The sequence below is a fragment of the Oryza sativa genome, chromosome 6 (assembly GCF_034140825.1).
Source record: "Oryza sativa Japonica Group chromosome 6, ASM3414082v1".
In the NCBI taxonomy this organism is placed as follows: Eukaryota; Viridiplantae; Streptophyta; class Magnoliopsida; order Poales; family Poaceae; genus Oryza; species Oryza sativa.
The window spans coordinates 4,286,300-4,413,450 of NC_089040.1; the positions used below are offsets into that span (position 1 = coordinate 4,286,300).

Consider the following 127,151-nt stretch of genomic DNA (forward strand, 5'->3'; position numbering starts at 1 on the left):
TGGGCTGTTGACTTGGCCTGAGATATGGTTCGGCTCGCTAGCTAGTTCCTCCTATCAGTATCAGTTTACCTAAAGTAACTAATGAATTATCATTAATTAGTGCCGGTTTATAATAAAAACGGTACAGGTAAAACTTGATACTCCACTAGTGGTGCCAATTTACGGACACTACTGAGGACTCATTACTGCAGGTTCTTAGTGACACTAGGCACATGTATGTGGGACCTAATGGGGCATCATCGATGAGGCGCTACTTTTAGATTTGATATTTGACTATTTCTTATATTAAAAATACTTTATAAGTACCATTTATGTCATTGTGACGACTTACTTTCTCATTAAATTTACTTTAATCATAACTTATTTTTTATTTCTTTTAATAAAACAAATGCTTATACGTCATCTCAAAAATCACATTGGCATATATTTAAAACCGAGAGAGTAGCATGGGGAGCATTGTAGGAATATTCATCATTAATTACCACAACACTTATTGGCAACTTAGAGCAGGTACAATAATGGGCGATAGGAGATCCATGTAGGATTTTCTGCTGAGCTGGAGGAGAGAGGGGAGGGGAGAGGGCGCAAGCGGGCGACTAATTAGTCGCCCGGCTGTACGCATGGCCCGAGGACGTGGGCCCGCCTGTAGCAAGCGATGCACCCGTGCTACTCGTCGTTGCCTGCGTCGGAGCGTCCAAGTCCAGGGCCGCGCCGCCATCGTCGCGCACGTCCGCGTCCGCCGCCGCTGCCGCCTTTGTCCACTGCGACCACCGCTACCCTCGTCCTTGTCAACCGTGCTCGTCGCCTCTGTATGCCGCTGCCGCCGACCTTGTCCACTGCAGCTGTCGCCGCCAACTTCGTCCGCCTCGGCCACGGCTGCCACCGTCGTGTCGTTGCCCTCGCCCTCATCGGTCGATGTTGCGGCTCTCGTCTACCGTGGCCATGGAGAGCAAGTAAAAGAGAGAGACCAAGAGAGCACAAAGCTTGGATTGAGTTTTGAGGCCTTGTGCTTATGAATCAGCTTGATGGTTTGCCCGGTTGCTTCACTTCTATCTTCCACCGTTCCGCGTGTAGAAGGCCAGCTCAACGCCGGTCGCCGGACGACGAGCTCGGCTCCGGTGACCCGTTTGCTCTATCCCCAGCTACACGGGCAGCGTGAGCCTGCACGATGAGCTGTTTATATTTTCTGATTGAGAAAATAGAATAACATCTTTCTCTAGAAAAATTAGATAGCTTAAGCGAAGTAGTAGCATACGTATATGTATATATTGTTCTGTACCGATTCCTTCCATGTAGATGAGCAGATGTATAGTACAAAACAGATGTGTATATAGCCATAAATTTGTTCATCTTTTTGGCCATGGATGAGCTTGGATGCATAGTTCCTGAGAAGCAATCGCCGGCGAGAACAGGGGATTAGGGGAGAGAGAGAGAGTGGGGATAGAAGGGAGATTAAAATAAAATTTCTTGTACAGTGTGGGCCATAGTAGTATAGCTTGATTATTGTGTTTACTGGCTACAGTGTTACCTATAGCTGAGATGAATCAAAATTAGAGTAAGCAGCTGGCTGCACTATTGACCTTGCTCTTAAAAACTAATTTATATATGGGTAAAACTATTATATAAATATATGTTATATATACGCTATTAGCGACTTAAAAGCCAATGCTAAAAAATAAATTATGATAAAAATAATCAAATCAACTCTAAAGTTTAGATTTTAGCTGCGGCTAATAATTAATAAGAGTGAAGACCACGCGCTGTGAATCTAGATAGATGATCTTCCCCTGTTCCAGCATATCATGGGAGCACGTACTTCCCAGGCCGGCCACAACAATATTTGGTGTATTAATTGACTTAATTTGGTTGAACTGATATAAGCCAATAATTATTAATACATGTGTGTTTGAATATACAATGAACTCATTTGACACTATTCAGTACTCCAATCCTGGTACATACGTATATAAGTACGTTCATATGAATTAATACAATAGATAAAATTAAGCAACTGGACGTATAGACGACGGTATAGTATACTGTACACGTATACAATATACGCTCGAATGAGCGGAATCTGGGTACAGTCGCCAACTGCCAAAACACAATACGCACATTAATTATATTCACACGTACGTAATTACTTTCTCTGTTCCAAAATGAAGATATTTTTAAGGTTGACATAAGTATTAAGAAAGTACGTGAGAATGATTGAAGGAAGTGTGTGATTGGTTGAAAAGAGAAAGTAGCTAGGTGAAGAAGAATGATTGTGATTGGTTGAGAAGAGGAGGTAGGTGAAGAAATAACTTTATTTTAGGACAAGACACTGTGCTAGAAATAGCTATATTTTATAACGCGCCACGCATGTATAGATCATCGATGGGGATCTATGTATATCTGTATATATATGTGCTGCAATACGCACATCATATATATCGATCGTATAAACATAAAATGATAATATATCTGTTCTCTGACGAGAGCTTTTACTACCCGTGTCAGTGTATTTATTGACCGGCCTAATTGAGCTACAGGAGCCTGCAATTTTTTCACTTGGAAAAAATGGGACAGAAAATAATTAAGTTGAACTAGTATACATGGTATAGTACGCGACATGCCTCGCTGGATCACTAGCTGTCGTACGAGCGTACATGTACGTGAAAATATACCATTTGGCCTACGTGCAATGCGTACATATATATACTAGTACGTGCGTGTTGTTGGGTGTGCAGCGCTGCAGGCCGCGCAAAGTACAAATTAAATTTAGTGACAAATAAAAAGAAAGCAGGAGTTAATATTAGAAACAAAATATGAAATTTAAAGTTGGCTGTGGCTTATAAATCTATCGCAACGCAACCCTATAAGGCCATGTCTAGTGTATTGTTTTAGCATCAATTTTTCACACTAGCTAGATAAAAAAAATTAATGGAGAAATATTATTTCTATACTCTTGAAAGCTTAGCCGGCGATCCCTTCAATGCCCTTAAGTATCATTTGTTAATATATAAAAAAATAAATATTTGTTATCATTATCTAGAAGTATCATTTTGCTGTGAATAATATATATATCGCACAACAAAGTCATGAATTTAAAAAGTCATATACAACAAGCTTCTACACTTTTAACAATATAGTTTATCAATTTATGTGTTCTTCTTCCATGCACGAGGGTAAAATTAACCTCTTTCATAGAAATTAAACGATCAACTAACCGTCAACTGACGAAATGGGTATAAATGGGTATGTAAGGGACTAAAACAAAAATCCAGGGGCATTCAAGAAAGTGAGCAATACTTAGGGGCGCATAAGAGATTAGCTGAAATTTTAAGAGCGTTAAAGAATTTTCTCCAAGAAATGATAGCACCTGTGCATGTACAGACATCCATTATCACAATCCCAATACCGATAAAAACCGCTCCCGAGTGCTATCTATGAATTTCGTGAAAACCTTTGATAAACTAACAAGATTAAATATGAAAAAATCATATAAAAAATTTAAATTCATTATTAACTTACCCAAAAACCAAGTTGTTTGTGTTTTTTACTTGGTCCAGAAAGTCCGGATTTCACGGTTTCCATTGATTTTTTTAAATTCATACTCCCTCTGTCCCATTTTAAACGCAGCTCATGAGTTTCTGTGGCCAACATTAATCATTTGTTTTATTTGAATTTTTTTAAAAAAAAATTAAAAACATAAGTCACGCATAAAGTACTATTCATATTTTATCATCTAATAACAATAAAAATATTAATTATAAAAAATTCAAATAAGATAGACGATCAAAGTTGGACATAAAAACTCATGACTACGCTTAAAATGGGACAGAGGGAGTAGATATATTAATTCCATGGACTAAAAAAAATATTTCTCACCCTTACCAAGTTTGCTAGTAATTGCTTACTATGGGGGTGTTTAGATCCATAGGTGTAAATTTTTAACGTGTCACACCGGGTATTATATAGGGTGTTGAATGGGGTGTTCGGGCACTAATAAAAAAACTAATTACAAAATCCGTCAGTAAACAGCGAGACGAATTTATTAAGCATAATTAATCCATCATTAGCAAATTTTTCTATAGCACTACATTGTCAAATCATATAGCAATTAGGTTTAAAAGATTCGTTTCGCAAATTAGCCGCAATCTGTGTAATTAGTTATTTTTTAGCATATATTTAATACTTCATGCAGGTGTTTAAACGTTCGATGTGATAAGGTATAAAATTTTTGTGTGGGAACTAAACAGGGCCTACTTGTTCCTTGCATTATTTTTTTTGTTAGGCCCACTAAATGCTACTAGCATTGATGATAGCAACACTAGAGAGAAAGAGAAAATTCATGTTTATAATAGTTTTAAATGTATACTCGATCGTCTCGTTTCACCTGCAATGAAAAAAAGCTTAAGCCAACCCTCACATTCAAGCACAGTACTAGAGAGAAAAAGAGAAGATATATATTCACCTATACTATTTAACATGGTATATATATACTACCCCCATCCATATATGTATAACATTGGTTAGTTTATTGAACTAACCAACATCATATAAAAAAATGGAGGGAGTATTAATTAATGTGATAACATTAATTAGTTTTATCTATACTGAAGACATACCGTTCTGATACAGGATACAGGGAATCGAAGGAGAGGGGCCACTCGTATCTACGTGCATATTGCATGCAAGCATATGCATATCGAGGTACATGAGCTAGCTTAGCTTATCATCGTTTGTGAACCTTACATCATCATATGTACGTGTGCCATCATATATATGCGTACAAATTAAACAGGCTGGGGTTGGTCGATCGGCTGGATTGTACATACGTGGTCCTCTACTGTGTAATTAACTATCTCTCGATCGACCGGATCGGAGGCGGCCCGGCACGACCTGTTGTTCTGGCGTTGCTCAACTGTATTTGCAGGGTTTTTAGCCCTACATACATTGGTAGCTAGGTAGCCCTACGTACCAGCAGTTCAAAAATTAACCATCTCGGTATACATATATCCATATTTACTGATTTACAACGAATGTAAAAACATTGGTATGTATGTAAGATTAGCTTACTATCTAGTAATTTTTAAGACATGTTAATTTGTGATACTATATAGAGGACACATTTAATTACGGGTTAACTCATAGTCGCTAATTTCACGTTCCGATGTAATGGTGCAGTCATTAGCATAGATTCTCACATCTGTGATGGGTCATCTGTAACAGGCTATCGAGAACCGTTGCGAACTTACTCATCTATAACGGGCGGCATAGATGGCCGTTACAGACGGGTATCCCAATCTTTAGCCGATACAGATAATACTCCTCATATGGAATGACTTGTTATAAAGAGTCATTATAATAGAGAGTCGTTATAGATGTGAACCTAACAACTGTAACGGCTATAGATTTGGAGTCATTACATATAAGGCATCATAGAGAGCTATTACAAATGTGAGCCGAGCCATTACATATGATATATTGATATTCTTCAGCCGTTACAGATAACTAGATATGTGCTAGAGAGTGTAAGAAATGATTGCTTGTTATCAAAGTATAAGGCAGGCGTACTTTATTTCGTTAGGATACATATTTTCTTCTCGTCTTACGAGGAGAATAAGAGGAAGATATTGCGCCGACTTTCAATTTTCTAAATTTATATTCTTTGGAATTATTTTCCTTCTTTTCGTTAATTAATCTTCATTTTTATAACCAAACCGGCGGCCTTTGACTTTTCACCGGAGTACACACATACATAATATACACAATTAATCTTGTCGATCGATGTACGAGATTAATATTAACCGAACTACAGTGGTGAATATTCGTAGTGTATATATATATACTTACTACTACAGTATATATATATGTACATAGTAGCAAGTGGCGTGCCCCCAAATTAAATACCAATATATCACTTAACATGTCGTCGTAGCAGCAGTGCAGTACACACGTTGTCGTTTGCAGCCATATCTATCTGCATAATGCCGCAGTATATGCATTATGCACGTACCTACGTGTACGTACCCGAAAAATCCGGGCAATATATATATTTATTCATACAACAACACATATATATCTTGTCTAGCTAGCAATATGGTATGTAGATCTTGCCACGCTGTGTACTACCACAGGTACGTGCTCGATGGATAATGTCGCTGGCAATATTTGCATATGCAGCCCTTGTTTAGTTCTAAACTTTTTTTCAAACCTTCAACTTTTTTATCACATTAAAACTTTATTACACACATAAATTTCTAACTTTTCCATCACATCGTTTTAATTTCAACTAAATTTTTAATTTTGACGTGAACTAAACGCAGCCGCAGTGTGGTAGCAAAACGAAACATTTTGTGCAGGGACGGACTTTGATGATGACGAGATGTATCTCCTCCTTTCAGCCTTTGAAGGCAGCGGTGCGCGTGCCTGCAATAGAATTGGAATTTTAATCTTAATAGTTACCGTTCTTTTCTCCAACAAAAGTTATATGGGGATTAAGATTTTCGTGGCACGTTTTTCAAACTGCTAAACGATGCGTTTCGTGTAAAAACTTTCTATATGAAAGTTGCTCTAAAATATCATATTAATATATTTTTTAAGTTTGTAATAATTAAAACTCAATCAATCATGCATTAATACCACCTCATTATAAGTAAAAAAAACTTAATATTCATCTTCAGGAGAAAATATCCCTCCGTCCTTAAAAAAAACACAATCCAGTTAGAAATGTGACACAATGCGTACGATATATCTGAACAGAGTGTTTTTCAGATTTATCATATTAGATTATGTTCCATGAAGATAATATCATGTTTTAATTCAGATTATAGAGATATAGAGAACTCATCCATCTCTCCATTTTATTTTTCCATTTTCAACTCTAAAATTTATTGGCTATATGTGCCTATGAGCAAAGACGGAAGATGTGTAAACCATTTCTATTATCTTAAAAAGAAAAAAAAAATCTCCTTGTAGGGTGCAGCGTGTGCATGCCATTGGCGCGTAAACGTACGTAACGTGGGTGCGTGGTGGATGGGGAGCATATACGTAACGAGGGGAGATTGGATGAATCTGATCCGTCCATCCATTGGGTGGTTCGTACCCTCTTGGACTGAGCCGGCCGTGATGCTGCAAGACACGTTCTTGGTGTCGGGTGAACGGAGCACACCGCAGTACCTTTGATTTGATTTGATATATCGAGAAATTCGATCAGCTCCAGTAGATGTAGTGCTGCCGTACGTACAATATTTAATCCATCACACACGTAGATGAATGCGTACGTATAGCTCTGTAAATCCATCGGTATTCAATTCAAATCATGGTGTGGATGTACTCCCTCCGTTTCAAAATGTTTCAAACCGTTGACTTTTTAGTACGTGTTTTACCATTCATCTTATTCAAAAAAATTTAAGGAATTATTTATTCTTTTCATATCATTTGAATCATTGTTAAATATACTTTCATGCACACATATAGTTTCACATATTCACAAATTTTTTTTATAAGACGAACGGTCAAACATGTGCTAAAAATCAATGGTGTCAAACATTTTGAAACGAAGGGAGTATTTAATTAGCGCAAGTTGGTCGGCGCACTTATGCGTATGGAAACTCTGATTGAATTTTGTCCGGTTCATGAATTCGTTTTAGTTTATTTACCCCTCTATTTTCATTACCACCATTTTTTTCTTGATTTTCTACCATAAAAAAATGGGTCTAGCTATACAATTTTCGATAGAAAATCCGTTAAGAAACTATAGTACTACATTGGAATTGCCAAATGTCATTTGACAGAAAATCCATCTCCAAATGTTGCAGATTTTGTGCCATTTGATGTACTTTGCGATTCGTGCTCCTGCCCTTCTTTTTCAGCTCAGGCAACCTCCTTATCTTCTCCGGCGCTAGCGGCATCCCTAAACTTTGGTAGGGACCTACAGATTAGGGTCTCGGTTGGGGTCAAGGTGGAAGGGGGAAGAGGGGGGGGGGAGTTTGCCTATTTTAGAGGGATGGCCACGTGAGGTGGCAGTCCGGCGGTGAGTAGCGGATTGGGCAGGTGGCAAGGTGGCGTTGACACTGTCGTTGCCGCGTGGCTGGTGCTGGTAGCGAGGGTAAAGTAGAAGGACATTAGGATGTAACGTCCCGCCTCCCCCAGGCCGGGCCCACTTACATCTGATAGCTTTCATAGGTCATAGACTGCCCTCACAGACCAACACATATCTTTTCTGCACACTTTGTCCTCACTCATGTGCACCCGGGTTCCCGGTCGGTCACCCATCCCTGCCCTCACAGACCAACACATATCTTTTCTGCACACTTTGTCCTCACTCATGTGCACCCGGGTTCCCGGTCGGTCACCCATCCCAAATTGCTCCAGGCCAAGCACGCTTAACCCTGGAGTTCTTTGGAGATTGGCTTCCGGAAAAGAAGTTGCAACTTGTTGATATGAGTATTCTATTAATCCTATTAAGCCCTAGGCTGGGATGTTACACCCTCACCCCCTTAAGAGAGATCGACGCCCCCGTCGATCAACCCTAGGCCAGGAACGTCCTCTCTTGGCCACGTCCATGTGTCCAGTGCCAGCGCATGTGCCATGCTGTGTAACCACTCCCGGTCTACACCAGCCATGCGCACCATGCCTGCGCAACTGCGACACACGCGCCCGTGAAACCGCGAGAGTCGGCTCTGATACCATTTTGTAACGTCCCGCCTCCCCCAGGCCGGGCCCACTTACATCTGATAGCTTTCATAGGTCATAGACTGCCCTCACAGACCAACACATATCTTTTCTGCACACTTTGTCCTCACTCATGTGCACCCGGGTTCCCGGTCGGTCACCCATCCCAAATTGCTCCAGGCCAAGCACGCTTAACCCTGGAGTTCTTTAGATATTGGCTTCCGGAAAAGAAGTTGCAACTTGTTGATATGAGTATTCTATTAATCCTATTAAGCCCTAGGCCGGGATGTTACACTCCGTTAAGAAACTATAGTACTACATTGGAATTGCCAAATGTCATTTGACAGAAAATCCATCTCCAAATGTTGCAGATTTTGTGCCATTTGATGTACTTTGCGATTCGTGCTCCTGCCCTTCTTTTTCAGCTCAGGCAACCTCCTTATCTTCTCCGGCGCTAGCGGCATCCCTAAACTTTGGTAGGGACCTACAGATTAGGGTCTCGGTTGGGGTCAAGGTGGAAGGGGGAAGAGGGGGGGGGGAGTTTGCCTATTTTAGAGGGATGGCCACGTGAGGTGGCAGTCCGGCGGTGAGCAGCGGATTGGGCAGGTGGCAAGGTGGCGTTGACACTGTCGGTGCCGCGTGGCTGGTGCTGGTAGCGAGGGTAAAGTAGAAGGACATTAGGAGGAGGAGGAGGCCGGTGGTGGTGGATCCAACAGTGGGGAGTCACCGAAGATGGGGAAGAGAACGATACGGAGGAAGCTCGCTGCCAGCAGCTTGAGGAAAAGGAGAGAAGGGGGAGGGGGAGGAGGCTCACTGGCACCAGCCAGCTCATGAGCCCGAGCGACGGCAATGCTAGGGCTACGGTGGCGGAGGCGACATAGTCGTGATCTTGCATGGTGAGCGGCATTGTGAGGAGAGCCAAGAGAAAGGGGATGAGAACAGGGTTTTAGGGTTTGGTTGCCCTGTATAAATCTTAAAGCAATCGAGTGGTCCAGAATTTACGAAATTTTTTAGAGCGTTCCTATCAAATGGTGTGTAGATAGTCCCATAGTACAATGGTAACTTTAAATATTTACATTATAACTCGCACATAACTATGATATAAGTTGGATGTAATTACATTATAACTTATTCTAAGTCACGCAACACAGTGGTGGAGTGTGTCGTGGGTTTTAACCTTGTCCCCTGCATGCGCCGTTTGATTTTTATTTTCTTTTCTTGTCCTGCACATGTTTCTCAAAGCATATCCAAATACGAAAAAAGGGCAAGTTTCTCAAAGCAGATTAGGGCCTTCTCCCACCCAAATCCGGTGGCGGCGGCGACGGCTCGACAGTAGTTGTCGACGCTAGGCCACGAGCCTCCTCCCACACGGATCCAGCGGCGGTGACTATCCCCCGCCCGAATCCGGCGGCAGGAGCGGACGACGGCGAGAGCAGCGGCAGTGGGAGCGGACGGTAGCGGCTCCCGCGACAGCAGGAGTGGAGAGCACGACGCCGATGGCGGGAGCAGCCGGTGTGATTTTTTTTTATTTTGGATTTTTAGTTTTACATGCAGCCCATGTAAGCAGCCACATGCGAAAATCACTATTTTCGCATACCTTCTCGTGCAGACAGGTCCGGTCATCCGCATGCAAAAATCTGATTTGGCCGTCTGCAAAAATCCTTTTTTTAGTAGTGTTCCCCTCTCTCGAATTTTTCGTGAATTAGAAACACAAGAATGTTACAAGGAAAAAGTTCACTTCTTCAGAAATTCTCTTAGAATTCATCAAAATAGAGAGAATCTATTCTATACCATTGAGTTTGTTATAGTTCAACAATTTACCACTAACTTTATTTCTTTCTACAATATATCGGCGACTTTATAAATTATTCTACAATATGCCATTGGGTTGGGCTTATTTTTCAATAATACCTAAAATACCCTTATGGACATATAAGATTAACAGTTGATTTATCTCATTAGAAGTTTCAAAAAAATATGAAACTTTTATGTGGCCTCCTTACACAGTATAAAAGTTTGTATATAAGTTTCAATTTCTTTCTATTTATATTTTTATAAAATATAACATATATGTTATATACTATATAAAATATTTTTTTGTGTTGTTGTTTTTAATGTAAATTATCTTTCATATGCAACATAAGATATTTTTTGCTGTTATCTTTTGTGTAAGCTATTTCTCTCTGGTATACCACACAAAAATATTTTTTCTAAAAAAACAAAAATACCAAAAAAAATGAAAATATGTATACATACTTACTTCCCTGTTGTGTGAGGAGGCCATATAAAAAATTTTATTTTTTTTAACTTTTTAATGAGATAAATTAATTGTTAACCATGTATGTCTCTAAGGGTATTTTGGGTATTTTTTTTAAAAAAGAGCCCCATCTCAATGGCATATTGTAGAACAATTGATAAAGTCATCGGTATATTGTAGAAAGAGACAATATCTGTGGTGAATCGTTGAACTGGGATAAACTCGGTGGCATAAAATAGATTCTCTCAAATAGGTATGCCCATTTAACTTAGCTATGCATACGACCCAACCATCCGACTAAGGTACGACTGAATTTGATCAACAGTTGCAAATAGCTGTAACACACATATATAAACATGCTCTACTTTAATTGATTTACGGTTGCATATCTCTAGTTGTAAGGCTGTATACATCCTTTAAGAGTAGAGACCGGTTTAATCCATTATCTTTAAAAAAGAAAAATTACGAATTACCCCCCAAACTATCGCGGCCGACCGAATTACCCCCCTGAACCACAAAACTGGACATTCTTCACCCCAACTATGCAAACCGGATGAATTACCCTCCCCCCTTGATCCAATCTATGGAGGTTTTGGTCTACGTGACATGTGGCAGTCCAGTCAGCATTCTATTTATAAAAATATCGGACCCACCTGTCATACTCTTCCACTCTTCCTCTCTCTCTTCTCTCTCTCACGGGCAGCGGCGCGAGTGGCAGCGGCAGGCGTGGCTGGTGGAGGGTGGCGGCAGACGGGCGAACGGCGCGCGAGGACGGACAGTGGTCTCACGGAGCGGTGCCGTGACGTCTCACTTGGGGGAGGCCGCGACGGCGGCGGGCGGTGTGCTCATCGGCGTGGGGGTGGGGGTGGTCGCGGCGCCAACCGAGGACCACCGGCGCCTCCGCGGCCGGTTGCGGTGGAGGAGGTCCCCGGCGCGAGTAGCCTCGCACCGCCAGAGATGCGGCGGGGGAGATCCTGTCACGTCTGCACCACGGCGCCGCCCCACGGGAAGCAGCCGTCGTTATCGGCAGCGCCCTCGTAGAACCCAATCCTCCTCTCCCGCCGCCGCCCCTTCTCCTCGCTGGAGGAGCTCGCCTCGGATCCCTCCTCCTCCTCCTAGTCGTCGTCGGTGCCGTCGGAGTCGGAGTCATCTCCGGAGTAGTAGGTGGAGATTTGGGAGGAGATGACCTCCTCGCTGCGGGATCGGAGGCGGAGGATGAGCACCAGCAGCGCCGCCATGCTCGGCCCCTGGAACCTCCCTACCCCGGTCTCCACCATCGCCACCACCGCCGTCTCCATCATCCCCACCTCCGCCACCACCGCCCACCGCCCGTCCGCTCCCCGCACCACTGCTCGCCGCCAGCCGCGCCTGTCGCCGCTCGCTGCCAGCCGCGCCCACTACTCCCGCTCATGCCGCTGCCCATTTCCTGCCCCTGCATCACCCCTTGAGAGAGAGAGAGGGGGGGGCAGGAAGAGGGGAAGGGGAGGTATGACATATGGGTCCTACATTTTTTAAAAATTAGAAAATGCTGACTGGATTGCCACGTGTACGCTACGTAGGACAAACCTTGAACTAGCATTCGTTTGGTATTAAAAGTTCAGGGTGAACAGTGTCTGATTTTCGGATTCAGAGGTGTAATTCGGTCGACCGCGATAGTTCATAGGGTAATTCGTACTTTTTCCTAAATAAAAATATAGCAATACTCTTAGCTAAGCTATGTGAATTCTGCACTATATACGGTGCCCGTATACAAGGGAGCAAGCTATGGACCTGTTTAGGTGAGTTTTAGATTCTGAGAAGCAGTTGTTTGGTAGACAGCTTCTGAGAATCAGGAAAAGCTCTGAAACCCAGTTTCTCCAGCTTCTGGCTTCTTAGTTCATTTTTCAGAATATGTAACTATAAATTCTCAGAAGCTGTGGACTGTTTAGGGCAGCTTCTAGCATAAACAGCTTTTGGAAAAAGCTGCAGCTTTCCAAAGCTGCAGCTGGGATCAAGCTCCCCCAAAGAGGGCCTATATCTACAAGCCAGCTACAACTTATTACCCCGCCTCGATCGTCTAGCTCCCTTCCTTCCGGGCGTTCGTGCAATCGTGCGTGCGCACGATACTACACGGTACGATCGATATTACAACGCGCGCTTGCATGATCGCCACATTAACTGCATATATGCATCGATATATCAGGGTGATTCGGGGATCGACAGCCGGCGATCACGCGTATCCGCGCGTAAATGCATCCCATCCCATCCCATCCATCGCACGCTGTACTCACCAACCCACGTACCATCCATCGATCGCACGCCGGAATCGTCGTCGGAGGACGACGACGACGGAGACGACGCCGCACCTGACGCCGCGCGGCAGCCGGCCGGCAGATCTGGGAGCAGAAAACTGAAGAAGCTACAGGAGCAGCAGCAGCAGCAGCATCGAATCGAATCGATCGATCAAAATCGACATGATTTCGCAATGAATTGTGGGCTGCGATATAAGTATTCGGGACCGTTTTCGTGGCGAGTCCATGTGGTGAATTCCAGCGTTCTCTGGACGGGACCCACCTGTCAGCCAAGGCTAGCTAGCTTGCTGATGATTTTTGGATTCGAGCTTGCATTGGACACAAGACAAGACGAACTCGATCGATCGAGCATTGAATTGATTGCCGCCACATGTGCTGAATAATTTCGTGGTGTTATGATGAATGTGCTGCTGTTTCAATTCGCTGGATACTCCCTATCTGCTGGTTTATTTTTCGCATTCATTTCTCAGGCGGTCTATATATATATATTCCTTTTGCAAAGGTTTTGCATTTGAAATGTTTCAAATTCTGTACTAGTAATTTCAGTATAAAAACAGAGAGAGGGGAGCTTAATTTGGTACCTTCAGTTCTCAAATCAAAGTCAATTCAAATCTACAGAAGAAAGCAAATCTGCGCCGCATTGATCAATGATCATCACTACCCCTGATACGAATTCCATATAGCTTTGTTGTACAAGATTTTGAACAGAAACCACCTTTCAAAAAGGTTGAACAGCACCAGACAACTTCACACCAGCATTCAAACTGCTAGCCAATATTTGAGCACACACAAGAACACTGCATCTCTGCAGCTGTAGCAATCAATTAAAAGATCAACCGAGTAGACAGTCGCATTAACAAACTATAAAACTGTGATGAGATCGACGGATATATAACCACCAGATTCGGTACGTACGAAGCTTCCAGCTGCTCATGGTTTTTTTTTTAATCATCTGAGAAAGAGATCCCCAGTTTTTAATCCCTGAGATCCTACTGGGTGGTACACCCCAGAACATTCATCCCCCTCTCTGCAGTAATAATACAAGTTACTGTAGTAGTAGTACAAAGAAAAGTATCATCAGCAGATTAATTTGTCGATCTGGGTGTAGTACTTGTATCATCAGGCTTTGATACGGCAACATCGTTTCAGTTTTTGTTTCTTGAAAAGATTTTGATTCTGAAATACAGTACTAATAGTAGTAGTACTTCGTATGTTTTAGAGTAGAAATACAATTCGAGAATTTTGTTTTGTGTCATTGTGTGTCCACCTAATTGAACGAATTGTCGCTGTTTAAATTTCATAATTCATTTATTTATTTTTGTGAGTAACAGGGCAGCACCTCTATTTCCATTTCTGCAACTGAAGATCACAATGTACCTTACAAATGACTGTTCAATGTCGTATATAAATAGACAGAAGATTGCTCTGACATTTCATCAACCCTTTTCTACCAAATTGGAACAGAAATGTGGCAAAATACCAAATTCCGACTTGAGATAGAAATTTTGATTAGTAAACCAAGGATGATTTTCCCACACTGTCAGCCAGACAAAATGTTAAGCTAGACTGAAATGTCATGAAAAAGAAGTCAAGATCACCACCATGATTTCTTCTTCTTTTTTTTCTAACATTTCACCACCATGATTTCTCAATGAGATAAATCAACAAACTTCAGTTTTCTTCTGTAATCAAATACAAACAGCATCATGCATGTCCTCTAATCTCTTGCCTAATAAGCATTTGCCTTTTCCACACACTAAGGTGTACTAAAAACAAAAAATGCAGAGTGTAGTTGTAGTTGTAGTGTAGTGTAGTGGTGGAAACTAGAGCCACATTCACAAAAGTCTCAAGCTGACATTAAGTTGGAAGCTTGTGGGGGTGTGAGGTCCACACTTAGCAACAGGACATTGTATCATATGCAGCCTTGTTGCCTTGTCACCAGTCATCAGTCCACTCATCCCCATGCCCCCCTCATTCTGATCCTTTATAAATCAGCCACCCAGCAAGACATTCCTTTCCAACCTCACTCACCTTGCTCTAGCTCAGCTAGCTCTTGCTGCTAGTAGCTTCAGCTTTGCTACTGCTACTACCACTACTACTACTACTACTTTCACCTCCAAGAAAGTATAGATTGCAAGAACAATTTCTGCTGCTGTTGTTCTTTCTTGCTGTTCTTTCTCCTTGTGTAGTTGTGTGGTGTGGTTGAGCTGAGGTGTAGTTAGGACAGTGGCTGGCTTTGCTTGCTTGATTGGTCACCTGGGAAGGTCGCTGTCTCTGCCTTTTGTTTTCTTTGCCATCTCTTTCTTTCTGGGCTGCTTTCACCTTTTGCTTTCCAACCTCTTCTTGCCATCAATAATGATGGAGGAGTAAGATGAGGGCTTGTTCTTGAAGTCTCTCCAATCTAATCTCATTTCATCTTCATCATCTCCACCCGGTCCAAATCCACCTACTACTGTTTTTCTTTTGTCCCTTCTCTTTTTTTTCTTCCTCTGATCTTTTCTTTTTTCAGGTGTTTTGTTTTTGGCAGTAGGTGCTTGCTATCTTTTCATTAGGCTTTGGATTTTCCTCTCGTGTTCTTTAGTCTCAGCCTATTAGAGGTTTGAGGAAAGTTTTCCATTTCTTAGCTCTTTTTGCTTCCAGCTTCTTGGGATTGCTCTGTTTCTTGCTGAGAATTGGCTCGATTTGGGAGGCCTCATCTTGTGTTAGCTTTCAGGTTTTCTTGCCTGAAATTGAACCGATTGGGTAGGTTTTTAGGTGCTTCAGTTTCAGTTGCTAGCTCGTCAGGCTTGTTCTTGGGCTCCTGCCTTGAATTGGGGTCAAATTGGGATGCTTCTGGGTGCTTTGAGGATGGAGGAGAGGAAGGGATTGATGGGGAGGGAGAGGGATCAATTCCCCGTCGGCATGCGGGTCCTCGCCGTCGACGATGACCCGGTGTGCCTCAAGGTTCTTGAGACCCTCCTCCGGCGCTGCCAATACCATGGTCAGTATTTACAGTAACCGCAGCTAATTGTACTTCCATTATCAGCTATCCATGATGCTCAACTTGCTGGTTTTTTTGTTCGATTCTGCATGTTAATGACAGTGTTGTTCTTTTGCTTCTGCTTGCATTGTTCATTGTTGTATTGGAGTACTGTAGTTTTCTTAGAAATCTGAAATGTCACTGATACTAGCATACTTGGCACATTTTAGAACTTCTGTATATCTTATAAATGCAATGCAATATGCCTACTATGGTGCACTGATAAGAGCTCTCTTATGGTGATTTTTAACAGTAACATCAACCAACCAGGCTATTACTGCGTTGAAGCTGCTCAGGGAGAACAGGGACATGTTTGATCTTGTCATCAGTGATGTCCACATGCCCGACATGGACGGATTTAAGCTCCTTGAGCTTGTGGGGCTTGAAATGGATCTCCCAGTCATCAGTAAGTTCAGATTTTCATTTTTTCCCCTTAGTACAAACAAAGTTCTAGATAGGAAGGATCAGCTGTTGTGTAAAAATGTCTTAGCTGAATTTGAGCAAAAGAAATGGAGATGCTAATCGGGTATAATGCCTGCAGTGTTATCAGTAAATGGAGAGACAAAGACTGTGATGAAGGGGATAACTCATGGTGCCTGTGACTATCTTCTAAAACCGGTCCGAATCGAAGAACTAAGGAACATATGGCAGCATGTTGTTAGGAGGAAGTTCGGTAATCGTGAGCGAAACAATCTTGATTTCTCCAAAGAATGCAATAAGCCGCAAAGCGCGGATACTGATCATGGACCATACCAACCTACCTGTGGTTCTTCTGATCAAAATGGGAGGTCCAGCAGGAAAAGGAAAGAACTACACGGCGAGGACGACGATGAAGGCGATGATAATGATTATCAAGAAAATGATGAGCCCTCAGCTGCAAAGAAGCCCAGAGTTGTATGGTCAGTTGAGCTGCACCGAAAATTTGTTGCCGCTGTCAACCAGCTTGGAATTGACAGTAAGAAAGCACCCCCCCCCCCCACCCCACTTTTTTGCCTTTCTGTAAATGTCCTTGCAGGTTTGCAGCAAACTCATTTATGTTTGTGTCCTTTTTTTTTTTTTACCTCACTGTTGATGCAGAAGCTGTACCAAAAAGAATTCTTGAGCTTATGAATGTGGAGAAACTCACCAGGGAAAATGTTGCAAGTCATCTACAGGTATAGCATTTACTTCCATGACAAAATTATCTGGGTGCCTTTTTTTTTTCTTTTCTTTTTATCCATTCATGAGAGCTCTTGAATTTTGCTCAACCGTCATCCTTTACATGTTCTTCTGTACCTTCAGTTGTTGATGCGTTTTTACTTCAGTTTATGAGGTCGTCCATCATTCATTCATTCATCAGGCCTGCACAAAGTGACAGAAAATCTCTTATCATTATACATGTTGCAAATGCTGATGCTGCACAGCATCGAGAATTCAAGATTCCACCACATGGTTGTCTGAACTCTGAAAAACTCACCATTTTATCACATCATTTACTCAACCTGCACAGAAATGTAGTACAACAAACTTCAGATCAGGATTGATCCACACAGACTGCACATTTTCTTCCCTGATGCAAAATTATCATCGATCCCGATGAACACCATCGAATCAAAGCTTCATCCACCATTTGATTTCATCAATGAAATGGAGGAGTCTGCACCTGAGCACACACGGCCACACAGCATATGTAGCTGGGTAGACCTTCACTCTACCAGAGTAAGCGATCCAGGCGGCCTCGATGGCGCCGCCGCGGCTCAAACTGGCCGGCCTCGTCGCTGTGGCAGCGGGCCAGCTAGGGGATGGCGGCGGCGCAGGGGCTCCGGCGATGGGATCTGAATCCAAACAGCAGAGAGGGTTTTGGTTGAGTTGCCACTGAACTGAACCTGCATATATTTTGGTCATCCATATCTGAAAAATGTGCAATACTTCAGATGTTTAGATCAGTATTTCCTCCAAATTCTTGCAAATATTTTCTTCGGCTCACGAAATTCTTGTTAGCATTGTTGGTTGTGAAGTGGCACACCTATAATCATGTTTGAATTTGACTCAGTCTCTCATCACCTTTTATTTAGTGTTGATGCAGTAAGAGTACTAGAACAGAGCTGATGTTTCCTACTACTTTCATGGCTAGCTAGAATTTTATGGTGTCATACAGGATAAATTGAACGAGGTTCCACCATTTTATCTTTGTTGTTCATATGCAACTAGATTTTATTAAACTGTTGAAATGCAAGAATGTGCAAACATCTCGTATGACAAATCCTAAACAATGTGCTATCTAAATCTGAAAATAGGTGATTTGCTGTTTAAAAACTCAAGTCCATATCTAATCAGTTGATTTTCATGTGACATGCAGAAGTACAGGCTTTACCTCAAGAGACTAGGTGCTGTAGCATCACAACAAGCCAGCATTGTTGCTGCCTTTGGAGGCAGAGATCCCTCCTTCTTGCATATTGGAGCATTTGAAGGACTCCAGAGCTATCAACCTTTTGCACCTTCTGCTGCTCTTCCATCTTTCAATCCACATGGCCTGCTAACCCGAACTAGCGCCGCCGCGGCTTTCGGACTTCAGGAGCTTGCTGCCCCCTCCAGCACAATTCAGACTTCTACAGGAAATGTCACAGTTGGCCATTGCTTGGAAGAAAACCAGCAGGCAAATCTAGCACAAGGCTTGACCGCGGCGATCGGGCAACCTCAGCTTCAACAGAACTGGATTCATCAAGAAGGTAATGGTCTGTCTGATGTTTTTTCTGGGAGTTCTCTGACCAACACTTTGTCCAGCACACTCCAAAGAGTTCCAAGCAGTTCATTGCCACCACAAGAACTCTTGGAGTGCAAACAAGCCAAAGTTAGCATGCCGCCATCGATACGGATACCGCCTTCTAGTTCAGCACTTCTTGAGAGGACTCTTGGGGTTTCCACCAATTTGGGAGATTCTAGTATATCCCAGCAGGGTGCTCTTCCAATAGATGGTGGATTTTCTGCTGACAGGTTACCATTGCACAGTTCATTTGATGGCGCTGTTGCAACAAAGCTAGATACTAGTTTGGCAGCTTCACAGAGAGAGATTGGCCAGCAGGGGAAATTTTCAGTTAGCATGCTTGTCTCCCCTTCTGACAATCTTGCATTAGCCAAAAATGCCAAAACTGGAGCTAGTTCTTCTGGCAGTACTATAATTCTCCCTCTTGATACTGCAAGACATTCAGACTACTTGCAGTTCGGAGGTGCAAGCAATTCTTTGCAGAAAATGGATGGACAGAAACAAGATCATATACAGAGCTCAAACATTATATGGAGTTCAATGCCAAGCACTCAACTGCCAAGTGATACCCAAATTCATAATACTCAAAACCAAAGATTGGACAGCGGAAGTTTTAACCATAATATTGGTGCCCATTTGGCTGACCAAACAAATGCAAGTGCGTCAATACTTCCGCAAATGAAGTTTGACACAAGAATATCAGAAGAGAAAATGAAGCAGAAGAATACATATGACTTGGGTAGTTCAAAGCTGCAGGGTGGATTTAATTCTAGTGGCTGCAATTTTGATGGCCTTCTCAATTCCATAATCAAAGTGGTATGAACCTCTAATTTTCCTTTCCTTTTTCCCCATATAGTTTTAAATATTTATCTACATGAATATGCTCTTCCTTCTCATTGAGTAATTTAAATTGACTCCACTGTATTTAAGCACAAAGAACAAAGGCCACTCTAAATATTAAGCTGTAAACAGTTGTAACCTACACATAAACAGGATATGCCTAGCAGTACCTAATATTTGCATTTTCCATCTTGTTTTATATTATAGAAATGTTCTTGAGCCACATTTAACTTGGTTCTAACTTATCTAATCTCCATGGGACTTTACCTTTTGCATATATTCTTCTGAAAGAAATGATGGTTTACTGAAGCCTTAATTCTAATTCCAATGCAGGAGAAGGATGATCTCCCATTCATGGACAATGAATTGGGCTGTGACCTTTTTCCACTTGGTGCCTGCATATGAATCCATCATTTCGGACACCAAAGATTTTGCATAATCTAAAAGAGTCAGCTGTGCTGCCTGATCTGTGCTACTTCATCCAGGCTTTGTGTATACTAGGATCTAGGGACAGTAGTGGCTTGTAATCTTGCTTTATCTCTTCTCTAGGGTTGGCTATGGAAGTATGGTTAGATCAAGATAAGAAGAAAATATAATGCTGTAATGTCAGCGCCTTTTCTAGTCAAAATCTGTGTTTGTTTCTAACCAAGCAACCACATCTAGTGTTTGCTGCACCTTCTCAGACTGAAAAAATATGGAAACTCACCATGGCATAGATAAATCAAAAGGGAAGTCTTTAACCATCCAAGTTTGCTACAACATTATGGTTCAATCTTGGTAAAAGGTAAACATTTTAGTTCAAAGATCGATTCCAATGCTCACTGGAATACTCAAAGATCACTAACTTCAGATGCTAATTACATGATGTAATTATCATCATCCTACTCAACGGAATCACATCTTCTTTGAGTCCTTCGCGATACGAGGTGTTGTGTAAACATCAATCAGTTTTTGCCTTTGCAGACACCATGAACAGCTTCTACTATTCTTCTCCTCTCTATCGGCTTTGTCATGTGTAGATCCATCCCAACATCAATAGCCTTCTGAAGATCATCCTCCATAGAATGAGCAGTCAATGCAATGATCGGAGTGCGAATTCCGTAGCGGCTTTCTTCCTCGCGGATGCGCCTAGTTGCTTCATAGCCATCCATTCGCGGCATCTGAAACAACAAATTGTTACTAGTAATGTCATTATCACAATAAGCCAAGCATTATATGCATGATATTTTTTTTAGTATCAAACAATGAGAAGTATCACTGTAATTAGCATAGAAAGAACAAAACAAGCTAAGGTAAGTAGTTGAAATGATAAGAGCAGATTTGTGTTGCTAGAAGGTGAAACAAACCTGGCAATCCATGAAGATGACATCATAGGGCAAGGGTACACTATGCTCTTCTGAAACACTTGCTCTCTCAATAGCATCTCTGAACATATCCACAGCCTTAGCTCCATCCCCTGCCAATTCAACTATTGCTCCTAGTTGGTTCAACATCTTTCTCTGAATAGTTTGTAGCACCAAAGTGTCTTCAACCAGCAACACATGCATGCCATCCAATGGCCTATCTTCTTCAGTTTTTAGCCCCTGATCCAAGCGTCCAACTTCAGCTAATGCAACAATATTTGCAGAATCTTGATGCCTAGTGACATAATTCTCATGGCCAACAAGAGATGATCTGTGCATAGGCGAGGACTGGACATCTCTTAGAGTCATAAGAAGAGAGTACAACCGAGACCCGTGCACCGGTTTTCGCAAGATGAGATCGCAGCTCATCTCCTCAAACCTTCTAAAATCTTTATAAGAGGTCCTCAGATCAGTCAAGCAGACAAATTTGCATGGAACTTGACTCCTCATTTGGGTAAAATCTCTTGCCTGTCTCTGAATATTCTCAAGCTGCCCATTTGACACATCAACAATGAGAAGCATGCCAAGTGGATGATGCTCTCCAAGATTGCGTGCCATGATATTATTGTTCCTCAATGTAGTTGGAAGAACCTGGCTGACCATCTCCTTGGAGCTGAAGCATCGATCGACATCACAATCATCGCGGGAGGATCGCGCCTTCTCCAATGTAGAAGAGATGGACTCAACTCCTGGGACCATCCAAACTTTCATCCCAATGCTCTCCATCCAAGCTTGCAAGACTCTTCTGGTCTCATCACCATGAACAAAGAGGATGCAATGCCAACCCTTGAAGCAGTTAGTCTCCCTGAACACTGAGGCTCGGATGTCTAATTCACTCACTGTTGATGGCCCTTCCTCTATATCTTCTTCAGCTGCTTGGTTTCCACTAGTCTTCAGAAGAACATTGAACCCAAAGCATGTTCCTCTCTCCCCTGGTTCCTTTTCTTTGATACTTATCTCTCCTCCCATCAGACGAACCTGTCAATAAAAGAATATTAGCAATCTAAAGTAGTGAAAAAACTAATCTTTCTCAAAACAATAACGTGCCATGTCATCTAAATGCGGACAATCCAATTTTTGCTCTGGATTTTGTAGACCGTTGGATCCTTCGACTGGCAAAGTATCTTTTCGACCCTTCACAAAACTTGTATCTATTTTAGTATATATGTATTCTAACGATAAATTCAGTAACATATACTTTTCAGATTATTTTTTGAAACATACTTTTCATATATCCAATACATCATATATGCATGTATAAATTTTGCTACTCCCTCCGTCCCATAATATAAGGGATTTTGAGTTTTTGCTTGTAACGTTTGACCACTCGTCTTATTCAAAATTTTTTAAAATTATTAATTATTTTATTTGTGACTTACTTTATTATCTATAGTACTTTAAGCACAACTTTTCATTTTTTATATTTGCAAAAAAAATTTGAATAAGACGAGTGGTCAAACGTTACAAGCAAAAACTGAAAATCCCTTATATTGTGGGACGGAGGGAGTAGTAAATATTCAAGGACTTCAACTAAAAATGAACATGTAGCATGCATATTTGAGAGGTGTAGGATAAAAAAGATAAAACTTACAAAGGATTGCACGATTCCAAGTCCAAGACCAGTGCCTCCATGCCCTTCTTTCACCTGAACATAGTTCTCAAACACAGACTCTCTCTTCTCCTTGGGGATCCCAATGCCAGTATCAACTACCTCAAAGTAAAACTCAACCGAGTTGGGATCATTCTGCAAAGGATTGAAAGAATTCTGCGAGACTCTGTCTTCCTTTGCTCCAAAGAAGAAGCTGAAGAAATTGTTCTCGAGGCTTCGATAAGCAAATCTCGAAGGAGCACCGATTGAACCCCTCGCAATCGGCCTATTGGCCCAAGCCCGGAGAATTACATGACCTTCTTGTGTGAATTTCATGGCATTGCCAAGAAGGTTGTCAAGGATCTGCTTGAATCTCTTACTATCACCGATGATGTTGTCGCATTTCATGACAGAGAAATCGCAGGGATCCCAGATCACTTCGATCCCTTTGGTGATGCCGACAACATTCGCCATGTCCACGGATTCTTCCAAAACGTCTGCCATGTTGAACTCCACTTCCTCCAGCTGCACCTTCCCTGATTCCACCTTAGTTGTGTCTAGTATTGAGTTCAGTATATCTGCAAAAGTTATAGCAGGTCAGTCATGAGGACATATATTGATAGGTCCAACAAAATTACTCCTAACAAAGACTTAGGGTGTGTTTGAGGAGAAGGAGATTGGGGGAGATTGGGAAGATACGTAAAACGAGGTGAGCCATTAGCGCATGATTAATTGAGTATTAACTATTTTAAATTTCAAAATGGATTAATATGACTTTTTAAAGCAACTTTCTTATAGAAAATTTTTACAAAAAACTCACCGTTTAGTAGTTTGGGAAGCGTGCGCGCGGAAAACGAGGTGCTTTCTCACCCTATATCACACAAACGAACGCAGCCTTAGAACATACTCCTAACAAAGATAATATATTTATATGTGTATATACATTCACTGGTGCAAAAGAACAAAACATTGCATTTACAGTTATTTTACATGCATGAAAATTACATATTACACGCAAGTTTTAAAACATAAATATGTTGTAAAATAAGTTGTAATAGGATATGATAAATTCCCAAAACATGTGACCTAAGCAACAAAAATGATTTTAGGATACAACTTTAAAGGCCTCTAAAGCAGCTCTAAAAATAAGTTCTAAAATTCAAATTTGCCTATGGCTTATAACTCATCGAGTAGCCAAGCAAGCACACTTTGACAGTGTAAAAATCTTAAAAATGAGTTAGCGAAGCTAACCTAACTGGAGTGCTAGGCATGTATGGTCCGTTTGGATGTAAACTAGTAAAAACTATAAACTAATAAATAATTTCCAGGATATTACTCCCTCCATCTCTAAATATTTGACACCGTTAACTTTTTTAAATATGTTTGACCGTTCTTCTTATTAAAAAAAATTAAGTATTTATTAATTCTTTTCCTATCATTTGATTCATTGTTAAATATACTTTTATGTATACATATAGTTTTATATATTTCACAAAAGTTTTTGAATAAGACGAACGGTCAAACATATTTAAAAAAGTCAATGGCGTCAAATATTTAGGGACGGAGGGAGTACTAGAATTTATCTACTCCCAAATGCTTACAGCTGCAGATCAAGGACATCAGTTAACTGCTTGACCATAATCTATACTATGATCAAGATATGCAAATGGCATAAATAAATAAAGACAAAATTAATAGACCAGGCCCAGCAAAAAGAATAAAAATAAAATAAGAGAAAAATAAATCACATGAAAAAAAAGTACGTAGCAAAGTCCAATTTAACAAAATATATTGATGTTTAAAATCTTTAAGTTTGACTTAAAAACATGTCCAAATCAATTGACATGTTCTCATGATTCCAGCATTCTGGAGACTGATAGCAAATTATACCCCCTCCGTCCTAAAATATAAAAGATTTTGGTGGATGTGATATAACCTAGAACTACGAATCTGAATAGACTTCTTGTCCAGATTTATAGTACTAGAATACGTATCATCCATCTAAAATTCCTTATATTTTGGAATGGAGGGAGTACACTTTAGCACTTCTCTTCAAAAATTGAACTAAAACCTTGACGAACCATAGAGCTAAAGTACCCAATTGATAATGGAGCAACAAACAAACAAAATCTTGTCGGCAACACAAGAAAGCATAAAACAGTAACAACAAAAGAAAAACAATACGATCAGTGGCGGATGCAGCGCCCGGCCACCACGGGCAATTGCCCTGGCTCCATGCGTACAACAACACTGCTCCAATGCATATGCAGCATATTACTCATTAATAATATACTTAATCACTTTGTCTCTTAGGTTATAATGGAGATTAATTAGATGAAAAAACAGAAACGAGGAAACAAGGACCAAACCATCAAGCTGTAGCTACAGAGACCAAACAATACAACTTACTCGAGTAGCACCTATGTTCAAGATATATACTAGCTTTATAATCTAAATTATCGGCGATAATATATTCTTGCCTAGGCTCCAAAAAATTTCTAGATCCGCCACTGAATACGATCAGGGGCGGATCTACAGTATTAGAACCGGTGTCAGGCGACACCGACGACTTTCGGTAGAATCTATAGCAAAACTGCTTAATTATCCATATGTTATAACACCATGATCTAAGTATAATTAGCATACTATGACACCGATAGACACGTTATGACACCAACGAATCGATTTTCTAGATCCGTCACTGAATACAATCATTATTATTATTTTTGTTGTTGTGCTTACCAAGCAGCTTGTTGGTGCAGAGCTCCATCTGGTTGAGGTTGTCGACGATGTTGGGGTTGGCCTCGGGGCGCGACACCTCGACGAGCCCGGCGACGGCGGCGAGCGCGGAGCGGATGTCGTGGCTGGCGCTGGCGAAGGCGTTGCTCTTGTTCATGCTCTTGCGCTCCGCCTGCCGGAGCGCGTCCCTGTGCCTCGCGAGGTCGGCGCCCAGCGCCGCCTCCCTCGCCACCGCCCGCCGCAGCGCCCGCGCCATCAGCACGCACGCCACCGTCGCCGCCGCCGCCGCCGCGCACGCCACCGCCACCATCGTCACGCCGCCCCGCCGGAACACGCCCACCATCGCGCTCTTCCGGAGCACCACCCTGAAACCCTGCAACGGCAACGCACGAGCCAATCCAGAGCAGCATGGGTTAATTAGCTAGACTAGCTCGATCGAGAAATCATCGAAGCATGCATGTGTGCATGGACGTACGTACGCAGCTAGCTAGGACACGCACGTATGAAATTTTATGAAATTTGAATTTGTTGTTATGGAAATATGGAGATGATATCTGCATTAAGGAAAGGAAATCAATCAAATTAAGTATATGATATCTCGTCTTCCAGATCTCTTTACCGTATATTACTATGTATACATCCTTATTGGTATATATGCCAACGCTGGTTTGGCACCAGTTTAGTTTGCTTGCAGTATTATGCTGAAGTGAATTTCTAACATTTGAAAGTTCGAAAATATAACAGGTTTGAAACATTAGGGAATGTTCAATGGTAGGGTACAATATAAGATTATTTAGTAGAGACCATGTTCGTATTAAAGCTAAGATAACAAAAACTCTAACCATTAGTTCTCAATACATATTTTTTTTCACCAAATGCAACCATGTTTTCATTTTATAGAGGCTAATAGTCTATGTAAAATGCTCTGTCTCCCATCTTTCTCTTTTCCATATTAACAAAAATTTCTAATTAATAAGGCTAAGAACGCCCTCCATTAAGGATTATCGTATATGCCCTTTAGGGCATGTTCAATGGTAGAGACGAGTATGGTCTCTTAAACAATACAATATTATTTAGAGACCCTGTCTTTACAATAGTTGAGACGACAAATGCTCTAATCATTAATTCAAAAAATATTCCTTTGGTTAATATTCTTTCCATTTTCTTACCCTCATGCAACCATATTTTCATATTATAGTGATTAAGAGTCGTTATTAAGCTGTTGTCATGCATAACAACGATGTTTTGTCTCTCCTCTTTCTCTTTCCTCCATGTCAACAAATATTCCTAATTAGCAACGCTAAGAGACCACTATTGACAACCATTGTACATGCCCTTAGCCAGTTTATTTGAAAAAGTAAATTAAGCAGCGACTATGCACTTAATTAATGAGGCAGATCAATGTACTCCGGATAGATAGAAATCAGATTAAATCAAATTAAATTAAATTAAATTAAATTGCCTCACGCACCATTTGTACTCCGGATATGTCAAAGTTGGTGCACGCGAATCTGTACTTGTCAGACTTGACACCGTGCACGTCGAGCTTGGGCGGCGCGTCAATGGCGGACGCGGTGCACTTCACGCTCGAGAACAACGCCATCTCCTCCGCCGCGGCGCCGTCGCCGAGCAAAGATCTATATGCCGCCGGCTCCGGTGCTGGTGGTGCGGCGGTGGCGCCGCCGTTGCCGGCGACCGCGTAGTACATGCCCAGGTCACGGAGCTGCCTAAGGCCGGCGGCGCCACGGAGGACGACGTCGTCGACGGCCACGGCGGCGGAGACCGCGCCGCCGCCGCCGCCAACCGGGGCCGAGAGGAACAGCATCCGCACGCCGGGGCGCGCCCACCCGTCGGCGAGAGACGCGCCGCCGCCGCCGCCGTCGAGCAGGAGCCGCGTCACGTTGGGCGGCAGCTGCTGGTGCGGCGCCGCCGCCGTGGCGTTCCCGACGGGCCGGCCGGTCGCCGGATCAACCGCCTGGGTGAACCACGTGCCGTTCGGCCTCGCGAACATCGCTCTCGCCTCGCCGTCGCCGCCGCCGGCGCGGTAGTAGGCGAAGGCGGCGCCATCGACGGCGGCGTAGGAGATTTGAGCTTGCAGCGGCTGCATGGAGAAGGCCAAGAACAGCTTGGGTCCCACCTGCAAGTCAGACACGGACAACCATGCAGTACACGATTACAAAACGACATTTGAGTGTAATTTTTACAGTAATAATGTTGTTGCTTACATAATATTATTGTTATTTCTTAGTGCAAAATAAAAAAAATAAAGATATAATGATATTGGAAACATGAAGAGTTTAAGCAGCATTAATATACTGAATCAGTACAGATATCACTTGCTGATATTTGCTATATATTCATATATACAGAGACAAGAAAAATCACTGAGATTCTTATTTTAAAGAGGAGATATCCCCGTTAAATGAAATCGACAAGAATACCATTTATATCAAGGTTAGTCACCGCAAGAAAATTAATAAAACACGGTTTTAATTTCTTGTGTGTTTCTTAAAAAAAACTAAAAATAAGGATAAAAAAAATGACAGGTACATACATGAGAAAAGGAAGCCATGTTGCCCTGAACATGCAAGGTGTTGGCAATGGTGAAAACTGAGCGATTTGCTTCAAGAAGAGGTCGCATGTTGCCGGCGATGTGCATCAAAGCCGAATCCATGGCGCCCTTGGTGGCCTCACCCATCACCTCTGTCATGTACATCGTAGAGGAGCAGAAGGTGACTACTGTGATTGTCATGCATGTTGCAATCACAGCCTGCACACATATGAGAATGTATGAGAAAGATAAAATTGGGGATAAAACGCATAATTTCAGTATTCTTCGGATTTTCCCTGTGTTAGCTATACTTATTAACAATCTAGATTTATAGTCCCCTAAGTGACACCGAAGAAAGCACACGGGTACCAACAGATATCGATTGAGAATTGGTAACGCTCCTGCCCTCTTTAAAGGGAAGTCCAAAACAAATCGTTAAAATACATATTTTTATATTTAATATGTCGGGATCCTATCTCTTAACATGAAGAATTTTAAAATAGCGTTACTGCGCGCCTTTGGGGATATGGTGTGTGGGTGGATGGGCGGAGAGTGATGAGGATGCTACACACGCGGATAACAAATGTTTCCCGCGTATCTCTGCAGATACTTCATCATAAACAATATATATATTCATGTGAATATTCCAGCCTCCACATATATATGAAATCAAAAGGGAGATAACCTATAAGACCCAGAAAAAAGGGAGTTGTTCCTTACCAACGGGAATAGGATCCAGAAGTAGCAGCAACGGCGTCTCCATTTGCTAACTTCTTCTACCTCCCTCATGGTCAAAAGAGAGCACAATCTGTGTACTTGGGAGAGCAGTAGGAAAGATGAGCTTTTTATGACACAACACCTTGATGCATTGTACTACCATTTTATACATGCCAAATAGGAAAATATATATTAGGAAATTTTTTTTAAAAAAATGTTTTTCTCAATACCGCCAACGGTTTGGAGAATACGTTTGGTGGTATTCATGTATAGTGGTTTTCATGATATTTAATCCGCCAGTAGCCCAACAACGCTAGAAATGTCAAGGTGTAAAAGAAACCATAAACACTAAGATCTCCAATTAATTGAGGCAAATTTTAACACTTATTAGAACAAGTTTAATAGTATAGCCAACTACTAGCTTTAATTCATCTATAGCCAATCTAATAGCTCATCCATACAATAGTTACATACTATACTATTAATATATGGTCACATCTGTCATACACACTGCGTCTAATATATGGTCACATCTGTCATACACACTGCGTCTTGGAGTCTGTGCTACAGCAGGTTACAAATATGTAGCCCGCTGCTATTCTCGCTCCTTATTTATCTTCTTAAAATATATTTGCAGCTGGCTTATAGCCTGCTATTGTACCTGCTCTTAGTTGTAGTACATACGTGTGGGACCCACCACAGGTGGCATTAGTTGTGATAAACTCCAATGCTCGTGGACGTAGTAGAAAATAAAGTGGGTCCCAATAGCATCTCTCTCTCCACACGTGTGGCACGGGCGTGCCGCGTGCGGCTGCATCGACGAGCAACAGAGGCGAATGGCGCCATTGCTGCATCATGCTCTCTGCAGTTCGTCGTCAGAAGCTAGCAGCCACCGCCTCGATCGTGCATATGAAAGCAGAGAAGCAGGTAGTATGATCATCTCCTACCTCCCTGTTGATATGTGATTGAATGATTGGATGATGGTATTAGAGGTAGTTGATGTCATGATTTTGTTGCTCGATCGAGGCAAGTTCTATGCATGTGGCTGGATTCATTTGATATTTTGATGCAAACTGTTAAGAGTTATATTTCATGCAGGTAATATATATTTATTTTGATATATACTCTCGCTTAGCATTTTCTTTGCGGATTAATTCCTCTCGCTTTCCTCTTCCGGTTGTGATTCTATAAGCCGGTTTGAGATGAATAAGCCAGTGATTTCGTGATCAATCGATATCGCTCCACGTTCATTGGTCTCACATGGTATCAGCTAAGGTTTTGATTCCTGGCTTCCGCTCTCTCGCCACGATCAACTCCCAACGACACGTGAGACCTCTAATTTCTCACCGACTTTTGCGTCTTTCGCCGCATATATGTGTATCTTGTGATTAAATCTGCAGTTGCAGAGACTAGTACTACTAAATTAGTTCAGGTTGTTGATTAGTTATTCATAAAAAAAAAGAACAGATCTGAATTACATAATTTTGCGCTTTTCCCTTCCCTTTTAGCCTCTCTTTTGCTTTCTTATGTTCATTAGAGTGCTTCATTTTGTTTGATGATTCTTCTTCAGTATCTTGATTTGATGATGATGTGTAAGCTCCTGACTCAGAAATCCTAGTTCTCTTGTTCTTGTCATCCCCTTTTTGATAATGCTACGTGCAGGTAGTCCATGTCTTCACAGACATGTCTATTTCATCGAGTCTCTCCGGTTGATCCTTGAGCTCTCTCTACATATACTCTAAGGTGAAATGTTTCTCATTTAACTTGTTCTTGTATCATGCATGAGCTTTCTCCATGATAGTGTCATCAAAGTGTCCACTGGTATATGTATTTTTTAACTTGAGCATAGACACTACAAAACTTTGCAATATCCTACTTAACATTACCCTAATGTGTCTTTTGGCGTCGAGATTACGCTAGAGATCATCACAAGTGCATTCTCTCTTCATAAAAAAAAAGATAATTTCTAGGGACGAATCTAAATAACCATTTATCTATGTTTGTCCTTAGAAGTTGATTTTTTGGGACGGAGGGTGTACATGAGAAAAGGAAGCCATGTTGCCCTCAACGTGCAAGGTGTTGGCAATGGCGAAAACTGAGCAAATTGCTTCAAGAAGTGGTTGCATTTGCTGGTGAGGTGCATCAACAAGGTGGCCTCACTCATCAAGCCATCACCTCTGTCATGTACATCGTAGTGGAGCAGAAGGTGACTATTGTGATTGTCATACATATTGCATTCACGGCCTGCATATGAGGAAGATGAAATTGAGGATAAACTGCATAATTTCAATATTCTTCAGATTTTCCCTGTATTAGCTAATAGTAATTAACGATTCGGATCTATTGTCCTCTACAGCGACACGAAAAAAATCACATGAACATCAAAAGATGTCGACTGATGATTGGTAAATGATGACACTCCTACCCTCTTTAAAGAAAAGTCAAAAACAAATCATCACATTAGTTAGTTTTTCATTTAATATGTCGGGATCCTATCTCTCAATGTGTAAAGTGTTATATACTCACTATAGTATTTCCAAAAAATTCAAAAATAGTGTTATTTGTACGTCTTTACGGATATGGGGTGTGGGTGGTAGGAAGTGACTAGAAGGCTACGTATGCACACGGACCAAAATATTTCCCGCGTATTTTTGCGGATACTACATCGTAAACAATATATATGCATGTGAATATCCTAGCTTCTACAAACAAATGAAATCAAAAGGCAGATAGGCTACAAGATCTAGAAAAGCCATTCAAGAGTTGTTCCTTACCAGAGGGAATAGGATCAACAAGTAGCAGCAACAGAGTCTCCACTTTCTAGCTTCTTCCACCTTCCTCATGGTGATCCGTCAAAAAGAGAGCGCAATCTATGTACATGGCAGAGCAGCAAAAAGCTGAGCTTTTTCTAACAGAACACCTCGATGCGTTTTACCCATTTTATACATGCCAAAATAGAAAAATATATATTAGGAAATATTTTTTTTAAAAAAATATTTTTCTTAATACTGCCAACGGTTCAGAGAACACATGTAACGGTATTCATGATATTTAATCAGCCAGTAGCCCAGCAGCGATAGAAATGTCAAGGTGTAAAAGAAACGAGATACGATCTCCAATTAACTGAGATGAATTTCAGTTATATGGGTGCTCGTGGAATTACGATCCGTACGTGCAATAGTTAGATTTCCTCAAGTGTTAGGGACCGTTTCACACGTCATGACTGTACACGTGGCACAACATGCATGTGTGCATGTTTTTCAAACTGCTAAACGGTACATTTCTAATGTTATCATCTTGTGTATAGGAAATAGGGTGATTGACTAGTGCATAATTAATTATGTATTATTTTTTTTAAAAAAAATAAACTAATATGTTTTTTCTACAACAACTTTCCTATAAATTTCTTTACAAAACACACAATTTAATAATTAAAAAATATGAAAACTAGAGATAGAAGATGATAAGGGGAGCATGAAACACACCTAAGGCTGAGTTTGTCAGGAGGAGATGGAAATAAATATTATGCACACGGAACGGTCCATTAGCATGTAATTAATTACATATTAGCTTTTTTTTTCAAAAATGGATCAATATAATTTTTTAAGCAACCTTCGTATAAAAACTTTTTTGTAAAAAAATACATCGTTTAATAGTTTAGAAAACATGCGCACGGAACACGAGGGAGAAGAGCTGGGAACACAGGCTGCCGAACACAGCCTAAGGCCCCGTTCACTTCCACTACAAAAAGTGGATAAAGTCTTGGATATTCGTGGTACGCTTTTCAAACTGCTAAACGGTGCATTTCGTGCAAAAACTTTTTATATAAAAGTTGGTCTAAAATATCAGATTAATTTATTTTTTAAGTTTGTAATAATTAAAACTCAATTAATCACATGTTATTACCACCTCGTTTTGCATGAAACACTTAATCTTTATTTTCATCTTCATGTTTAGGAGATTCAAACACCACATAAATCGTATCCTAGACAGGGACAGATGACATATCCTCTGCGTTTTCTACAAAACTTACAAATATTCTTTTGTACCAAAAAAAACTTACAAAGATTGTTGTTTGGCCTTTGCTTTGGTAAAAATATCATGCTATCCATCACGACAAACTATTGACTCCAAGACCTTACCAACACTAGCACATGGACATGGTGCCTCGTTGCGATCTGTCAGCTTATCGGTTATTTGTGTGGAAGCATTTTTTTTTTGTTTGTTTGTCTCTTTCGTTCATGGTTTCTGTTTTCTCCAACCTCTTTACGTCTTCCAGGTTGAGGTTGATGGATATTTGATCGAATGGACGATGCAAGAAATGAGAAAAATCAACTATTCGAGAAGTAATCCTGGTCTTCTGAGGATAATTATTTACTCCCCGTGATGTATCTAGAACGAAAATTATGAGAGATCCTTATGCTAAATTATCAGGGTTCCTTAGCTGACCCATGCAGTAGTCTTATCCAATTTAAATTGGTTAGTGTGTCCTTCATGGGATAAATATGTACTCTATCGGTCCCAAAATATTGCAGCTTTTAGCCTTTAGAATTTTCTCAAAATATAAAAACTTCTCCACCAATATTCGTTTCTCAATCAATCACAACCCTTCACCATTCGATTTCTTCACCTACCTCCACTTCTTAACCAATCACAATCTTCCACCATTTAATTTTACCTAATTTCTTAAAAACCGTGTCCAACTCTAAAACTTTTTAGGCTATAGCCAACGAAAAGAAGTGGCACTTACCTCTAGCCTCCCACGTTGGACGCGAGGTCAAAAGGCAGCTAAGAGCAAGCGTCTGCGAGGAGGCTCGAACCTCCTGCCCACGCCATGCACCCCTGCGTGAGGCGCCGCTCTAAGGCAAGGGTTCGAGCCGTGGCTCGTGTTGTGTAGCTCGAGGCCTCTCGGTTGTGCAGCTTTACACGCTACTAAAAAACGGTTTTTCATAGCGTTGCACAATAATTTTCGCTGGCGGTTATATGCAAAAACCACCACTACAAATATAACGAGGGGTGAGGGGTTACGGACCGCCAGCGAAAATTGGTTTTCGCTAGCGGCCACGCTAAGAGGCCCGCCATAAAAAATAGCTCTATTTTCGCTGGCGGCCGCGCTAAGAGGCCCATCATAAAAAATCGGGTTTTCGCTGGCGTCCGATTTTCGTTGGTGGCAGGTAACATCACCGTCAGCGAAATAAAATTTAACGCTATAAAATCAACGGCCCCACACCAGCCTCATCCTTATCCTCCACTCCCTCCTCCCTCCAACCCTCTCTCCTCCTCCTGCCTCCACTCCCTCTCTCCATCCAACCCTTTCTCCCTCCACGGAGTGCGCGGCGAACGCGGCGGCGAGCTCGGGAGCAGGCGGCGGTGCTCGGGAGTGGGCGTGGTGGCTCTCGGGCGCGGGCACAGGCAGAGCTATGGCGCGGGTGCGGCGGCGCTCGGGAGCGAGCGGCGGCTCTCTGGCGCTAGCGCGGGCAGAGCTCGGGCGCGGTCGCTGGCTGTCACACCCCGAAGTTCTCCTCCCAAGCCTAAATTTAATTTATAAATGACCCTAAGAAAATACCGGTGCAAAGCAAGAGTAAGCCCTTTTAAATCAATGCAAATAATAATCGGAATTGGCATGTGGAATTTTTCTTGAGTTCTACATGTCGAAATTCACTAACAGAATTTTTAGTGGAATTTTCAGAGCCCTAGAAATAATTTTAACCAATTAAAATTGAGCAAGCAATATTTTAATTGCAGGGAAAATCCTTTTTCCTTTTTCTTTTTCTTTTTTTTCCTCCCTTTTTCCTCCCTTTTTCGAAATGGGCCGCTGGCCCATTCTCTCCTTTCCTCCCCCTCCTCCCTGCTGGGCCGGCCGCAGGCCGAGGCCCAACCAAGCCGCTCCTCCCTCCTCTCCCGGGGTCGCCGACAGGTGGGGCCCACCTATCGGGTCCTCCCCCAACCCCGCCGCGCGCGCCCTCCTCCTCGTGGGCCGGCCCAAGCCGCCCTCCCTCTCTCCCCGGGACGCCGACAGGTGGGCCCCACCTGTCGGAGCCGTCCCCTTCCTCCAGCCGGCGCCGCCGCGCCCGCAACCGCCGCCGCACCCACGCCTCCGCCTTCTCCGGGCCACGTCAGCCACGTCCGCGTGTGCGCCGCATCTCCCGCGCCCACTCCCCTCTCTCTCCCGCCCGCGCCCGCGCCCGAGATGGCCGGGATTCGATTTTCGAATCCCGCCTCTCTCTCCTCCCCCACTCCCCCACGTTGGCCGGCGGAATCCCGCCTCTCCCGGCCACGTCCGGCCCTCCCCTCCCCTATTTAAGCTTCTCCGTCGCCCCCTCTCGCTTTTTCCCCATTTCGCCGAACTCTCCCGAGCCTCCCATCGCTCCCGCGCCGTGCAACCACCCGCCGCCGCCGTTTCCGCTACTCCGGCCGCCGCTAGCCGCCGCTAGGCTCGCTGCCGCACCGCGCCGTCGCCGCCGTCGGGTTCGCATGGCCGAGATCCACCCCGTCCACCCCTCCTTCGTCGAGGTCCGCCGCCGGAGCGCCATTCCCATCGTGCGACGGTGAGGGTGGCCATGTCCGCCGCCTTCGGCCGGCATTCCCGTCTCCTATGGCCCCTCTCTTCCTCTCTAATCTATTTCTTTTCGTTTTTAGGTCGTCCCGGTCGCCGTCCGCCGCGTGTCGACCTCCCTCCGTCGCTCCTCGTCGCCGGTCGCCGCCGTCCCCTCCGGTGAGGACTTCCTCCCCTTCCCTTTCCTTTCCCGATTCCCCGTGCGTCGCCGCCGCCCGCGCTCGCCGTCGCCTTCGGTCGCTGCCGCCGTCCGCTGCCGCCGATCGCTGCCGCCGCCCGCGCCGCCGCTTGCCGTCACCGGTGGACGCGCGCGCGTGCCGCCACCCTTGCCATGGCCGGCCGGCCGGCCTTGTGCCGAGCCGAGCCGAGCCGGGTGCCGCCGCCCCGTTCCTTCCCACCCCAAGCCGCTGACCGGTGGGCCCGCGTGCCGGCGCCCTTCCTCCCTCTCCCGAGCCGCTGACCGGTGGGCCCCGCATGTCGGCACCGCCCCCTCCGTGCTGACGTCAGCCCTGGGATTTATTGCGCAATAAATGATTTAAGGTTTTTCTTTTATAGTAATAAACACAGTGAATCTTCTAAAATTCATAACTAATTCATCCGAGCTCCGTTTAAGCCCATTCAAGTCTCAGTAAATCAAGAAAAATGTGTAGAATCCACTAAAAATGGTTTTGTTCCCTGTTTCAGTAGTCTTATAGCATGTTTGCAATGTTTGCCTTGTATGTCGCTAGATTCCAGTTCCTCCGACGCTCCGGTGTTCTTCGAAATAGTCGCCGAGGTTCTTCCAGCAGCAGAGCAAGGCAAGTCATGCTTGTCACTTGAACATGTTGATCCTATATTGCAAATGCTCTATTGTTTTCTTTCAAATATTGCATTGTTTTATAATATTACTATGGGTTGTTTACCTATTGTCATAGCCATGCTATTGTTGTACCATGTTTCTTTGTCAACTTGGGGTTATAACATGATTAGAGTTAGGACTAGGGATTGCTTAGCCATGCTTAGTTCAACTAGTTCACATTGGGGAAAATCCTATTAATGTTTAGACTGTTGGTTCTAATGGTTTTGTTGGATTAGTAACACCGCTTTGGTGTTGGTTAATTAAAATAAATCACATGGTGGGCCGTGGGTGCATGGTTTTGCTGGTCGCACCCATGGCAGTTAAGGACCGGTTCGCGGGATGCCCTGGAAGAACTTATCGTACTTACCACAAGCCAGCATGGGCAACGGCTGGGCTTGTAACGTAGCTTTCCTCTAGCCGACGCATCCAGGCAAGGGTGGGCGTGATGGAGTTTGGATGGGCCCTGCGACGGCCTATGCGGCTTCCGGATTCACCTAGGCACGAGAGGGGACTGCCCGCTGCCTTGCGAGGAGTGGGGATGAAACCTGAGGTGTGGTGTGCTTGGTTAGAGGGGGTTATGCGAAGGGTCCTGTCACGGCCTCTTTCCGATATGTCGTGGTGGCATGTCGGCGCACGGAAACGTGTTGTGGGGCTGTGTCTTGTGGGTACAGTTGTACACCTCTGATCAGAGAAAAACTATTCGAATAGCCGTGCCCGCGGTTATGGGCGGTCAACCAGATTCACCGTGATTAGTCTCACCCTAGTGTAATCTTTTGAATTTGGATAGTTTAGGTGGCTGGTTGGGCCTGTTGCAACGTGGGATAGCGTTGGACAGTGGATAGTTAATACTAATTAATTTTTACGACTGTTTAATCTTTCAACTTCTGTTTATAAATGCTCGCCTTATGCAAATGAACCGCTCTAGCTCTTCTTTGATAGTTCCGTGCATCATACCCCTATTCCGGTATGACTTGCTGAGTACAGTAGGTAGTACTCAGTCTTGCTCTATTTTTTTCCAACCTCAGAGTACGAGTATGTGTCAGATGAAGGTTTCTCCGAGGAGTAGGCTTCGTCTGTACCGTCGAGGATGCCTGTGGAGTGGTGTTCCCGCTGCAGTTCTAGTCAAGGCTTAGCTCCTGTTGTCTTTCGTTCTTTCCGCTGCATTTATGTAAGACTTTTATGATGTTTGTAAGACGTGGATCTGAATGTCAACATTGTCGTTTGTGTACCCCGGCCGGTCCTGGACGGTGATTTTAATGCACATTCTGCTTGGAATTCTATTCGGGAATTTCTGGGCGTGACACTGGCGGAGCTCGGGTGCAAGGGGAGGCCGGATTCGCCGCCGCCAGGCCGCGGGGAGGCCGGATCCACCGTCGTCAGACCACGGGGAGGGTGGCATCGTCGTCGACGCCGTCGACCGTGCTGCCTGGATCCCTCCTCTCCGACCTCGACGTCGTCGACCGTGCTCCCACGGCTCCCTCCTCTCCGAATGTGCTGTTAGATTTGAATTTTTCTTTTTTTTTGGCATGTTGTTCCAGATGATGCACATGTTTTGATCTGTGTAAATGATGTTTGATCTGTGCTAATGATGATTTTGCATTGGCAAAATTTGCTACAGGACATCCAAAAAACATGTAATTAGCTGGAGGACACCGTAAAAACGTGTATTTGGTGTAGTGCATCGTAAAAAACTGATAATTGGCTGCTGGACACACGTAGCATTATTTTATTATTTTTAGAGGAAAAGGAGAGAGAAACAATGATTAAAGACAAGTTTGCCCTTGGCTCAAATGACTCCAACGTGGGCCCCACATGGAAGTCCCCTCTCCCTCTCCCTCTCCTTCTTCCCAGACAGTCCGGGTGGCGGAGCGGCGATCCGCGGCTGCGGTGCTGACCACGTTCTCCATCAGGAGGGGGGGTTTACGTGCAGCCACACCGCCGCGCGCTGCCGGCCGTCGGCGCTCATCTGCGTGCTCAGCTCGGCGATGAGCTGCGCGCTCAAGTGCGGCGGCGGTGGCCCGGCGCTCGTCTCCCTCTCGGCGTCATCGTATTTACGGTGTCCTACAACAAATACACGTTTTTACGGTGTCCTCCAGCTAATTACACGTATTTTGGATGTCTTGTAGCAAATTTTGTCTCGTGTATTTCGTGTTTAAATTTGGAAATGAGCAGCGAATCTAGATGCGGATTTGAATTTTGAAATTAATGAATCAATCGGCAGTTGTATGGGTATTTTTCGCTGGCGGTTGTGCAGCTGCATGGGTGTTTCTTTTTGGCTCAAAATAGATTTTCACTGGCGGCCGATTTAACACAGCCGCTAGCACGCTGGCGGCTGGCTTAAGACGACCGCCAGCGAAATTGAATTATCAGTAGCGGTCAATAACCGTAGCGAAGATTTTGATCTTCACTGGCCTTTGCTTCGTGGGGGCTCTAAATTTCGCCAGCAAAAATCTAAAATAGCCACCACGAAAGATAATTTTTGTAATAGTGATATTGAATAGGACCCACCTATGGATATTGCCTCTATTGAAGAAATAAGCTTCCTTGTATAGACTTGACCCACCTAGTAAACGAGTTACAATCTACGTTGGTCATAGCCTTATATTTTGGAACGGAGATAAGAGTTTATAACTGTAAAAATATTTTACCGGTCCGGTGTGTAGAAACCCCTGTTGGCGTTACTAGGTACGCCTCTCACTGTTAAAAAAAAATATCCTGAGAGGCTGAGTGTCTGAGACACAGCTAGAGTGATCCATGGATTATCTGCAAAGTAAGTATATACAACGCGTAAATACGAGGAAAGCCAAGACGGACGACGCGTAGTGAACGAGTCAAAGCCTGAGATGGCTCAAGAAAGTAGCTGCCCCGCGCGCGCGACGGCGATGGCGACGACGCGCGCGCTACCGTATCCTTCTTTCTTCCGCCGCCGTGACTTGATCCCTACTTCCAATCAGCTACTAGACTTCCGCTCCATGTAAACGCCTGAGCACGCGCGACTCACGTGCGTGCTCACGTCACCTCACCGCCCGGCGCCCGCCATGGCCATCATGCACGCGCGCTTCGAGGTCTCCGACGTCGTCGGCGGCGACGGTTCCAGCAGCGGCGGGAGCAGCCCGGCGTCGGTCTCCGGCCCGTCCGACAGCGACGGATCCAGCTGCAGCAGCAGCAGCGCCGCCGACGAGCTATTCCCGGACGCGCGCGAGCTTCCCTCCACCTCCGCCTCTGTGCCGGTGCTCGCCGGCGTCGGCTTCCACCCGATCTCTCCGACGTCGCTGTCCGTGCTCTCCGACATCGACGTGCACATGCAGCGCATGGCGCGTCTCCTCCCGGCCTTCGCGTCCCCCGCCGCCGCGCCGCGCGCCCAGGCGCTGGGTCGGTGGCTCGCCGGGTTCGACGTCGGCTGGGTGCTGGAGATGGACGCCGGCGGCGGCCGGCTCCCGCGGCGGGAGGTCGGGAGGAGGGTGAGGGTGTGGGCGCAGGCGCTGAGCACCATGGACCGCGTGTTCCGCCTCCGGCACCGGGAGGCGCGCAACCCGGCCAACGAGGCCGCGGCGGCGCAGCTCGCCGCGCTCGGCGAGCTGGCGTCCGCGAGCGCCGGCGCGATGCTGAGGCTGGCCACGGCCGTCGCGGCGCTCGGGGCCTCGCCGTCGGCGCTGCTCGCGGCGCTCGACGTGTACGTGCCGGTGTCGGAGGCGTACCCGGGCCTCGCGAGGATGTTCTCCTGGAGCACCGCCGCGGCCGACGCGGCGCTCGCCGCGCTGGTGGACGCCGCCCGCCGCTGCGTGCGCGGCCTCCCGGCGTCCATACGGTCGCACTACCCGTGGCGGATGCCGCAGGGCGGCGAGGTGCACCCCTGCGTCGGGTTCTGGATGGGCTACTTCCGCTGCATGCTGCGCAACCGCGTCTCCCTCTACCTCGTCCTCGCCGGCGGCGACGGCGGCGAGACAGCGACGACGCCGGCTCTCGCGCCCGGCGGCGAGGGAGGCCTAGTGGCCGACCTGATCTCGCGCCTGGAGGCCGTGCTCGAGGAGAAGTCCGGCGAGCTCGCGTTCCCGGGGCTGAGGCAGGTGTTCATGCTGAACAACACGCACGCCATCGTGCGCCGCGCCGTGCGCTCCGACCTCGCCATGTTCCTGCCGCCGGGATGGACGCGCGCCCGGGAGGAGCGCATGGAGGGCTACGTCAAGAGCTACCTCGACGCGTCGTGGGCGCCCGTCGTGTCTCGCCTCGCCGCCGCGGCGACAAAGCCGGCCGCCGTGAGCGTGCTCCGGCGGCGGCGAGACCCGCTGGCGGCGTTCAACTCGGCGCTGGAGAACGCCTGCAGCGCGCAGAGATGCTGGAAGGTGCCCAGCCCGGTGCTCCGCCGCGTGCTCCGGCGAACCGTGTCGGAGCACGTCGTGCCGGCGTACCGCCGGTGTCTCGAGGCGGCTGAGACGCCCGCCGCCGCGCGCACCGTCGAGGAGCTGGAGCGCCAGCTATCGGAGTTGTTCGAAGGGTAGAGTAAAATTTTGCGCTGTTGCTTTTGTTGATAAAACAAAGCGGCAGCTTCTGCAGGTTTATGCATATCTTGGATTTGGATTGTTTTTAGATCATTTTTCTGATGCATTTCGAATACTCAGTTCTGCAGAAGGATAGATTGATGATAATTAGTTAATTGCTGTATATATACCAAGCAATACATAATTAGCCAGGATATACAGTAGTGCCAGCCAGACAAAACTGTGATAAACCAATACTCTGAAAAGGATTATTTGCAATTGACGGAAAAAAGACTGAATTTGCTACAGAATCTGAACGCCTAAAGAGATAGCAAATACAAATCGGATGCAATTCAATACGAATCTGTGTGGTTTGTGATATACTGGCAAGATTTAATCCAGGAATGCTGAGATCATGAGCTAGAAATTTGAAGGCATACAATTTACAAGGCTTCTAGTCGATGATGATTTACTACAAATCTTTCAACCACCTTGCCTTCTAAATTTATCAAAAGGGACTCCTGCCAAGATATCCAAAGAAGTTGGATGGAAATTCTGATGCAAATTGATACCCGAGACAGAAGAAAACGAGAAAGCGTCAGTATGAAGCCACAAACTCACCATCTCAAGAAGGTTGACTATATGCAGGAGGAAACCATCTGAGCTTGTAAGGTCATCAGGGCTGGGATTTCCAATATACAGCATTGAATTGTCTTGACGGAAGTAACCACAATGACCTCCCGTGCTAATATATGCATTCTGTATCATATAGGAATCAATTACATGCTATATCATCAATGTGAAGCTCTAAGATCATCAGCAAAAAGTGAAGGGAATGGGAGTTACCACTTACCACTCCATATTTTGCAAAAATACGCTGAAGAGGCTCATACAACTTTGTTGTTTCCAGTGTGTGCGCCTCAGCACAAACAAAGAATGGATCATATCCAACAACTATTTTCCTGTCTTAAAGTACACTGTTGTTACTGTTACGACCCATTGAAACCAGCATATATGCTTAAGAGGTCCTAGGTGTGAAGCATGATGTCAAGGCTAACATTCTAATACTATAAAGATACCACAATATAAACATGATGTCGCTTATGTATGCTACTAAACAATTCATTTGTATAGTATATATGCATGTTGGGAGTTTGCATTTCCATTCCAGAAAATTTTACGCTAAAATTTTACGCTGCAGATCCGTTAGAAACAGCTTCAACAATAACACACAAAATTGTATAACCAGTAGTGAACACTCACCAGTTACTGCTGGTTGCCGCTATTGATTGCTCTAGCCATTTAATTTGTTCCCTACTAGAAGCTCTTATTTTCCCATCATGAATAGGTTCCTAAAACATATGCAGTTACGAACAGAATCAAATTTATAACTACAGTCATATTGTTTATAGCTAAATGCCCATGCTTTGCTACGGGAAAATATACATTATATTGCCTAAAATACATAAAAATAAATATATTTATCATGAAGTGTTATGATGTTACCCATCATTTTTCTATAGGGAATAATAGTAACCTTAATTTGATCTTATATATGGCTATACATTTAGATTTGATTGTTTCTTAACATTAAGAAGTTCAAAGGGTAGTTTGCAAAATTTACAATGGGAGTAGGTGGGGTAGCAGATTCACTGCCACCACCACTATCTTCTTTTAAAGGAGTATAGATTGTGTCCAAGTTATTTACAAAGTTCTAAACACAAATAAAAACAACGCTAGTAAAGAATATTAGAAAAATGGAAAGAACTAGTAGGCGCGTTTGCAAGGAGGTGTTGAAATAGTTAGTACATTGGACTTACAATCGGGGATGTAAATTAGAGGCCATTAAGAAAAGATAGAATAATCAGTTAACCACTATTGCTCTTGATGCTAACATAATTAGTGAATAGTATTGTTTGTCAGATAAGGCTGCCTAGCATAAGAAACTAAAAAATGTTGAGAAATAAAAATAATACCTGTAAAGACCCTGTGTCCATACCAATAATTTCTAGACTTTGATCATATGGCATCATCACTCTCTTCAGAAAATTACCAATGATCTGTCCATGGGATGATGTAGTGGAATACCTGAAAAAGATGAAGTTTTACACGTTGTAATGTGCATATGGCTGTGTTCGCCATTTCCAGTTCCCAGTACTCTCGGAAAACGGAGCGGTCCATTAGCGCGTGATTAATTAAGTATTAGCTATTTTTTTAAATAGATTAATTTGATTTTTTAAGCAACTTTCGTATAGAAACTTTTTGCAAAAAACACACCGTTTAGCAGTTTGAAAAGCGTGCACGCAGAAAACAAGGGAGATCGGTTGGGAAAATGGGGTGCCGAACACACCCATAAGAATGCAACCATATAACCATACTGCCATTGTTAAATTTATTAATGACGAGTAAGCTAGCAAGAAAGCGGAAACAACAAGCATACCAGGGGATCTTCAGAGCCTGGAAGTACAGGGAACCCTGAAAGAAACAAAAAGAAGGAACTTCAGAACATTTGGGCCGAGTTTAGTTCCAAACTTTTTCTTCAAACTTCAAACTTTTCCATCACATCAAAACTTTTCTACACACATAAACTTCCAACTTTTCCGTCACATCATTCCAATTTCAATCAAACTTCCAATTTTGGCGTGAACTAAACACACCCTTGGTTGAATTACTTGGACCAGCTCAAAACTCCATTGTACCTATTACTACTTAGTGTACTGTCAGAACAAGTTAGTTGCTTACATTTTGCCAAAGTGGGTCTTCCTCCCCTAGCTGAGCAACATCCACCACAAACTTGACTTTATAGGCCTTTGCTATGCTCTCCATCTTCACAGAAAACAGAATGATTAGAAAAGCAAATGCAGAGTAGGCTGTTAGAACAATTCTTCAGCTATTCATTTTTTTTTCTTTTCAAGAAAAGGGAAAAACGTTGTTGTCAATGAACAGCATCATGCAGTTCACATGGAATTTCTGTCACTTCCTTTGATACCAACACAACACGTTGGTAATAACGGGTTAGTAGAAAAACAGATACGATCCATAGCTTTTTGGGCAATCATTAATCGAGCGTGAGGCAAGGCAGTACAAGAATAGAAGTCAGAACTCTCTGCCGGTCGGAGCTTAGATCAGGCTTAGGAGTTAGGAGGCACATGCACATCTGACGAGCGGACGAACACATGCTGCATGTGCCGTCATCCAAAGTAAGTCTGGTCAAAGCTAATAAGATACGTAGTAGTACTACATTGTATGCCAGTCCTAGATCTGCAAATGCAAATGCGATGGCCACCACCTGAGTGCAAGAATAAGTATGCCATGATACAGGTTAGAACTGCGAAGAAAGCCTGTTCATCAATTCTCTCCACCAAGCATATCGGCGCAACAGAAAGATACACGCAACAGTATCTTCCTCAATGGCCAAACAGCCCTTCCCAAATGGCCAAATGAAACTCAGTTGTCTGATGACAGAGCACAGGCTCCCAGAAAAGCTCGTCCATATGTTAGCCAAAGATTTGATCCGTAATACTAATCTTGCCTAGTAATAGATATGCCAATTAATTACTGTTTGAATGTCAAAGGCAAGTTATCAGAGTGATCATCAGCAATGCCCAGTTCTGCTGTGTGACTGTGAGAGACACATTCCCGTGCGGTGTAGCAGCAGACGCGCCACATTGTACGCGAATGGCAAGCTGGCGATAGCACTACGAACACGGCGCGGTTGGTCGCCGTGCAGTGCAGCCTCTCTCTCATGGAGGTTTCGCGGATGGATCCAGCACACCGCGAAACGACGGGAAACGATGCCGCGAAACGACGGGAAATGATGCCATCGCGACGAACAACATCGCAATCGGCGTGGAGCAGAGGCAATAGGACAACCGAACACGACGTGGAGAGAGAAAGGGAGGGAACGCGCGCACCTGCCGTAGGAGGCGGGCCTGCTCGGCGGCCGGCCGCGCGCCGCCGGCGACGCTGAGGAAGGAGACGCCGCCGCGTCCGCCACGACCCAGCGAAGCCTCCACGCCGCCGCCACCGCCGCGGCCCCGATTCCGGTGGAAGCGTGGCTCGCCGAGGCTGAAGGCCGCGTACATCGCGACGCAGAGCGCCACCTGCACGGCCACCGTGCGACTCCACGGCGGCCGCTTGCTCCGACGCGCCGCTTCCACCTCCATGGCCACCTCTCTCTCTCTCTCTCTCTCTCTCTCTCTCTCTGTCTCGTCCTGTAGACGTTGGCAGCTTGACGATGGAGGCCACCGTTAATGGCACACGGATGAGGACGGACTAACGACGATGATGATCCAATTAAAATATCCCGTGTGGATCTCGGGGTGGGGCCTCCGACCCAACTACTAATCACGGCATCTCATGATTAGTCGATGCTAGTTTGTCCTGTCCCTACGGTCCTGATGTTTACGTCGTAATCGCAATCAGCCACACGGCTTTATAGCGTTGGGATCATCACATCACAATGCCACAATTAGCAACACAGCTTTAGCAGTAGGGTCATTACAATGGGCCTAATCATCCTGATGGCAAACCAGTCAAGTGACCTATTCGACAGTGAAGAGTTAAACATTTAACAGATGCAGCGGGGCAGGAGCTAGCAAAACCTGGTAACCTTTAGTACGACAGATTTGATGGTAATCGTTCATCTCAGGCCTGGAGATGTCCAGGCCTCTACAGGATGAGACTAGCTTAGAGTGATTTTTTAGTTTACAACTTGTAATATGGTAAAAGCTACAGCCAGTTTAGCGATTAGATTAGACGAAAAAGGTTCGATATTATCGTTATGATTCCTACAAATTAACTATCGATTTCCATTTTGTCCTCCGCCTTAACAGTGGGTGGCTCCTCCTTCACTGCCTCTATGACTGGATCTTGTACTGGAGGCGTAGCTTCTTTGGAAGCTGACGAAGGCACCTCGGTTGCTGGATCTTTTGGAGACGTGGTCTCTTTGGAGCTTGCATCTAGCATAACTTCCTCTTTGGGAGTGGTACCATTTTCATGGGATCTCAAGATGCGACTAACGTCTTCGCATACAGCTTCAAACTTATGGAGGCTATTGGCTAAACCGGAGGAAGCTGCCTTGTCACCGAAATGCGAGTTGAGTGCAGGAACAGCACTGTCTTCAAGGACAAAGCACATCTGCATATCATAGATAGATAGGAAGTTGTCACTCAAGAAAATTTTCAGGCCAGAGTTAGCATAGGAAAACTTTTCTTTGAGAGGATCCCCTCAAAAAAAAAAAACTTTGTTCCATAAGTACCTTGTTGTAAAGATGGGAAACTTGTGACTGATCAGTTGTGCCTTCAGGCGCCACTTCTTTGGCTGCAGGAAAGAGGAGAGTTACCATAACTCGCATTATAAAGAAAAAAGAGATGTTGTTACAATAAACAATTAAATTTCATATATCTTGATGACACTACCATTTTGGCCATTTCTACATCCTATTAGAAAACTAGCACTAGCTGAAAGCAAATGCCCAGATTCCACATAAGCAACCAGACCACATGAACTTGTTTTGGGTTAATTCAAATACATTTACATCATCTGTGCAAATTTAGTTAAGTTGCAGTAACTTCCATGATCATTAATAGTACTTGTTATTTGTACGGCTCTAGTTCTCCACTCGATGATAACAGCCTGATGAACAAGCCATACTGATCAAGCATTGTTTCCAATGGATGAGCGCTCTACTACGATTTTACGAGTACTAAAAGCTCATGAGGAAAGAAACTACTCTCTCCATCCCAAAATATAGCTTCCGTAGTAAATTGAAACATGCAATGATTTTTTCTTTTGACACGGAACATGCAATGAAATAGGATAGGACAAAGATTACAAACAGTAGCAGAAGCACTGGATGGTTGAATTTTCATCAAACAAGAAACCTATTGTTTCAAACATAAACGTGCAATATGTGACAGTTCAACAGGATTGGTGTCAGAATTACTAAGGGATATGACTTTAGCATGCTTAAACACAAAACCAAGGAACATGTTCCAGGAAACCAGCTGATACGTTTGGCTAAATTTTCTATTTTTCTACTTTTGAAGTTCTCATTTTTGGGACATATCTAGTAAGCAATAAGCAATAATACATGTATACAGTCCTCACAAGTTTTTCAAGCATTGCTATGACTATTCTATTTGTTAACAAGAATGGCAGACATTTTTCTGTCTTGTATACTTTTAGACTATTGGTACCAGCAGATCCACCTATATCAGTTACAACAAAGACCTTATTCCGTCACATAGCGACAACTACTCAATAGGTTGTCAGCTTGCGCCCAAACAGTAACAAGACCCATACTACTGCTATTCACTAACCAAACAAGTGGTTTCATCACGGCAAATATTCTTCTACTACATTGTAACAGCACCACTCAGTGATTGAATTAATTATTCAGAATGTCAAATAAAACATACTCCCTCCATTTCATATTATAAGTCGTTTTACCTTTTTTCTATTCAAACTTATTTAAGTTTGACCAAGTTTATAGTAAAATAACTACTAGTATTTTCAACACAAAACAAGCATATTATCAAAATATATTCAATGTTAGATTTAATGAAACTAATTTGATATTTTATATGTTGCTAAGGAAAAAAGTCAAACGACTATGATATGAAATGGAGGGAGTATAAACCATAAGAGAGCGCATGACTAAGATAAGAAAAGGCATGTGTCCACAACTCCACACACAAACAAGCGTGGCTGCGTGTTCCTGTGTAGATATGTTTGGGTGATCTAGGGAACAAGGGACAACTTACAAATAGGTTCAAGGACAGGCAATTCTCTCAGCATTTCACTGTAGTCTGGAACGGCCGGTCTATGACCACCAGGAAAATCTTGTTCAGCGAGATCATCAGGAACAGGGGTTTTTGTTTTAATCTGCAAAATACCAAAAATTGCATGTTATACATCCTAAAACCAATAATCTTAGTGTTACCACCCGTGTGAGCTTTGGGTGCTATATTTAAGGAAATAGGTCACAGGCATACCACAGCGTATTCAAGATTCAAACATCTCTCCAAAAGATGGTATCTCTTTCTAATAAACTCAACTATCTTTCTCTGTGTATCCCTGTAATGGATCATGCTCGTTGGGTTCGACTGGCCTTCTTGTGTGCTTTCCAGATTTCCCTGTCAGAGATCCCAAAAAATGAAATGAACCGCATCCTTTAGTCAAGCAGAAATCCTATAACTTCTGTAGAAAAAAGTTATGTGCGCGCACACTAACGTTTGTCTCATTGTTTGAGTGAGAACTAATCAGTTCATTAGCAGTAGGAAGCCTCAGCTCTTGTCGTGCAGCCTCAAAAATCCCATTATCTCTGTCATCTGATATATATTGCCACCTTGCATACCCATGCCTAATGAAGGGAAAATATATGTTAATACCTTATATGGTAACTTTGGACACTTAACTATGCTACAAAGTAAGAATAGGAATGGAATACCATGTAGAGAATGCATATATCATGAGGATAATAGACACTAAGCATTAATGTTAATGCACTCCTTCCTTTAATACATTTGCCGCCGTACAATCTTAACCCTACTACATCGAAGAATCTACATTATGATGAGCTAAAACATTAATAGGAATTACCTCCTGATCCAAATTTATGCTATCCCATCTCAAATTCATAATTGCTTCATTAAACATAGTGTTCCTCAGAATATAGCAAACCAATCATGCAAAAGGAAAAGTGGCTATAAATGAAAACAAACACATGGCACTATTCTCATCAGCACGGAAGTACGGTACTAGAGAAAGTTACAGATTTTTTTCTATTGCCCCCTCAATTTATTTCTTAGCCGTCGCCCAACAACATTGTTTGCGATTATTAACCATAATTATCATTCTTATTGGTTCTCAATATACTTATAACCCCCCAAGAGAAGCAATTAAGGACCACTGAATGAACAAGAAACTACGAGTAGATAGCAAAAGTGTTTCTTCAATATGCGAACAAAGTGGATCTGCATGCATTGGCACCATGCAGCCATCCGGCTCTCGTTAATTTTATAAAGAAATACCATTTGTCTGTTCAATAATGTGAGCAGGACATGGATCAGATCGTTAGTTTATTTTAAGCAGAAGGAAAACTTATAGTAGAGGGGAACTGAAGTCTGAAATATTACCTAGCCTGGTCTATACTACTGGATCTTTTGTGTAATCAGCCAATGTCAAACCAATTAAAACAAGGAATAGACTGTTCATCTGGTTTCATGTGACCTGGATAGCCTAGTTGATACAAACACTCTCTATGTTGTAGTAGAACTTACCAAAAGAAAACCCAGAACAACAAACTTGGAAGCTCAAAGCGCGGACCTAGAACGCTAACCAGCTACACCCATGGCAGAACTATTAAAAATCTATAATCAATACAAGAATATACTAGATAAAACTAAATACTTTTTATGGTTCATGTTTGGAATTATCTTATGCAAAGAATTAAAATGGTATGTACACATTGCATCTTTTTCTTGTCATATATACTAAAACATATAAACATATAGCCCAACAGGTGACCCTATGTTCTCAACTGTTGACTGGGCAAGGTCTAATACACTCAACTGAAATCCAAAAACCAATGTTCAAGAATTAGCACAGCCAGAAATCTTGTGCTGGCCCCTCGGCTAGTTACATAAAACAAAGAGTAATTTAACTATGGTTATTGTAGCAAACTAATATTGCCAAATATATGCATACTTTATTAATGCTTTCAGCAACAGTAGATCCTGTTCCGCTTTCCATACTCTTCCACCAACTAAGCTAGGAAATTCATATAACAAATAGCTGGGAAAGAGTTTTGTTATTTTTCCTTGTTCCATGGCAGCCACCTGAAACCAAAAAGAAAAAAAGAGAAAAAGATAATGCATGCGTTATACCATAGAAAGGTTATGAATGTTCTATCTTGTTGGTAATAGATACCTTCTCTTCCACAAGTGATATGTTGGCTAGCCTGACCAATGTCTCATCTGTGCGCATTTCCTTTGGCACGCCATCTATATTCATGCATATGGAGATTTAAAATGTGGATATAGAATTAGAGATGGACATAATCACCATTAAGCTAAATTTACCTGCATAATATCCTGAGTCATTGATGTCCTCAAGAAGATGGATCATGACAAGTTCAGCATATCTGCAGGAACCATGACAAATAGGCACAGTATTATAGAAGCAGCTAAAAGTAGAAAGCAAATAAGTGGGTGTGGCACTCGACTAGTAAGTTAACATCCAGCTAATAATTTTTAACACTTAGCATTCTCCATGTTATTTTGTTAATAATGAACCTGAATGCCAAGTCTATTGGTGTGATCGGGAGAGAAGGTAAGGAACTTCTCTCCCGTGCACGCAAGACAGGGTGGCTCATTAGCACGTGATTAATTAAGTATTGGCTACAGAAAACTTGAAATTGGATTAATACAATTTTTTTAAGCAAATTTCCTATAATTATTTTCCAACCATGTAAAAAACAAAAAAGTGATCCAAAGAAGGCATTGAAATGAACAAAACAGTAAGTCAATACACCTACCTCTGGATTTCCTCAACACTTTTCCCCTTCAATCGAGGAGTAAATTCCTTCCAATCGTAGTTCTGAAAACCATATCTGCAAATTAAAAGGGGGGATTACTTATCAATACATCAATCTGTCATGCATTTATGACCTTCCAACAGTACTATTACTCCATCCATTCTTATTTGTCGTTCAGTACATCAACAAAGCCTCAAATGAAAATGTTTAGTCATTCTTCTTCTAAACATGTAATCAGAAAAAATATTATATAACATGAAAAAAAAATCATTGTAAATCTATCGATGGCATCTTCACATATCAAATCTTGAATTATATATATTTTTTGGCATATATTAGTGAGTTAAGATTTTCATGGTTTGACTGCACAATTTCTAAAGCAACATCTTATTTGGGGAATAATCTGGGCCGGGTTAAGAATGGAGGGGGTACTTCAGAGAATGAACCACAAACAATTATTTGGGGAACAAACTGGACCAGATTAGTATGTCCTCAGATCATGTGTGAGTGCACGATCTTGGACGGAAACAATTATTTGGAAACAAAAGCTTGCCACCAACAAATTATGCTAAGCAATATGAGAAGACTTTAGAACAACACAAAGAAAATATGTACATAAGAAAATACAGTAGATTCTTTCACTCCAAAACAAAAAGAGAGAATCCCTTATATGCCACTCTAAATTAACCGGCTCCCTTATATGCCACTTTAAATTGGCTTCTCCTTTTTATGCCACCGGTTCAAGTTTCTCCTCCCTTTTATGCCATTGCCGACAGTCCACCGTCAGTTGACCGTTAACTTCATTGTAAAAAGACGCATTTGCCCTTGAGAATTAGTATACAACCAATAATAGGTATTTTAGTACTAATATAGCTACTGCAACATATGAAAATTGAATTTTTTTTCTGCATCACATGCAATTTTAGCCATTACCATCACAAATAAATTTTCAATGTAAACATGAAACATGCAGTTTTCCAACAATATTTTTAATATAAAGAGCATTTTTCACTGGTTCTGACAAAATTTTGTTCACTCAAAAAGGATTTAAAATAAATTAGTTATGATTTTTTGAAGTTTACACATTTTTTAGTTGAGAGGGCATATTGGTCATTTACGAAAAAAAACTAACATTTGACTAACAGTCAACTAACACTATGGTGGTGGGAGTGGCATAAAAGGATGGAAAAACTTGAACTAGTGGCATATAAGGGAGAAGCCAATTTTGAGTGGCATATAAGGGAACTGGTCAATTTCTAGTGGCATATAAGGGATTATCTCAAAAAGGATATAACAGAACCAGCAAACTACCATGTGTGCCCTGCTTTACCGCTCTTATCTAAAGCCCTTACAAAACCATTCTGTCCAATATCCTGCTTTACTGCCCAAGCATGCCCACTGAGCTATTAAAGAGGGTTAGAGTTTACTAAAGTTAAATGAGCAAGTTAACAAAAGCAGGACGAGTTCTCATTAGATTTTTATTTATTCAAAAAGTAGAATTTTAAGCCAATATTCCAACTAACCTCATAAGCGTTTGAAGGAATTGTGTTCGCTGAATTTGGTTGAACCCATAAACTCTCAAAGCCCGTCCTTCGCCCTCCATGAATGGAAGTGAATCAACATTACCTAGTGAAAGTTGATTAGAAAGGTAAATAAATGCACAACATTCACCATGCAACAACAGTACATGATAAAATTACTACGTTGTTTTTTCTTGGAATATGGGCCCCTCCTCCCAGCAAGGCCTGATTGTAAACTTGTGTCGTTATCTGACACATCATCATCATAAGAGTAATCATCATCTTCAGAACTCATGTCATGCAGGCCGGTAATGTCGTCCTCATCAGCAGCAGCCATCTACACATAGTATTTTATTAGTATATTTATCCAGCACTAAAAAAATCGAGTAGAGTAGAATATACTCCCTCCGGCCCAAAATATAAGCATTTTTAGCATAGTGTCAAGTCAACCATTTTAAACTTTGACTATTAATAGCAAGAAAGTAAAAAAAAATCGATCATGTAAAATTGATGTTATTAGATTTATCATTAATGAAACTACCATAATATGCAACTCTTTTTATTTAAAACATTATATTTTTGTAGATATTGTTGGTCAAAGTAGCATCTCGAAGACTATGTCGAAGTCCCAAAATGCTTATATTCTGGGACGGAGGGAGTATATTGGTAAATAAACACAAATGGTGCATTCAGCTCCAGGTTTCTTGCCTAGTTTGGAATTACAAACCATAGTTGTTATATGGTGTTCATTCAATGATCTTATTTTTTGAAATAAGTGTAAGTTGGCAACAGGTCTCAGTATACCCTTGATAAAATCCCATCGGTTGTTGATCCGCAGATAAACAATGCATATAAAAGCAAAAGTTAATGAGGATAACATATAGGACTGGTTACCTGTTTGCGGCTCCTTTTTCCTTTTCCCATAGTAGTATGCTCTTCAACTTTTTGTACATCGTATCTGTCCTTCAATAATTTATCCCAAAAATTTGCTCTGTCAGAGTTTGCAGCTTCAGCTTCGGCCTTTTTGCGTGCCTCCTCCTCTTTTGCAGCTAAAGCCTTAGCTTCATCTATGTACTCAAAGTTAGCAACCTGCAAACAGTTACTTGAAAAATAAGAACTGTATGTTGATTGGTAGAATATGCCAACAACAAAGCAAAACACAAAGAGGAAAGGTGATTCTTTATAATAGTTATATTACATGGTACTTTGATAATAAATGGACCAAAAGTTGTACAGCATGAAAGATAAAGAATGGTAAAATTAACAAGCTGATGTAAAGTCGTACAGTGTATGCAGAACCACATTACCTCATTAGGTGTGTTTGTTTCACGATATATGACAACTGACAACCACCAAATGTATTGGCTTAGCATCAACCTTAAAACAAGAGGCTAGTCCAAATTTATGTTTACTTTTGGTTTTTTCCAAGGAAAAAGCAACATGCATGATGATCCTTCATTATCTCATAAATATACAGATTACTGCCAAAATAGAAGTGACAGCAGGCATCTCGTAAGAATAACTAAAATGAGCTCCTCATGCACAGTACCTTGAATCCTTTTAGAAATTCGTCTTCTTCTTCATCTTCCACAGGCTCTTCCCCGTCAGCTTGGTCACGGTCCAATAATCTGTCAGGCCAGTACACAGAAAAATCAAAAAGGTGTCATCAAGCAATGGTGATTTTACAATGTCAAGTCCTACAGAATACCACCACGAATTGGCAAGGAAAAAAAAGGCAAACTGTTTCACAATTTTTTTGGAACATAGGCAGAACATGTATCATAGATTGTGTGAGAATAGAACAGGGAAATTAAGAGTAACACAAACTTATATAATAAAAATAATTATTTTGCTTACTTTCTAGTTTCTACGGGAATACACCTAGATGGTAGTGTTCAGTATTATATATACCCCTTCACTATAATGACTGAAATAAAAAAAATTGCTAGATTGATGAAAATCACTAAATTCAAAGTTTTGGGAGTAGTTTAAATTACTTCACACTAAATATTATCCAAGTTAAAAATGATGAAATTGTGTACCTATCAATCGCAGCATCATCATAATGGATTTGGCAAGATTTTCCGGCTTCATCATTTTCATCGTCAAAAAGTTCCTTTGAGCCATGCCGAATAATATCATCCAACTCCTCCTGAAAAAGGACAAGAGTCATGCATCTTATTTGCCGTGCGAAATTAGTACAACAGGGGATTCACAAGTGCAGCAAAATAATGGATTTGATACTACAATGAAAGGTCCCGTCAAATAACATTGCACAAAAAAATTCATCACTGATCACCCACCCAGGTAATATATCATATTAACTAGACTTATCCATAAGAACTTTGAAGCAAAGAAGAGTTTTCTACGATCAGCTGAACAAACAAGAATCCCCTTGCAAACCAAGCCTATAAAGCATAAATGTATACACCACAGCATGACCAAATAAGCTCAAGGACCAAAGAATCTAATTGTTAGGGTAATGCAATTATGTCAAGAGAAACAATTTATCTAACAACTGCATTAACCACCAACGTTGGTACTTTCTAAAACCCCTACATACAAATCATTCTAAATCAAAGCAACAATATTACCTGGACAATATTAGTGCCTTTCGTGAGACGCCCAACAACTAAGTGCTCCAATACCATTTTTTTCTTTGTAAGTTGCATCATCCGCTCCTCAATTGTACCACGACTAACAAGCCTATATATCATAACCTGCAAAAGAAAATTAATTTAACATAATTTATCGTTAAAAGCTAGGACAAGAGTTCACAAAAATCAACAATCAAATAGATAAGAGCTTAAGATAAAATACCTTGCTTGTCTGCCCTAAGCGATGGGCTCTCGCCATAGCTTGTAAATCAGCATGAGGATTCCAATCACTGAATGTAAATGGAAATGATAGGTTAAAGTAAACTCAAAACATTGTGTTCCTTTTTTTTCTAATTACAAATTGTTTCACCTGTCATAAATAATTACAGTATCGGCAGTTGCCAGATTTATACCAAGACCACCAGCTCTGGTTGAAAGAAGAAAGCAAAACCTAGTAGAATTTTTAGCATTGAAGCGATCAATTCGTATCTGCCTCTCAGCACCACCTATTTTTCCATCAATACGCTCATAACTCCATTTCTGAAACATGAGACATTAAAAATGTGGTATATCAAATACATTAACCTGCATAGTTAACAATAGTCTCCACAGGATGATAGTTAAATACCCGGTAGCTTAAATAATCCTCAAGTAAGTCCAACATGTGCTGGAACTGTGAATAAATAAGAACCCTGTGACCCTGCTCTTTCAGTTTCACCATCATCTTGTCAAGCAGCTCCATTTTTCCAGAAGATTCTAAAAGCCTCCTGCAAAATCAAGGGAGTAAAAGATGGTAATTCCAAAAGAAAGAAATATAGAACCTAAAGTCTAATCGGTAGATCTAAACTGCCCTGGAAAATGGCATAAACTTGATCGGTCAATCTAGTTTAACATAGGAATGATATAATTGCAAATAAACAATCTGAAATATCAATCATATGTGCATTCTAGAATATGGGTCCAGAATTACAACTCAATCACAAAAAAAGCCAACTACTACAAAACAGACCTTCATAGCACTGAACTAAAACCTAGACAATTGGTGGTAAATTGCATGCATTTTTTCAGTACAACTTTCTTTATGACATGCAATAGAACAACAACATTACCAGATGTCAACAACTTCAAATATGGCATTGTGTTTGTTAAGACGTGAAATGAAAAGATAACAGCAAGAGATATCAGAGAACTCCAGTACCTCTGCATCAATATGTGTTTGAAAGTAATAAAAAGCTGGTAGTGGAATTAAAATGTTAATGACATCAGAAAATCTGTGTGCAATATTAATTTCCAGTTATAGTATCAAAGGCATCATGTAAAAGAACAACGGCAAACCCTAATAACTAACAGAATCAGTATCAAAATACTCAGACCAATCGGTATCAAAATAAAATAGCAGGTTAAAAAGCAATTTGTGCACCTTAAAGCTTCTTCTGAATTGGCAGGCTCTTCGGGTTCATCTGTCATGAATGCATGGCAACAAAGTTTGCGTAGTTCCATTACAACATTAATAAGTGAAACCTGGAATCAAACAGGAAAAAATTATCCATAGCAGGCCAAGATATAAGACATTAATACAACGTGGGAATAAAAATATTACATGTCCACCACTACGACGAGTTAACACTTCATAATTCTTGGTGAGAATTGCTTTATAGTACTCTTTTTGTTTGCTTGTAAGCTCAACACGTAAAATCAGCTCCTTTTTCGGAGGAAGTTCTTTCATAACATCTTTCTTGAATCCTATTTGAGCACAAAAGGCAATAGGTTGCAATTTTTGTTAGCTAAAATAACTCGAGTCTCAGACAGAACTTTAAGTGTCTAAAAATGGTAACAGCATCTATTCAGTAGTATTTTTCAGTTTACCAAACGAAAATTATCCCATAATAGACTCTGAAAAAAAAAGATGCACTCAATTGTAAAAGGTGCACATGGTAACAAAAAGGATTTGGAAAAACAGCCACAGTTCACAGGTATGCAAGTTACACTAATAAATGAAAAAATGTAGAAAGTCAAGACTCAAAAATTTTCTGATGATCTATCTAACATAGATAGATCTTTTATGTTCACCATTTGTCCCTAATGTAAGATGAAGTTGCATATTACATGCATGTGCAAAAGAAAAACCATCTTGACAAGCCAAACCATACACCTAACAGGAAAAAAAATGTTAAGTAAATTCATACGCCGAAGAAGATGCGGCTTCAGCATTCCATGGAGCTTCTCAACTTGTTTGTCCTGGTTTATGTCCTTGAATTCCTCTTGGAGATCAGCTATACTACCAAACTACAAATGAAATGTTGTAATATTAGATGATAAAAGAATAGAATGGAAATTTCAACACTATAAAAGGTTGGATCAAGAATATGCAATGCATTGCGTATCCATGAAGATGTGCGACAAAGGTATTTTCGCCAAACAGAAAGAATATGGGGAAAACATACTCAATTCAAAATAGCCAGAAAGATGAGTGAAGGAAGCATAAGCTTATACTATGATTATTCGCAGAACAGTTTAATGTCTTTTTACTATCTAAATGCTAACCTAATTATGTTCTGCTTGTGCCTGCCAAAATAATGATTTTTATACTCCAGAGATCAATTTCACCACCAGAAAAAACTCTTAATTTATGGCTTCTGCCAGTATCAACTTATAGTTTTCCCCAGAAGCTGACAATATATAAGCACAAAAGGTACAAAACCGTGACAGCTACCTCAATATTAGTTACACTCTGAAACGAAATATCAACAGTAACCCACAATTGCGACAATAAAAAGTAAGCTGTTTGGCTTGCCCCAAAAAAATATCACAATCATGGCAACGCACTTCAATAACGCGATTTTAATTTAATTTGTCCAGCAATTAATTAAATGAAAACTGAGAGACCAGAGGAAACAGAACATAAAATAAACAAACATAACAAGAATAAACGTAACAAAAACTGTTCAGTGGAATATTGGTCAATGAGCATATGCTAAAAGCTAGGAAATTGTCTATCAATGACCACATTACTGTCAAGTCCTTGAACAGGCACCGTAAGGAAGACCTAATGAGCAACAGTTTCATGAATTAAATTAATAAAATGTTAGCATCCAAAAGTATAAAATCTTACACTGTCACCCTCAAGGAAGTGCATAAGCATGAAAAGTTCATCCAGGTTGTTCTGGGAACAAAGAAAGATAGGATATCAACTTTAACGCGAAACTGGAAAATTCAATAGTTTAATACAAGGAACAGTGCATATAAGAAATCAATTAACCATAAAATGGTGTTAACTAATAAATCGAATGACTAACGGATCAAAGCTGAGGGTTACTGTTTCTAGCAAGAAAGATGGCATAATATCACATGCATATGCAAATTAAGGTGTTATTCATACTATATCTGCAGTGAATAATGCCATAATATATGCCATCACAGGGTCAAGGATTAGTTTCTTTTTTAATTGCAAAGGTACAGTGTTTAATCATTACATTTCGATCCATGTGATGAATGTATAGGTCAAAAAAGCAATTGATATTTGTTTGCAAAAGCCGACAGCTGTTTATCAAAGAAGTTCCTATTATCTACTAATGTCCTTAAGTCCCACTGTGGAGATACAGCTCTAAAAACTCCTGAGTATTTCCATATTTTGGAAACAGCGAGTAAAAAAATACGGACTATACACTGCCAGAAATCAGAGCCTAAAGGTTCAAAGCAGTATTGAAACCTCAAAAGAACTAACTATAAGTAGCTTTCAACATTTAATTTTCCATTAAGCTAAGAAAACCAACAATGAAGGTTTTTAGTCAATGAATATAAAGCAGTAACCTGAACTGGGGTTCCCGTTAAGAGAACACGATGCTTAGTATGATACTCTTTAAGTTGACCGAACAACTTGGAATCTTTGTTCTTCAAACGATGCCCCTCATCCACAATCTGCAATAAAGCATTACCAATTGGAGAAAAGTCAATCAGAACTTAAGAGCAATTTAAACATTCTCCAGAGAATTGAAGCGTATAGAAAGGGAGATGGCAAAAGAAGTACCATGCATTCCCATTCTATGGTTTTTAGAACAGTAGAATCCATATTGATCATCTCATAAGATGTCAAAAGGACATCAAATTTTATTCTTGATTGTTTCTTGTCTTCATTAGATGGAGATGATTTCTTTTTCTTAAGCTTCTTAGGTTTCTCTTTGGGGTAGTAAAATTCATACTTCCTAATAATTTCACGAGAAGCTGCAGATCCAAAATACATTACCTGGCAAACATGAAGAAAAAAAATAAGTCGAAAGAATTATGAGTTAGTATAATCCACGTACAACATTATAAATTAGTATAATCCACGTACAACATTCATTTGAGGTGCCCAAGTTGCAAATTCACGCTCCCAATTTCGCAAGGTTGAAAGGGGTGCAACGACCAGATGAGGACCAAGCTTGTCCACAAATAGAGAGCCCAAAAAGGCAATACTCTGTATCGTTTTACCTGCATTATTTTTGTAGTGATAAGTGTACTCACTTGGTCAAGACCCCAATACAGCATACCATAAAACACTTTCATTCTTAACAGTAAAAATCACTTACCAAGACCCATCTCGTCCCCAAGTATTACACGTTTATTATGGTACCAAGAATAGCGTAAGAAGTTTAACCCTTCAAGCTGGTAGGGATGTAGTGTCCCTTCATGTAAAAAATGCAAAATAAAAAACAAGGAAATATGTAGTCAATTAGAAATAAAAATTTAATTCCCAGGAATTATTCGTGTTTTAAATGCAGCATACCACCAGAGAGAAACTTCGGGCTCTCCTTATATTGACGTATCTCACGAGTGACACTCTTGCACTTGTCAGTAGACTTCTTCCTCCTGGACTGAATCTCATTGAAGCGTTCAATCTGAGGCTGAAAGACTGCAATGTCGGAGTCATTTTCCCAAGTACATTCGTCGTATGTTAGTTCCTTCCATTTCACATAGTACTCCCTTTCACCAGTAGAGCTTTTTCTTTTTTTTCACAAAATATTTAAAAAAAAGACAATCATACAGTCAGCCTTTGCTAAAAATTGATGGGTGTAAAGAAGATAATAAGTGAACACTAAGATTGGTGAAACTAACCTGACAGCACTATGAAAGTAAAGTGGAATGATGTTATTATTTCTCGTTACCACATTTAATTGAGGAATAACATGACAGCAATAGGGTTTTCACACGGTATCAAATTACCTTCAATTGGAAAGTTTGTCGTTGAGTAATAGGCTAACTATCATGGTAAACATTATAAATGGAGTACATATTACCACTAACAGCATCAATATATGCATCCACAGTAACAGTAATAACTATTAACCTAACACAAAGCTACATGCATGTGTCAGTTACCAAAGAAAGGCTGGTCTAGCTGGTCATATTATCATAATATTAATAGCAACAAAAGCAACTAATTATCAGCCAGTAAATCACATCCCTTCTATTGTCACAACTATACAAGGTAAAAAGATCAAGCCTCGCATAGCTTTGTTCGTTGTATCCATACCTGGTAGCAAGGATCCTGTCAACAGTAGTCCACTCAGGTCTAATTGCAGAATAGTCATCATCAGACTTATCCGTTGAATCCATTTGCTTATGGAAGTTATTGAGTCTAGTTTTCAGCCGGGGGTATATCTTGGCAGTTTCCAAATATTCACTTTCTGAAACCCTATTTTTATGAGTCAACGTTAATAGAGCAGAAGCAGTATGCAACACAATTTTGCATTGAGCTATTGAATAGATAAGTACCAAGTGCAGTGAAGGTGTGATATTCCTTTCCATTTTATAAGATATCGTTTGACAGGTTTCTTCTTTGATCCGGACTCAGAAGAACTAGTCTCTTCAGAAGCATCAGGTTTTGTTTCTTCACAGTCTAATATCTTTTCCATTTCCGTAAGAGGGCTAACCTGAAAATAACAAATGAGGTGCTTTGTTACCAGCGGTGTCAATCATTAAGTGGAACGGAGTCTACTGAAGAAGGGAAATGCATACACATTCAGGGCAGCTCCATTTATCAGATGTGATATTTAAGCGAGGAACCAAACATTTCCTGTGAAATGCATAAGTACAAGTTGAACATGGTACTAGATTGTCATTTTCTCCACATTTCTGGCAAGCATCTTCTTTCTGCACACACAGGTGAATAACTACAAATAAATACAGGACCATTAAACTGAAAATAGATATATCAAGAAATACATAAGCATATGAAAATTACAGGAAGTTAAGAAACCAAGCCCCGAAAAACTGAAGCTCCACTACACATATGAGAAATAAAAAGCCAAGTACAAAATCACCAAACGAGGAAAAATGGAAATGAGAATGATGATATTGGCATGCTCCCTTTTGTTTAAAAACAGATTGAATTAATTTTCTTACAAATCTCAGCAAATTGCCAACTCTTCTAGTTTATGATAAAATCTTTGAACCAACAAAATAATGTAAGTTTAGCTATCACGACAAGGACAGTTAGAAACACCGTCATCACCTCTTATCATCCAACAATTAAACTTGGTATACTAAGGCATCGTATATTTCTCAGGATGCACACTAGAGACTGTATTTTTTCATAATCCCGAATTAGTAGCTGCTTAACGTAGCAGACAGATCAGGCCTAAATTCAAATTTCAGTACCCCATCGGTACCAAGCAACAAACTCATTCAACCAAATCACCCACTGGCTTTCTCAAACACCAGCCAGCCAAGCTTAACCTATCACCGCCAAATCCCTAAACTAATCCTCCCGCTTCTCAGCAATTAAGCCATTTCACAACCGACTACCCTAGCAAGGCAGCCATCAAATTCCCCAAAACCAGAAGCTAAAATCCTAGCATGGCAGCAGCCAATTCCACAAAAACCACAGAAATCAGAGCCAATTCAGCAGTAACAGCTTTAGAAATCAGAGCAACTGAGACCAAAAACAGAAGAGAAGAGAATCAGGGCCCCCCTGATCGGCCGCCATACCGCGTCCTCCCGCTCGATCCGCTCGGTGGGGCCGTCGCTGTGCCGATCCCTCCCCTTCCCGCCCCCGCCGCGCGGCGGGAGGTCATCGTCGGACTCATCGAGCGTGTACAGCGGCCGCTTCTCCGACCGCACCCGCAGCCGCTCCACCAGGCTGCTCATCCCGCCGCCGCCCCCCGGAACTCCCTTCCGGATCAAAACCCTAAAACCACCCACCCTCTCGCCGCGCCGCGCCGCGCCGCCTCGGAGTTGGGGGGGCTAGGGTTTGGTGGTTTTTGGGGGTAGGGAGAGGGGAGCGTACTTATACCGCCGCGTGGGGGAGGGGGAGGGTGAGGTGGCGCGTGGAGAGGAGGCGGCGGAAATGGAAGGTAGTGACGGCGAGGGGAGGCGGCGGCGAGGCGCGTGCCCCTCGTGTGGGCGGTGGAGGAGGCGGGCGGCGAGGGGACGCGTCTCTCTCTCTCTCTTTCTCTGCGTGTGCTCTCGGACTCGGAGAGAGGAGGGGGAGGAGGGAGGCGGTGGTAACGGCCACTGCGGCAAGGGATGTCCAGGGGCAGTGGCGGTTTTGCGATTAGGCTCTTGGGATATAAGACAAATTGCGACCGGATTGTTGTAAGGAGTAGGATTTATGGGTTCCTGTGCTTGTTTGGGAATCATGGACCTTTTTGTGGAAATTTATTTCTCATGGTGTTGTACAGTTGCAAGATTGGGAAATCTTGTTTTCCTGGTGTGAAGTTATCAAAAAGTAAAAGTTGTTGTTGCTCTTTTTTTTCCACGGGTGTATTAATTGTTATTGAGGTTTGTTATATTAGGTGGTTGTCCGGAAATAAATATGATAAATGTTGAGATGAGTAAATAGAACATACCTTGAAAGAAGTATTCTTTGTGTTATCTCTATTATTTTAGAATGGGAGTTCCATCTGTCCCTCAACCCTTCTCATCCTGCCAAAGTTTTGTTCTCTTGCTTAAAAAAACCGTTCCACCAAAAGAACCAGTTGACCCACATGGAAACCGTCAATTGAGAAAATCAAGGATAAAAAACTAAACCATGTGAAAACTTTGACCGCCCTTTACAGGATCATGCTGCCCTTCCTAGTTTGGAAAAAATCAGAAATAACCATATAGTATTTGTAATCACTATGGTATATACATATGTAGTAAGTTAATAGCATAAAGCTATTCAAGCAAAATAGGAATGATAATTCATACGGGGAAGCATCACTAGTCCATGACCCTTCCCATCGCACGCAAAGTTCGGTTCCATCATGTACATAAGTAAATTGCTCCACCCAAATAAACATGTTGACCCATATGGAAATAAATTCGTTGAGAAAAAACTGGAATAGGAAAAATTAAGGGCTTGTTCACTTCATTGAAAAAACAATTACCAAATTTCGGCATTACCAACCTTTGGTTAGGTAAGGCGAAGATTGGTGGTGTTATGTTTGTGACCTTACCAAACTAAACCACATGAAAACCGTTGGTCTGGCTTTTCCCGATATCCCTTTGCTCTTCCTATGAGAAAATAAATTAATAAGTATATATATTTTTAATCACTACTATCTAAATACCCACGCATTGCAACAGATTACTCAAAAATAGCAAAAAAAAAAAGTGCGTCCATGTTGAACAAATATTAACAGACTTGGTTGAAACGAGTTTCTTCATCTTACAAACAAAAACAAAAACACCATAGTTAGTGTACCGAAACAAGAGTAGCGGAGTAAAGACAACAAAATTACTCCACACAAGTATATAAAAAAGCTAGCAAAGCACTCTCACATCCATGTCTCACATGCTAGTGGTGGTGGCAGACTCACTACTCACCACTATTGTCTTTTAGAAGTAGTATATATATAGGATACATATGGATAGTTCCGATAAGAAAAACTAAACCACATGAAACAGCTAGCATGCCCTTTCCGTTAGCAATTTTGTCCTTCCTAGCTGGAAAAAAGGAAGAAGAAATAAATATATACATTTATAATCACTACGAATATGTGTGGTATTGGGACATATTATTCCATCAAATTAGGGATGATAATTCTTGCAATTCCAACATGAAACATAGTGTGATAAAATGACACGATGATCCTACCAAAGTACCTGAGATGTTGGGTGATTGAAGGAGGATGTAGTGGAGATTACTTTTTAAGAAAAAAAAAGGGAATATGAGGATTCATAACGAGCACAATGAATAGTAAACAGTAAGGCAATAAATTTCTTTTAAAAAGACATTGAAACTACGCATCTGACGAGGGTGTCAAGCTTCACTTAGAGAGCAACTAATAAGTCAACAACAAAGGGAAGCGGTTTGGCAGTAGAACCATGGATACGTGACTTCTTACACTAGGGTTCGAAACCTTACTGGGCATATATATTACAGTGTACAATTATGGTTGCAATAAGAATATAGTGAGGTCAACAATTTACCACTAGCCTTTGTGTCTTTGAGAGTGTTATAAGCCCATATGCACCTAGGGGTAGTTGTATTTGGCGTAGAGGTGAGTTACAACATATTGCAGCAACTGAAATAAGGTAAGTTTTGTCTCAAGAAGCACATAGAGATGACTACAGAGAACTTTTTGAAGGTGACAACTTTGGAGTTCATACGAGCTTTTTACCGTTACCTATGTAGGTTCAAATTTGTGTGGAAAGGATGGGCAATGTTGGGCATTACTCATACATTGTTAGTTTGATACTCTGAACAGGATTCATAACTTTAGGGTAGATCGCAAATGCCATAGTTCATAGTACTTCATACTCTACATGGTCTTGCACACGAGTAGAAATCAAATTTGAAGTGCTCCGACATGTAAAGTCAATGGGAGAATAGCTACTTTAGTTCCTAAAGTTTCTCTGTAGGATCTATTTAGTTTCTAACCTTATAAATGGTCCAAAGAAATCCTTAAACTTTATCATAAGGCCTAAAATAGTCCTTGGGTCCACCAAAATCATCATATGGATATGTCATATCATCATTCATGTAAAATCTATGATAAATTGTCCAATCTACCCTTATGTATATCATAAAAAATAAATATAAGGGTGAATTTGACATAATCATAGGAAAAAAATACTTCTTTTTTTTCACCCTTCTGAGGTATATTTTTTCTCATACATATACCATATATTTTTGTAACTTTTTTCCTTTTGTTTTTTTATTTTCCTATGCATAAAGGTAAATTGGACAAATCATATAGATTTTGTATGGGAAGGTGACATGGCATGTCCATGTGGCGATTCAGGTGGAACCAAGGATTATATTAGCCCACATGACAAATTTAAAGAACTAGTTTGGACAATATGAAAGATTAAGGACTAAAATAATCCAGGAGCGAAACTTTAGAAACTATATTAGCTATTCTCCCTAAAGTCAATCATATCCTCTACGCGTTTAAGCGTTTTGCTCTGCTGCTGAAGACTTAGCTACATTTATGAACTCGAGGTCTGCAACCTGGCAGTCTTGGCACTCTAGTTCAGTGTAACATGTGAAAAGAGAACCAAGAGTTGCTCTGTAGAATATGTCAAAAATAAAATACCCCCTCCATCCCTAAATATTTGATGTTGTTAACTTTTTTAAACATATTTAACCGTTCGTCTTATTCAAAAACTTTTGTGAATATTATTTAAAAACTTGAGTAGTAGTAGTATATTTAACAATGAATCAAATGACAGGAAAATAGTTAATACTTATTTAAATGTTTTTAATAACACGAACAGTCAAACATGTTTTAAAAAGTCAACGTCGACAAATATTTAAGGACGAAGGGAGTATAACACAAATGAAAATATATGATGCAAGACAGTGCGAAAGGGAACACAAGAAAATATATTGACCTGCAGGTAGGCAGTAGGACACCATTTTTGGCAAGAAGAGTAAAGATGCCACTAAATGAAACAACAGGAAGAGATACAGCAACAGTACTGTGCACATTATTTGCAGATTTTCCTTTTCCAACACATCAAAACTTAACTCCAGACTATCCTCCTGAGGTTCTGTAGATGTGTTTGCTGAATTTTGTCCAATCCATACACTCCTAAAGCACACCCTTCACCATCTATTTAATGGTATCAAAACTACCTACTGAAGATGTATTGGCAAGGTAAACAAAATACACAATATTCAGTTATTCACCACACAGCAATAACACACAATTTGCATACGATGCAACTCTATATAAACTCATTGCGTATACTTTTCTTGGAACATGCCCTCCATCCATCAATATTTCCCTGTAAACTTGTGTCATTATCAATGACCATCCTCGTCAGCAGCAGCCATCTGCCCATCTGATGAATAAATAGAGAAATGGCTCATAAATACTTTTTATCACTGAAATTAAGGATATGCTCATAAGCACAATCAACCTAGAGCTTTTGACTAGCCATGCAGCTTCAATAATGCCATACTCACTAGCATTAAGTCATCTGCACATCAGCCTCCTTAGTTCTTTCTATGTTGGAAGATTCTCTCTATGTTGGAAAAAAATCATAGCCACTTTTCTGTTTAAACAGATCTCAAGTGTTACCCTGTAAACTGTACCAATAAACAGACCCCCAAAAGTGGCTTGACGTAGGCCACATGGCAAATGCCACATATGCTCCACCATAAGATGCCTAACTCCATCACATAACTCTCATTCTATATCATGAGTAAGCGAGACACAACACTGAACTATCTGACACTTGATGTATCGTGATCAACAATATAATGAAATTGCAACAGACCGACAACAGGACTAAGCATGCATCTAAAACCACAAGCCATATAATTATCACAAACAAAATGGCATGTCAGCTAACGAGGTGAAAACCACTATGTACACGTTTGTAGCCAAGGAAACTAAATATTACTCCTACATCAACTGCATAACATAAAAGTTTCGTGCAGAATTATGCATCGTCATGATATATGAAGGTTCCATGACACGAACATGCTCTAATATTAGTTTTCTTACACAAATCAACAGACCTTTTTGATAATCTCAAATGGTGTTCCGAAACTTTGAATCTCTGGAACCACACAACATCTCTTGGCTACTTTTGAAGTCAATAATCAACAGTGTTTAAATATTCCTTACAATCTACACCTATGGATAATTCTATAGTTCCACTTCAAAATAGGTGTGAACAGCAGTTATATACACCTCCTCTCTCAGATTGATGATGCACATGCGTATTAATCCTGAAACCGCTTTTCATGAGTGCAGTTAAAATGAATTCAAGCTAATTGAGAGGGTATAAAAGGTACAGATTGAGAAACGCTCCATCTCAACTTGAAACAAATCTGGGTGTGATATTCCTATGAATAAGCTAGGAGATTGCATCAACAATCTTTCCATGTTTGTACAGAAATAGTAGGATTTTTCAGTGTCAGATTCTTGCACAATAGAACTTCTCAATGCAAACAGTAGAATTCTTATAGCACGCCCCATAAAACTTGGAAAGATAAAATGTACTTAAAGGAATAATAAACTAGCTATGATTTCCTAGTTTAATTTAATTCACAGTGGGTGGTTATTTAGAACAGAAGCATGGAAAAGATAATGACTGATATTGTACTGTGTTACTTCCCATTGGCTTGTAAGGGGTGAGGTTCTATATTTCGAGTGTGGATGACATACAAGGATTAGTAAAAGCATCATGCCAAGGGCACACAGGCTGTTTAAGGAACTGTACGAGGGTAGTCAAAATAATAACTTACTTTTTGGTAAATCCCCTTAGATATACAAATAAGCAACTTTATTCCAACAAGCTGCTACAGAAGATTTCAGAGCTGGTATTGCTTGTTAATGGTATCAAACTATTACATATTTCACACATCTTTCAAATACTCCGACACTTTGCTTCCTTGACAATGGAAACACAGAGCCCCACATCAGTAATCAAAGCATGAAGAACACCGACAACTAAAATTACAATGAAGAAACTTGCAGGTGAACCATGCTATGAAGCAAATCAGTGCAGGATGTTCACCTCCAAGCCATTACCATCTCTCAATAGAAGATCGCTTCAGTTCCTTCCAAGGGGAAGTGACCGGCATGAGTATGTCTCCTTGAAATCTGACTTCTTGGAAGAAGTAAAAATCGATGCATACACTTCTTTGTTTGCATATGCTGGTGCATGGTCTCCAGCCTTGAACCGCTTCAAAGAGGGAGCCTCCCCCTTCTTCCCATTTTCAAGCTTCTCAGCACCCCCTGCCATCACGGCAGCGGCAGCATGCTTACTCCCACTTAGCCCATTTCCCACCTTCTTCTCCTTCTTTTCCTTCACCTTCCCCCTCTCCTCCTCCATCCTCAGCCTCAATGCCGCAACCTCGTCCTCAGTTCCGTTGAGCGGCATCTTGTCCGCCTCATCAAACTCCTTATGGCATACCAAGCACGCCGAGGTCTTCACCTCCTTGAGAGCCTTCACGCTGAGCACATGGCCACACTTGCGAAGCGCGAGGAATTGGTACTTCCCATTGAAATCGAGCCCGGTGACCGGGCACTGGAACCGGACCTCCTCACCAGCCGCATCGGCATCAGGCTTAGGATGCAGGTGGATGGGGATCATGTCCTTGAGACCCCTGATGTGTGAGAGCGCCTTGGGGAGGCGCTTGTGGAGGAGCGCCTCGACGAGGGCCTCCTTGTTGAAGAGGTTACCCAGGCGATCGGCGACGGCGGGCGCGGCAAGCGGCTCGCCGGAGAGCGCGCAGCAGGTGAAGCGGGAGAGCCGCGCCTCGTTGGGGTCGGCCTTGTCGGGCTTCTTCGCGAGGTACATGGAGAGGTAGCAGTCGCGGGACTCGGCGCCCGTGGCGCCGCCGTCGCCGCCACCGCCGCGGAGCGCGCGGAGGCGGAGCTGGACCGAACCCGACGGCGGAAGCGACGCCACGGGCGCGGACAGCAGGAGCGGGCGGCCATCGGCGGTGAGGTAGAACGACGACGACTCGAGCAGCGGCTGCGGCAGCGCGCGGAGGAGGTGGGAGACCGGGAGGCGGGACGGCACGGTGAGGCGGCGCGGCGGAAGGGAGAGGTCGTCGAGGCGGAGCACCACCGCCCTGGTGGTGGTCGCGCGCTTCTCCATGGCGGTGGCCGCTCTAGGGTTAGGGTTTCGCCGCTGGTGGGGAATCGAGACGGGGAGAGAGATGGACGCGGATAGGAGGAGACGAGAAAGAGAGAGAGAGAGAGAGAGAGAGAGATCTGAAAGGACAAAAGGAAACCGACCTTGCGGAGGAGGAAAGTGGCGGCTTCGTGGTTGGGCCGCATTGTTTTGGGCCGGGAGCGAAGCGGCCTGCTCGGTTTGTCCAATTCCGAGACTGACTGGGCTTTTTTGGGCTGTTGAAATCGACATGTTGCCCGGACTTTCTGCGTCTGCATGAACACGAACTGTCTGTCGGTACTAAACAATCGGATCAGTATTGAGATCCTCTAACCCCAAACAGGCAAAACGAAGTGATCATTAACGTGTGATTAATTAAATATTAATTATTTATTTTTTAAAAATATCAATATGATTTTTAAAGCACTTTTATAAAAAAAATTTAAAAATATGCCGTCTAGTAGTTTGAAAAACGTACGTGTGAAAAGGAGAAAGGTAGCCAAAGAACTCAGCCGAAATGTCTGTCGGTACTAAACAATCGGATCAATATTGAGATCCTCTGATAAAGCCAGACGTGATCGTTGGCACGTACTCCCTCCGTCCCATAAAAAAAACTAGTACTCTGTCCATCCGATAAAAAATCAATCTAAGGTGGTTTTTGGGCCTATTCAGATTGTAGTTAAAATAAACCTTACCAGATTTTAGCAATGCTAAAATTTTAGCAAGATGACAATATTGTTAAAATTTTGGCAGGATTTTTTGTGTATTGACCAAATTTGGACTAAACGTAGACATTTTTTTTGGCAATTTTATCAAAAAATGGTATGGTTAAAAATGACATCAAAGTGAATAGGCCCAAAATGATGGTTTTTATGAGATGGAGTAAGCCTACTCCCTCCGTTAAAAAAAAAAGGCAAACTGTGGGTTCCCGTGCCAACGTTTGACTGTCCGTCTTATATGAAATTTTTTTATAATTAGTATTTTCATTGTCGTTAGATGATAAAATATGATTAATACTTTATACTTTATGTGTGACTTATCTTTTTAAATTTTTTCATAACTTTTTCAAATAAGACGGATGGTCAAACGTTGAACACGGAAACCAGGGTTTGTCTTTTTTTTTTGGGACGGAGGGAGTACTACTCTTGGACACGCATATCAGTGCCTCTTCCATTGGATCAGCATCCATGTCCGAAACGGCCGGGCTGTATATTCTGCAGCGTGCATTTGTTTACCTTAGCTGAGCCAACCGGCCGATCACGACAGACGATCTTCTCGACGACGTGCAGCCAGCCAGCCAGCCATAGTAGCCTGCACATCTTGATCATCACTGTATCCATCGCTTGCCATTAGTCAGCGCAGCGGCGCCAAAATCAATAATGCTTTCACCATATACAATACTATACTAGTATATAATTCATCAGTTTGGTTCATCCAAAAGTTCAGTTCATGCTCTCTGATCAGAGCAAGAACAAAGTGTGTAGTAATGGCGTAGTTATCAGAGGTATTTTCTTTTTTTTTAAAGATATAAATGGACATGTCATGATGTTTTAATCTGCTTCTGATCGCGGCGTGTATGATAAATAACTTAAAGTGGTATATAGAATTCAGCGTCATTTCGTCTTCTCTTTAACAAATGATTAAGAGAAGGGAAAAAAAACAGAAAGAAAAAGGAGTATACAACGATGATACAGTAATCTTGGTCGCCACGGCCGGACAGCTTCGATCATTGCGTCCCGCCGGCGCCGCCGTCCGCCTTTGCGTGCCGTGGGTCATCGCCGTTAGACATCGCCGCCGGCGAGGTCGGGCCGGCGGCATCGAGCATCGTCTGCGGCGGCGCGCCGGCGTGGCGGATGGACGGGCGGGAGAGGAGCGACGCCGATGAGGTCGCCGACGAGATGGCGGAGGCGAGGGAGATCGGCATCAGACAGAGCCCCTTCCCCTGCAGGTACTGCATCGCCGTGCCCATGTCCTCCTCCATCATCTTCGCCACCTGCTGCTCCGTCACCCGCATCCCACCACCGGTGCCACCTCCTCCTCCTCCTCCGCCGCCGCCGCCGCCCTCGCCGCCGGTGCCGCCCTTGCTCGCCTTGCCACCGCCGCCATTGCTGCTCCCGTTGCTGTTCCCCTGCACGGACGCACGACGTCGCATATCTCAGAACCGGAAACTACACGCAACGGCGGCAAAGGCTCGCCGTGTCGATGAACATTGGTTGCTTGCTTGCTTACCTCCGACGACATGCTCGCCACCAGCGGCGCCATGCCGGCGGCGCCGCCGAGCCGGCTCATGCTGAGAACCTGCGGTGTCAAAGGCAGTCACGATGGCATGTCTGATCGATCCTAGCTCACTGAGCTCAAACACACAGAATCGATTGATGATCACCTTGACTTGGAGCTGCAGGAACTTGACGTAGTCGATGATCTCGTCCAGCATCGACGCCTTGTCCGTCTGCAAGCAAAATCAAATCAAAGAACTCCATTCAATCACTTCATTTTCTTCATCAAGATGTCAAGAAAAACGATGACAAAATTGGGCACGAATGCGCCCATGTGCTCATTCACTGCGCTCCATTTCTATCAGTTGGACTGTTCTTTAGTTCAGAAAAAGGAAACAAAGAAAATTCTTCTTGACAATGCAATGACCATATATATGATTAATTCTACCAGAATGTAATATTTCAGAAGGGATGAGAGTTTTGGGATGTAACCTTGTTGGCGTTTGGGACTAGCTCCTGCAGCGATTTCATCCGCTCCGCTATCCTCTCCCTCCGAAGCTGAAAATAACATGAACAATACACAAAAAGTTGAGAAGAAAAATGGAAATGTTGCTCAAGTTCCATTTATTTTTTGGTTGAAACTTGAAAGAGGCAGTAATAATTGTAAGATGATTTCGTGAACAGTGACAGGTTTGACGTAGCTGATTTGATCTGTCAGATTTAAGCACGAGCCAGATCAAGCATTTTCTGCTGTCGTGAGTAAACATGTCTAGAATTCTACTAGTACTAATTTTAAATTTTTAATTAAGTTCATAGAAATATAGAATGCCAGAGAGGAGATTGAGTTGGTAGTGGGAAGAGAGTGGCAGGCAAGCATGCATACACGTTCGGCGATGCTGTGTGGGTCGGTGGCTTGCCCTCTCCTCGCGCGCACCCGCTGCTGCCGCGGCGGCGCCGTGCCACCGCCACCGGAGGAGGTGACCGGCGCCGTGCCTCCGCTCGCCGCCGGCCCTCCGAAGCTCTGCCCCGACATTGATCCTCCCTTGAAACGACGAAGAGGACAATCTTGATGTTTGAGTCGTAGAGATTAATTACAGTGGCAAGTTCTTGAGCGATCGGCTTGCTTACCTGGCCGAACGGCGGCTGCCCGGCGCCGCCGCTGCCGCCGTGCACGCCGAACCCGTTGAACAGCGCGTGCTCGCCTCCCTGCAAATGAAAGAGAAATCTCGTCGGAGAAGGAGGAGAAGATGGTGGTAAGGAAGGAGACGAGAGTTTCCAAGAACGTGGGAGCACGCACGGCGGCGGCATTGGGCGACTTGAAGCCGCCCTCCATCTCCTCCCGCGGCGGCACGTTCGTCCGGTCCGTGAACAGCGGCAGCGGCGAGAACGCGCCGCTCCCGTCCTCCTCGCCGCCGCCGGCCTGCCGGTGCAGCTCGCTCAGCTGCAGCATCACCGGCTTCTCTCCCCCGCCGCCGCCAGCCCCACCGATCTGGTGATGCCGGAGGCGGGACGCGAGCAGCGCCGACTCGTCGAACACCTGCGACGCCGCCGCCGCCGCTGCCGGATCGACCTCCCACGGCGACTTCCCCGCCGCGCCGCCGCCGCCGCCCCCCAGGTCGGCCCACGCCGACGGCAGCGTGGAGAGCATCTGGTCGAAGAAGTCATCCTGCGTCCCCTCGCCGCCGCCGCCGGCGACCGTGTCGCGGCTGCTCGGCTGCATGGAGGCAAAGCTTAGCTTAGCTTAGCTGAAGCTCAAGCTGACAAGCTGCTTGCTAATTAGGCAGCAGAGCACAGCTGCACAGGGTGTCGTAAGCTAGGTTTTATAATGGCGATTTAGGCCTCAAATTTTCTCTTAAAAAATTGGGAGATTAATCTCAGTTCGTGCGGCAGTTCAGAGCGATTTTATAATCGGCGCTACATTAATTCTCATGGACTTAGTTTAAACGGTTGACATATAGTACTCACGTACAGCTGGTTTGTGTGAGTCATGTAGCTACAAAATGAACACAAAAAATGTTTGAATGTTTTAAATGCTGCACTGTTCCTGGCACGTAATATAATCATGCCACGACAAACTTTAGAACTGGTGCAATTTTTATATACTCCCTCCATCCCAAAATAAGTGCAGTTCTGCACTATTCACGTTCAACGTTTGACCGTTCGTTTTATTTGAAAACTTTTTATGATTAGTATTTTTATTACTATTAGATGATAAATATTTTATGTGTGACTAAATACTTTCAAATTTTTCACAAATTATTCAAATAAGACGGACGATCAAACGTTGGGCACGGATATTCATGGCTGCACTTATTTTGGGACGGATGTAGCATTTTTTTTTGCCTGCGGATGGTAACTATTCATAGTTTCTACGAAAATTGAACTGATTGTGTACTCCCTCCGGTTTCATTTTAATTGACGCTTTGGACAATGACATGCTCTACAAGATATATCTTTAACCTTATTTTTCTATTATAATATATACAATAAATAAATGCATGTTACTTTTATTATAGTGTTTTGAAAGACAAATCTATATATGTTTTTCTAGTTTCTTTAAACTAAATATTTTTAAAGTTATTGATGGTCAAAGTTATAAAAGTTTAATCTTAACCTTGTCCAAAACGTCAATTAATATAGAACTAGAGAGAGTATGGAGCAGTGGATTTCATTATTAAATTAAAAATCAAGGGTTGAAGGCCTCCTTTTTTCCCCTAAATAGCTCAATGATTTTGTAATCACATTATTCAAATGTATAAACGAATGAAATATATTGTGAAATTGAAAAATGGATCTAAATTAGTTTCTTAAAATTCTCATAAATTTTGTAATGAAAACCGTACTACTATCATTAAGGAGCTTAGCAAGCGCACTAATCCATTGCTCTGTTATCCTTAAGAGCAAGTTTAATAGTATAGCCAACTACTAGCTCCAAATCACATATAGTCAACTTAATAGCCAATTCATATAATAGTTTCGTACTACACTATTAATACATGGTCCCACCTATCAGTGTCTTAGAGTCCGTGCTACAGCTGGCTACAGATCTATAGTCCGCTGCTCTTCTCTCTCCTCTTTTATCTCTTTAAAATATGTTTATAGCTAAGAGCAAATATGTTTATAACTGGCTATATTTTAAAGAGATAAAGGAAGAGATAGAAGAGCAACGGGCTACAGATCTGTAGCCCAGTTACAGCACGGACTCCAAGACATAATATGTGTATGATAGGTGGGACCAAATATATATTAATAGTATAGTAAACAACTATTGTATGAATTGACTACTACATTAGATATAGATGATTTGAAACTAGTAGTTGGCTATACTATTAAACTTGCTCTTAAAAGAGAGCAACATGCCAAGAGCAATGGTGGTGAATAAGGTTGTCAGGATCGGGATACTAGGTAGTATCGTTTTGCTTAAAGTAATACCGTATCGTAGGATCGTATCGTAGTATCGGGATACTATGAGATTTTATTTTTTTAAGTTTAATTAATATTTATATTAATTATATATGGCTATTCTATAAAAAAATATAGTAATGATATATGTCATGCAAATAGAGACATTTATCAAGAGAAACCACGTTGGTTTTGATATATTTAACCGATTTTCATATAAATTTGAGTATATTTAGTTACATTATTTTCAAACCATGTTATTTTAAATAATATTTTGTAGTATCGTAGGGATCGTAGAATCGGGATATCATCTAAGATTTCGTAGGATCGTGTAGTAATGAATAGTAGGATCGAGATACTATTAAGATACTAGGTGGTATCGGTATCGTTTCGGCTTGGTAGGATCGTAGTATCGTAAGATATTAGGATACGAATCGGGATACTGACAACCTTGGTGGTGAATGCTTCATGCAGCTTGGCCTTTAATCCATGGCTGCCTTGTGTGCGTGCACACATGCGCATACTGGCCACACGTGCTCCTCTCCGTGCGCTCGTGTGCAATGCGAAGCGAGTCAACGCTGGAGAACTCAAGATCGATTAATGCAGTCATTCGGCATCCGATGAAAGTGTAAATGTGATCAGTTATCAGCAGTTGCAGAAGATTCAGAGTTTCATTGGAGAGAGAGTGAACTGTGAACTGTTAAAATATATTGTGAATCACAATTAGCAAGAGGATTATTCATTCGATCACCATTAGAATATCAGTGCCAAGTGCGGCTCTAATCAATGTTCTAATATCTCCTAAAGTGATATGATTATTTATCAATCAGCTTGCTGTTAACAACGAGGATCCTATGCCTTTGCTTGTTTAGCAGAATACATTTACTCACCATACTACATTTGGGTTCTTCCATAAAGTGAAAGATGGACCTGGCTGCTAGAGATCTAAAAAATATCAGGATAATCACCTAGCTAATTAATCACCGGATTATGACCAGTTTGCAAGATTGCTTTTAGCCACCCTACTATTTTCTTTCCGATCCCATAACGATGCAAAACTACGAATTGATACTAATGCTTAGCATCAACCTTAGAGCAGGTACAATAGCAAACTATTAGCTAGCTATAAACATATTTTATTGAGATAAAAGATGAGAGAGAAGAGCAGCGGACTACAGATCTATAGCCAGCTGCAGCACGGACTTCAAGATGCAATGTATGTATGACATGTGGGACCATATATTAATAGTATAGTAAGCAACTATTGTATTGTATGAATTGGCTATTAGATCGACTATAGATGAATTTGAGCTAGTAATGGGCTATACTATTAAACTTGCTCTTAGAACCAACATTATCCTGAGATGATTAATTAGTTTTGATGACTTGATTAGTGAGGATCAGTTGGTGTCTGATGGGAGATTAATAAACAAATCAGGAGACAAACAGGAGTGCACGGGGAGTGATGGGGTGGGGGGAAGTGGCGCGAAGTCAGCTGCCAGCATTAACTGCTCGACACATTCTTCTTGTAGAGCCAAAACGAATGGACGAGTGGTGTGGTGGTGACAGTTTTTAGGTCTAGCTCTGCATTAACTGCAGCTAAATCAAATCTGGTTTGCGACATTAATGAGAGATTAAACTAATCTCCCATGTATCCAGAGTTCCAAGCACGCATGGTTGCATCTCCTCGGCTTAGCCAGACAAGCCCGTCATAATAAATTCAGCCAGATTCATTTCACCCAATACAAGAAGCTGGGTTTGCTTTGTTTTAGAGTATTTTGTTGCATAATGCTATCCTCTTGCATGGAAAAAGCCTACCGCGACTGTTTGGCACACCTCCAGTTTTCAAGCTAGAGTAGATCAATTAGTTAGGCCAGTTCTAATGCTCCAGAAATGGTAGTTTTTATAGCACTAATTGCAATGTCCTACATAAGCTAAAAATCTGATGTGTACTTAACGAGAAGAGGGAGGAAAAACTGGAGAATTTGTCTCTTGTATGAGACATAGTTTTAATCCAAACACGTGAAGTGATGAAACATGATGAGATATAAATTCCGTTTTTTAAACATATATATGATGCAGTTGATTTTTAAGATACGTTTGTTCATTCATTTTATTAAAAAAATACATGTAATTACCATTTATTTTTGTTATGACTTGACTTATCCCTATAGGTTATTTAAGCATTATTTATATTTTTTTTTATATTTGTACAACTTTTTGAATAAGATGAATGATCAAGCATACGTTTAAAGTCAACTATATCATATATTAAAAAACGGTAGGAGTACTCCATACTGAACTAATACCGTGTGCATTGAGGGAAGGTGGGTCTAATATCAGTGGTGTCCTGCATTGGGCCTGCTCCTATTTGGATGAGACAACTGTTTATATTTTAGGCAAAAAGTAGAGATTAAATCACTTCATTTTAATCTAAAATCTATGCTTTCCACTAGAATTTAAGAGTTATTATAGCCATGCCAAACAAACCCTAAAAGCTCATGTAGCTCATCTACTGGGCATCCTAAAAGGAACAGGTGTCCCTATAATCATAAGTTAGCTTGTAAAGTTAATGTAGATCATATACTGGGCAGGCTACAAGGAACAAGTGTCCCAATAACCACCAGTTAGCTCGCCAAATCATGTCAATCAGGTCAGATAATCACTACCAGATGAGAGAGCGAACGAATATGTTATCTGGAGGCCCTAATTTTGCCATTGTTTAGTTCCAAAAAAAAGAATTTTTAGGTGTCACATCGGATGTTTGACTGATGTCGAAAGGGGTTTTCGGACACGAATAAAAAACTAATTTCATAACTCGCCTGGAAACCACGATACAAATCTTTTGAGCCTAGTTAAGCAGTCATTAGCCCATTGTGGGTTACTGTAGCACTTATGGCTAATCATGGACTAATTAGGCTCAAAAGATTCGTCTCACGATTTTTATGCAAACTATGCAATTAGTTTTTATTTTTATCTATATTTAATGCTTTATACATGTGTTCAAAGACTCGATGTGATGTTTTTGGGAAAAAAAAATTAGGAACTAAACCAGGCATGAGTAGCCTTATTTTTGAAAGTGCAACTTACAGTGAGCTGATGCAGAAACACTTAGGATTTGTTTCAGAAAAGTACAGCGAGCACTTTAAGAAAGCAAGATACTACTACCACTTTGTTTTAGGTTATAAGACTTTCTAACATTGTCCATATTCATATAGATGTTAATGAATCTAGACACAATGTAAGTGGACAATGCTAGAAAGTCTTATAACCTGAAACGGAGGAAGTAATATATTATATCACTTTAAGAAAGTCTAAAGAACATAAGAACTAGACTCGAAGTTTACTCAACAGAGACTTGTACTATCTTGTAGTAATAATAATAACTTTTCTGTGAAAAAGAAATTCCAACTTTCAACTAGTGCCGTATCAAGTAGCAAGTGGGTATCAATGCTTTCTAAACGAAAATATAACAGATTTTTCCTTAGAAATTGAAACATTAGTTGCGACAGTTTTTTCCCCTTAATTTCACAAAATTGCAGGTAGTTTAGTCAAATTATCACAAAATTTAAGGTGATGTATCAAAAAAAACTACAGATTTAACAATAAAATTATCACAAAACTACTGATTTAACAATAAAATTATCACAAAACTACATATTTTAAGTTTAAAGCATTAGCACTAATATATGTTTGAGATATAAATATTCAAGTTTTGTGATTAAATTAATATTAACCTATAGTTTTGTGATAATTTTGTTATTAATATGTACTTTTACGATATTTCAGCTTTAATTTGTAGTTTTGAGATAAATTTATCGTTAAATCTGTAGTTTTGTAATACATCATATTAAATCTGTGCTTTTGTGATTTTTGTCAAAATATCTATAGTTTTATGAAATTTACTCAACTTGTAAATTTCTAAACATTGAATCACACATCAAGATTCGTGCATGCAGGAGAGGGGTAAAAATACAACCAATTGCACAGTTTGCATGTAAATTGCGAGACGAATCTTTTGAACCTAATTATGTCATGATTTAATAATGTGATGCTACAATAAACATTTGCTAATGACAAATTAATTAGGCTTAATAAATTTATCTCGCAGTTTACAGACGGAATCTATAATTTGTTATGTTATTAGTCTACATTTAATACTTCAAATGTGTGTCCGTATACTTCAAAAACTTTACACCCAAATAACTAAACACACCCTTATTGCCTATTTGTGTGTCCCGATCTGTGAAGCGGATCTGTGAAGCGTTAATCAATGAAGCTAATCTGGACTTGGCGCTAGAAAAGCTTCATTGTTCTGCTGTAATGCATACAGTTTCATAATGTTTAGAATCTACAGTTCTGTTTTATAATCGCAGTTCTGTTTTCCCGAGGCATGCATCTATAGCTGCCCTTTGTTTCGATCTACAGGATCCATTTTTGTTGGAAAACAAAAATGCTTTTCTATTATTTTCTTGAGATAAAAAACGGATATTTTATTCATTTGCAGGCAAGTTTACATTCATATTCAGAATACGGGGAGGATTTGAGAACCCCCAAAATATGTTTACTAGCGTAGATACGCTGGAGGCTTCCCCATACAAATATCAAGATATCAAATCTTTTGTTTGAGCAGAGGACGCACTTCATAACTTTGTAATATGGCATATCATGTATTGAATTCTATCGAATTATCACCACACATGAAAAGGAATCAGAGATACTCCGATCAGCTCTAATGATTTTTTTTATATTTCCATCACAGCATGTAATCACTACTGTCCACACAATCAATTAATTCGTATGACGGACTACTGATAATGTCAAACAGAAATGGCTCGTTCTGGAACACCGTTATTTCTGATACTGCCTGTTACACCATACTGTAATGCTAGCATTCAAAATGAAATCAGGAATGTAGATATAAGGCAGTGCCGTACATTAGAAAGGATAGTTTTACTTTGTCTGGGAATCAAAAGATAATCTGAATCAATATAGCTAGGATTATTTCTGAGATGCAGCTTTAGCAGCTGAACACAAGAGCAAGGAGAACTCTTCAGAGGTAGCAATCAAATCATTTGCCCATTTCCCAGACAATGGCACTGTCCTCTGCATCAGCAAGTAAGAAGAGCAAGTATATGTACAAAATATACAGGCAACAAACAATTGTTCAATCCAACATTATCTAAGACAAAAGAAGAGTAATGTTTTCAATTGTATAATCCAACATCATAAGCTTTCAAGAAAATAGCAGTGTTCCAAGAACGTGAGTTGAATGGCCCCTCCTGCCACCAGATAAAACAAGAATGCACCTTTGATCTTTTTGTTTATCCAAACCTCAAGCAGCATCCCTGCGCCAACTCCAGCAGCACACACAGCGCCATAGATTGCCAATGCAGAAGGCAAATATCGCCGAGGCAGAAAATAGCATTCAGGAACTTGTCTAATTTTCTTTGGGAGACGCTTTTTAACAACTGGTTGGCTTGGGTCAGTAGTCACTGAACCACCACCAACTGTTTTCCAGTCCACATTCTTCAGCATATCTTTTGTGTCCTCACTGCCCATCCTGAAAATGCCTATGTGCATAAATGTTAATCAGAACTAAGCTCCAAACACTATCTGAGAAAGTGAGTGGCAGATCAAGAATTGGAGTGCACCCAATGCTGACTTATGACATGGCTAAATGTATAAAACTATCAATGGTTTGCAACAAAATTAAACGAAATAAAAATTCATTGAAAGCGATCTAATAATTTCACAGACGATGCTCCAATACAAGAAATAAAAAGAAAGCTTTATGGAATTCAAAATCAACAGCTGCAAAAAGAAATTTCATGAAGCTAAACACTATATTATTCAAAAGATTAGGTTACCACATCTGACAACCATAAGCTCATCTCTATTAGCATGGTTGTAACTTGTAAGTAAAATATTTGCACCTCTAGAAACATCACAGTAGTAATTTCCCTGTGCATCAATAGACCCCCTTATCAAAATTGAATGTTATTTCCCTTGTAAAATAGTACTGTAGGGTACTAAGCAAACAATCAATAATCAACACGGTACATTGGTAGAATTGACTAAAACCAATTATGAAGTTCAAAATTTGCCAAAAAAACTAAACAAAAAAAACATAAGTACTTTGGTACAAATATGGATCTTAATCATAAATAGAAGAATGCAATGCTACTCAACTCTAAGCTTTCTGCTACTCAACTCTAAGCTTTCTCATAGCCACCCAAGTAAATCTTCATTACACCATGCTCACATAACTCTGAAGAAGACATCGCACTCAATCATGTGGCTAAACATTTTTCCAACAATTTACCGCACGGATTTGTTTCTCAACTTATTCTCACTAGATTCAGCGCTGAAGTAGCCAAGCTATTCATTAAACTACCGAGTATTACCACACTAGAATCGATTCTACAGACTACATACAACCGGCACCACAAATTAAACTTACATGCACAAATTGACAAATTCACAATGAGGCAAGATCTAGCTAACTACCTGCGGGCTACAATCGGTGAATCCGACAAGCAGACAGGAAGGGGAGCACGGGCCGAGGGGGCTTCAGGCACCTGGCAGGCGGCGAGGCTAGGGCTTGGGGCGGCGCTTGCTGCTGCCCGGCGCACGGAGCGGGAGGGCGAGGCTGCAGCTTGGACTCCAGATAGCCCGCTCCCTGCGGGGGCTTGTCGCCGGCAACGGAGGGCGGGGAGGCGCGGCGCTGGGCGACGGCGGCGGCGGGGAGACGGCACGAGAAGGGACCGAGAGCCTGAAAACTTGTATGGGCTTCTGGGCCGTAGGATTTGGTTGGTGAGGTGGGTCTCTGGGCCAAATTTGACTGTGTAATTTAGCCCACCAGAAAAAATTGACAGTGTAATTAGAGTGGTTTTAGGGTTCTCGAGAAGGTTCTACATTTACTATTATAAAATTTGGAACCTCTTGGTATCTCAATTTGGGACCTCTTTGGTACCTCCGATACTTAGGTACGAAAATTTTGGTACATACCTCTCAACTTCTCAAGTACTGTAAAAATTCTTGTGTGTAATTATGTATTGCTCAGCATGTTTAACATGTTCTTTAGATACACGTGAACATGCTCTAGGAGGGAATGCAGAACAAAAGTTATTGAATCAAGCAATAGCATCGAATATTTGTATTTGTCAGATTGAGCATACTAAAAGATTGTCACAGCAAAATTCTCTGCATAGCAAAAAATAGAATTCAATCTAGTATCTTTTGCACCAAGCTACCAAATAATAACATTCAACAGGTGAGAAAGGTCAGGGGTCTTCCGGCTAGCTCCACAAGGTAGTGGGCTAGATGACCTGAGTTCGAAGCCTCACCCCTTCTAATTATTTGATATTAGGTCCTCTCCTAATATTCGCGTCTTTTAATAACATTCAACAGGTGACAACAAATTTCCAACTCCCCCCTCTTGGTGACTTAAGCTGTCTTTTAATCCGCTTCACAATGTAAGTCATTCTAGCATTTATCTAGATTCATTAACATCAATATGAATGTAGAAAATGCTATAATGACTTACATTGTGAAGCGGAGGAAGTATATTTTACAAGTACGTGGATTTAAAATACTAAGTTTAATAGTAGAGTCATACCTCTATCTCATATAAAACAAAAAAAATTATCTAAAAAAATATAAAACAAAAAAGATTCTCCAACATAGTTTGTGGTTTAAGATTGAAATGCTATGTTCGGCACAATGAAATGGAAACTAATCTCTCACGCATGTAAAACAGAATGACTCATTAGCTCATGATTAATTAAGTATTAGCTTTTTTATGCGAGAAATGGATTTATGTGATTTTTTAAAAACAACTTTCCTATATATTTTTTTTCAAAAATCATAACCATTTAGCAGTTTAGAAAACGTTTGCATGACAAACGAGCGAGGTGAAGTTAGGAAAGTGCACATTCGAAAAGCCAAAAGAAAAAAAAACACCTGCACGTTTAGACAGAAAAGGCTTGTCAGTTCATAAGCTAGCTTATAAGCCCAAATAAAAAGGGCTTAGTAAAGTAATCAAAAGTTAGATCGTAGATCTAGAACAAAATGTCCAAATGAGGGTATGATCTGAATTTCACTAAAACACTGAGCCAGGGTCCGTGGTTAACCCTACAGACCCTGAAGTTTGAATTCAGTTATTTAAAGCAGTACTACTAAATCCCAAATTACGTACAATTTTCGGCCACCATGTCCCAGCCTGTACCTCGAAAATCTAGAGCCTGGCACTGTGCCACTGCAATGCAGCTGGACCAGAAGCTTCAAACGCGAAATCCAAATTCAAAGCCTGCAAACTCGCTGAAGTAGGCCTACTGTTTCCTTCGTTTCTGCAGAGTTTTTATCACAAAATTTGCCTGAACATTTTCAGTTTTGCACGCGCTGCCTGCCTGCCACTGCTCTGCTCAAACCTTCTATTCTACCCTCGTGTTCTTACTGCTGCCACTGTTCACTGCAGCCTTCTGAATTTTCAGTTTTTTCACAGCGCCAGTTTGCCCTTTCGATCGCTAGCCTGCTGGGGTTAATGCAGCCGCAGTGTACTGATGGCGTCTGCAAACTGCAGCCTGCAAGTAAATTCGATCAGAAATTCAGAATTCAGCACAGAACCGTTACTGCTCATCGAGATAATGTTCATCTCGCCTGGTCCCAAATGTACATTTCCCTCCCTGAATTTAGAACGCATTCACGAATTGCAGATGATCAGTGTGGTTTTGTGCCACGAATCAATCGCGCTGAAAAATTACGAGTATCATTTTTGAAATGGAATTTTTTTCTCCGGCATACGCAAAAGACCTGTGCATAGTTGTATCAAGAGAAGAGTTTGAAACAACAACAAACATCCTTACTTCAAATCTTGCATATCATACGAAATATATATGCATTATTTTTCAAAAAAGATCAATGTTTTCAACTTTTCAAAATTTATTATGAATTAGTTATGAGTACTCTCAGGGCAAACTTTTGTGCAGGAAAAATGGGAAAACTTCAGCAAGTATTGGCCAATCTCAACGAGAAACACCAGCAGCAGCATGGGCAATGCAAAGAACAGAATCCAACAGAATTTGCAGAGACAAGTTTACAGTGGACACATGAATGCGTCTCGATTGGATTGGATTGGATTGGATTCCCTGGAAAAAAAATTTCTGAAAAACGCCGCAGAGACAGCAGGATCATTGCACATTTACTACACCGCACGCACAATCACTCACACCCCCACCCCCACGCGTCACTCCTGCACATCCTTCCCGCCATTTCTGCGCCCCCGCGCGCGCGCGCGCGCCAGCGCGCCAGCGCGTCGCGCCAAGCCGCCAAACAGTCGCGCCGCGGCGCGACACGGGACGTGCTAGAGCGCGCGCGCGTGGAGCTGCGCGGCGTGACCAACCGTGCTCCTGCGGCGAGGTGTTGGTGCTACCTACGATCTGGCGAAGCGGCGGGACTCGTCGCGGCGGTGGGTGACGAGCTTGGCGGCGTCGCGCCACCACACGACCTCGCGCTCCTTCTCGTGGAGGCGGCGCTGGGTGGCGTCCAGGGCGGCCTCCAGCTCCACGATCCGCTCCTGCTGCCGCTTCTGCAGCAGCTCGTACAGCCGCCGCTCCAGCGCCCGCGCCGACACGCCGCCGTGCGGCGGGCTCTTGTCCCCGCCGCCGCCGCCGCCGTACTCCTCCTCTTCTTCCTCCTCCCCCTCCTCGTCATACTCTTCGTCCTCCTCGTCGTCGTCGTCGTCTTCCTCGACCACCTCTCCGCCATTGCCACCTTCTGCCACGTCGTCGTCGTCGTCGACGACGCAGCTCCTCGGCGGGCTGTCCGACACGTTGCTCTTCGTCGTCGTCTTCACCTGCAGCAGCGGCAGCTGGTGGTCGCCGGCATATCACACGTGCGCACCATCGTCAGCAAACCGTACGTGCTCGACGCGTGCCATCTCGACATGACGACATGCACGAAACGTACCTCGAGTCCGTGCATGGTGGGAGGAGCGCCACGCTTCTCGCCGTGCGCGGCGGCGACGCTGCCGCACTGCAAGCGGCTCAGCTCCACCTGGAGCTCCGCCTCCATCCGGTGCATCACCACGGCGGCGCGTCCTCCGCTGCCGCCGCCGCCGCCGGAGCAGTTGGACATCGCGTCGTCGGAGACGGCGGCGCGGGCGATGGGATCCTTCACGGCGGTGGTGCTGCGACCATCGGATTCTTGCGAGCTCGAACGGGCGGCGGCGGTGGCGGCGGCGGCGGAGTCCTTGTGCTTGCTCTGCGTCTCCTTCCTGATCTCCGACACGAGCGCCTCCATCTGCGCGCGGAGCTCCACCATCTTGTTCAGCTCCACGGCGCCCTTGGACAAGAGCAACACCAAGCTCGCGCCCAGCCCAAGGTTCATCGACATGATCTCCTCCTCCTGCTTCTTCTTCCCTGCACAAACACAAACCAATCCATCCATCCATCCATCACCAACTCGATCGATTTCAACTTCTCATAATCCAGCGAAGAATTCCCATCCGAATTATACCATTTCTCCCCTCGTCGAGCGTGCAAGAACTCCGCGGCGTGTCGAGCGACAGATCCGGCGCCCTCCCGACGACCTTGACCCTGGCCGGGGCGTCCTGCTCGGAGGCGGTGTCCTTCGCCTCGGCGCCGGCGCCGGCGGCGGAGGTGGAGCTGTACCGCCGCGGCAGCCGCACCCGGCACCCGAACTTCCCGCCGCCGCCGCCGCCGCCGTCGCCGCCTCGCTGCAGGATGCGCGACAGCAGCGAGCGCGGCGACTGGCAGCTCTCGACGCCCCCGCCTGCGCCGGCGGCTCTCGCGAGGTGCGCCCTGATGGACGCCGCCGGCGACGGCGACGACACCGCCGCGAGGCGCGGCGGCGGAGGCAGCGGCAGCGCCTCCATCGCCCCCATCCTACTACCAACCCTCGCTGAGCCCTCCATTGCCGCCCGCGCGGAACACGATCGAAGCTAGCGTCGAACACAGAGCAACTCGAATTCTCGTGATAACTCCGGCGAGAAAATCCACACGTATTTATAGGAGTCCATCGCTAGCACGCCCCGGAAACGCGCGGCAAACCTTGCGCCATCGCAGCAAGTTCAAATCTTTTCCAATCTTTTTCTTTTCAAAAAAAGAAAAAAAACAACACACACAAAAGAAGATTAAATGCTTGTGTGCTGCTACTACTACTAATCGATACGATCTTTTTCTCTCTCTCTTCAAGAAACACAATACAAAGACAGACGCTCATAATATACGCACAATTGTAAATAGACACACGTAAATTCTGCTTCTATGAATAACTTCGAAGGATTGGCCATCATATATATCTTAAAATTAATGAATTCATCACGGATGTTTTCCTGTCGACGGTTATATCACCAACTAGAAAAAATACTACCTCCGTCCCAGAATAAGTGCAGTCGTGGGGAACCGTGTCCGACGTTTGACCGTTCGTCTTGTTTGAAAAATTTTAAAAAAATTAGTCACACATAAATTACTATTCATATTTTATCATCTAATAACAATAAAAATACTAATCATAAAAAAATTTCAAATAAGACGAATGGTTAAAAGTTGAACATGAACACTGTAAAACTACACTTATTTATTTTGAGACGGAGGGAATATTCATAAATATGATCATCCATATTATAGAATTTGAAGTTTGATGGCTGGTTCTAATGCGATTATTTTGGGTTGCATGAACCGCTAATTTGCGATCGACGGATGGTCCCAGCGGGGGGAGTGATTGGGAGGGTGCAGGGAGGGGGGAATTAACTCCGGGCGCGAGCAACCCATGTTGGGATGAACAGGGGAAGAAGCTGGTACAAAAGCTTCCATTTTTACCTTTTGCGTTTCAAAAAGGGGCACTGTCATTCTGTGAAAAATTTCTGCAACTTTTACTGATCGACCACTGTCACCGCCCGCGCGTGGCTGCCTCACCGGCACAGCAGGGCAGAGCAGGGGCTGCACCGGCAGGGAATTTCGAGTGAAGGGCAGTGTGGTGGTAGGTAGGATAGGCGTAGTACACCACACGGCAGTGCAGTGCAGCACTGCGTCGCCGTCGTTTTGTTCTGTTTGGAAAAGAGAGCTGCACTGCTAGGTTGGCAGGATCTTCCTCGGGAGCTGGAGCTAGCTGCCTCGAGCCGTCGGATCAGAGGATCGGACGGTGCCAACTGTGCAAGACATTGCTTGATTGCAAGAGCTAATTAAATCTGAATGCTTTTCTGGATAGCTGATTGCTTGATCCAATGCATTGTTTTGTAGTACTCTTATGTTCTAAAATACCCCTCCATCCCAAAAAGAATAAATCAAACTCAGAGTTTGAATTTGGACACATATTGTCTATATTCAAACATAGTATTTGATTTTTTTTAACAGAGTAGTATAATAAATTTTTAGTGGATGTGACACATTCTAGTATTATGAATCTGGTTAGTAAGCTTATCTAAATTGTAGTATTATGTTGTGTCATATCCACCTAAAATCTCTTATATTTTAGAATGGATGGAGTAGTGCGTAATTGAGCAGCCTTGATTTTGATGAGGTTAAGCCTGTTGTTTTGTGATCCTTACTATGAGAAGCAAGAATAAATACTACTACTTATCGAATCAAAATTGTGGCGCATTTTGAAATGGAGGAATTGAGCCCAACGCTCTTTTGAATTTGAATGTAACTATCATTGTACAGCTGATCATCCATGTTCAGCTTCTCTTCTACTCAAACTTTGGCGTGTTTTTGGAAAGTACGGTTCAGATCCTTATGCCCACGAATATTACATACACGCGAGTGCACTTCCAATGGAGGTCTGAGAGTTGTCGTTGGTCTTTAATTTATCTCTTTAAGTGCGGTGTATGTGCGTAACGGTTTGCACACGTATGCGCGTAATTGAAAAAAAATGGGTTTGGCTTGTTATTCTTTGTAATTAAATAAATACAAACGTTTTCCCTTGGTACTATCATGTAGGAACATTTTTAGCTAGGCACATTTGCAATACAGAAATATTTCCTGTATATAGTTCCAGCAAGATTAATTTGGGCTCTTTTATATGCAATTCAATTACAATAAATTCGTCTGCAATTCCGTGTTAAACGTACAGCTAATCTTCAAAATAATTCAAAATTTTTACTGGAAAGCCATAATATCCTAAAATTAACCTTGCGTTGCAAACTGGGTAAATAATTTGCGCTCAAACCAGGAGACAATAATCAAACACGTACCTTTAGTCCATCACATGTGGCATCACCAAATTAAAGGGCTCTCATTAGTACTAAAACGGCGATTAATTACCATGTGAAAAATTCAAACTGAGCCGATCATCCGTCGATGAATTGAATGGAACCCCATGAACGGCACCAGTACGTACTCCAAGTGTTCAAGTAGCTAGGAGTACGACTAGAGTAGTAGAAATGGTTAATGATGTATTGCATTTGACTCCAAGATTCAAATTGTATACTACCGTTTCAAGCAAGAGTGGTTTATTGTTTGGTCAGAGATTAGAATCTCGCAACAGGCCGTATTAACCAGCCTGTCGTATGTATACGAACACACGATCCTGTAACACTGTTGGTACAAGAGTAGTACTATCATACGGTGCTGATTAATTTACTTAATCTAAACACATGTGAAAGTGTTCGGTTTAATTAGTTACTGTAGTGATAGTACGTACGTGCATAGGTTTAATTTGTAGGTTGTTTAGCGACAAATTAAGGCTAGCTAATAATGTCGATCGGTATTCAACTCTCTTGATGTAGTTTTTTTTTTTTTGGTCAGTCTGTTTGAACTAGATAATTGTGTGTATGTCAAAACTGAAGAGGCATGTCGTAGAACGGCAGAAACAACATGGGAAAAAAATCTTAAATTTATCCTTTATAAGGTGATGATTCCTCATTCTTTGCATGCCGAAATAAATAATAAAAAAATTAAAAAAAATAAATTTAATAATATAGTTCAATACTGCACATTGTCTCACCGTTCATGGATATCCACTAATTTTATTTGGTTCTTATAAATGCCCAATTAGCTCAAGTTTTTATTTCATAGATAGGATTTTGTAGCAGCGCTGGTGAGACAATGTGCAGTATTGAACTATATTATTAAATTTATTTTTTTAATAACTTGCATGCATGACGAGAGTACGCGACGAGCACGTGCTAGCTCTACACAGACTATGAATCGAAACCAATTTGCCGTAGACGATAAAAATTTTGTTTCAGTTTTGCCGTAGGCGATGGTAAAATTTTGTCTCGGTGCATCCGCATCGTATGCACGGTAGACGGTGTCAGATGTACTAGCACGGCCAGGGCAGCAGCGCCAACGGTAGAATCTCCCATCCTTCCTGCATCATGTGTGATTGTTTCCAAGCTGCTCCACACTATACCTATACGTACCTAGCTAGCCAGCATGGCCATTCATGCGTGCACCCACAGTAACACCCCCCAAAACCACGACCCGTACTATTACACGCCCTGTCTCATATAGGAGTAATATATTTATTTTTAACTACGTTTGCTTATCCCGGAATAAGTTTACTATTAATAACTGCATCGATATTTTAAAACATAGAGAGTAAATACATTGAAAATAGATAAAGAGACAAAATATAATTATATTTTGAGTTGAGAAAATCATGGTATTCTAGGTTTTTTAATTGATACATATGAGATAAAAATAAAAAATTGGTGTACTTTCTCCATCCCAAAAAGAACCAATCTATATTGAGATTGGACATCACCTAGAACAACGAATCTGAACATATTATATAGATTCGTTATTCTAGGTAATGTAAAATATCCACGCAGGTTGGTTTTCTCTAACGGAGGAGTACGTACGTTGCAACCCCGGTCCGGTCCGGGCCGGGCACCCGCATCACGCACACGCACCATTCAAATTTCCGAACTCCCCGCGCGCGCGCGCGCCCCCCTGGAGCCTGCAGCTTGATCGATCGATCGATCGCGTAGCAGTCGCGTGTTACACGGCCCCGTACGTTTCGGTTTCCACCACCTCGCCCGACGCCGTCGCCGAGCGCGCGGGCGCGCGGCGCACATATGCCGTACACTCGTCCACTCATCATCGCGCCACGGAGCGCCGTGCGCGCGTTGCCGGCCTCAGCCTCAGGATTGGGAAACGAACCCACGGAGATCACGTGGTTCTCGGCCTCTCGGCCCGATCGAAAATCCCCGCGATTTCCCCCCGGGGGTTTCACCGTACGCGCGGTAGATATCACCGCGCGCGCGCGCGCGGCCGGCCGCCATCCACGCATCCACCACCACCGTATCAACGGCGCCGCGCGCGGAGATCGCACGTAAAAAAATTTTGTAACCGGACGCGGTGTGCTTGTGGTGGTGGTGGTCATAGGGAACGCGTGAGCGAGGAGGGGGGGGGGGAGAGGCATATTTACTGGAGGGGACGCAGGCAAGCACACGCACGGCGACACGGCACGGGTGGGAGGGGGCTTTAATACGGGCCGCCATCCATGTGCCTGCGTGTACGTACATATCTCCATCCACTGCATGGTTTTGCATGCATGCGACTGTATATGTATGTACACACACTCTCTCTCTCTGCTGGGAATTAAATCAATTAAGATCGAGTTCGATATTCTTGTCGTCGATCCTGATATATAAATTAATAATTAAACAATCCCAATCATTCATAGAATGAATAATGATTGTGAACATACATGCATGGTACGGGCATAAACAAATATTTTGAGTGAATCAAATTCTACTGTACTCTTCCTCCGTCCAAAAAAAAACTTAATCTAGAAAGGAATGTGACCTCTCCTAGGAGGATAAATCTGGATAAGGAGAGGTCACATTCACTTACTTCTAGGTTGAGTTTTTCTGAGACGGAGAGAGTATATGTCTAAGATTTAAAATATGGTTTTGGGGGGAAAAAAATTCGATAGCTGTCGGTCGTCGATCTGTTGGCTAGCTACGGCGTACTAGGAGCAACTCATTTGATGAGCTTGAATTAATTCGGCGAGTGTATGTTTCCAATTATTGGGATGTTAATTTATAATTATGTGGGTTGAAAATTGACTGTCACTTATTGCAAGCGCCACGATATTCAAATATGTGTATCTAGGATTGGGGTACGTAGGAGTCCGTGCATGAACGTACGCATACTAGTTTGCATTTTGCAAATACACATGCATGTGGAGAGTGGAGTAGAGACCCTGTTGCATTAATACGTATAGACAAGAAGTTATTGTTAAGTTGCGAGAGATTCAGCGATGGAGGAATCCGGAATCTTTAATTAATTGAAGAGATCAATGCTGCACGGGAAACCTTCACTGGTCGGCAGCATCTCGAATTTTCACTACTTCGGTTTCAAAATTGGAGCTCAATCATCTGGAAGAATTATTGCATGTTAATTTAATTGCTTCCTTCTTGGTACATAGTTGAATTTCCAAGTTAATGATACCCCCACACACAGTACCTCGCTTAATGTTATACTACAAATTAAGCATCAAGATCCTGTTTGGAAGAATGAATTATATATATACAACTCTTGTAGGAATTTCAGGGATCAGTTCATTTTACACTAGAATTATGAACAATTTCTAGGTTCTCACATGCAGCAACATTTGGCAAAACATGTCTTGTTCGCTTCAACTAAACAATTTTACACAATTATTTGAGAAAACAGTGCGTAATTCATCCAGGTAAAAAAACAACACATAGCTCAATTTCAAGCAAAAACAAGTACGTACGCTTAATACCATTTACTCGGGGTCCTAATACAACAGCAGCTTCGCATGTGCCACGTTGGCCCAAAAATGATTACACGAACAATGACGGCGCCAGATAAGATCACGCAAAAATGTTCACGCTCCAACTCTTAAAACAGGGATTCGCATTATCTTTTCTGGGGACCAAAGGGTGTAGTAGCCATTAGTATCACTATCCGTTAAACGTAATAACTGCCGGGTCGAGGTGTTGCTCCTCTCGTCCAGACAGCGTCCAGGTCGAAACTGACTTGTACTCCAACACGCCATTACACAAGCTATATAGCCTCTTGGCCTTGGCCCAGATAGAAGCCAACATGTTTTAACGGGTTATACGGTTTGCTTCTGTTGCAACAGTTCCCAAGATTAACTTGCATACAGCATTGCATTACACTGATACTACTACATTCTACTGCAAGAGTAATTTCATCTCATCTCACCAGGATAATTACAGTACAAGATTATTTGGAACGACAGTAGTATTAACCAACTCGTTCTCGCTACAACAATCCAATACAATTGAATACAGAGGTTCCAGCTGTTTAAATACGACATGGCGAAAACAACAGTTGAATGCATGTCCAGTCCCAGCAGCTGTTTGTCCGGAATGCTAAGATGTAACACGGCAAAACGAACAACAAATGAATTCTTCAAAAATGGGCGCTACACTGCTACTACAACATGGGCATCGTCAATCGTCATTGTCATCTTCTAACATGGGCATGTTTCTTCCAGGATTTGGGTTGATAGGTCCTCTGTTTCATGTTTCTCTGTGAGATGTAGTTGGCCTCCTCCTGGAAGGGGTTTGGTCCACCGTAGTCTTCCTTTGAATTTCTGATTTTCTTGGTCTTTCCACGGTCATACTCCTCGTCCCTGGAAATAGATGAAAGTGAACAGTAGATTTCGTATAGTTATTCGTTTCCTTCAATGAGATTATTCGCTACTTAAATTTCACCAAAGAATTGGAAAGTATGAAACACCACTGAACAATACTGAGATGTATCATCGACGAATTAAAAGAATGGCTCACCATTCATCTAACACATATCCAATGCTCTTGCTTTCTGAATGTTTTGACTCTCTTGCCTCAGCATTTGACACAGCAACATCATCCCAGCATGGAACTGAAAAGGCCAAAAGGTAAGAATATGGCAGGTACAAAATAGATGGCAAACTAGCATATTTGTAGCGCATGACAAAGTGTAGAGGGCAAAGAGATGGAACTAACCAGTAACTTCAGCCAAGTCCCTTGTCAGAACAGTAAAATGCCGGGGAACTCCCAATTTTGCATGAACATTGTTCCTTGAATGTTCCTGATTTGCAGAAGAGCCTGGACCCAGCTTCGGAAGCTCAGCACTAGCAGCGGTTTCACTAATAACATTTCTCTTATCCATGTTAAGTTCACCACTACCAGTATCGGCTCCAATAACGTCTTGCTTGTTTTGCTTCTGGTTATTATTTTTAGGACTGTCACTATCATAGGCACGTTTCCGCCCTCTGGGAGTACATTGCACAGTTTCAGACGACGTTGTTGTTGATGTTGATGCCTGCTGCTCGCTTGTGTTGTTACCTGAACAAGTGGCATTGGCCATGTCCTCACAAACTACAGACCGTCTTCTAGTTCTATTGCATTTCTTTTTCTTTTGTACCTTTAGTGAACCTAGCATAACTTGTCTGGGCCCAAGCCACATGTTCATGACTGGATATCTCACAAGTTTCTTTGACTTCAAATCCACCCTTTTAGGTGTGTTGCTATTGCACGAATCAGCTGCAGCTACCTTCATGGAAACTTCAGAGCTAGTCTGTTTTCTGGCGTTGACTCGTTCAAGTCCTGATACTATATTGTTCTGCACAAAAGCCAGAAACAAAATATACAAATCAGCCTATATGAACCTTATGGGGTCAATCAAAAGTCTACAGGATCATATGGGATAGTGACACATAATAAGGGTAATGGTACCATACCTCACTTATAGGAAGTTCTTTCACCGTTTTGTCATCTTGCTTGATGGATTTTTGCAAGCCACACACCTTCTCACTGGAAATTGGATCCCTGCTACTAGGTACAACACCATTTGAAACAATAGCATCCTGCAGAGTTGAATGAACAAAACAAGTCACATAGCAAAAATATTACCAAAAAATCAGCAGTGATCACCATAAGAGTAAACATACCTTAGTTGGGAAAGTTTGTGCAGCAAGCCCTGCCCCTGTGTCCTTTCCATGGGAAGCTGGCATAGAAAATGGATTTTGATGCTGGGATGTTTGTTTATTTCGCTCAGACAATATCGCATTGCCATTGCCCAGGGAAGAGGTATCGGTTAAGCCATCAACCTTTGGTTGCAATTCCTGCGACGGAACCATGGCCACTGCTTGGTTCACAATCACATGTGTAAGAGATGCAGATCGATCTGATGAAGATACCTCTCTGTGACCAGTTGAAGTAATTTGCTTAGATTGAGCAGATAAGGTAGCACCATCAATTTGAGGTGCAGAAGCTTTCTGTGTGGAAGCCAGGCCATTGTTTTCAGAGGCTTTAGGAGCTTCAGTTTTGCCATCTTTCTTCAAATAATGCTCTCTTGAAGTCTTGATTGAGTTCCCATTGCTTATGCCGTGCAACCTCTTATCGCCATAAGGAGACGAGGAACCGTTCAATTTTGCTTCAATTACGCCGCTCTGGATCATATCACTCAGACCTGAGATCTTTTCAGGTATTGTTCTCCTGGCTGGCATATTAGCAGTGATATTATCCTTGCGTGGAGTCGGATTCCCAACTCTGTCACGTACATAAAATAACATATATGCTTTCTGTCTCAATACATCTGCCTCACGGACTTGGCGTACCTGAAGTTGTCCACAAGGATCAGTACAAGGGAAGCTAAAGTCTGCTGAATTAGCGAGAGGAATAAAGTAGCATCCACCATGCACTAGAGTCACTGTACTCCCTCACATACATATGGCCAAGCGCAAGATTAAAATAAAATAGCCAATTAAGCAGCTAATGGAAGGTTGTGATATGACTATCAACTATCAACTAAAAATGAAACAGTAAAGCTTCACGTAATGGCAAATATCATGCTAGACCTGGTTATCATCAAGGTTGTGCCACATTCCACTGGAAGTTCGAACGAAGCAATAATAATGGCCTGACTGAGTGTTCCAACCAGCATGAACCAAAACACCATAAAGGCTGTATTTAAAATCTGCGCCCTACAAAAACAACAATAATGAATTAAACCTGAAACAGATTTTATCCAAATGGGTAGATCTTGAGAATTAAAAACCAAATTACTCACTTTAGAGTCGCTAATAAATGGCTTCAAGTCTAGCATTGGCTGAAAATCAACTTTTTTGTCAATCTTTTCACGGGGGTTGAAAGGGCTAAAGCGCTTCAGATGAATTGTCAGAACATATGGCGCCTTATCAATTGTAAACTTTTTCTTTGCTACAACCTTTTTCCTGCAGCGTTGGCACTGATATTGCTTTTCTCCCCCATCTAAGAGCTCTTCCGCAGTGAAATTTTGAAGTGCCCTCACCAGAGACGTGGCCTTACCAATATCAAGGCTGAGATCCAAGAAAGGATCAAATTTGTTGGAGCAATGTGAGCACTGTGTGCATTTCACCTGGGGCACATGTACATAGCCAAGCAGTGATGACTATGAAATTGGGACTTCCCATGAAATTGCCAGCTCCAGTCTTACTGAACAATGTACAGATCATACCTGACTTCTTAGGCGGCCACCAAATATTTTGTGAACTAAGCTCTTCTCATATGCACTAGGAGACTCACTTGGTACTCCAGAAGGTAGACAACATTTATGCATGGATTCAAGTAAATTAACCATTAACTCATGTGCATCCTCCTGCCTTGAATTGCGGAAACTACGGGAGATGCCTATTTTGTAGTCAAAGATTCCAATTCCATTTCTTTAAAAAAACTAGAAGTCCAAAATTTAAATCAATAATAGGTGCTCAGTTAAGCTAAAGAACATTGAAGGATACAGCGCAAGTTCTTGACAATCTGTGATGGCGTCACTATTTTTCCAGTTGACTGTAGAGCAGTCTTAACATGGTTTTGAAGAGCACATAGTGCACAAAATCCAGCAGTACGACCTTAAGAAAGGGGAAAAGAATTAGCAATAGAAATATCTTGTCGCAAAATTAAGTGTTTCTCTATGCTTACTTGAACATGACAGACCATAGAAAACATGCTTGCAGTTCATACAGAACATGTTACATAGTGCAGAAATATTGGTGCAACACCAATCTAGAAAAGGCATGATCAGTTCATACTCGATACCTCATATATTGTTCTACGGAAGACCAACGTAACTACTCTTTATAAGCAGGATTCTCCCCTTCTTATCATTCTTATCCTTTTTCAGCCTCTTTGTTCAAGTGTTTTATTATTGCATGCACAACTAATGGGTCTAAACTTTGAAATAGAATTACCAACTTTTTCACGAATTTCTTAATGGGCAATACCTGTTTATGGGTTAAACAACATTCAACCTGAAGAAGTGTTGAAATTTTCCAGTAATGTAAAAGGAATAACCTTGAGCCTCTTGCAATGTAGGTATCATTATCTAGGGCAGTTATACAGCAATTACAGAATTACTAGCCTAGGCTATCAGCATAGCTTAAGCATGCAGCCATATAACTTGATTTCAAGGTCCAGGCTCAACTTATCGTATGACATAAAGAACATTCACTTCAGTTCAGTTACTACTAGGTGTGGAATTTACATGTTCAAAAGTAACATCATAACATTGGCATCTCATGCAACATGCCAAATCATCCGGTTGAAAACTGTAACAATACTTACATGAAGACTTGTGCTTCCCGCTCTGCAAATAGGCCGCAAATGGTTCTGTGTACGTCAAGCATTGCAGCACCGAGTTCAGGTAGCAAGTGTTCCCAAGATTTTGCAGGCCAGCACCCTACATCACATCAAAGCACTCCAATTTAAGAACCCGGGAAGAAAAATTACAAAATAATAAAACGCCCACCATACTAAAACCCCGATAAATGCCAGAACCGTTAACTAGATACTACACTAGCTACGATCCAAAAAAAAAGCAGCTACTAATCCATATTTTATAAACTAATACAAATCGACAGATTCCGTGGTAAAAACACCACGCATTGCAGCTCCACCCCCAAAACCCCTAACAAAATCGCGGCCTCTAAGATACACCAACAGAATTACACAGCTTCGTGCACTCACAATTCTCCCGAGGTAGATCCTGGCGACGCTGAGCTCCGGATCCAGCCCACCGCCGACCACCTCCCCCTTCTCCGCCCTCCTCGCCTCCCCCTCGCCCCCCGCCGCCACCCCCACCCCCTGCGCCGCCCCCGCCGCCGCTCTGTCACCCGCGTCGGGGTTCAGCGTCTCCATCCGGAACCCGCCTCCCCCGACCGCCACCACCGAGTGCGACCTCCTCGCGAGGTGGAACTCGATCCTCCTGTGCAGCACCCCCTCCGCCGCCGCCGCCGCCGCCGCCACCTCAACCTCCGCCATTCCTAGGGTTTCAAGCCCCAACACAGAAGCGGAAACCAAACTACACCTCAGGACAGACAGGGACACGATGATGGATGGGTATCGGACGAATCAACACTCCACTCTGAATTTTTCTGCGATTTTTCCGGGATTAAACTCGCGCGGATTCGATCGATACGGGTGTGGGTAATTGGTGCGGCGCGCTGTTTTTTTTTTTCTTTTCTTTTTTTTTTTGGTTCGCTCGGCCGCCGTTCGAGCTGCGGGCCGGAAGAGAGGGGGAGGAGGGGGTGGGATGGGGGAGCTATAAACCCTATACCCCTAGCGAGTGGACGGTTAGGATTGGACGGGAGGGAGGGGCGGGGCGATCTGGGACGTTGGATTTTTTTGTGGAGCACGTGCTTTGATTGCGCTCTGGCTGGTGGGGCCGGAGCGGGAAGAACGCGGAGTGGCTGTGGCTGTGAGCCATGTGAGAGTGGTGTGGCTGCGGGTTCAGTCAAATCGTGTGTGGCCTACATGGCTACATCAACCTTTACCCATGAGTGCTCCATTGCTCGTATTTCCTTTTTTTTTTACTGTTTTTAAAATCATGCACCCTTCGTTAAAAAAAACATTTATTACACATTTCCTATTACAATGAATCTTGTATTAGAAAATATCTCATCCAATATTTAGATTGGTTTTTTAAGGGAGTATTCGTCTTCATTCTGGTGCTTCTCATCCAACGTAGAAGCTCATGTTCTCTTCGTGTGTAGGTAATGGCTAAAGGATCCAATCCACCCATATAGTCAATCTCTAATTATATGAGACTACCCCGTATATTATCATTAATCTATTCACCCATTCAATCTTCAATTATATGGATCTGGGCATTTTAAAGCATGGGTGTCAGGGTTATGGATACCACATACCTAATAGTAGTTGACTAAATCTCGGCAGGATCCACCACATACCATGTCCTATACGGAAGCAACCTTCGGATATAGGAGGAGTTCCGGATAAGGAAAGACAACCATAGTTCTACATGGAAACGACAAGGACTACTCGGATTGTATCCATATTGGTTTCCCTAGTTCTACTTGGACAAGGGGACACCTATGGGTATAAATACAATACCTCCTAGGAGGGGAGAAGGGACACCCACCAGGGAGAACCAACACAATCAACATACACCCACCAGGGAGAACCAACACAATCAACATACACCCACCAGAAGCCACAACATACAAGCCTACATATGCCAAGACAAGCCGCCGGATATCGACATCAGAGATATGCCTAGATCGACCCTATCCGGTACCTTCAGAGGCCGCCCGTAGGGATCTAGCACTGTCTCTGATAACGTCGGGCGCGAGCTCGAGGAGGAAGGCTACCCTGTTGTCGACTACGAGTCAGACCTTCAGACCACCATGTCGACAACAGTTAGATAGGCTACCCCACATATTGTACTGGTGTGATTATGGTGAATAAAAAGCAATATCGGCTCCGGCCAACAGGATGTAGGGCTATTATCTAATAGCTCAGGGGCCCGAACCTGTATAAAAATCCATGTCTCCATCTCTTTTACCTCAGTCTCGCGTATATCCTAGCACCAACGATCCCCATACTGTGCAAATACCGTAGTCGTGACATCATGCACCCTCCGTTAAAAAAAACATTTATTACACATTTCCTATTACAATGAATCTTGTATTAGAAAATATCTCATCCAATATTTAGATTGTTTTTTTTAAGGGAGTATTCGTCTTCATTCTGGTGCTTCTCATCCAACGTAGAAGCTTGTGTGCTCTTCGTGTGTAGGTAATGGCTAAAGGATCCAATCCACCCATATAGTCAATCTCATTATATGAGACTATCCCGTATATTATCATTAATCTATTCACCCATTCAATCTTCAATTATATGGATCTGGGCATTTTAAAGCATGGGCACATTATTAATATGGGAAAAAATTGTTAATATACATAAGTTGATAAAATGTATCGATATGCATAAACTGATAAAGATAACGGAAATCTTAGTGGATTCCTTTATGTTCTAAAAAAAACTATCAACTAATGTCTCCTACTTCCTTCGTTTCATATTATAAGACTTTATAGCATTACTCATATTTATATATATGTTAATTAATCTAAACATATATGTGTCGCTAGATTCATTAACATATATATGAATGTGGTCAATGCTATAAAGTCTTATAACCTGAAATAGAGGTAGTACTTATTTATGATACTAGTGGAATCAAATCTTGCCGGTCAATAATTCTTGTACTATCTCTTGATTATTATTTTTTTCGTCTCAATGAAAATTGTTATTATGTGGTATTGTCCAAAATATCGTCATCGAGCCTTTTTATTTGAGAACAAGCTGTCTTAAGTGAGCTTTTAATGGCGGCAGTGTAGTCACATATATAGCTCCTTCAAGCCAAACTCTATGCTTGAACATATTGGTTGTTTCTGAATTGACATCCTATTTAAAATATGAATTCCAAATGTGAATACTAGAGGGAACCAAAAAAAAACTTCTCTTTTGTTTTGTTTCCTACCAGTACTATTTTACCGTGTTAGATTAGACAATATCACAATAGGCAACATATATAGAAAAAGTGGTACATATCGATGAAAATGTGCGGTTATCCGAAAATTCTTGCTACTTGTGATTAGACTTTAGTGCCAGTTTTCACAAACAACTGGTAGTTATATGAAATTTACTTTGTTTTCCTACTTTCTTTTTCTACATTTATGATATATTGTTATCGTTATCTTTTCTAAATTCTAATAGTGTGATCTTTTTTTCGCAAACGCCTAATAGTGTGATCATAAAATTATTTTTTTAAAAGAATTAACTGAATGAAAGTATTTTTATGGCATTAATTCCACTGTTATCATTGTGTGATCATAAAATTATTTTTTTTAAAAGAATTAACTGAATGAAAGTATTTTTATGGCATTAATTCCACTGTTATCATTTTGGACATATCAAATCTTTGTTTTTTTTAAAAAAAAGTAAGTTAGATTCTGATGTGTCTGAACGTAAAACGTTTATCTATTTAAGAAGGGAAGTAGTGTTTGTCCATTGCACAAAGAAGAGTATTATTCCTCTTGTCCTGGCAAAAGTTCATGCTAAGATGTGTTTGGTCAAATTGTAGACAAGGTCATTTGAATGCTCGTGCTTGTGTTTGACTTCTTCGTAGTTCATATGTCAATGTATGGTATTCATCTGCGGCACACTGAAATCAGATAACGTTGGTTGCATACGCCGGCGCAACACGACGTGCACGCTCGATATTTTTTGCTAATTAATGTTACAGTTCATACATGCGGACAACAGTATATTATATACATACATATATAGTATAATTTTTCTTTTGCAAATGTTTCCAATTCGAACGTCTCTTAAGCCCAAAAAGAGATGTTCCAACGTCCAAAGCCGTATCTGTTGCGTTATATATGGATCATGTCCTCCATGTTCTTAAAAGCGAGATGCACCAAATATATGTAAATACCATGCAAATCCAAGTAAAACATACAAAAAAAAGATGATTGGGAAGGTAGGGAACCTTCTCCTCCAGGACGAAAAAGGGAAGCCTGTAATTAATTATTAGCTAAAAAACATAAAATATATATTAGTATGGTTTTTCAAAATAACTTTCCGTATTCGTTGGTATCCCCGATACCATATCCATATTCATATCTGAAAATAAATATTTATAACTGAACTATTCGAAAATTATCCGCTTCGAAAGGAATCTATATTCGTCTCCGTTTTCATCGGGGCTAATCATACTGTTCCATCCCATGTAAACTTTTTTTTAATCAAGTCCTACTTTATCAAATTAACGATCTAATAGCATGCTCGTTCATTAAACAAAGATTTCTTTTTATATGAACATGACATTTGCGAGACATGTTTTCAAAGTCCATTTTTTAGCGCTTAAACTATTTTCGATGTCCGTCTTCATACAAAACTCAAGAAACCGATTGTTTTTTCTTATACACATTTAAAATTTAGATAAATAATACCAGAAACATATATTTTGAAATCGGGCATGTAATGCATGGTTTAGCGACATGGATTTCATTTAGTTAAGTTTAATTAATAACTAAACTGAGCTATCAAAAGTTTATAATTTTTTTTCACAAAACTACATGTACTTTGGAACTATCACAAATTTGTAGATTTAAGACAATATATCACAAAACTATTTAAGATGGTGTATCACAAAATTACAGATTTAATACTAATTTTATTACAAAGCTACAATGTTCATGAATCCAACGTAATAGTAATGCTAGAGATCTAAACTCTAAAATTAACACTTTAGTTTTCATAGCTAAATATGTAGTTTTGTGATAAATTTGATATTAAATTTGTAGTTTTGTTATATATACCACCTTACGTCTCAGTTTTATGATAATTTACTCAAAGTATTCATACTTAAACGAAAACAGTCACATTGTCAAACAAAATCACCATACCATATATTGTAAGGGTAATTTGTCCGGTTTTAAAAGTTTACTTTATTTTAGTGTGAAGATTGAACCACGAGAAAATTTGAAGGGCAAATGTGTATTTCTAAGGCAGAAATCTTAAAGAAAAAAAAAAGCCAAGTGCCCATGCGCTAAACAGAATATACAACTTAGGGTTTGTTTAGTTCCCAAACAAAATTCTTCACATCGAATGTTTGGACACATGTATGGAGTATTAAATATAGAAAAAAACAATTACACAGTTCGCCACAAAATTATGAAACGAATCTTTTAAGCCTAATTGCACCATAGATTTGACAATGTTTTGCTATAGTAAACATATGCTAATAACGGATTAATTAGACCTAATAAACTCATCTCGCAGTTTCCTGCGGAATATGTAATTTGTTTTGTTATTAGACTACGTTTAATACTTTAAATGTGTGTCCTTATATCTGATATGACATGAAGGGGCAAATTTTTTTTTGCCAACTAAACAAGCCCTGACTATGGTGTGAATCAACATTTTCCAAAATAATTAAGTATATAGCTGTGCTATTGGTCTTTAAACTCATACAAGTAGTTTTCTGCTATGTTAATATAATTCAGCCAAGTAAAGACAACCCTATCCTTTTTGCTTTGCTTATATTTCAACCTTAAATTTGAAGTTGATTTTAGGGTTTTTTCATCGTAGTTTATTTTTCAGTCTTTACTTTTAGATAGATAGTTAATAACATATATATATATATGTATATATATATATATATATATATGTGTATATATATATATATATATATATATATATATATATATATATATATATATATATATATATATATATTCACAAATTATTTTTCACTTGCAAATATGTCATTTCGCTTTTTCCTCCAATATGCCAAATGATGGGCTTTTTGTCAGCCAGTGAAAAAGAGAATAAGAATGAATGTACATGGGTACTTTATTGACGGGACAACCGAGGTGGTGGGAGAAAAAAAAAGGAGAAAACATATTAGGGATAAAATTGGCATGAAATTTTTACAATTTGGTCTTTTTTGAAAACTTTATTTATACGAATAGATTCTTGGAAGAAATATTTCTAGGAATGGACAGAAAATAGATCCATTCTGAAAATGGTTTTTGAGGGGTCTATTTTGTAACTTTTTTATAAAAAAAAGGTCAAAATGTAAAAAATTCAGTGAAATTGGTAGTTAGAAAAAAAAATCCAAGGTCATCCTATTTGTTTTCTTTAAAAAAGGTAGTAAAGCTAAATAAAAGCATCCCGGATTCAAATTTTGAAGCACATCCCCCTTTTACTTTTCAGAGAAAAAAAAGAATAAAAAATAAAGCAAAGCCGGCGGGCAGGTAGTCAGGCACAGACAGGTAGGCCCCGCTCCCGCTCCCCTTGGAATCATTCGCTCGCAACGCACACCCGCACGCACGCGCCCACGCCAACGCCACCACGACCCGTTCCGTCTGTTAAAACCGAAACCAGGCGGCGAAACCTTCAAATCCCTCCTCCCCCAAATATCAAAATCCCCCCCCCCCCCACCCCCCTCACGCAGCGAAGCTCGATTCCTACTCCTCCTCACGTCGTCGCCTCCCTCCTCCTCCTCCTCCCCCTCCTCCACCTCTCGCCTCGCCGCCGCCGGATGGTGCGGCGATCCCGCGGCAGCTGCTGCCCCGCCGCCGCCCATTCCTGAGCGCGCGCCGTCGTCGTCGTCGTTTCGGTTGTTGTCGTGGCCGCCGCCGCGGGAGATGTCGCTGTTCCGGCGGCTGTTCCACCGGCGGCCGCCACAGGGGCTCGTGGAGATCTCCGACAACATTTTCGGTTCGTGTTTTTTTTTATTTCCCACTTCAGTACTCCATAATTACGGTATAATTTTGTTTTTTTTTGTTTTACTGCGTTCTCTTCGTGTAAGCAATACCATGTTAGCAAGCATGAATCTACCACGCGCTTAATTTTTTTATTTACGTTTTGTTCCGTTTTTACTGAAGCTGCTTTAACTTTCTGGAGAGAAAAAAAATCGTATGAGCAAAATGTGGTCAGGTTTGGGGGAGAGATAATGACAGCTGGGGGGGGGGGGGTCAGGGATTGGTATCAGTGGGTTCGGTTCGTGTATTGACTTGGCAATGTCGCGCGAGTTGTTGCACCCGACCACAATAGGAACGCGGGAATTGACCGGCTTAGCTGGTTATCACGACGCTGTCATTTCTTCTCTGAACGATGACGTACTCATTTAGATGGGATTCAGCTCTGAACTTGTGCAGTTTTTACCACACAATGTTTGCTGGAGTAGCTTTTCTGGCCACAAATTGAAGTTTGGAATTCTTTGGAGTATATGATGCTCCTTCTGATAATGTTCAGAAGGAATTTTGGATTAGCTCAAATCAGATGCACATGAGTTCTGTTCTGTGAAAATGATGAGCACTATAGATGGGTGAACAACTGGACATTAGAGGTTGAATTGTCATGCTTGTGGTAAATTGATATATTCACAGACAAACAAGATGCAGTTACATGATTTTCTTGTTGTTTCCAAAAAGGAACCTGTCATGGTTTGTGAACCTGTTGTGTGACATGGCTTCTTGATCTTCTGATGAGGCTGACCATCCAAAACTACTCCATTTTCTGTTAGTGTTAGTTACCCACTTGTGTGGCTGACAACATACCATCCACATTTTGTATTCTTGAAAATGGATTGATGTTTCATTCGTAAGGCTGAAATGTTCCTATCACTATTGCTGTTGGAAATGTCCACCTACTCCTATTGGACATGGTTTGAATCTTTATGATAACTATACTGTTTATAGTAGAATTGATATTGCTCCCAGTTTCACCTTTCTTATGCTGACTACTGGTTACTTCTTTACTTTTCAGTGTTTAACCACTGCTTCTCCACGGATTTCTTTGAAGAAGATGAGCTGAAACCGTACATCGGAGGCATCTTGAAACAGCTAATTGGCCGCTATTCCATTGACTCATTCATGGTGTTCAATTTTGAGGGAAGCAAGAAGGACAACCAAATTGCCTGCATTTTCTCGGACTTTGATATGAGTGTGATGGGTTACCCACGAAACTATGAGGGATGCCCCTTGCTCACCATGGAGATGATTCACCATTTCGTGAGGTCTAGTGAAAGTTGGCTCTCATTAGGCCAGGACAACTTCTTGCTTATACATTCAGAACAGGGGGGATGGCCAGTCCTTGCTTTCGCATTGGCAGCCCTACTGCTTTACCTCCGAAGATATAATAATGAGAGGAAAGCATTGGAAATGGTCTACAAACAGGCACCACCTGGGCTAGTAGAGCACTTCTCACCACTGAACCCGGCTCCTTCTCAGATGAGATACTTGAAGTATGTGTCAAGACGGCACATGTCACCAGAACAATGGCCTCCAGCTGATAGAATGATAAATTTGAATTGTGTAATCATCAGAGGGGTGCCAAATTTTGATGGAAAAGGAGGATGTAGACCAATATTGCAGATTTATGGTCCAGATCCTTTTGCTCCTAATGACAAAAGTACTAAAGTTCTCTTTTCAACCCCAAAGACAAGTGATTCTGTCCAGCTCTACACACAGGTATACTTTTGTTATATTTACTAATTTATCATGAATAATATAACCTTTATTACAGTAAGCTTGTGATGTTTGTTCATGATGTGTTGGTTCAATAGTTCAACATTCAACAAAGTCAGTGATCAACTATCGAAATACCTGAAAGTGTAGTCAGATCACCTGGGGAGATCACCGGTTTACAAGTTTAATTGTTTCGTTATCTGCTAGTGCTGTGTTTTTTTCATCTGTCGTATCATTCTTTTCTCTACTAGCTTGTCTGGAATCCATTTTACTAGTTCATATGTCTATCGAACAGCTTTAAATTTGAGCTGGAGACTTTTATTTGTTATCAAAGTAAGAAGTATTTAAGCTTTAATTGCTGGATAGGAGAACATTGACATGTTTGTGTTTGTAATTCAGGAAGATTCTGAGATAATCAAGTTTAATGCCCGGTGTCCTGTTCAAGGAGATGTTGTCATGGAGTGCATTAGCCTGGATGAAAACTTTGAACATGAAGTGATGGTGTTCAGGGTCATGTTTAACATGGCTTTTATTGAAGACAACCTATTGCTACTTGATAGGGACCAGATTGACATTCTGTGGGACACAAAACTCCGGTTTCCTGTAGATTTCAGAGTTGAGGTACCACTTAACTCATGCATCTTGTACACATTTTTCACCTGCACATTCCACCTTCATATGTAGTTATGTACTCGTCTTGCCTTGATTATCATAGGTTATATTTTCGGAGATGGACACAATCACATCGCTTAACTCATCTCAATTATCAAGTGAGGATAAGGAAAACTTTTCTAGGGTTGAAGATGCATTCAGTCATCTGGATTGGTCAACCAAAAGCGATGACGTGACAACTAATGCAACAGAACAGAATGGGTCTAACAATGAGCATGATGGCTTTGATGCAGTATCTCTTCAGGAAACAGAAAACAGCAATTCCACATCTGAACATAGCTTGCTAGGAACCAGATCTGTCCAGGTTATTCAGATGGAAACAGAACATAACCATTCTTCTGCGCCAACGTTCGACATTGTCAAAGATCCGGTTGCTGATACACATTCCTTGCCAGAAACTTACTCACTTGCACTAGAATCTCAAGAGCACAAACTCTTTGAAGATTCATCTCCAAGGGAGCTACCAAAATTGGATACCACCAAGAACAACCCCAACTCCGACCTGCCTTCGGCGAATTCACGAGACTCAGAAGCTGCTGGTGATGCTGCTGTTGCTGAATGGTCAGACACCAACACGGACACGTTCCTGTCAGATACACCTTCAAGCAGCTCTCCATCAAGCCCGCAGAAGTTCGATGAAGATTCCATGGAGGCTGGAATTGTTGAGATCCAGACACAAACAGCAGAACCTCAAAGATGTTGAAGCTGCAAAATTCTTCCTCCTGTAAATTGGGGCAACACTGATCACTGGAGCTGCCCAGAATGTAGTCACATATGTCGATACATATACACCTGCACAGTACATTGGTAAAAAAGAGTGGTTTATCCAGACCACGAAGCATGTATAGCTGTTCTCTTCGGTAATGGTAAACATGTACAAAAATTTCAGATTGCCTCCAAATTTTGGAGAATATGAGTTCTTGCCGCGATGCAACTTGGAAACAAAGTCTTTTATCATTTTCCTCGCAAAAAAAATGTTCTTTATCATTTGGGATGTGAACTACAATATTGATGATGGTCGAAGTTCATGAGAACCACCATTGCGCCATTACATAGTGTGGCCTAAGGGCATGTACGACCACAATTAACTGACTGTCTTGTGTCAATGACGGTTGGGCTCCACAATAGGACGGTATGACAAACTATTTGTCACTTTTAAAATGCGGCAATTAAGAATTTGTCACTCGCAATATATGACATGTGAATCCAGTGGCAAATAGTAAGAGTGACATAGTTATATATCTCTAAGATTGGAGCGGAACCCCATCTCGAGCAAGTTTAAGTACCCAGAAGCGAAAGGACCTGTAGCCTAGTGGTTAGAAGAGCCTCAGTAACACTTTAGGTCCTGAGTTTCTCCATAGGAGCGATTTTTTCAGGATTTAACGGCTTTGTGCTTTCAGTGGTAGGTGACGTACCTGTCGAGTGTGCATGTTCGAAGATGCTCATAGGTGGTATGCGACGTACTCATCGAGTGTGCGTGTTCGAAGATGCTCATAGGGGTAAGATTTGCGTGCGTGCGTTCATAGAGGGTAGGTGTGCGTGCGTTGTGAGTATCTGCGTTGTACTATGTAATTCTTAAAAAAAAAAGTTTAAGTAGGCAGAAGCCCATCATAGTCAGGGCTAATCTCCATGGCCCCAAGTATCGGCCCAAATTGAACAAGGCCTCGTAGCTTGTAGGTATCGGGTTTCGGTCCGGGCCGGAAATGTCCTGCACTGACAGGTGACGAATCTCACAGCCCTAAATAACAATTTTGCCCCATATGATTTCCATGACACAGAAGAAAACCTACCCTCGCCGCCGCCGCCGTGATCGTCGAACGGCAAGAGATACGGCTCTCCGTATTGTGCCGGCGCTCGGACGGCGGCCGACGGCAAGATGTCGTCGCCGGCGGCGGCGGCAGCAAATCAGCCAGTATCCGGGTCTGCACTGAGCATCGGTGGTAGTAACTAGTAAACCCTCCATTCTCTTGCTGTTAAAATACATTTCATCCCTTAATAATCATCATGGAATCGTTGCTCTGATTAGCGTGAAACTCTCCTGAAAGTACATTCGAATTTCAAACAAGGAAAAAAAGGGGGGGTTACAAATTAGCGTGAAACTTCGCTGAAATGGTTCGATTCTTTGCCACCAAACAGAACGGTCAAAAGGATTAATTTGCACAGATTATCACCAAGCTAAGCGTAGTTGGAACAAAAACCAGGGGATTACTCTTTTGTCTCAGATGACAGAATTTCTAGCTGCATCCTGTTTTTGCTCGAGCGAGTCTGAAATTCTGAACAGATTCTTCAGAGATGCGAGACGATTATCACTACTACTCTAGCTCATCGCCATTGCTGATGGACCAAGCTCTCTCTCTCCTTTCCCCTGTACACATGCAATGCAATGCCAGCGCGCTAGCTAGACTACGAGACGGAGTAGCGCCGATTCCTCGACGACGAGCTCGACGACTTGGACGCCGGCGGCTTCGCCGACGACCTCGGGCTCTGCGAGCTCCCCGACGTGTCGGAGCTCTTGCTGACCACCTCGCCGCCGGGCGGCTTCCCGCCGGCCCACAGCCTGTCGAACATCCGCCGCGACCGCGACGACAGCGACAGCCTGCTGCTCTGGTTCGCCACGCTGCTCACCCTCGCCAGCTGCCGCCCGTCGTCGCCGCCGCCGCCCTCGTCGCCGGCGGCGGCGAGCTTCAGGCTCCCGAGCTGCTTCTTGAGCAGCGACGGCGTCGGCGTCGGCAGCGCGCGGGACTTGCTCCAGTCCCCACCGCCTCCGCCGCCGACATCGTCGTCGTCATCGTCCTCCTCCTCCACCAGAAGCCGCGCAATGCCGCCGCTCGCCGCCGCCGCCGCCGCCGCCGGGTTGTTGCCCCCCGCCGCGGCGCGCAGCTGCTCGAAGAAGAGCACCTGCACGACGACGCGGAGCGGGAGGCGATCGTTCTGCGCCGCGTGGATGCATGCCTCCTTGGACAGCTTCTTCACGTCCATCAAGCTCGAGATCTTCCTCTTCTCCGCCTTCGGCAAATTCGGATGCAACTGACAAAGTGACAACAGATTGCAACATGTTCATGTCAAAAATAATAGTTTAGAAATCATATAGTTAACTTGGAGGATGAAAATATGCATCAACATGCAAAATAAATCAAATTCAAGAACAAAAAAAAAGATGGAAAATGATCACTGTTTGCATCATGATTCTTGTCAAGCAAATATACCTTGAGAAAGACATCAATGGCGGTGTACAGTCCATCATGGGTTGCTCTTGCTGCATCAGGCATGGAGGTCGCCACTGCAACGAAGCTCGAGACCGACAGGTTTGGATCAGAGGCGACCTCAGCCAAGTATCCATCAACAATCTTGGACAGTGCGAGCAAAGATTCATCGTCGACGTCGGTCTCGAACATCTCTTGATCAAGGTTGTTGAGGAAGATCCCATCTTCAGTCACTCCGGCTCGCCTCATGAACCTGCCGACGAGCGTCAGCACCAGCTGTATGTCGTAGGTGGTCAACGCCGGTGGCCTTGCCGGGATCAGGAGGTCACAGACAGAGGCCTTGTGCAGCTGAAGGATCACCCTGTCCATGAGCTCCTCCTTCAGCATCTCACCGGAGCCGATCAGGACGGCGACCTTCAGAAGCTTGAGGAAGAACCGGCATGAGCAGCACGATGACCCCTTGTCTGACGGCAGCAGCCAGACGATCGTCTCGAGCAGATGGTTGTACGCCATGGAGTAGGCGTCGTCATCGATTGCCGCGGTGTCGAAGCATTCAGGAAGCCACCTTGAAGCATAGGCCTTGAGAGCTTCCCCAACAACATCAGAAGTGATCCTTCCTCTGGACTTGACAGCAACCATGACACGCTTGTAGAGGTCTACATCCAGCTCACACAGATCCTCAACCCACCAGTCTTTCGGAACCGGCTGCGAGTTCTTCCTCGCTTCCACAATCTCATCGGACGACGCCGATTTCCGGTTGTATGTGTATGACCACACCACATTGCAGGGGTTGGAGGTAGCCTTGGAAGCAATGGAGTCAATGCATCTTGCAGCCAGCTTCAGCTGCTCTGACCATGGTAGCAATGCATCAGTGGTTTGCAGCGCTATGATCGAGTCTTTCCAGCTTCTGAAGATGCCGGAGTTGAGGAACACCTCGATCTTGAACACCAGGTTGCTCTTGTCAACATCTTCAGTCATCCCAAGTAACTCGGCTGCACATCTTGCGGCGACGACATTGTACGCGTTGAGGGTCACAACCATGCCATAGCAGAACTTTGCACAGATCTCAAATATTTTCACTCCACCAGGGATGTCATGGATGTAAACTTCATCAGTGCCATTCTGGCTGGCCTCAATGATCAGCCTCTGTAGAAGGCTACTCTTGGATAGTAAGGGGAACTGAAAATGAATTGTGAAGTGGTCAAAGTTACAGAGTGTCATGTGTCATAACAGAGGGTTTTTTTAACAGGAAAATGGCCATGATTGAGCATCAAACATTTTGTTGGTTTGCTGTAGCATTCTATCTGTCAAACTTGTTTAACAAATTGATGATATCTTCCATCGCATTGCACGAGCATTGCTGTCACCTACCATTGAGAAAGCTTATGGAAATGGAGGAATGATCTAAGGAGAATGCTGGGAAAGATTCTGAATGCAACATGGTTCCAAATTACAAGTGGCTCTTGACAAAATATGGCACTGTAGCAGCATCTTCTGATGTGCTCATAGCTGTACATTGGCGCATGCATTGTTCTAACTCAATTTCAAGACTTGCCTTAAGACACAACAGTATAATCTAGCTTTGCTCATGCAGCAGTGACAGTGAAAAAAATGGTTTAAGGGATTATTACCTTGTGCAGGTAGAACCTTGCCTCCTCCACATGGATGACAATGTCTGATGGAAGTTCAGACAACACATATCTGCATCATAAGAATGATGTGTTCAGAGCTTAGTGGCTGACTACCACATAATAATAGCATCTCCTAGCAATGTACAGCAGTAAGATGTTCAGATTAACTTCACTAATCAAATGCTCTAAAGAACACATCTTTCTTGGCTGCAAGCTGCATGCCTGAATATTCTTGCTTAGGTCCAGACATGCACATAGCCACATATACTTCAACCAAAATTAAAAAATTAACAAATGCATTTTGCTGTTTTAATTATGTCACTCTCTGCAAGATCCAGTGGGCGTGGCCAGGTTGGTTGGTTCTATGCAAAGGGAGAGGAGAGCAGAAAGCAAGAAACATTTTTATCAAGGCCCAAGGATTGCAAGTTAGTTATAAAAAAAGAGATTATTTTGATCTTATCGCAACAACAACTACTACTACTACTACTACTATGCCTGCCATGTTTTGTTTGTACAGCCAAAAGGGAAACACCAGCTTTTTTCAGAGCAAAAGTGAGGTCGCCTTGGTCAAAATGCCGTGCAGAGAAACCCACGTAGCTCACGAGCACTTTGAGCAGTAGTTAGCCCCACATCTCAAGATCACAGTAGAACTGCTTCGATGACTTGAAAAATAAAATTCATTTTTGGTGGGTACACTAATCATGAAAATGCAAAGCAAAGCACACAGCAAAGAAAATATTTTTCACTTGAAAAGCAAACCTCTTCTACTATCATCAGATAAACAACACTTGAATCTTTATTTCTTTCCTGTTTGTACAACACAAGAACCTGCAATGCAAGAGCAGACGCCAAGGAAACAAAAAACCAAGAACACGTCTGGAGCAAGCTCAAGAACACAAGAGCAGGCTAAGCCATTTCGTCAGAGTAACCAGAACAGAGAAGAAACAGAGCGAGAGGAAGAAGAAGAAACAAATCCCCAGGAGAACCTCTCCATTTGATCACACTGGTAAAAGAACTAAAGAAGCAAGGATAGCTTGCAATGCTTTACCTGGAGTCGCCGCCGCCGTCGGTCTGGAAGGCGTCCGGCTTGGACCCAAGCTTCATGAACTTCATGGCGGAAGCAGAGATGAAGAACAAATACCAAATGCTCTCCTCTGCTCTGCTTCTCTCTCTTTCTCTCTTCCTCTCCTTGACGACAACCTCTCTGCAGCTCAGCTCAGCTCAGTGTGTGTGTGTGTGTGTGTGTGCTCCTTGCTTACATCTCACGTCTCCTTTGCCTCCTCCTGCCTCTTGTTTTTATCCAGGAAGCAGTAGAAGAGAAGAGAAGAAGACCAGGAGAGCAAACAGCTCAGCCCCAAGAAACACACACGGGCTCAGAGAGAAAGAAGAGAGAGAGAGATGGTTTGGTTTGGTGAGGAGAGGGGAGGTGGTATTAACTCGGCATCTTTACTGCGTTCCGGCTACTACGCAGGAGTAGGAGGCAGCAGTAGCTGTGTGGCCTGGTCATTTCTTTTTTCCAAATTTTCAGTTGAGCTTGTCGCAGGGGAAAGGTTCTCTTCTCTTTCATAAATGGAGGGCAACTACTGCAACCCAGTTTGATGTAACCTCTTCTCTCTGTTTTTCTGAATTTGCATTGGATGGATATGCTATATTTGAGGCTAACCATTTGAAAGATCTTGTCTTGTGAAAAAGCTCTGGGATTAAAAAAAAAGGTTGTGTCATACTAGTAGTAGTATGGTTGCCCTTGTCAATGTACTCATAGGCCATGTTTGGAGAACTAACCAAAAGCTATTTTAAAAGCTATTTTTTGGTTCAAGAAAATAGCTCTCTAATAAAATAGCCTAAGTTGTTTGGATCCAAGGGTTATTTTGAGAGCTATTTGACATTTAATGTACCTTCCCATAGAGAGAGAAAAGACACTTTTTCAGTGGGCCTCACCGGAAATAGCCCCAATTAACACCTCTTGGTGGGATATTTTTTTGCGTGGGTTATTTTCAAATAGCCCTTAAATAGCTCACCCTTTTGAATCTTTTTGGGCTATTTGAGCTATTTGAGATAGGGCTAAAAAATATCCCTTGAATCCAAAGATGACCCTAGTATATTACTTATCCTGAAGTAATCGGTCTCAGTGTTAAGTGGAGTAACACTTTTAGAAAGCAGATAGAAAGCTAAGTTCTGTTACTTAGCCTGAAGAAAAAAGTTTATACTAGTATCTTTATCAGTATTTTAGTACTGCTAAAAATCAAAGCTCACAGGTAGAATTTTGTAGATAATGGATTAAATCTCAGCCTCTACAGGACTTGATCCATGCAAAGCCGGATGTTTGGTAGTTGCCTAACCTTGCCATAACTAAGTTTAGGCTAGTTGTGGCATGGTGGCACAAATATGGCTTAGAAATAGTTGGCCACAAGTGTGGCATGCTTAGCTCTAAATTTAAGGGGCTGTTTGGTTCACTATCACAATTTGCCTCATCATGTCACAACTCAAGTTAGCCAGATTTGACTTAGTTAGGCATTCGTTTGGTTAGTGGCACACTTTTGGCAAGATTCCTTCACCATGATGTGGGTCCCATGTCATTGGCACATAAAAGTGTGGCAAATTTACTCTCCTATGGCTAAAGTGTGGCTTTAATTTTGTTGGCCACATGTTAGACATGTTAGCTAAATGAAGTATGGCAAGTTTTGGTAATGTAAGTATGCCAAACAAACAACCCCTAAGAGCATGACATGTGGGTCCCAAAGTTAAAAAAGTGTGGCATAACACAATTACGGTAGCGAACCAGATACATGCTAAAATACTATGGCATGACTAAAGTGTGGCGTGGTAAAGTATGGCAACCAACCAAACAACCCGCCACACCTCACTAGCAAATGGCCCAGCCCAAACATTCTTCAGGAAATTTGTACTCCTACCAAATGGATTAAGGACTGTCAACCTGTCATCACCAGGAATGGATCACTAATCACTTAATTAATCAGTTCATCTCAGCTCACCGGTCAGGACCAGTACTTAGTAAGTACACTGTACACGAAACAGTGGTAGGTTTTCCATCTCTTCAAGACTTGAATACACACAACAGAGAAAGATCAAAATACTACTACAGCTTTGTGGCTGGCTGGCTGCTGCCGCCACCACCACCATCACCATCACCAATTCACAGCTCCGTGCAAAAACTGTAGCTGCGTTTGTGTTTGGCTCGGGAATTGGGTGTGAAGAAAGACACACACAGAGAGAGAGAGAGAGAGAGAGAGATGGCACCGACCGGAAAGGCCATGGGCCAAGGCAAGCGAAGAAACACAAAACACAAACACGAGGCATTGCTGCGATGCAGGGGCTGCAGCGTAGCAGGGGGGTGCTTTCTCCTGCCTTCCTCATCCCAAGCACGAAAACATTTCGGACTGGACCCTCCCTGTTTTTCCCTGTCTTTCCCTCCCCCACACTAGAGTGCCCTTTTTGTGTCTCTCTCATCCCCTTTGAGCTCTCTCTTCGATGCTTTCTTTACTGAGTACTCAAAATTTTTTTCTACTACATCCGTTCTAAGGGCTGCTTTTAATCGCAGGGTTAAAAAAATTGGAGGAATAGGAAAAACACATGATTCTGATAGGAATTGAAATGTAAACCAGAAGATTGCAAAACACAGGAAAAACACAGAAATGATCGTTTGATTGGAGCGCAGGAAAAACGCAGGAATCGGATGAGAGATATAGACTCAAAGGAAATTTTCCAAGATGTTAAAGCTCTTACTATATTTCCTTCAAAATCCACATGCAATGTGACATTCCATAGGAATTTCATAGGATTTCAAAAGCTTCAATCCTTTGAATCAAAGGGCCAAATAGGAAAATTTTCTATAGGATTTGAATCTTATTAAATTCCTACGTAAATCCTTTTATTCAAAGGGGCCCTAAAATATATACAGCTATATTTATCTGTAAATCTGGATGAATAATTATCAGACAAGTAGTTAGAAGTAGTATTATTTTAGAATGAAGATCATAGTATTTACTAGTATGGAGATCAGGGTTTGCGTTGCCATTGGACATGGGAGTAAAACCAATAAAAAAAAGCACTGATTTTTAAATTTTTTATTTAATTTTTTGAACTTGGTCGATGTACCAGAGCGGTTTTGGTATAACACCGGGCAGTAAGTATGGTTACTGCGGTAACCGCCATTAAGGAAAACCCTAGCCGAGATACACATCTCATCTTAGATGTTGCAGTTGTAAATTGTAATTGCAAGCAAGAAGTGCATCTTATTTTGAACAGATGTTAAAATTGAGGTTGATAGTATGCCTTTTGTTTTTCTCTTTACTTAACATAACAGTCCATGTCACACAAAACACCAACTCGGAGATAAAGGTTTTATAGTAGCTAGGTAGGAGTACTTCATATTGGAATAGGGCTTTCTTGACGTTGGCTAGTACTCACTCCGTTTCAAAATATTTGACACCATTGATTTTTTAAGTACATGTTTGACCATTCATCTTATTTAAATTAAATTTAAGTAATTATTTATTCTTTTCATATCATTTGATTCATTGTTAAATATACTTTTATGTACATATATAGTTTTACATATTTCACAAATTTGTTTGAATAAGATGAACGGTCAAACATATGCTAAAAAATTAATGTTAATCAAACATTTTGAAACGGAGTTACTAGTAAGCATGCATCCACCAACAGAAGAGACTAACGAAAACGAAGTAGAAAAGCATGGTGTCAACCACCACAGTGGGGGACTCATCGAATCTCTTTTGGGATCTCACAGTAGCCACTAATCATGGAGGATACAGCCTACAAGGCCAAACCGTACGTGCATGCTTGCATTTGTAATCAGCTTTTGTACCATAGATCGAGCTTCGGCTGATAAACCCAAAAAAAAAGTGCGATGTCATAAATTAGTGAAAAAGTTAGTACTTGTTCATTTTAGAGGAAAAACAAAGGATTTTTTGAATTCCTAAGAATTAATTCCTATGATTATCGGTTTGTAAGATTAGAGCCCCTCCAGACATCCCTGCTGACAACAATATTTCTTTCTACTACTAGCGCCATTGCGTCGGCTGATGGATAGATGATGCCCATATTCATATGTACCGGGTCTCTAATATTAAGGTACAAGATACTTATCATACTGTTCAAAATATAATACCGTACAATAAATTAATTTATATTGGAAAATAGAATAAATCCATGGTACTGCTCAGGGCTATAGTAGAAACCCTCTCTTCTTCTTCTTCTCAGCCACATGCCATTTGTTTAGTTGCCTAATTAATTTCCTACAGCTGAGTTAATCTGAACTTAGTACTAGTAAATTAGTGTACCCACACCTATCAACAACAACAACTAATCCCCTGGGGATGCGTGCAGCTAATGATTAAACCGGGGAGTACAAAAAAATATAACAAAACATGGGATTTGGAGCCGGAACAAATCTCGTCAAACATGCTGTTCCATGTACGTACAAAAGCACCGGCGATTACTCTATGGCTGCTTGGGGATCTTTTGCTACGGACAAGCAGCTAGGATCTGAAGGCCAGTTGGCCCCATACATTTGTACTAACTTCGTCCCAAAGTACAGCCGTGGATATTCGTACCCAATATTTGACCGTCTGTCTTATTTGAAAAATTTGTGAAAAATTTAAAAATATTTAGTCACATATAAAGTACTATTCATATTTTATCATCTAATATCAATAAAAATACTAATCATAAAAAATTTTCAAATAAGACGAACGGTCAAACATTAAACGTGAATAGTGTAAAACTACACTTATTTTGGGACGGAGGGAGTACACACCAGCATGTACTAGTAGGAGTACTACGTACGCACAGGCACAGCACACTGCACACTTCTCCTTTGCAGAAAGTAAGTACTCCTACACAAGATTCTTTATACATCTCGTCCATTCCAATCGCCATGATTAATTTGGAATCTAAGCACGCATGCGTGGCTCCTTCTCTTCCTTCCTTCTCGATGCATATATATTGCCAGCGAAATGTTAGGCCAAGCCAAAAAAAAAATTAATTCTGAGTCTGATCCCCTTACCTATATGTGGTATGTGACATACTCGGATGTAATACAGTTTGTAATATCTCTACTACGGCCGTGTTTAATTTTTCCCCTATTCCCAACTTTCCATTATATCATATCACATCAAAAACTTTCCTACACATATAAACTTTTAATTTTTTTTTCAAACTCTCAACTTTTTTTAAACTTCTAATTTTTTTCAGGAACTAAACACACCCTACGTTAAAAGAGGAGTCGTCCTCCTCCTCTCTGTCCTACGCTTCTCTAGAAAACCAGCTAATTAAAAAAACCCTAGAAAAATAGGGAAAACCATAACTATCTACTAAAAACATAACAAAGCAGTTTTATTTTTTTTAATCCTGGAATCCCCCTTATCATAATTTTTTCATATTGTTTACATTTCGTTATATTTTGGCCCTGATCGGCTTCACTAGCTACAGCTGTTGCACAAGTCCAATGTTTGGTGCTTGAAGGGGAGTTACTGAATAGGGCCTTTGATATTATCAATCGAAATTTTGTTCATTACTGTTATATAAAAAAAACAGTAACTCAAACTATAAGAGTATAAATCGACCTATCTAGATTATAGCTAAACTGAAAAATTTTAGGGATAGAGTAGCACAAATCAACAGGTAAATGGAGGGAATAGTTTTCTTTTATGGGAAAAAATCATAATTATGATACTGAGGTAATTATCGTCGCCAACAAAATCACTCCCCATCTTCCTGCGCCACCCATCCCATGTGTTCATAGCCTTTAACAACTAGTGGCTAACTGATATAGAGGAATTAATTAACAAGCTAACCCTAGATTATTGTTCCATTGAAAAGTAGTAACCCCTAGACTAATCAGTCCCTTTGGTTTGCATTGGACATTTGGACCACATGTGCCAACAATCTATCTAGCTAGCTAGCTCATGATCATGCATGGATCACACACATTTTTTTTCAATTGTTCATGATTAGGGCGACTATCTATGATGATGATGATGGATATGTAGATGCATGGGTGGCCGTTGCAAAAATGTATGAGTGTCTCAAGGGGACCAAAGGATATGGAGACATGGTCCTCACCCTCCTTCTAATTAAACAGTCAAACATGGGATTATAAATCGTAGTAGCATTTGGACCACGGGGAGATGGATGTAAGCTTTTTGGTCTCCTCACACTTTGTTGTTGTGCAAAGTGTGGCAAATGTGGCATGTGATGGATTTCAGTGCTGAATCTAGTTACTTAGGATATGGCCTACCATGTACGGTATGTCAACCATTTGTGGTTTTTAAAATATATTTCTTGAGATTTTGTAGTCCTTGAGGAGGGATTGCAAGATACTACACTTTTAAATATTAATGAAGCTAAGTGCTAGTTGAGCCTCTAGAGATATTTCAGAGACCCAAATTGGCTACTCATCTTCAGTTAAATACTAGGAAGATTGATGTTGGAGCGCTAGTTAGGTATATATATGTATACATATTATCAATTGATTAATCATTTGTAATTTATTTCGTAAAAAATAAAATCATTTGATTCATTTACTTTCAAGGATGAACACCTGCTAGAGGGGAACGGGGGAGGGGCGAGATGTGGTGTATGTATGTCTATGTTTACCAGGATTTAAATTCTAATGACAATAAATACTACTCTCGTCCTATTATCCTAAAACTCTTTATATTTTAGAATGGATGAAGTACATAATGTCAGTCAGGGAGTTGCCGCTGAGGCACTGACCCGGTTCCTTTTGGTATATCTGCCCATTCACAAGTGTCTGCATGTGTGTCTTATATGTAAAAAAAACACACACACATAAGCACAATAGACAATGAAATACCGATTTCCCTTAAAAAACAATAAAATATAAAAACCTGGTATGGAATGAGACACATTATAGTATTATAAACTGGACATAATTTCTTGTTTAAATTTCTTCCACCCAGATAATTCTAGTACTCCCTCCGTCCCATAATATAAGAGATTTTGAGTTTTTGCTTGCAATGTTTGACAACTCGTCTTATTCAAAAATTTTAGAATTATTTTTTTTGACTTACTTTATTATCCAAAGTACTTTAAGCATAACTTTTCGTTTTTTATATTTGCACAAATTTTTTTTAAATAAGACGAGTGGTCAAACAATAAAAAAAAAACTTAAAATCTCTTGTATTATGGGACGGGGGGAGTATTAGAATGTGTTCCATTTCATACATGTTTATTGAATGGATGGAGAACCAATCAACGTGCAACAGACCATCATCAGTATGCTCTGAAACCATCCGCTACCTGGCCGGCTGAACAACCTTACCTCGCAGGTAATAACCACCAACTCCTGTCTGCATTTTTACATTTGCTCACATCTCACATGCAAAGCAACATGCCTGCCTACCTCCCCTCCTGGGCTCCCTGCCTACACGGCGCAGCGCAGCGCAGCTCTCTTTTCAGGCCGCGCGCGTCATCGCCGGCTCAGCTCTCGCGACACCACCTGCAAACCCAAACTATTCCGCCTCCCTTTTTCTGAATCCTCTCCCCCTCGCACGGTACGATCGCGCCGTGCACGTACTTCCCTGGTCTCAAAAATAAACTAACCTTATACGAAATATGATATATATTCTATTACGATAAATATGGATAGAATGTGTGCCACGTCCCGTATGAGGTTAAATTGTTTTGGCACAAAGGGAGTACGAATCTAATCTTGGCGTGCGATCCCCTTTTGGCTTAGTGACGATCAGTCACGTTTAGCTAATGTCGGTTTGGTGCTGATGTCTTCTCTCTCAGGTGTTGTGCAATGAGCAACCATTTCACGGTGTAACAATACAACTATACTACAGTTACATTTGAAAGTCTTTTTCCTAAAAAAACTTGATAATTTTTTTAACACTTTCCTATTTTCCTCTAGTTACGATCATTTTTTTAAGATTGTAATCTTGTAATTTTTTACGATGCGTTAAAGAAAAAAAACTACTCCTTCCGTTCTAAAATATAAGAACGTAGGACTAGATGGGATATTTCCTAGTACTATGAACTTAGACAGTCCAAATTCGTAGCATTGGGAAATGTTTCATTCAGTTCTAGGTTGTTATATTTTTGGACGGAGGGAGTAGCTTGCCACCAGCCCAGCAAGTGTACCCTAGGGAGGAGGGAGGGGAGTACCCTGGAAAAAGTTGCGAGTGACGGTAGCTTTTGCAGTTTTTGCTGGGTGGGGGACTAGGCATTAGGCACGGCAGCATCGCAGGCAAAAACGCATCGCTGCGCCTACAAGCTTCGCGTGAAGAACTGCACGGTGCATGCGAGAGATCACAAGGGCCGCCGTGGTTTGTGCGTGTGTTGCCGCGGAGAAAGAGATTTTTTTTTTCTGGTGTACTGTGTGCATAGCTGTAACTGTACTCCGTCGGTAAAAAAAAAAAAGCAAACCATGGATTTCCGTGTCCAACTTTGACTGTCCGTCTTATATGAAATTTTTTTATAATTCGTATTTTCATTATTGTTAGATGATAAAACATGATTAATATTTTATACATGACTTGTCTTTTTAATTTTTTTCATAATTTTTTCAAATAAGACGGACGGTCAAACATTGGACACGGAAACTAGGGTTTGTCTTTTTTTTTTTTGGAGGAGGGAGTACGTTTGCTGGTTTATTACACACAGTGAGATGCGGTATCAACGGGTGAAATTTCACTGGCTCTTATAGCTACTTTAAAACACAGGAACTGGAAATCCAAAAAATAAGGAAAAAAACGTAGAAAGAAAAAGTCAAAACATATATGAGCCCCATTACGATGCTCTATCTACTAGTCAAGACTAGTAGAAAGCAATCTTAACCATTGATATGTTTGGTTGAAGGGTTCAGAACTAATTACACTACCACCTCATCTAACGATAATAGAAACGTAGAGATATTATTATAAAAAATATATATGGAGAGGTATAATCGTCATTTAGCTGTGGCTAGACCTTTTTTTTCTTCTTTTTAGCTTTTTTTATGGAATATGAGTGATGCCAATGTAATGGATGATCACAAATCGATCTAGCTAGGAAAACAAACATAAATGACAAAGTTACCCCTAATCACTGTATTGGTAAAATACTAATTTATCCTTAATAACAAACGATTCAGATTATTTTATCAATAGTATAATACTATCATTAGAGAGCACCAGAATATCGCTCCTAATATATACAATCCTAAGGAATTGAAACACACGAGAATTTTTGTGAAACAGTTTGTTTGCATACCTCATATGGAAAATATTATTAATATAGAGTTGAGAGGAAAGGTAAAAATACCATAAGATTCGAGCTTATGTTTGAAATCCTTCAAAAAAAAAGGGAGGAAATTAAGGACTTCTGTGAGATTTTTAGCCAAATCCTTCAAATCAAATAGCTCCATAAGATTTTAATCCTACAAATTTCATATGAAAATCCTTTGTTCCAAAATAACCCTTTGTAAGGGAAGATGTACATGAATTTCGCAGGAAACAGCTCAATTCCGGTTTCCAATTTGATCTGAATGGGGCTAGGTAGTTGATCAGTTGATGGCTGGCTGAAAGCAGGTGGTATCTGCGCGGTCTATGGTTTTACTATCAATGTATTATTACAGCATGAAAGTGCATCCATCTCAAGCAAAGCAAGCGCTTTCAGTTTCAGTCTTTCAGAGAATGGGAAGCTACAGCTTTACATGTTGACTGATAGACAATGGCTGACCATACTGCAAGCTAAGTCCATTTGTGAGTGTGACGATGCATCGCGTGAGACCGATTGACCAAACAAAAGGCATAGTATGGGCCTGTTTGGCATAGCTCCAGTTCCAGCTCCACCCCTCGTAGAGCTGAAGCTCAGCCAAACAGTTTCAGCTCCACCAAAACTGGGAGTGGAGCTGTGTGGAGCTCTCTCACAAAATAAACTAGAGTTATGGAGCTGGGTTTAGACAGCTCCACAACTCCACTCCAGACTCAACTCCTAGAGCTAAATTGAGGAGTTGGAGCTGTACCAAACAGGCCACACTTCAGGCTCCAAAATTCGCCCAAATCATACCCAAGGGGTACATTTGCGATGGCTGTGAAAGTTGCAGGGCTATTTGGCTGACCACCTTAGGGCCTGTTTAGTTCGCGAACGAAATTTTTTGGCGTGTCACATTGGATATACGGACACACATTTAAAGTATTAAATGTAGACTAATAACAAAACAAACTACATATTCCGCCTGAAAACTGCGAGACAAATTTATGAAGCCTAATTAATCTGTCATTAGCAAATGTTTTCTGTAGCACCACATTATCAAATCATGGCGCAATTATGCTTAAAATATTCATCTCGCAATTTACACGCAATCCGTGAAATTATTAATTTTCCATATATAATACTCCTTGCATGTGTCCAAACATTCGATGTGACATGGTGAAAATTTTTTGTTTGGAAACTAAACAAGACCTTAATTTGTCTAAGCTTGTCATAATTTGTTTTGACTGACCTGCCAAAGGGCTTGGCTAACAAAACTGAATCCATACTTTAGTTAGTTTTAGGCAAGTTTGCCTTCTCTCTCTCTCTCTCTTTTCAATTGCATATGGGACGAAAAAAGGAAATTTATCATAAATGTGGCTACAAATCAAACGTGTGTCTATCTTGATCAATTTATCTAACTTAAGCTATGGTAAACTTAGATAAATTGTGTCTATCAAGCAAGCAACCCTTAGTAGTAGTAACATATAAAGAGCGATATATGATTGTATTGTGATGAGACAACAACATTACAAAATGTTCACTAGGGTTCTCTCTCTAGATGATGGAAAAACCTGATCTTTATTTTAACAAAAGAAATAAGTAATTATTACTATAAAGTTTGCAGCACCAACAACTACATCCCACATTCAATGTGAAGACAAGAACCAACTAACACAGGATGAAAAAACATTATTCACGAAATCCTATCGCTAATTAAATCTCCATCCATGATGATAAATTTTTGTATGACTATTGTCAGCGGAATTCCTGCATACAAGCTGAACATTGTCCTTATCCTTCTCACATTTTTATAGTTGGGTTCAAAACCAAAGTCAGTATGTGACCAAAACTACACTAAGGAAGCAGTATAAATTAGAGAAAAATGTAATTGGCAAAAATAAAAGACATACTAAGATATATGGTTTGAGTTATGCAGTGATTTTGTTTGACAACAGAGGAGCTCTAAAACATTGAATTAACTAAAGATTTATCAACAAAGGCTGCATTTTGATTGGATTCTCGGCTAGGCTACTCCATCATTGTCCGTGAGTACGTTTCCTGAAGACCCAAACTACTAAACGGTGTATTTGTACAAAAACTTTTTATATAGAAGTTCCATAAAAATTCAAATAAAACAAAAATATCCACATTTATAATAGTTTCTGAATGAATCACATGCTAATGACCCATCTTATTTCGCATGCCGGTATAAGCCCACCAACAAAAAAACCGTTCCGAACGAAGCCAACCAATTAGAATTTGGTTCATTTCCAAAATTTCAAATAAAGAGTTTAAAAATATAGATAGCTATGCATTTACCCAATTTTTCAGCCACTGCTAGGCCTGCCTTTTCTTCTCCCCCTTTGGGGTGCATAAGTGCAGGGGATGCCACTCTAACAAGAGACAAAAAGAATGCTCTACCTTGGCCTACCCAGCCAAGTTGGCTTCTCCAAAGCAGCACCTCCTCCTGCTGCTGACGCTGCAGCAGCGCCAACCTCTAGGATTTCACCAAAACTCTTTTGCTGAAACCATCTGTGTGTGCTACTTTCTTCTTCCTTTTTTTTTTCTCTTGGTGTGCTGTTGTAGTTTTGTTGGTCAATTGCATTCTACTTTCTCTCTTTTCTTTTGGTTTCTTGTGGATGTTTTTTCCCTTTGGAAAAAGTTTTCGTACTCCTCTGAATGTTGTGTGTGATTGTGCTCCTAACTCGTCTTTCCATGTCAACAATATCCAAAAATCCCTTTGTGGATTCGACCTTATTGGCGTGTGATATGTACTTTGTTCTCTGCCAAACATTTGATCAAGATGATGATGATGATGATTTGTTTAAGCTAACACAAAAGGTTCAGAGATGCCATTCAAAGGAAAAACAAAAGAAGGTTCAGAGATGTTCGTTTGGCACCTTTCGTAAAGAAAGGTATCGGAAAATATGTCTTTCTGTTTCTATTTGAATTGGGACTATCTACAAATCATTCGCCATAAAACGAACCCAAACGCAGTCGGATTTTTCTCTACTGCTAATCCATACCTAACGACTCAGTGGACCTCCAACTACGTACACCCTTTTATGATTAATTAGGGACTAGTACGTATTTTATTTTTTAAACCATATGATTAAAAACACATAAAAATTACAATGTAATTATTCTATAACTAGTAATGTAAGTGGTATGTAATTATAGTGTAAGTGGTATATAATTACATTGTAACTGTAGTGTATGTGGTATGTAATTACGTTGTAAGTGTGGTGTAAGTGGTATGTAAGTGATATGTAAGTGTGGTGTAAGTGGTATGTAAGTGATATGTAAGTATGGAGTAAGTACTGTAAGTACCTCGTGAATGAATTTTAACTTAATTTTGGCATTGAAATCATTAATCCTATTATGCTGAGTTGGTTAGTCACTCTGTCTAAGACCGAAGAGACCAGAGTTCGACTCCCCACCACTGCGCCTGAATTTTTTTCCTTTGCACTGGCGCGAATCTCGATGAATATCGTACGGGCAACAATTCGACTGTTTTTTCTTAGAAAATCTGGCGACACATTTATAGCAAATCCGTTTGAATTTCTGCGATTTTTATGCAAAGCCACACATTCTTTTTTTAAACTAAACCGGCAGGAGAGCTGCCAATTATATTTTTAATAAGCAGAAGTAAAAAACTAGACGGGTTATAAGAAAAGAAAAACCAACCACGGACTGGCTGAACAGTTACACAGCACATGCCAGAACTCACTAACAGCTGAAACCGCTGACGGAGCCGTGTATTCCTTCTGCACGATTTCCGCTGCTCCAAAATCATTCATATGCATTGTGGGAAACGATGCACGTGGTGATATATCATTGTGGGATCGATGAAAAATATGACTAGAAGATGATGGTGGAGATCGATCGGAAAGTTTGGTGATTTGAATGCACTTGAAATCTTGGAACTTGTTCGTCTTTTTAGAATGACTGCATCAGAAAGAAAATAATGGATTGGAGGATGCATGTTCTTACTGTCTTGCCTCCTCCAGCAAAAAAAACTAAACCTTTACATGCATGTGTAGCGACATGGTGATGACATTGTTTGATGGTGTTGAGATCGTTTTATTTCGTGATATTTTTCTCTTTATTTATAAAAAGAGCGCACAGTCGCACACGCTACACATACGAATAAGCCAATAAGGTAATTTTCGTGGAACAAGGAGTGGATATTAAAAGTTCCACCCTCTCCACTCGAAAATATTCGTATTTTTGTTGTTTAGCGAAGAATAAGAGTTAAAAAGATATCCCTGCATTCACTCCAACGATCAATTTTTGAATTTTTAATCGCTTAGATTCCCTCATAATCACTTAATTGGCTAAAAAATTCTTAGATTCGATGCATTGAAATCAGTGTCCAGAAATACTTATATTCTGTGTAAATTTTGATTATTAATATATATATATATATATATATATATATATATATATATATATATATATATATATATATATATATATATATATATATTTATTTATATGATACACATATGGGACTCCATGGTACCCGGGCTCCAAGGTATAAAACACACAAATTTTCTCAAATTTTTTAAAATTTTCAAATTGTGAGTATATACCTAGGTATATGAATTCGATTCATACAAATACTTAATAACAAAACAACTCAAACTCAACTTTATTTCACAATTCATTATTACATACCTAACGAATTATATGTTTGGATGTTATATACCTAGAACCAAAATCTAACGAAAAAAAAAGTTCAATCTCAGTTCAAACTTGTTTGAACTTGTTAGTAAAGAAGTTAATGTTCATATCTAAACATTTAAAAAAAATTTATACTCATTTAAATTGGATATATACTCAATTTAAATTTTGGAGCCCATACTCCATGTAGCACTAGTTAATTTACCTATATATATATAAAGGAAATAATATATATATATAATATATTGAAACATACTCGTAAAATGGACGATTTACAATATATTACCACTACTTATAGAGTTGTAGGTAGCATAAACATTCCATATAGCCTTTGAGGCTTTGGTGTAGGGTGTATCCAACCGGAGCTTTGCCTTGTCGGCTCCGGGAAAAGGCTACGAACGCAGCCAACTCTACGAGTTATCCTTGCAAATTTCCAAACGTGATCGATAAATTCATAGCCACACAAAAGCTAACTAGCCTCGTCGTCTCCAAGAGGATTGTTTTGAACATTTGATGGTCTCACCTAAACAATCGTTAATTCTATATTTCTACGTCATGTTACGAATTTATCTGTTTTACCCATCCCTAAAGTACGTGTTGAATAGAGAATTAAGAAGCATTTACATGTACATGCCTGTAGCGTGGATGTACATATGCATACGCTTATATAATACGTGTACACTCACCTTTCATAAATTGATATGCACGTATATACTATCTCTAGACTAGGATATTTTAAGATTAATAAAGTCACATGGAGTATTTTCCTTGGTGAAACATAGGCACTCATATAAACGCGCGGACACTTACCCCTAAAAATATAAATCTGTACACTGTACACCCCCCCTCCCCCCCGCGCCCCAAAATGAGCACCTCCAAAGACCGAGTGAACTTATCTAAAGGTTTACGAAGTCACCGTAGACGTTTCGGTGGTGAAAAAAGAATCAAACCAGCTTGATCGTTTCTATATCACGAATGAAAAGAAACACGGTATATATTAAATGTATCTTTTCATTGAACCGAGATTTTTTCTAATATTAGTTTTACATAGTCTCACAGATCACCTATACATTTGTCCACAAATTTTATCCTAAAAATTTTATAGATGTAATTATAGTATAATCGTGATTTAATTACACTGTAACATATATGTAACTTTCAAAATTTTCTTTGTAACATACTATTTCAGTGAAAACGGAGGTCATGGGAACGAATCCTCTCACATATATGCGCACAATGGCTTTTTTCTTTCTTCACTTGTATAAATTTTGAAACAATTTTTTTTTCTTCGCTTGTACAAATTTTGAAACAAATCTAACTGTTCAAAATCATGTAAAAGTTACATGCAAATAATATTATAGTTACATACAAGTTACAGTGTAATTACATCCAAGTTACAGTATAATTAAATGATTGTACTGTAATTATATCTGTCAAAATTTAGAAGAAAATTTATCGACAAATATATAGCAAAATTGTTTCTATTATCTAATTTTTTTTCCCAAAGTGAACATAACCCACAATGACACAAGGAATAAGTTCACTTTAGGTCCCTCTATTTGTCACCCAGTCTGATTTTCGTCCCTAAACTGCAAAACCAGGTATAACCCATCCCCCAACTTACGAAAACCGAGTAAACGAGGTCTCTCGGCTGTTTTGATAACGGTTTTGGCTGACGTGGCGTCTACGTGGCTAATTTGACTCGGTCTTCATCTGACGTGGCAATGACGTGGCGCTTAAGTGGCAATTCGATCCGGAAAAATAATAAAACATGTGGGACCCACATGTCAGTTTCATACACAAAATAATAAAAATGGTGGGACCCACGTGGGCCCCAATGTCATCCTCACTCCTCCCTCTTCTCTCTATCCTCTCAATCTCTCTCTACTCTCTCTTCCTAAATCCCTGTCCCCCCTCTCTCTCTCCTCCCTCCCCTACTGCAGCGAGCGGCGGCGGCCGGCCGGCAAGGCGCGACGGCGGCGCGCCCTCTCTCTCCTCCCTCCCCTTGCTGCGGCGAGCGGCGAAGGCGGGTCGGCAAGGCGCACACTGCGGTGCGCCCTCTCTCTACTCCCTCCCCTTGCTGCGGCGAGCGGCGGCGGCGGCGAGTAGCCGCCGGTGCGGACCAGCTCGGCTCCCTACACAGCATTTGATCGGGGCAGCATTAGGACTGGTTCAAGAAGCGGCGAGCAATCGGGCGAAGAGAGAGGTGGCTCGCCGATGCACAGCCGCATCAGCGAACTCCGGCCGATGTCGCGGATAACCAGGCGGCCGATGAGCGGCGACATGGGTGTGTTCAGGGATGATGGATCGAGCTATGGTTTAGACAACGACGTGCCGACGTCTGCTGCCGCGAGCTACCGCCGCCGGGCGTCGCCTCTGAGCTCCCAAGAACTGGAGGAATCTGTAGACCTCCCATTGACGTTCTGATGCTG

The 127,151-nt window shown here is 41.7% G+C and overlaps 12 protein-coding genes and 1 long non-coding RNA gene across 14 annotated transcripts; 4 read left to right on the forward strand and 9 right to left on the reverse strand.

Annotated features, from left to right (window-relative positions):
* Positions 1–15,155: 15,155 nt before the first annotated feature.
* Positions 15,156–20,571, forward strand: LOC4340320 (two-component response regulator ORR22-like). Its single transcript, NM_001402745.1, has 6 exons — positions 15,156–16,192; positions 16,485–16,637; positions 16,773–17,186; positions 17,309–17,385; positions 18,570–19,790; positions 20,148–20,571. The coding sequence occupies exons 1-6, from the start codon at positions 16,039–16,041 to the stop codon at positions 20,217–20,219; spliced, it is 2,091 nt and encodes a 696-aa protein (NP_001389674.1). The 5' UTR covers positions 15,156–16,038; the 3' UTR covers positions 20,220–20,571.
* LOC107276745 (probable histidine kinase 2) lies at positions 20,256–28,884 on the reverse strand. The gene is made up of 7 exons (XM_015786738.3): positions 28,816–28,884; positions 28,099–28,314; positions 27,559–27,681; positions 25,548–25,917; positions 22,809–23,383; positions 21,161–22,195; positions 20,256–20,974 (listed from the first exon to the last, which is right to left on the reverse strand). The coding sequence occupies exons 1-7, from the start codon at positions 28,882–28,884 to the stop codon at positions 20,759–20,761; spliced, it is 2,604 nt and encodes an 867-aa protein (XP_015642224.1). The 3' UTR covers positions 20,256–20,758.
* Positions 28,885–29,561: 677 nt separating this feature from the next.
* On the forward strand, positions 29,562–31,116 carry LOC107281368 (uncharacterized). Its single transcript, XR_001546687.3, has 3 exons — positions 29,562–29,739; positions 30,475–30,555; positions 30,823–31,116. It is a non-coding gene; the product is annotated as an uncharacterized lncRNA (long non-coding RNA).
* Positions 31,117–38,880: 7,764 nt separating this feature from the next.
* Positions 38,881–41,706, forward strand: LOC107277137 (exocyst complex component EXO70B1). The gene has a single exon (XM_015787610.3). The coding sequence runs from the start codon at positions 39,245–39,247 to the stop codon at positions 40,703–40,705; it is 1,461 nt and encodes a 486-aa protein (XP_015643096.1). The 5' UTR covers positions 38,881–39,244; the 3' UTR covers positions 40,706–41,706.
* Positions 40,932–44,950, reverse strand: LOC4340322 (uncharacterized). The gene is made up of 8 exons (XM_015787612.3): positions 44,599–44,950; positions 43,427–43,510; positions 43,125–43,159; positions 42,661–42,772; positions 41,948–42,036; positions 41,538–41,646; positions 41,306–41,443; positions 40,932–41,205 (listed from the first exon to the last, which is right to left on the reverse strand). Exons 1-8 carry the CDS (start codon positions 44,848–44,850, stop codon positions 41,128–41,130), a joined length of 897 nt encoding a protein of 298 aa, XP_015643098.1. The 5' UTR covers positions 44,851–44,950; the 3' UTR covers positions 40,932–41,127.
* Positions 44,951–45,279: 329 nt separating this feature from the next.
* LOC9268973 (CHD3-type chromatin-remodeling factor PICKLE) lies at positions 45,280–61,905 on the reverse strand. Its single transcript, XM_015787609.3, has 31 exons — positions 61,312–61,905; positions 60,340–60,474; positions 60,097–60,254; positions 59,855–60,016; positions 59,108–59,325; positions 58,911–59,006; positions 58,676–58,812; positions 58,370–58,585; positions 58,153–58,260; positions 57,455–57,505; positions 56,529–56,628; positions 55,943–56,085; positions 55,763–55,863; positions 54,971–55,109; positions 54,713–54,882; positions 54,566–54,632; positions 54,340–54,465; positions 53,788–53,897; positions 53,295–53,373; positions 52,640–52,834; positions 51,929–52,082; positions 51,749–51,851; positions 50,226–50,300; positions 49,771–49,832; positions 49,619–49,692; positions 49,397–49,527; positions 47,921–48,050; positions 47,683–47,823; positions 47,452–47,572; positions 45,945–46,006; positions 45,280–45,823 (listed from the first exon to the last, which is right to left on the reverse strand). Exons 1-31 carry the CDS (start codon positions 61,468–61,470, stop codon positions 45,482–45,484), a joined length of 4,065 nt encoding a protein of 1,354 aa, XP_015643095.1. The 5' UTR covers positions 61,471–61,905; the 3' UTR covers positions 45,280–45,481.
* Positions 61,906–66,992: 5,087 nt separating this feature from the next.
* LOC4340324 (uncharacterized) lies at positions 66,993–68,456 on the reverse strand. Its single transcript, XM_015787494.3, has one exon. The coding sequence runs from the start codon at positions 68,371–68,373 to the stop codon at positions 67,321–67,323; it is 1,053 nt and encodes a 350-aa protein (XP_015642980.1). The 5' UTR covers positions 68,374–68,456; the 3' UTR covers positions 66,993–67,320.
* A 1,486-nt stretch (positions 68,457–69,942) lies between these two features.
* Positions 69,943–72,394, reverse strand: LOC107275733 (transcription factor LRL3). The gene is made up of 7 exons (XM_015787493.3): positions 71,902–72,394; positions 71,733–71,810; positions 71,488–71,646; positions 71,097–71,162; positions 70,772–70,837; positions 70,618–70,686; positions 69,943–70,516 (listed from the first exon to the last, which is right to left on the reverse strand). The coding sequence occupies exons 1-7, from the start codon at positions 72,322–72,324 to the stop codon at positions 70,115–70,117; spliced, it is 1,263 nt and encodes a 420-aa protein (XP_015642979.1). The 5' UTR covers positions 72,325–72,394; the 3' UTR covers positions 69,943–70,114.
* A 6,510-nt stretch (positions 72,395–78,904) lies between these two features.
* LOC4340325 (uncharacterized) lies at positions 78,905–80,783 on the reverse strand. The gene is made up of 3 exons (XM_015787495.3): positions 80,517–80,783; positions 79,316–79,579; positions 78,905–79,112 (listed from the first exon to the last, which is right to left on the reverse strand). The coding sequence occupies exons 2-3, from the start codon at positions 79,566–79,568 to the stop codon at positions 79,078–79,080; spliced, it is 288 nt and encodes a 95-aa protein (XP_015642981.1). The 5' UTR covers positions 79,569–79,579; positions 80,517–80,783; the 3' UTR covers positions 78,905–79,077.
* Positions 80,784–83,059: 2,276 nt separating this feature from the next.
* Positions 83,060–85,002, reverse strand: LOC112939352 (protein POLAR LOCALIZATION DURING ASYMMETRIC DIVISION AND REDISTRIBUTION). The gene is made up of 3 exons (XM_026026394.2): positions 84,525–85,002; positions 83,976–84,427; positions 83,060–83,877 (listed from the first exon to the last, which is right to left on the reverse strand). The coding sequence occupies exons 1-3, from the start codon at positions 84,940–84,942 to the stop codon at positions 83,440–83,442; spliced, it is 1,308 nt and encodes a 435-aa protein (XP_025882179.1). The 5' UTR covers positions 84,943–85,002; the 3' UTR covers positions 83,060–83,439.
* A 6,193-nt stretch (positions 85,003–91,195) lies between these two features.
* LOC4340327 (ubiquitin carboxyl-terminal hydrolase 23) lies at positions 91,196–96,509 on the reverse strand. 2 transcript variants are annotated; one of them, XM_015787497.3, is made up of 12 exons: positions 95,962–96,509; positions 95,560–95,674; positions 94,737–94,847; positions 94,457–94,629; positions 94,031–94,357; positions 93,819–93,944; positions 93,159–93,578; positions 92,910–93,083; positions 92,700–92,825; positions 91,963–92,581; positions 91,765–91,858; positions 91,196–91,607 (listed from the first exon to the last, which is right to left on the reverse strand). In XM_015787497.3, exons 1-12 carry the CDS (start codon positions 96,253–96,255, stop codon positions 91,439–91,441), a joined length of 2,748 nt encoding a protein of 915 aa, XP_015642983.1. In that variant the 5' UTR covers positions 96,256–96,509; the 3' UTR covers positions 91,196–91,438. The 2 variants fall into 2 exon arrangements, with proteins under 2 accessions (XP_015642983.1, XP_015642982.1); XM_015787496.3 differs by having other exon boundaries at positions 92,910–93,578.
* Positions 96,510–102,211: 5,702 nt separating this feature from the next.
* LOC4340328 (formin-like protein 6) lies at positions 102,212–105,897 on the forward strand. Its single transcript, XM_015788987.3, has 4 exons — positions 102,212–102,528; positions 103,579–104,282; positions 104,679–104,900; positions 104,995–105,897. The coding sequence occupies exons 1-4, from the start codon at positions 102,456–102,458 to the stop codon at positions 105,652–105,654; spliced, it is 1,659 nt and encodes a 552-aa protein (XP_015644473.1). The 5' UTR covers positions 102,212–102,455; the 3' UTR covers positions 105,655–105,897.
* A 1,154-nt stretch (positions 105,898–107,051) lies between these two features.
* Positions 107,052–111,051, reverse strand: LOC4340329 (BTB/POZ domain-containing protein NPY1). The gene is made up of 4 exons (XM_015788986.3): positions 110,834–111,051; positions 109,786–109,855; positions 108,158–109,333; positions 107,052–107,978 (listed from the first exon to the last, which is right to left on the reverse strand). Exons 1-4 carry the CDS (start codon positions 110,896–110,898, stop codon positions 107,355–107,357), a joined length of 1,935 nt encoding a protein of 644 aa, XP_015644472.1. The 5' UTR covers positions 110,899–111,051; the 3' UTR covers positions 107,052–107,354.
* Between the last annotated feature and the right edge of the window lie 16,100 nt (positions 111,052–127,151).

What these genes read in the sequence shown, in the direction of transcription:
- LOC4340329 (XM_015788986.3), bottom strand. Translation starts at nt 110,898, where the DNA reads ATGAAGTTCATGAAGCTTGGGTCCAAGCCGGACGCCTTCCAGACCGAC. An exon ending in CAAGGTTCTACCTGCACAAG is followed by an intron (nt 109,334 to 109,785) that starts GTAATAATCCCT and finishes ATTCATTTTCAG; the next exon opens with TTCCCCTTACTATCCAAGAG. An exon ending in CCATTGATGTCTTTCTCAAG is followed by an intron (nt 107,979 to 108,157) that starts GTATATTTGCTT and finishes TCACTTTGTCAG; the next exon opens with TTGCATCCGAATTTGCCGAA.
- LOC107275733 (XM_015787493.3), bottom strand. Translation starts at nt 72,324, where the DNA reads ATGCAGCCGAGCAGCCGCGACACGGTCGCCGGCGGCGGCGGCGAGGGG. An exon ending in CACACAGCATCGCCGAACGT is followed by an intron (nt 71,163 to 71,487) that starts GTATGCATGCTT and finishes TGTTATTTTCAG; the next exon opens with CTTCGGAGGGAGAGGATAGC. An exon ending in TCCTGCAGCTCCAAGTCAAG is followed by an intron (nt 70,687 to 70,771) that starts GTGATCATCAAT and finishes TTGACACCGCAG; the next exon opens with GTTCTCAGCATGAGCCGGCT.
- LOC4340328 (XM_015788987.3), top strand. Translation starts at nt 102,456, where the DNA reads ATGTCGCTGTTCCGGCGGCTGTTCCACCGGCGGCCGCCACAGGGGCTC. An exon ending in CTGTCCAGCTCTACACACAG is followed by an intron (nt 104,283 to 104,678) that starts GTATACTTTTGT and finishes TTTGTAATTCAG; the next exon opens with GAAGATTCTGAGATAATCAA. An exon ending in CTGTAGATTTCAGAGTTGAG is followed by an intron (nt 104,901 to 104,994) that starts GTACCACTTAAC and finishes TGATTATCATAG; the next exon opens with GTTATATTTTCGGAGATGGA.
- LOC4340325 (XM_015787495.3), bottom strand. Translation starts at nt 79,568, where the DNA reads ATGGGCAGTGAGGACACAAAAGATATGCTGAAGAATGTGGACTGGAAA. An exon ending in GATAAACAAAAAGATCAAAG is followed by an intron (nt 79,113 to 79,315) that starts GTGCATTCTTGT and finishes TTGCTGATGCAG; the next exon opens with AGGACAGTGCCATTGTCTGG.
- LOC4340320 (NM_001402745.1), top strand. Translation starts at nt 16,039, where the DNA reads ATGCTTCTGGGTGCTTTGAGGATGGAGGAGAGGAAGGGATTGATGGGG. An exon ending in AATGGATCTCCCAGTCATCA is followed by an intron (nt 16,638 to 16,772) that starts GTAAGTTCAGAT and finishes TAATGCCTGCAG; the next exon opens with TGTTATCAGTAAATGGAGAG. An exon ending in TCAATTCCATAATCAAAGTG is followed by an intron (nt 19,791 to 20,147) that starts GTATGAACCTCT and finishes ATTCCAATGCAG; the next exon opens with GAGAAGGATGATCTCCCATT.
- LOC9268973 (XM_015787609.3), bottom strand. Translation starts at nt 61,470, where the DNA reads ATGAGCAGCCTGGTGGAGCGGCTGCGGGTGCGGTCGGAGAAGCGGCCG. An exon ending in ATATTCCAAGAAAAAACAAC is followed by an intron (nt 51,852 to 51,928) that starts GTAGTAATTTTA and finishes AACTTTCACTAG; the next exon opens with GTAATGTTGATTCACTTCCA. An exon ending in AGTGTTGAGGAAATCCAGAG is followed by an intron (nt 49,833 to 50,225) that starts GTAGGTGTATTG and finishes TGGTTCCTGCAG; the next exon opens with ATATGCTGAACTTGTCATGA.
- LOC4340324 (XM_015787494.3), bottom strand. Translation starts at nt 68,373, where the DNA reads ATGGAGAAGCGCGCGACCACCACCAGGGCGGTGGTGCTCCGCCTCGAC.
- LOC4340327 (XM_015787496.3), bottom strand. Translation starts at nt 96,255, where the DNA reads ATGGCGGAGGTTGAGGTGGCGGCGGCGGCGGCGGCGGCGGAGGGGGTG. An exon ending in CACAAACTTTCCCAACTAAG is followed by an intron (nt 92,826 to 92,909) that starts GTATGTTTACTC and finishes TCAACTCTGCAG; the next exon opens with GATGCTATTGTTTCAAATGG. An exon ending in GGATATGTGTTAGATGAATG is followed by an intron (nt 91,608 to 91,764) that starts GTGAGCCATTCT and finishes ATCTATTTCCAG; the next exon opens with GGACGAGGAGTATGACCGTG.
- LOC4340322 (XM_015787612.3), bottom strand. Translation starts at nt 44,850, where the DNA reads ATGGAGGTGGAAGCGGCGCGTCGGAGCAAGCGGCCGCCGTGGAGTCGC. An exon ending in TTTTTGCAAAATATGGAGTG is followed by an intron (nt 41,444 to 41,537) that starts GTAAGTGGTAAC and finishes TATATGATACAG; the next exon opens with AATGCATATATTAGCACGGG. An exon ending in TAGTCAACCTTCTTGAGATG is followed by an intron (nt 41,206 to 41,305) that starts GTGAGTTTGTGG and finishes ATATCTTGGCAG; the next exon opens with GAGTCCCTTTTGATAAATTT.
- LOC107276745 (XM_015786738.3), bottom strand. Translation starts at nt 28,884, where the DNA reads ATGAGGGAGGTAGAAGAAGTTAGCAAATGGAGACGCCGTTGCTGCTAC. An exon ending in GCGGCGACGGCGAGGCGAGA is followed by an intron (nt 25,918 to 27,558) that starts GCGATGTTCGCG and finishes TTGCCGTTGCAG; the next exon opens with GGTTTCAGGGTGGTGCTCCG. An exon ending in TTGGAATCGTGCAATCCTTT is followed by an intron (nt 22,196 to 22,808) that starts GTAAGTTTTATC and finishes TTTTATTGACAG; the next exon opens with GTTCGTCTGATGGGAGGAGA.
- LOC112939352 (XM_026026394.2), bottom strand. Translation starts at nt 84,942, where the DNA reads ATGGAGGGCTCAGCGAGGGTTGGTAGTAGGATGGGGGCGATGGAGGCG. An exon ending in GCTCGACGAGGGGAGAAATG is followed by an intron (nt 84,428 to 84,524) that starts GTATAATTCGGA and finishes GTGTTTGTGCAG; the next exon opens with GGAAGAAGAAGCAGGAGGAG. An exon ending in CCACCATGCACGGACTCGAG is followed by an intron (nt 83,878 to 83,975) that starts GTACGTTTCGTG and finishes GGCGACCACCAG; the next exon opens with CTGCCGCTGCTGCAGGTGAA.
- LOC107277137 (XM_015787610.3), top strand. Translation starts at nt 39,245, where the DNA reads ATGGCCATCATGCACGCGCGCTTCGAGGTCTCCGACGTCGTCGGCGGC.